This window comes from Pseudonaja textilis, chromosome 15, assembly GCF_049901715.1.
Source record: "Pseudonaja textilis isolate UNSWEBS1 chromosome 15, rPseTex1.2, whole genome shotgun sequence".
In the NCBI taxonomy this organism is placed as follows: Eukaryota; Metazoa; Chordata; class Lepidosauria; order Squamata; family Elapidae; genus Pseudonaja; species Pseudonaja textilis.
Genome location: NC_142004.1, coordinates 168,706 through 290,601, shown reverse-complemented (window position 1 = coordinate 290,601; position 121,896 = coordinate 168,706). Strand labels below are relative to the sequence as shown.

General features: G+C 57.9%; 6 protein-coding genes and 1 long non-coding RNA gene across 11 annotated transcripts; 4 read left to right on the top strand and 3 right to left on the bottom strand.

Moving 5' to 3' along the window:
- Positions 1–450: 450 nt before the first annotated feature.
- Positions 451–22,866, top strand: SEZ6L (seizure related 6 homolog like). Its single transcript, XM_087912938.1, has 17 exons — positions 451–782; positions 11,849–12,337; positions 12,626–12,759; positions 13,457–13,646; positions 14,423–14,608; positions 14,683–14,848; positions 15,422–15,588; positions 16,895–17,089; positions 17,173–17,311; positions 18,568–18,764; positions 18,844–19,038; positions 19,550–19,741; positions 19,929–20,123; positions 20,306–20,338; positions 20,453–20,567; positions 20,710–20,812; positions 21,356–22,866. The coding sequence occupies exons 1-17, from the start codon at positions 698–700 to the stop codon at positions 21,383–21,385; spliced, it is 2,811 nt and encodes a 936-aa protein (XP_087769064.1). The 5' UTR covers positions 451–697; the 3' UTR covers positions 21,386–22,866.
- Positions 22,867–25,633: 2,767 nt separating this feature from the next.
- On the top strand, positions 25,634–29,905 carry ASPHD2 (aspartate beta-hydroxylase domain containing 2). Of its 2 annotated transcripts, none has more exons than XM_026719479.2 (4): positions 25,634–25,794; positions 26,970–28,117; positions 28,742–28,855; positions 29,013–29,905. In XM_026719479.2, exons 2-4 carry the CDS (start codon positions 27,313–27,315, stop codon positions 29,120–29,122), a joined length of 1,029 nt encoding a protein of 342 aa, XP_026575264.1. In that variant the 5' UTR covers positions 25,634–25,794; positions 26,970–27,312; the 3' UTR covers positions 29,123–29,905. The 2 variants fall into 2 exon arrangements, with proteins under 2 accessions (XP_026575264.1, XP_087769062.1); XM_087912936.1 differs by having other exon boundaries at positions 25,689–25,807.
- Positions 29,906–30,425: 520 nt separating this feature from the next.
- Positions 30,426–34,905, bottom strand: HPS4 (HPS4 biogenesis of lysosomal organelles complex 3 subunit 2). 4 transcript variants are annotated; one of them, XM_087912931.1, is made up of 13 exons: positions 34,724–34,905; positions 34,566–34,656; positions 34,338–34,481; positions 34,144–34,251; positions 33,391–33,507; positions 33,157–33,251; positions 32,884–32,966; positions 32,736–32,762; positions 32,517–32,637; positions 32,042–32,213; positions 31,711–31,843; positions 31,503–31,611; positions 30,426–31,206 (listed from the first exon to the last, which is right to left on the bottom strand). In XM_087912931.1, exons 1-13 carry the CDS (start codon positions 34,852–34,854, stop codon positions 31,035–31,037), a joined length of 1,503 nt encoding a protein of 500 aa, XP_087769057.1. In that variant the 5' UTR covers positions 34,855–34,905; the 3' UTR covers positions 30,426–31,034. The 4 variants fall into 4 exon arrangements, with proteins under 4 accessions (XP_087769057.1, XP_087769056.1, XP_087769058.1 ...); XM_087912930.1 differs by having other exon boundaries at positions 30,426–31,406; positions 32,736–32,772; positions 32,897–32,966; XM_087912932.1 differs by having other exon boundaries at positions 32,736–32,772; positions 32,897–32,966.
- Positions 34,906–34,923: 18 nt separating this feature from the next.
- On the top strand, positions 34,924–37,672 carry SRRD (SRR1 domain containing). The gene is made up of 7 exons (XM_087912935.1): positions 34,924–35,147; positions 35,889–35,929; positions 36,133–36,303; positions 36,381–36,475; positions 36,588–36,739; positions 36,916–36,961; positions 37,217–37,672. Exons 1-7 carry the CDS (start codon positions 35,026–35,028, stop codon positions 37,406–37,408), a joined length of 819 nt encoding a protein of 272 aa, XP_087769061.1. The 5' UTR covers positions 34,924–35,025; the 3' UTR covers positions 37,409–37,672.
- Positions 37,542–42,879, bottom strand: TFIP11 (tuftelin interacting protein 11). The gene is made up of 12 exons (XM_026719478.2): positions 42,573–42,879; positions 42,312–42,486; positions 42,070–42,226; positions 41,683–41,810; positions 41,162–41,314; positions 40,353–40,871; positions 40,145–40,251; positions 39,875–40,043; positions 39,536–39,779; positions 38,849–38,991; positions 38,471–38,636; positions 37,542–38,312 (listed from the first exon to the last, which is right to left on the bottom strand). The coding sequence occupies exons 1-12, from the start codon at positions 42,785–42,787 to the stop codon at positions 37,957–37,959; spliced, it is 2,532 nt and encodes an 843-aa protein (XP_026575263.1). The 5' UTR covers positions 42,788–42,879; the 3' UTR covers positions 37,542–37,956.
- A 1,927-nt stretch (positions 42,880–44,806) lies between these two features.
- On the bottom strand, positions 44,807–51,436 carry TPST2 (tyrosylprotein sulfotransferase 2). The gene is made up of 7 exons (XM_026719421.2): positions 51,263–51,436; positions 48,052–48,130; positions 46,682–47,565; positions 46,236–46,434; positions 45,943–45,993; positions 45,423–45,471; positions 44,807–45,234 (listed from the first exon to the last, which is right to left on the bottom strand). The coding sequence occupies exons 3-6, from the start codon at positions 47,518–47,520 to the stop codon at positions 45,442–45,444; spliced, it is 1,119 nt and encodes a 372-aa protein (XP_026575206.1). The 5' UTR covers positions 47,521–47,565; positions 48,052–48,130; positions 51,263–51,436; the 3' UTR covers positions 44,807–45,234; positions 45,423–45,441.
- Positions 51,437–51,703: 267 nt separating this feature from the next.
- LOC148124612 (uncharacterized) lies at positions 51,704–65,887 on the top strand. Its single transcript, XR_015739580.1, has 3 exons — positions 51,704–51,842; positions 64,881–65,029; positions 65,674–65,887. It is a non-coding gene; the product is annotated as an uncharacterized LOC148124612 (long non-coding RNA).
- Positions 65,888–121,896: the final 56,009 nt, after the last annotated feature.

The following is a 121,896-nucleotide window of genomic DNA, read 5'->3' as shown; positions in this document are numbered from 1 at the left end:
GCATCCCTCTCCCCAGGGATTCAGAACTTCCTTGTGGTCTCTCATCCATCCCTGCTAGGTGCTTCTCAGATCCACTGTGGTGACCAGGTGCCTCTCCAGCCTGATCCAGGGTTTGTCCTCCTTTGGGTCTCTGTGTGGGGAGATTTCCTCAGAGAAGAAGCTTTGATCCTGCCTGGCTGCAGCTGCCTTTGCTAAGCGCCCTCTGCTTCCAGCGTGTGTGTGTGTGTGTGTGTGTGTGTGTGTGTGTGTGTGTGTGTCTTTGGGAAGGATCGTGCTCACAAAGACCCACTTCTGCCCTCCAAGGGGCAGGCGCCTGCTATCAACCTGAGCCCAGAGAGTGAGAAAAGGAGGGGGGGGTTCCGCCCCCTCCACCTGGAGCAGAGGGTTGAACTGCTGCAGCGGGCGGGGCTCGCTATACTCTGCACGCGCTCAGTGGCATTCTTGCCTCTTCTTCCTCAGACCTTCAGACCGTCGCGAAAAGCTCCGGTTCAGCCCCGGCTTTTTCCTGCGGGGCGGGCAGGAGGCGGGGCAGAGCGGCAGCTCATTTCTCCCCCCTCCCGCAGCGCCAGCTCGGGTTGGCAAAGGAGGGGCTTCCTTGCCGCGGCAGCCACCGCCACAAGCCGGGCTGCGCGAACAGGGAGCGGCCGTTCGGCTCGGCTGGAGAGCAGCTGGCCGCGGGCAGCGGGATCCCAGCACCATGACGGGGCCCCGGGGACTCGCGCCTCTCCTCCTCCTCCTCCTCCTCCGCCTGCTGGGCGGCCGCACCGAGGGGACCCGCCAAGGTAGGACCAAGCGGCGGGGGCAGAGTCCGTGCCGAGCCTCGGGGAAGCAGCTACGGCGGGCCGCTTCGGCTACAAAGGAGCCCTCCAAGCGCCGCCCGACCGCCGACTTGGGTTCCCGGAGCCCTCGGGCGCGGGCGGGCGGGTTCTGCGGGCGCGGGCCATCCCGGACGCAAGTTGATAGGCGAAGGTGGAAGCCGGAGGGGGGGGCAGGCGGAGCGGGGAGGGGCGGGTCGTTGCCCCCCCGTGCGCCGCTCAGGGCCGCCTGCTTTCAGCACCACGGCGCCGGACAGCTCCCCCCAGGCCAACGTGTCCCGGAGCCGCGCGGGGAAGCGGCCGGTCGAGGCTCGTTCCAGATCCGCGCTGACGCCGCCGCTGAGAAGCCGGAGCGGGCGAAGGTGTGCGCGCGCTCGGTTGGCCGCCTCCGCTCCCGGGACCTGGCGAGGCCTCCGGTGTGGCTGGAGCGTTGGGGGGCAGCGGAGGTCGGGGGCGTCTGGAAGCTGAAGGGGCCACTCTGGGCATTTCTGTGGCAGCCCCGCCTGGAGAGCCAAAGGGGGCCAGGATTCGCCCGAGCGCCCCATGGGACCCCCATCCCGGGCGCAGGACCAGGGCGGACTGCAGGGAGATGGGGCCCGATTCTGCGCCCCATCCGCCCCTCTCCCTTTGCGTCCAGCACGGGGGAGCAACAGGCGGGTGCAGAGGATTCCTTTCCCGGGTGTAGTTTCTGTCGTGAGAAAGCCAAGATGAATGGGCGCCTTGGAAAAGGGGGAGGGAGTCCTAAGGACCTCCCACCCTGTCCCATCCCCCCCAAATTGGGTCTTGGGCTCCAGAGAAGCCGCCAGGCAGACCAAAGTCCTTCTGAACCCGCCTCGGATTCTGCGGGTACTTCAAACCAAAAGGCCTGGCTGACTCTGACGTTTTCTTTCTAACGTTCCCGAAAAAAGGTCTAGTTCGTTTTATTTTTTTATTCATTAGATTTTTTATCATTCTCAGTAAACAGGAGGCAGTTCAAAGCCGGGGCTGGGGTTTGGGGGCACCTTCCTCCCATAGGGACAAGGAAAGGCTTTGCAAAGACTGAGTCCTGCCTGATAGAATTCTTGCCTTGGTTCCCCCCACCCCCAAGGATGGTGAAGTGCTTCTGTGGGGCAGGTCCCGGGAGGGCAGGTTGCAGCCCTTGCAGAAAGTTCTTGATGAGCTTAAATGATCTGACACGTTTTTGAAATGCGTGTTTAATCACATTATTCTGGTGAGTCGGAGCAAAGCAATGTCAGCAGGAGGAAAGAGAGAGGATTAGGGAGGGAAGGTGGGGATCCCAGGTTGGTTCTTCCTCCTTGTCTTCACCTGCCATTTCTGACTGGGGCACCTGCTGCTGCAGGGCAGGAGCCGAGGTGGGCAGAGGGTGAGGACACGGGGGTGGGGTGGGTGTTTGTGTGTGTATGTGTGGCATGAAGCAAGAGCAAATTGATTGTGGCTGGAGTTCAGTGGGGCTGACCAAGAGACGCGCCTAGGGTTCTCAGCAGAAGGCGGCCAGCTTGTGGCTGGGACCTGGGGGCTGTTTTCGCACCACCATTTCCTTTAAGCAGAAAATGGTTGCAACATCCAAGCTGTCTCCCTCCAACGCTTTTATGGTTGGCTCGAGTAGGGCTGTCGGAGACCCTGAGTGGCCCGAGCTAGAAACTGGGAGATGGTGAGTTCTAGTTCTGCCCTATGCACGAAACCAGTTGGGTGACTTTGGGCCGTTTTCCCCAGACCCAGGAAGAGGAGGCAAGGCAAACCACCTCTGAAAATGGTGCCAAGAAAACCAGAGAGTCCAGGTCCAGGCCCTGGCAGGAATCGAGGCTGACCTGGAAAAGAGGGTGGGCGGAGAAACACAATTTCCCAGGAAGGGCCGATTCCTTGGCTACTGGGTGCGACCTGCTGTCCTTGTGATCCCTGGAAGGGACGGTCCCAAGGGGAGGACGTTCCAAGAAAGCCATTTTGAGGGCCTGCAATGAGATTATTCTGGGATCGAATTTGCTATACAGCCTCAACCCTGCACAAGAATTCTCTTTGGCTTGTGGGAGAGCCGGCATGCTAAATAAGGCCATCTTGACCCCTCCCAGAGGTTTGCCCACAAGGTGCCTCCTGGCGGGATAAGGCTGCCCGTCAGACGATGCAGGGCTCTTCAGCTGGAGCAGAATCTGGCACTTGGGAGGGTCCTGGAGGCGCCTAGGTTTTAGAATCAGAGGACCGAAAGAGGGAAGCGAAGGTGGGGGCATGGGGGGAGAGCAGCTGCGCTCACCAAATGGAGGAAAGTGACGCACGGGTGACCAAACCAGCAGATGCCCAACGAAATGATTGAATCTCTCTGGAACAAAACGCTGCCCGAGAACGTCCAATTGTTCTTCTATCTTCCCTGCATGCAGGCCAGAAACAGGTCGTGGCGCAAGAGCCACCCAGACGAAACCTGCTGCGGGTGTAGCCTCTTTGTTTACAAGGGCTTCGCTTTGATTGTGTAATGGCTGATTCCCCTGGGAGGGGGTTCTGCCAAGGGTCGGGGGCAATGGGAGGGGGTTTGTCAGTCACAGGAGAGGGGGCCCTTGGCCTCCCCATCAGGATGGCTCCTCCTGCCAAGTGTTGTACCCCCCCGCCCGCCCCGTCCTGCCAGGCTCCCATCCTTGGATGCCAAAAGTTTGGCGGAAGGCCAGGACCTTTTAAAAGTCCTGCTGGTGGAGAGTCCAGAGCAGGAACTGGACCTGCCCGAGGAAAGGCTGGGCGGGCAGGGAAGTGGCCAGTGCCAAGTGGGTGCTGGGCCTTTGGGAAGAGGCTCTCCTGGGCCCAGCTGGCAAAGCCACTCAGCTCCCAGGTGAATCAGCTCCCCTAGGTGTCTTTCCTAAGGCCTCGGATTGGCTGCTGCTCTCTCGGCTGGACCCAGGCCAGCTCTATCCTTAGCCTGAGGACACAATGGCTTCAGACAGCAGCTCAGCCGTATCCTCAGAGCACCCTGGCCAGGATCAGGAGAAAGCCAGAGAGCCCCCTCCCCGCTCCCAGGGTAGCCCAATCCCCAAGTTCCTCTGGTGGCAGAGCAGAGCTGAGAAACAGGCCCAACGCTGCTGCTGCTGCTGCGAAGCTCAGGGCCCTGTCCTTGCCTCCAGTTACCTGCTCTGGAGAGGCCAAGACCCTCCTAGAGCCCCACCCGCCTTTTGCCATCTCCAGATCCGACCAGCCCTCTTGCGGTGTGGTTGGGAAACGGCCTTGCCTTCCCCACTGCCTCCCCACTGCCTCTTTCCTGCCTTGGAGAACTTCCCAGAGAGGAACTGGGGAGGAGGAGGAGGAGGAGGAGGAGGAGGAGGAGGAGGAGGCCCTTGGGCTGCTCGGAATGAAATCCACCAAGGAAGCTGACTCAGAATCGGAGGCAGGAGGCGCCTTCCGAGGTCCCTTCTCCCTGCCTCCGGCACTCGCTCGGCAGTGGGGGAACGGGCTTCGGTTGAACTCCCGCCAGCCACAAATACCGATTTCCCCCGTATGTTATGCTGCCGAAGAGGACCAGCCAGCCCAGCTCCAGCTGCCAATCTTTTCCGTGCAGGCATCTTGGCCGAGAGGTTGGGCGCCTTCTCTGGGTGGGCTAATAAGTGGCTCAATGGGCATTTCATTACTCCTGCAGCAGCAGCGGCGGCGGCAGAGGCACCGGCGGACTGATAATCCAAAGTCCCCTTGGTTTTATTAATATGCAGAACATCCTGAACCCCTCCAAAGCCCCTGCAGGCTCGGTGGGGTCACTAGGAACAAGCCCACCCAGCGCCACTTGGCAGGGCATTTGGGCCACTGCTGGGCTGGTTAGGCTTATTCCTTGGAACGGAAGACCCCCAAAGGGCCGGAGAAGGCCGGAGCCCCACCCCAGAGACGCCTCTCAGCCAGACTCTGCGCATAAGCCCCCCCCACCCCCGGTGCCTCTGCCTGGTAATGCCTTCTCTTCTCCCAGCCCACCCCCATCGCCCTGCAATACTTGTCAGACTTTATCTTCATTTTAAGACTCTAGCCCCCACCCCCCGAGGGCCCCCCTTTGCTTTCAGGCCATCCTGGCCAGCAGAAAAGGGGTTCAGGGCCAGAGGGAACCGCAGGCAAAGAGCCAGAACTGACGGTCAAAAACATGCGGAAGAAAAGCCGCTGCTGTCTCTGTTGAGCACCGTCATTCATTCCTCCCGCTGCCTTCTCACGATGAAGGTGATTACCTATCAGGAGGCTCCGATGGAATACTGATCAGGTGGGGTCCCTCACCTCCAGGAGAAGCACCAGGAGCCAGACAAAGCCAGGAGTGTGGCTGGGGGCGGGAGGAGAGGCCAACGGGCAGGCCTGGGGTGTGCGGAGCCGCTGCTGCAGCACAGAGATTGTGCCAGCATTTCATTTGCCCCGGAGGGGGATTTCCTGCAAGCCTGTGGCACCTCTGGGTGCCAGTGCCAAGAATGGACCCAGTCACGGAGAAGGGGGTTTTCGGTTGAGAAGAGGGTCCTGCTGAGGGTGGGGGGAGTTTGGTGCCTGAGCCCCACAGAGGCTAACCGGAAGGCCATTGGAAAGGGCTGGGGTTTCCTTGGAAGAGCAGTCTGCATGACCTCTGCGTGGCCCCCTTCTCAGTTCGCATGGCAAAGCCATCACTTCCCTTCGGCCATTCTTTGGCACCATTCAAGGGGTCTCCCAATCAGGCGGCATAGGATTATATTTTAGGCAAACGCCCTCACCCTAAGAAGGAGGAGGAGGAGGAGGAGGAGGAGGCTTTTGGTGCTGGCTGGTGTGATCTTGAGGGCTGTGAGCAGAGACCAAATGCGGGCACCAGAGAAGAGGCCTCTCTTCAGGGGGAGCCCGATCCCATCGGCCTCTTCGGATAACTAGGGGGATCGTTTGTGGGTCCTGGATGAGGGATGGTCACTTGGACTGGCCAATGGAGACAAGCGGGGAGGGGGGGTGCAAGCTGCAGGTGGGAGTGGTGCAGAAAGGGCAGAAAGGACGGGTGGGGGAGGGAGCGCCCCATGGCAGAACAGGTGCCTGCTCCTTCCCCATCTCCAAAGGCCTCTGGCTGTTTGGGCCACTCCAGCCTTTGGGCCTGCAGACAGGCTGCTGGGTTTGGGCTGAGGGCCCAGTGTTGCCCCCTGCTGCTCTGGGACCCCTGCCTGCCTGGGGGAACCTGTCTTGGGCAGCCTTCAAAGCCCCCCCTCCCCCCCCCCCGCCAGGCTGCTGCTCTTCCAGCTCCTGCTCAGCACAGGCCGGTCTTTGCCAGGCGAGTGGCCCTCCCACTCCTGGGAAAGGGCTGCTATCATTATCCTTTCTAATGTAATTAAGGCCAATTGAGTGGAATAAAAGGCAGAGGTGGCGGAGGAAGGAGAGTTGAGCCTCCTGGGGGAATCATCGAGCAGGAGGAGCCCAGGAGAAAAAGGAAAACCACCTCCATAGTTTGAACGGTCAGCAATTACTTGGCAGGCCTCTAATTCTCTCTGCTTTAAAGTCCCAGTGAAGGGATTGCGAGAGGGAAGGGGGAGGCGCTGGGGGGGCTCCCTCCGAGATTTGAGGGGCTCCTTTGCAGAATTCTTTTCTTTGGGAAATGGGGCTGTCTTGGAGGAGTGAAATCCGCCCTTTCAAAAAAGCGAGGAATTTTGACAAACAGGCATCTTCGGATATTTCCATTCCCCCCCCCCCATGGTCTTTCATTTTAGCAGGCAGGGATTTTCTAAGACAGCCACAGCAGTGAGCCAGGGGCCCACAGGCAGTGGCCCCTGGCATTTGGCACCGGATTGTTATACGTGGGCAATCTCGGAGGGAGGGGGTGCTTCCTCCTAACAGGGGTTCATTATCATGATTACAGCGGTTGTGTGAATGTGTCGGGTAACGGGGGAAGACAGGTGGGGCCCTGGACTCCAGGCGTCGGAATGACAGATGGGCGGGCTGATCTGGGCAGGGTGGGCTTCTCCATTTGTGCCCACCTGGAGGTGGTGGCCAGGTCTTTCCGGGCACCAAAACTCCAGGGCGGGTGACCCTAACCAAGCCTGACCCCCGGGGACACCAGCCTCTTGGGTGGAGCAGCTCCTCCAGAGGGGCTGGGTGGGTGAGGGGGCCTGGAAAGGGACCACAGAGCTCAGTTGCCCCTTCCTTCCACCCGAGGGCCAAGTCCTGCCCTGCTGAATGCCAGTTGCCGAGATCCATTTATCTGAAATGGTGTAGGGTTTCCTGCCTGAGAGGGGGTTGGACTAGAAGGCCTCTGAGGCCCCTTCCAAGTCTTCTTATTCTACATTCTATCCCCAAGGCCTTTGCCCGGAAGGTGCCTGCCCCCTCAACTGAAGGGAGGCCCACACCACTTCCGGACCCATCGGTGCCTCCCTGGACTCCTGAGAGTTTTCTAAGCAAAACCGAGAAGAATGCTTTCCCGGGGCATTTCGCAGGGCACAGGGGTGCAGTCAAGACTGGCAAGGCAGGGATTGGGGAGGGGAGGGGCGGGAAAGGGGGCTGCCAAAGAGGAGGACAGAGAAAGTCCCCCCTCGGCAGTGGGGAAGGGGCAGTGGGGCAGGATCACAATTTGGGAGGGAAAGCCCAGGTGGTGATTCATAGAAAACCAGGTTTAGAAGGGGCGGTGATTCACACACACACACACACACACACACACACACACACACACACACACACACCTCTTTGCAAGGCAGTTTTGAACTCCAGCCATTTCAACCCCGTTTTCTTTGGACTGCAGTCAAGAAAAGGGCCAGCAAACAGCAGCTGACAATGCCAGACAAGGGCTTCTTCTTGGAATCCTCCTCGTGGGCAGTTTTAGCCTTCCGACCTGCCAGTTTTAATTTGCTCACTGCTAAAAGGGGTTGCTGAGTTTTTCTCGTTACTGAGAGGATTTGCTTTGCTGGTTTCTTGCCCATGAACCTCTCTCGGAGGTTAGAGGATTTTGTTAATCATAAAGAAAAACAGAAAGCAACAAATGCACTTTGCAAAGTGTCAACGGTGAGATTTCCCTGCGATCAGAGCCTGGGCGGTTTCAGGAAGGAGCACAGCCTTTCCCACCTCTTGGACAAGGACTGTCGCAATAAGCGGAATTGCCCTATTCGGTGGGAGTCTCCCTGGGCATCTTAGCAGCTGAGTAAAAGTGATTCAGACCCAACAAAATAAATTTAAAAAGAGGAAAGAGGAGGGGAAAAGCCAAATTGACAAGTGCTGACCAAAAGGGAAAAAGCAACTTCCAACTTTCCTCCCTACGGATAAATACCTGAAATCCAACAAACCGGACTAAGCCGCAACCAAGAGCACTTCTATCGTCCTAAACAAGTCTAATCATCCAAAGCCAAGTTATCATTTCATTTCTTTCCCAGCAGAAAAGAAGCTGGACAGAGTCTTCTCTTTAACCAAAGCAGTCAGCCAACAAAGCTTCAGCTTGGCTGAGCTGAATTAGGATCCGGGTCTCTCCGTCCCCCAAGCTGGCACTTCCCCTCCCCCCTCCCTTCCTCTCTTGATAAAGAGCATTTCGAAGAAGTCACATCTCCAGCCCTTTAAAAACTCCCTTCTTTCCTGCAAAATGACAGCATCTCGTGGCCCTGAGATCATTCAAAGGCCGGGATTTGAATTGACCCAGGCAAGAAAGGATGCGAGAGGCTTTCGTGTTTGTTTCCTAGTTTTGCAGGGAGGGAGGTGGAAGGAGCTGCTGAGAGTCCCTTGAAGTCTGAGTCACTGGCAGATTTTGCTCATCAAGAGGGAGGTGGGACAATTCTTTGCATCCCCTTCCTGACTGTTGCCATTATCCAGTTAATTAATCTGGCCAGGAGAGCCGAGATGGGAAGGTTCCTGCACAAGGCAACTGGGATGGCTGACCTAGAAAAATCTCCGGCAGAAGGTGCCTCGAAGCCCCTCTCAGCGCAGGGAAGGGAGGCAGGGCTGATCAGTCGGGGTCTCTGAGTCTTTCCGTTTCCAAACTGCCATCATATTTCATTCCCTTTTTGGGAAAATGCCCAGAAGGATGATGTAATAGCCACCTACTTTCAAGTGCAGCAGCCTGTGGGGTGAAGGGAACCCGGAAGAGGCACGCTCTTGGGAGCCCCCCCCTCCCCATTTCAGGGCAAGGAAGCAGCGCTTTGAAATCGGCCCTTCTGCGCGGGGTGGGTGGGGGTGCAGGGTGGCCCCCCTGGGGCTTGGCCAGTGGCTCAGAGGAGAGACAAATTCCGATGGTTCGGCTACACTTCAGTAGCGTCCAGTTCTATAAAGATGCAGGAGACGTCGTTAAGAAGATGGCAACAGAGCTTATTTTAAAAGAAAGAAAAACCCGCACATGTTAAGCTAGCAAGTGTCCATCTAGGATGCACTCAAACCTGAGAGCAAAATCCTCCTATGGGGGACTCAGTTACAAATCTTGTCGTTTCCTAGCCTGATTCCCCCTGCCCCCCCCCCCCCAGGAACGGTCAAATGCAGGCAAGCAGGATGCGAAGGGGGGGTGGGGGCACCTGTGCTCCTGGGTGCGCCTGGCCAGGCTCCATTCCACCCTCCCTGCAGCCGGTGGAGGGTCGGGCCAGGAGCAAGCAAGTTCTGGTCCCGAACTCTGTTCCAGCCATTGTCCTAAGCTGGACCCAAGGGCGGATTCAGTGGAGGCCTTGCTTCCCTTCTCTTCTCTTCCTCCTTCTCCCCCTGACGGCCTTCTGGGCAGGCTGGAAGGTTCTTAGGACGTCAGATTGTGAGCCACCCTCATCCTCTCCTGCATAGCAACTCCAGGGACTGAAACCGGCCTTGGCCCCCACTGGGTTCCCAGCTACCTCCAAAAAGGAGACGGGAGTAATCTATGGCCTTGTTTCCCAGAGATAAGCAGGAACCGAAGATCTATTAGTGGCTGGAAGGCAGAGCCAAGATTAGACTCTGCAAGGCTGGCTTAATTATCCCTGGCACGAGAAACACACAGCATTTGATCAGTGAAGCCGGGGAAGAAAAGGCGAGGGAGGGGGAAGGGCAAGTGGGGGGAGGGGCTCCAGTTGCCCCCTTGGCCTGCCTGGGGGACTGGCACGTCTCTTGTCGGCTGGCCGACCTTTGCCTTCACCTTGTCTGCCTTGTTTGTCACTTGGCCAGGCCTCCCAACTATTTTGCGCACGCTTGCATATCCAGGCAAGTCAAGTCAGCACCTGATCGATTCCTGGAGGATGAGCCATCAACAGCTACTAGCTGGGAGCGGGGGGACGGGGGGACGGGGGACGGAGCCTCTGTGGTTGAGGGCAGCTTGCCCAGGAGAGCCAGAGGAAAAGGGCCGCTGAGGGGTTGGGGGTGATCCTGGGATGGGACTCAGAGGCTGGCTTGGAATTGGGGTGGGGGCTGAGCCAGACCCATCTGCTGGGCAACAGAGCTTTGAGGGCTGGGGTCCCGACTCCCGCCCTAAATAAGGCTCTGGTTGATAACCCTGGGCCAGGCAAGAACGCCAGGGCTGCTGCCCAGCAGGCCACACTGTGACGCAGAGGGACATCCATTGGCTGGCCCAAGGGGGGGGGCACCTGGCGGGAAGAATATTGTAGGGGGGGCCTGGAGAACAAAGAGTGCAAATGTCCCCCCAGTGAAGTGTTTTGGAGAGCTCAGGAATCTCCCATTTGTGGCTGTTTCAGCCAGCCGGACAGGAGTTGGGGGGCTCCTCCAGCACTCAGAGCAAGAGAGGGCCCCTCCCCCCACCAAGGGACCTAGGACCCTCTGCCCCTCTCGCAGGAGACAGGGGGAGCATTGCACACACACTCACCCACCCCCCTTTAGGCTCCAGACAGCCTTCCACTTCTGCCTCATTGAGCCAGAATTTCTTTCACCACTACTCTAGCCCGCCCCCCGCTACCCCCTCCCCAGTGATGAGAAACTGGTCAACTTTCTAGAGGCTGTTATTCTAAACAGGAACATTTGCTTTTCAAAATGGTCACGGAAGGAAGGGACTTATTTGCACCCCCATGGGGGGGGGGGAGCTCTTTGTCTCCAGGTATACTTTTCCCCCCCCTTTCTCAGATATAAGATCCTAAGACCTCTGCTCCCTCCCCCTCCGTCTGCTTCCAGGACCCTCCCAGGGCGGCCAGTGCTAGCAGGCAAAGTGTGGCACATGAGCAGCAATTACTTCCGCTTCCCACAGAGAAATTGCACGGCGCCCCCTGCTGGTGGCTAGAGAAAGGCTTGGCAGCGTGGCCCCTCGCTGGGCGGGAAAGGCAGCGCTGGAGAAAGGGAAGGAAGTGGGGAGGGGGCTCTGAAAGCCAAGGCCGGGCGGGGTGAAGAGGCCGCCTCGCCTCTTGGGAGAGTCCCGGGCCTTTCAGCAGAAGCCCCTCGGAGGACCCCCTCACGAAGGGGCCCCCCAGGAGGCGGGCAGGGCCCTCTGTCCCCGGGGGAGGGGCCGAGGGAGCAACCTTTGGCCAGGGGCTCGCCAGCACTTTCATCCCCGGCATCCTGTGCCCCATGCGCTGAGGAAACCAGGTTAGCCATCGTGGCCTGTTGCCCAGAATGCCGGTGGGTTTTTCTTGTTTGATGCCAGGTTTGATTCTGCAGCTCTCCTGGCACCGCTGGCATGAAGCCGTTTACTTGGCAAAGGTGCACAGCTGCCGCAGCTGTGGCGGTGGGGATCCTGGCCTTCCCGGGAGCAGCCAGGCCAGCTTAGCTCTGGGCTCGACCGTCTCCTCTTCCTTCCATCGCCTCAAGGGCTGCTTGTGCCCGGATAAATCAGGAGTTCACAGCAATTAATCTCCAGGCTCTCGTGGCAGTGATCAGATGGTTCTGGACAGGTTTCAGGCAGAGCCCCCCCCCCACTCAGGAACACCTCACTGGCCTTCTGCAAAGGGAGGGGTGCTCTCCCCCAGTTACGAGGTAGCAGCAGAGTCCTGGAAACCCCTCGTGGGCTCTCTCGGCCTGCAGCCATCTGCTTCAACTCTTCCACCCGCCTGCCTGGACCTGGCTGGGCCCTTCTGCCAAAGCTCTGGAACCAGAGCCAGCCCTACCTGGAACCCGCTAGATGCCCTCGGGGAGCCAGTGTGTGTCTCCCCACCCCCGCAAGTCTTCTGGTGCAGATTTGCTTCCCGTTGACCAATTGCCCGATTCTCTCCCCTTTCCTGCTCCAGGCACAAACTCTGCGGGGAAGCCCACCGGCTCATTGTCCCCCCGGGAGGAGCTGACCAACAGCCCCTTTCTCAGGCGGAAGACGGGGCCCTCCAGACACCCCACCCCAGAGAGTCCGGAGCAGGTGCCCGAAGAGCCCAAGCTGGCCTTGCCCTCCCGGGGGGCCTCCTCGGTGCCCAGCGCACGGCCGGCCCCTCCTGCCAGGAAGAAGCAGGAGAAGCAGCGGCCGAAGCTGGCCCCCAGCCCTGGGCCCTTCGTGGAGAGCCCCGGCCCTCTGGATGAGAAGCCGCCCATCGGGCCTGGGGAAAGCGGCCTGGGTGTGACCAGCCCTTCCTCGCTCCAGATCTCTCCTTCCACGGCTCTGCCGCCGGCCTGGAGCCCTGGGGCTTCTGCTGAAGGGGGGGCCCAGAGGGCCGAGGAAGAGGCTGCGAAGGGGGGACCTTCCTCCAGGGAGGAGGGCCGAGGAACGACCCCTCCGGAGCAGCTGCCGAGTAAGTGCTCTCTGCTCCACCCGAGGGCTGGTCTCTTGTGTCCCCAGACGCTCTGCTCCTGGGAAGCCGGGCGGGGGGGGGTCATGGATGCCCCTTCCCAGGCCTTTTGCCGGAACGGGAAGGAAGCCCTTTCCCTCCCCTCCTCCTGAAGGGAGCCGGCCACCTCCGAGGCTCCCAGCCCAGAACTCCCCCATGCCAGCAAGGCTCCCTCCAGGCCTGCGGGGAGGCTGGTCCTGGCTGCTCTGGGAGAGGCCAGGTGAGGGAGCTTTCGGCTGGCCTCCCTTCCAGGTCTCTGCAGCATGAATTTCTCTGACCCGGAGGGCTACATCGACTCAGCCGAGGCCCCGCTGATGCCCCGGAACGGCTTCCTGGAGTGCAGCTTCCGGGTGACAGTCTACACCGGATATGGTGTGGAGCTGCAGGTAGGGAGGGCAGCTGGAGGGCGGGCGTGAGAGGGGGCTGCTGAGCCAGGAGGCACCCTGGCCATGGGCTGCCTCCCTGGGCCCCCGACTTCCCAGCCAGCTGCAAAATGGAGCCTTGAAATGGGACCCAGAGAAATTGCGGCTCAACCTGGAGCCTTCCGGAGGGTCCCACAGCCCCCGCCCCCTGCTGCTCATCCTGGGAGCTGTAGTCCTCCGCCGCAGCCAGAGGGAAACAGGGCTGGGCGAGCCTGTTCCAAGGGAAATGCCTCGCCAGCTACATTGCTACTCCCTCGTGCCAGCTCCCCCCGCCCCCCCCGGGTGGTTCATCCTCCAGAACAGGTTCCTGACGCTGTGCAGGGTCTTCATCTTGGCTCCCGTTTTGCTTGCCTGTTGGCCCGGGAGGGCCGCTAAAGCAGGACGTTTCAGGGGCCACAAATGCCAGCCTGAGCCGAAGCGAAGCTTTCAGTGGCTGCTGCCGCTCAGAGCAGGAAAGCCCTTCACGGAAGGGAAGAGCCATGGAGCCCATGCCACAGGAAAGGGGCCCCTCCCGCCCCTCCCCATCTGTCGGCCCCCAGCCCCTTTGTCTGGCTGCTCCACCCCAGAGGGTCCATCTCCTTTTCTCCCCCGAGCGAAGCAGCTCCGCAAAGCGGAGGATTTGGGATTCCTCTCACCTAACGGGTCTCTCCCTGATGCGCAGGTGAAGAGCGTGAACCTGTCCGAGGGGGAAGTGCTGGCCATTCGTGGGGAGGACGAGGGCCATTTGGTCACTCTGGCCAACCAGACCCTCCTGGTAGAAGGCCAGGTCATCCGCAGCCCCACCAACATCATCTCGGTCCTCTTCCGGGCCTTCTCGGACGGCCTTGGGACTTTCCAGCTGCATTATCAAGGTAAGCTGGTAGAGGCAGCCCCCTCCCCTGCCAAGATTCCCCCCCCCCAGGTCTTCCTTTCCCAAAGCAGGAATGTGTTTGCTGCCTCCTGCCAAGGTTCGAAGGCCCAGAGTCGGGGGCCCAAAGAAGACCCGAATTGCCCCACCAGACACGCCCCCACCTTCTCTGCCCCCCGGCTGAGCCTTTTGCAGGGGAGGGCCGGTCCCCCAGGCCAACTTTAGAGCCTCTGCAGCCAAAGGAAAGGGGCTGTTTGCTTATTGGTGGGGCTTCAACCCATCATCCTGGCTGTGTTTTCCAGGCAGTCAATTCACCTCCACGCACCTGCCTGTCCCTTCCTCTTGGCACAAAAGGTGCAGCAGGTGTGCGTAGGGGGAGGCTGAGAGGGAAGAGGGCATCCTCCACAGTTGCAGCAGGAGGGAAGTGGAGAGGGCAAAGCAGCGTAAGAGCCTCGCGGCACAGATGGTGCCCGGTGGCATAGAGGGCAAGGCCTGAGGTGGCATGTGGGGCTGCGGGTGAGGTTTCCAGGAAGCCCTGGAGGGTGTTCAGAGGAGAGCCAGCCCGGGTGGCTAGAGTCCTGGTGAAATCTCTGGGTTGGAGGGAGGGCACCCTTCTGGGCTCTCTGCTGGGGGACTGAATGCAGCCTCTTCGGTCGGGCTCCCCCTGGGCAGGGCAGGCGGCAGGGTCTCCCCGTCACCCAGCATCCCTCCACTCCATGCTGCTTGGCAAACCCCGCCCCCACCTGTCAATTTAGCATCATCTGGCACTTTCCCCAACAGTATTTATGCTGAGCTGCAGCTTCCCACAGAGGCCCAGTTTTGGGGAGGTGGCCGTCATGGGCCTGCACTCAGGGGGCCTGGCTCACTTCCACTGCCACCTGGGCTACGAGCTGGAGGGCCCCCAGAGCCTGGTCTGCCTCAACGCTTCCAAGCCGCACTGGAGTGCCCCGGAGCCTATCTGCTCAGGTATGGGGGGTGGGCGGGCAGTGGTGGCCAGAGGCTGGCAGGCTGTGCCTTGACCACCTTGTCTCTGCTTTCAGCCCCCTGCGGGGGCACCGTGCACAATGCCACCATTGGCCGCATCTTGGCACCCACCTCTCCGAGGAGCCCCTCGGGCAGCCTGGCCTGTGTGTGGATGGTCAGCGCCCCTGAGGGGCAGAAGCTTCACCTGCACTTTGAGAGGCTGGCACTGGGGGAGAAGCAAAGGTGAGGTTGTCGGGCTGACGTTCTCGGGGAATCGACAACAGCGGCAACGCAAAATGTCCGCTGTGAGTTGTAACATTGAGCTGTGTGCTTGACAACTGAAAGCCTGGTGCCGTTTCCCTCCGGCTGTCCTGAAGTAAGGCTCCTCCTCCAAAACGCACCTGCAGCCCTTGGCTCCCCAGCTCACTTCGCCAGCACCGCCAGGCCCACCGCATTTGAAGTGGCAGGTGCTGGCGTTCGAAGGAGCAGCCTTTCTAAAAATAAAAATAAAAACGAGGAACTGGTAGACAGTCAATAAAACAACTTTATGAGCTCTGCTGCGATTCCAGAGTGAAACGCCTGTTTATGACCACAGAAAACACGGCGGTTTCCCTGGGGAGCCTTGGCAGACTTTGGCCCCCTTCTACCTGAAGTCCTTGCCATGTGACCCCAGGAATTGGAGAGCCGCTTCAGAAGGGGGGGAAGGATTCCCTCCCCAGTTGAACTGGCAGCAAGGGCATTGAGGGGACCATCCTCCTGGGCCTCCGCTCTCGCGCACCACCTCCTGACCTTGACCTGCTTCTCCTTGGGCTCCAGGTTGGTGGTCTACGGTGGAGAATCGAACCGCTCAGCCGTGCTCTATGCTTCCCGGCCGGGCAGCAACGTGCCCTTCGAAGGGGTGATCAGCGAAGGAAATGCCTTGCGGGTCGACTTCACCTCGGAGGACCCCAGCAGAGAGGCCACGTTCAACATCCGGTTCGAAGGTGAGGCTCCTCACCCCCTTATCGGACCGGGGGCGGGCAGGGCGGGGGGTTTTCTCTGCTGCTGCTGCTGCACTTGACAGGGGAAGGGCGGGGATGCAGCCCTCCCTGTTCCCAAAGGGTCAGGTCAAGACCCTGCAGGGCTGCTTGCAGTGGGGCAGCCCTCCCACCTTGGTGCTGGAGATCAGAGCCGACGGCCGCCTGCCCATTGGGCGGGGGAACAGGTGGGTGAAGGTACCAAGGAAGCCCCGCACCCTCTCTGCAAAGTTTGCCAGACTGAGCTCTCCAGAGGCCTCGTGGTGGGTGAGGCGACCCCGAATTCCTCCAAAGGCTGGATCAGCCCCCCGCCCACCCTGGAGATGTCTGAAAGGGAGCCTGGCGTGGGGGGAGCGGCTCAGCCCCCTCCCCACCATCTGGAGGGAGTCCAGCAGAGAGGAACCCCGAGAGCTCCCAGCTGCTTTGGAGCCTCTCGGAAACAGGAGGAAAAGGTCTGGAGAAAAAGCGGACTGTGGGCGGTGAAGTCAAGTCGTTCCTCTCTTGGGGTGAATGAGGAACCCGGGGCTCCCCGTTTCTCTCAAGCGCTGGCTGTGGAACACGGATTTTCTGGCCTTTATTGCTTCTGGCTTAGTTACTGCATCATCATTATTGCTCCATCCTCCTTTTTCATCTTTCTCTCCACATAAATTCTGCCATGCTAAACATAATTTGATTTTGCGCTGTCTGCAGGCTGCACCTCCCCCCACAATCCAGCCTGGAGCCCCCTCCTCTTCCCCGGGTCCTCTGCTCTTTCCCTGCCTGCCTCAGGAGCCCTCTGCCCCCCAGGCATGCCCGGGGCTCTGCTGGGACCCACTCGGTGCCCCGCAGGGCCCTTTGGCAGCAAGCAGCACCTTGGAGAGCTCCCCAGCCCGGCAGGCCTGGCTGGGCCAAAGGAAAGCGCCCAAAGCCCCCAGCTGGAGGGGGCTGATCGGTCGAAAGATAAAATGGTTGGCTGCACATGAACAAAAGACCCTTGCAAAAAATGCTGAACCTAAACAGTGAATAAAAGGGATCCCTTTTGACAGTTTAATTCCATTGATGGAATCAGAACAGTAATTGGATCCTTCTAATTTCCCAGCAAAAATAGGGTCCAGTTCACACCCCTCTGCAAACTAATTGCTTCTACCCACCGCCTGCTCCCTGGCTGGGTTTGGCCCATTCCCTGCACCGAAAGGAGACGTGGGTGGGGAGCTGCAAGGCCTGCTTGCAGAAGGGGGGCGCTGGGGGGGGTGTCTGCCTGTGCCAGTCCTGCCCTTCTGTGTCCCCCTCCCAGCCTTTGAGAAAGGCCACTGCTACGAGCCCCACCTGCAGAATGGCAACTTCACCACCTCTGACGCCGCCTACAATCCTGGGGCAATCGTGGAGTTTACCTGCGACCCCGGGCACACCCTGGAGCAGGGCCCAGCGGTCATCGAGTGCATCAACCTCAGGGACCCCTACTGGAATGACACGGAGCCCTTGTGCCGAGGTGGGTGGGGGCAGGGCAGGGGGCTCGGCCTGGGAGGGGGCGGGGGGCTGCTCTTGGGGCCGTCCTGACTCTCGGCCTTGCAGCCACCTGCGGAGGAGAGCTCTCCATGGCGGCTGGAGTCATCCTGTCCCCCAACTGGCCGGAGCCCTATGCAGAGGGCGAGGAGTGCGTCTGGAAGGTTCACGTGGGGGAGGAGAAGCGAATCTTTCTGGACATCCAGCTGTGAGTGGATTTCAGGCATCTGTACTCAGTGTGGGGGAAGGACGGTTTGCACTTGGGAAAGGTTGTTTGGGGGGCCGGGGAGCTTGCTGTCTGCCTACAGAGTGAAAGTGGGGCCGTGTCGGGGTGGGGGAGGGGTGCGGGCAGATCTGCTCGGTGGTGTCCCCTGATCTGGCCACCTCTCCCCCAAATGCACCGGATCAGGCAAAAGGATTTGCAGCCCCTGGGAGCACAAGCCCTTCCCCGCCCCCCTCGCTTCACACCCCCACAACACCCCCACCCCGCTCACGGGCAATTAAAGCCGCACCTGGCACTTGGGATTCCTCCCTGCCGAAGCCTCTGTGGGGCTCCTGATAATCCAGCCTGAAGGACGGATACTTTGATCCTGCCTTTCCCCCCCACCTGTGGCAGCCCAGAGAAGGCGGGGAAGCCTGATAAAAGGGCTCTCTAGCCACGCAGCAGCAGCAGCAGCAGCGGCCCTGGTCTTTTGGGGGGTGCTTCCCTTGTTTTCCCCTCTTCCGGCCTATCCATGCAAGATCCATGCAAGCCGAGAAAAGCCTGCGGCCTCTGATGGAGGGAGGAGGCTGCTCTTGAAAGGGAACCGCACTGCCCTGTCTCTCTGGCCTCGGAAGGGTGGGCTTCCCAAGATGCTTTGGCGGAGCTGCCCATCCCCTCCTTGCACCTCCCCCCCCCCCCAGCTGGAGTGACCAGGAGCACCAATGACCACTTCTTGGCACAGAAAAGCCCAATGCAGTTAAAGACATTGGGGTGGGGGGGTGGGGGGGGGTGAGCCAAATCTCAAGTAAAGATTGGCATTGCTGGGCTGGCAGCTCCCTCTGCCGGCCAGAAGAAGCCTTGGCAGCCGAAGGCAGTGAGACAAGCCAAAGTAAAATGTTCTCTGCTCCCTTGGAGCTCCAGGCACCAACCTGGGCTGTGGATCCGGTCCTTTTCCTCAGCCAAGGGAAAGCAGCTCCTTGGGCTTGCAGCATCCGAGAGCCCTCCTATCCAGGAGCAATCTATCTGTGGTGGCAAGAGCAGGAAAGGGTGCCGCCATCTTGCTTATAAGCGACTCCTGGCAACCAGGGCCAGCTGCCTCCGTCCCCTTTCACCAGCCAGGGGCCCTCCGGGGGAGGGGAGGCCCAGCGCTTCCCCTTCCCCTGCCAGCAGCTGCTGATCCCAGGGGAGCCCCGCAGAGCCGGCCTCCCTGAGCCGAGACCCAGCAGGGCCCTTCCGCCGCCCTCTTCTCTCCCTCCCTGCAGCCTGAACCTGAGCCAGAGCGACATCCTCACGGTCTACGACGGGGACGACCTCAGTGCCCACATCCTGGGCCAGTTCCTGGGCAGCGGGGGCCCCCAGAAGCTCTACTCCTCCACACCCGACTTGACCATCCAGTTCCACTCGGACCCGGCCGGCCTCTTCTTCGGGAAGGGGCTGGGCTTCACCATGAGCTACATTGGTGGGTGAGCTTGGGCTGTCCCCCCCTTTTGGGCACGGGGCGCTCTGCCCATTCTCACCGGGGCCCTTTCTGGCTGCAGAGGCCTCGCGGAACGAGTCCTGCTCAGACCTGCCGGAGATCCAGAACGGCTGGAAGACCACGTCTCACACCGAGCTGGTTCGGGAGGCCAAAATTACCTACCAGTGTGACCCGGGCTACGATATTGTTGGCAGCGACACCCTCACCTGCCAGTGGGACCTCACCTGGAGCAGCGACCCCCCTTTCTGCGAGAAAAGTATGGCCCTGCCCAGGCGGTATCCCCTGTGCGGCTGGGAGTTGCACTGAAGACCTCCCGGTCTTTTTCCTACTCTGCTCCTGCCACGTTAGCCAGAGTTTGGGGCAGAGAAATCCAGTTTTCGAGCCTGCCCTTCTTGGTTCCCCCTCTCCGTGTCTGCTGCTACAGCCGCAGGAGCCGGCTGGAAAATGGATTGGCAACCCCAGGCTGTAGAGGGTAACGGGGGTGGGGGGAGAAGGGCAGGCTGTGCCTAAGTCCTGCAGCAGCCAGTAAGTGGGGAGTCAGTCACTCTGAAACACACACAAAACACACCCACAGCCACACAATGGGCTGGGCTTGCAAAAGCTGTTCGCAAGCAAACAGGAGAGGCGGCTGCTTTGACCCGGTTTTACGGGGAGGGCCAGAGCTGCACCTTGAGGCCCAGGCAGAAGGGGGGAAGGTGCCAGATGGTCTGGCCTGAGCCTGGGGCACTTTGGGGTGCTCCAGCCTGGCCCCCCGCTTTTCACCCTAGTCATGTACTGCACGGACCCCGGGGAGGTGGAACACTCGACCCGCTTGATTTCGGACCCAGTGCTCTTGGTTGGCACCACCATCCAGTACACCTGCAACCTGGGCTTTGTGCTTGAGGGCAGCTCCCTTCTCACCTGCTACAGTCGGGAAACGGGGACCCCCATCTGGACCTCCAGGCTGCCCCGCTGCGTGCGTAAGTCCGGGGCTTGGTGTGAGTGCGCTGCTTTTCCCGTGCCTGCCCTGCGGGACGCCCTCACTTGTTTGCCGGCATGCAAGAAGGAACCGGGGGGAGGGTGGAAGAGGGTGACTGGGGGCCACGTGGAATAGTCCCCACCAGACTGGCCCCCTTGCCAACTGGCTCCCCGATTCCCTCCATGCAGCGGAGGAATCCCTGGCCTGCGACAACCCAGGTCTGCCCGAAAACGGGTACCAGATCCTCTACAAACGCCTGTACTTGCCAGGCGAGTCGCTGACCTTCATGTGCTACGAAGGTTTCGAGCTGCTCGGGGAGCTGACCCTCAAGTGCATCCTGGGGCAGCCCTCCCGGTGGAGTGGGCCGCTCCCCACCTGCAAAGGTAGCTCCCTCGGCTCCCGGGGCTGCTCTGCAGGGCTCCTCTAACTGCCCCCTCTTGACGACGGGAACCCTGCAACTAAAACGGGAGGGGTCTGGCTGGGGGCGGGTCAGAGCCAGGAGCCCAAAGGCCAGTTAGCCATCATGCCCCCCGCCCCACCGCCTGACTCCCTGCCTCTCTTCCAGTCAATCAAGACAGCTTTGAACATGCCTTGGAAGGTAAGCCTCAGCCAGTCCGTCCGTCATCCCCCCCACCCCCCGCCGCCCGGGGGAACCAGGCACCTGGGAGGGGCAGGCTGTGCCAGGGAGCCCTGCAGCCTTTTGTCTCTCTAGTAGCAGAAGCTGCTGCAGAAACGTCCCTGGAGGGAGGCAACATGGCGCTGGCCATCTTCATCCCGGTTCTTGTCGTTTCCTTGCTGCTGGGGGGCGCCTATGTCTACGTCACGAGGTAGGCAGGGAGGGAGGGAGGGTCTCGTGTTGGCATGCACAGCCGCCACGCATGCTCTCCCCTCCTGGTGGCTTTTCTTCCTGGGAGCTCAGGGCAGAAGCTGGCCTGACCCACGGAGGCCTGGCTTTCCTCTTCCCTTCAGGTGCCGCTACTACTCCAGCCTGCGGCTGCCCCTCATGTATTCACATCCATACAGCCAAATCACGGTGGAGACGGAGTTTGACAACCCAATTTTCGAGACAGGGGTGAGTTGCTGCCTCTTCTCGGCAAACCTGGCTGGGAGTTAAATGGAGGCTGCCAGGACATCCCAGGGCCGCGGTTGCCCTTCCACCCCGGCGGCCACCGGGCAGGTTGCAGAGCCAGATCCCACTCAAAAGCGGCTTCCTTTTGGCAGGGTGACCTGTCCGTGTGGCTGGGGGGAGCCTCGTCCCAGTGCCCTAAGCGTGGCCACGGCAGGGAGGGGAATCCCCATCGTTCTTCTCCCCCGCTGGAAAAGCCACAGCGCCCTGTGACTGGAGCGGTGGGCCTGCCAGGGCTCAAGTCCACATTTCCCTATTTAAAAAAAAGAAACGACAGAGTGAGAGAAAACTAAAAAATGCAGGACGTTCTACTAAAAGTGTGTATTTGGTTGCTCTCCCAAAGGGAACCCAGCAAGGGGTGCGCCCAGCTGCTCCTTCCTTCAGGTCAACCTCCCGGGCAGGTGTGAAGGTGCCCCTCCCGAGGTCTTTTGTGCCCAAGCTTCTCTCCAAACGGGTCCTCAGTGACCGGTGCCCCCTCTGTCTCCACAGGAAACCCGGGAATACGAGGTCTCCATCTGAAGCAGCCCTCGACACTCACCCCGCCTCGACCTCCACCCCCGATATCTCGTCCAGGGGCCCAACTTGGAGACGGGGTGGAATCTGCCTGAGAGCTTGGACCCGCTGCTCTCCTTCCGCTTTCCATCCAGCTGTGCCCACTTCTTCCTCCTCGTCTTTGCAGTGGCCTCTCCTGGCGGGTGCCGGGCTCAGGATTTGCTGGCATGGAGCTGAGTCCGATTGGCAAGGCAGCTACTCCTGCGGACAGCCCCAAGGGACGCCCTGGCTTGGCTCTCCTTCTGGGTCGCCTGGATGCATTTTGCAAACCTGCGGCTGAAAACAGAGGCCGCCTCTGGCGAAGGAGGGAGACTGGACTTGCCCACTACGGCCAAAGCTCCCAGCTCTCCCCTTGGCCCCCTCTGGGCACAGCTGGTGCCACTTCTGCCTCTGCATGAACAGGGCAAGGAAGGGGAGCCTTCATAGGGAAACACAGCAGCCCTGAGGCTCCGGGCCACTGGCGGCCAGGGGAGGAGACCCAGAAGCCCAGCCGAGGGAACCCTGTGCCGTTTTTATTTCGAGTGTGAGGCCTGAATGGCAGCAGCCAGGATGGGCGAGGAAGAGGAGGCCTGGAAGATGAAGGGCAGGGGACCTTTTGAGGGGGGAGGGTCTTGGACACGGCCGTTGCAGCCTCTTCTCTCCTCCTGGCCCTGATCACGTGCCAAGTCTTTGCCGGTTTTGGCAAAGGAGCCTCTGGGGGTCTGCTGCCAGAAAGGACGGAGAGTCCCACCCACCTGGCCCCCTTCCCCAGCAGAGCAACGAGAGGCCTCTGGCACTGCCACCCACCCACCCACCAGGTTGCACCAGGAGCCCCCGGGAACCTAGAGGTGGCTTCAAATGCAGGGGCCAGAGGTCAGCCGGATGAGCTATAAGAATACCTGAGATAGGCTGACATCTCCTCCCCCTGCGCACGCACGCACACACACACACACACACCGGTGACTCTAGGCTGGAGGCCTCTGCCATGGAATAAGCCTGGTAGTAAGGAGAGAAAGAGAAAGAGAAGGGGGGGGGCTCCCTGCTGCCCCTTTCCATGGAAACGCAACGAGGACAGAAGACGTTGCCCCTTGCCTCTCCCCCCCTCCGGCCCACTCTTGTTCTGTGGATGAACACATAGAGGCAGATATTGGGCTGTTTTTTTTCCCGTCTTTGTAAAAACAGTGAAAATGTAACCATGACAATTTTTTAAACATGTGTTTTAGATTAGAAATCCAGGCTGGTACATCTCTGCAGTTGTCAAGGATTTGGGTGTGTGGGTGTGTGCACTTCCCTCCTTTGAAAGCATACGGGCTGCCCCTCCCCTTCCTGCCCCTCCTGTGAAAGTGTATTGTGGTTTGCGAAGCCTGGGAAAGGCGGAGGGCCAAGAAGCAAATGTACACAACTCCTCCTCCTCCTCCTCCTCTTCTTTTTATAAGTGTGATGATGGGATTAAATATTTTTGAAGACGACACGACCTCCTTGCGCAGGGCCGGCATTGAGGAAGCTGCCAATGACGGTGCTGCGTTTCCAAGCGAGAGGGAAACGGCCTCCGTGGCTCTGAGCTGCTCCGATCGATGGCGCTTGGGGTAGTCGTAGCAGCGGGACTGTTGGCACCTAACAGCTTGGGTGTTTTTGAGCCAGTGTGAAGACACTGCAACAACACGGCTTCTCAGTTGTGATCTTTCCTCCCTAGCAGGAAACCCAAACCTTCCAGGGCTTCCTTGTCTTCATGATGCAAGATCTATGCAGCGTCATGCAGCTTCTCGCAAGGGGGCTCGCCAAGCAGGAAAGAGAGAACCTGCCTGCTTTTCCCACAACGGGGAGGGGGCTTCTCAGGAGCTTTGGGGGGACACGTCCAGCAGGGTCAGTGGGCTCTGCCTTCATTGCAGCCTAGGGTCCAGCTGGCACTTTCACATCCACCCTCACAGCTGAGAAGCCCAGGGCAGGGAGGGGCGCCTGGGGGCTTGGCTGGCCCTGCTCAAGGGAAGCTCTGAGACAAACCCAGGGCCATCCGTGCCGTACCCCTCGCCCATGTCAGAGGGGAGAAAGGCTGGGAGCCATCGCCGGGGCCACGGAAGCCACAGACTTTGGGGCTGGAGGCAGAGCGGCTCCTGCCACAGGACCTGCTTCCCTGGCGTAGAGCCGCAAAGGAGCTCCTCCGCTTTGAGCCAACAATCCCCCTCCCCGTTAAGGGTCGTGGGCCACCCCAGAGCCACCCGGGGTCTTCAAGTGAGGAAGACCCCACCCGTGCGCTGCTTTTCTGGCAGCCATAGGAATCCTTGGGTTTGGGCACAGGGGTCCTGGCCCAGTGCAGCTTTGCCACAGGCACTTGGGGGGTGGGGGGGGGCAATGGGGAGGGGGAAGAGGAAACTGGTTGGCTGGCCGTGCTGGCCTGCAGCGGCACCAGCCAGGAAATCTGCTCCCCTTCCCGAATGGTTGCCAGGAAGGGGCCGGGTCAGCATTCCGCAGACAGAGGCAGCCGGGGGGCTCTCCAACGCTCCTGCCCCCTCCTCGGCTAGGATCCCTGGAACCCCTGGGGAGAGAAGGGACCCAAGAGCAGGCGCAGGCCGGCTGTGCCCCCATCCGGGCCCCAGAGAGCCGCTGTACAGGGGCAAATGCTCTGCTGCCTGGCACTTTCTTGGCTGGACAGAGAAGAGCAACTGGGGGAACGCCGCCCCCTCATTCTGGGGTGCCAGTTCTGGCCAAGCAGCCTCTTCTCCGAGGCCTTGATTGAAAGGCCACCCTCCCCCGCTCAAATATCCTGCCGGGAAGCCCACTGTGTCTTCAGCCCCTCGGACTCGGTTCCCTGCCGCCCCCCATGCCAGAGCGGAGGGATTAATGCGGCCTCTGACCAAGGTAAGCAGCCCACCTCCAGCCCCCGGGCTCAGAAGGCCAGGTGGGACCCTCTCCTGGGAGCAGGGGGCTCCTCCCCATCCCTCATTCCCCTTTGGGGTGTTCCTTGAACGAAGGCCCCCCCACCCCACCCCCCCATAGCCTTGGCTTTCTCCATCTTCCTCCTCCCAGCAACCATCCCGGCGAGGACAGAAACCCAAACAAGCAACAGATAGCATGGGGGGGGGCAGGGGGGGGAGCTTCCCTGTGGCCTTTTGCTGCTATTGATTATCTTCTGGATCTTTGTGGCTAAATCCCCCAGGAGGGGCTTCGCACTGAGGATTATGGGCTCGTCCTCTCTGGGACAGGATGACTACACTTCCCATCATGTTCTTCCATAGCCTCCCGCTGAGACTCGGGAAACCACAGCACAATCTGGGCTAATTGGCCCTCAAGGAACGGGCAGCCTCCTGCCAGCCAGGCCTGTAGCAGAGTTTTCGCCTCCCCCAATTCTGACCAAGAAGACGAGTAGCCCCCCCACCCACACACACACACCCCGCATGGGGGAAGACACCCTCAGCTGCCACCAAGCGCCTTGAGGCCCCTCTGGGGCAGGCAGGACGAGAGAAGGGCTTGACGGATGACGGTGGCTGCTCGCTGACTGGGAACCATGGGTAGAGGCACGGATTGTTCTGCATGCTTCCCCCAGCTAAATTCTGTGCCCCCCCAAAAAAGAGACTTCAGTGGATTTGCCTCCTCCTGATTCCTGCGTAGCCGCGTCAAGAAGCTGCTCTGCTGCCAGCCAAGAATGGCCAGCCTTGCAGAATTTCGTGCCAGATGAGATGTTGCAACACGAAAGAAGCCAGAGCCTCAAAGGCTGCAGCCAAGGAAGGCGGACTCCAGGGAAGAGGACGGAGGGGCTTGCCAAGCCTTGCAGGAGTTCAACAAGTGCCCCAGCCACCTCCGGAGGGGGCCCGCAGAGGCCTCCTCATTCCTTCCATACAGACCACGCAGAAGGCACTCTGTGCTTGCTCCGGGGCATTCTTGTCGGGAGCACGAACGCCGCCACTCAGAGGAGGCTGCAGCAGTCCTGCTAAGGCCGGCCTTGCCCCGGGGCCCTGCCGGCCGCTCTGCTTCTTTGATGCCCCCCCAGTCCCGCGCTGGTCTCGGCTGCAGCCAGAGCTCCCAACGGCTTGGCGGCTGAATAACCGCCGCGTCCGCCGGCTCCATCGACCCCGCCCGAGGCGGCTAGAGACGCCCCGCAGAGGCGAAGCTCGCCAAGCTCCCGGCCGCCGCATCAGCACCGCCGGCGCTGGCCAGCAAGCGAGCTTCTCGCGGCGAGGGCTGCCTACGCGGCGGCGGCGGCGGCGGCGCCCTCCCCGGCGGAAGGAGCGCGCCGCGCCCGGAGAGAGCCTCGCACGCTCCCGGGGCCGCTAGGACGCGCGGCGGCGGCGGCGGCCCCTCCCCGGCGGGGCCGGGCGGGCTGCTGGGAGTTGTGGTCCGCGCCTCCAGCGCCGGAGCAGACCGTCGGTCGGTCGGGACGGGTGAGCGGAACCCGGCGGCAGGTTAGGCGGGCAGGTGCGCGCGAGGGACGGAGGCAGGGGCGAGCGGGTCTTCTGCAAGGGTCCCCGGCCGGCACACGTCGGGCTCTTGCCCCGCGGCGGGGCCCCCGTGGGCCGGGAGCCCGAAGGCTTCCGCCCGCCTCGGCCCCGGCCCCGCCGGGTGGGCGGGCGGGCGGGGCGAAAGGAGGGGGGGCTCCTCGGCAGGAAAGCCTTCGCTCCCTGCGCAGGGGCAGGCCTGGCTCGGCTGCGGGGCGGCGGCGTGGGCGGCTGCCTCCCCGGGAGGAAAGGGGCTTTGCCGCAGGCGGAGGTGCCCTCCCGACCTGCCAGATTTGCCTGCAAGCCGGGAAGCGATCGCGTTACATAAGGCTGCTTCCGCCGGGAGGCCCCGGGCGGCAGTGCCGAGACACTGAGCGCTCCCCCCACCCCGAACCTCCCCCCCCCCAGCAACTGGGCCAAGGAAAGCCAAAGACTGAATCAAAGCTGCAAGCTTGGGGTCTGCGTTGGACCGTTTGTCCAGGGGCGCTGGCGATTGCAGGTTGGGGGCTGCCTTGCTGCTTTCTTTAAGGGGTCCCGTCCAGGCCATTTCGCTCTGGCAGAGGTTGGCATCTGCCTCTGGCCCAAACGAAGAGCTAGGATGCCCCACCCCAAGCAGGGATGGGCAGTGGCACGGCTCCCGCTCCGGCTCTCAGGGATGAACGGGCATCCCAGCTTCCTGCCTGAGCCGATAAGCCACAGCTGGATCACCTTTGGGTGCCTTCAGAGTTGGTGACTCACCAGCTTCTTGATCCCTAACAAATTGCTCCCTTGGTGCTAAGTGGGTGGCATAATGTGGAGGTGGAGGGAGGCTCCAGCCTGCCCTGTGGAAGTGCTGCCTTTGCTGCCCCTGGCGGGGTCCCTCCCAGGGCACGACCCTCCACCCACTAGGCAAGGAGGCAACCCTGCCAACCAAAGCTGGGACTGGAAAGGGCTGCTTTGATTCCAGCCCGGTAGACCCTCCGGGCTCTTGCCTTGCACCCCAAACCTGGGAAGATCAAAGGGTTGTGTGGCTCCCTTCGGGTTCAGGAGTTATGGGAGGTGCGTCCCAGCACTTCCTGGGGCACCAGGTGATGGGGTGAGGGTGGGCCGATGGGGCAGGCAGGAAGCCCCCTCCCCAGTGCCCCTGTGTGTTCTCCTTGCAGGTTGTCCGAGAAGATCCAGGGGGAGGCTGGATTCCCGCAGGAGGCGGCACTTGGAGGGGCGGGAGGACCAAGGTTCTCAGAGCAGCGGCTCCCCCTTCGAGAGACACGATGCCGCCGTGGGAAACCCCTTTGGCGGGTCAGGAACCCGGGTCCGCAATGGGAGCGGCCCCATTGGCCGCCTTGAGCTGGGCCCTTGGCACCCAGATTCCTAGGAACGCTTTCGCTGCCTGACTGGCCTTTCTGCCGGGTGAAGCTGCCCAGGTCCTGCCCAGCTTCTCCTGTTGAGTTCCTCCTTGGGCCTCCCTTTGCCCCAGTGGCAAGGCTTTGCACGGCAGCTGCCAAGATGTCCCTGGAGGGGCTGATGTGCTGCCGTGGGTCGCTTGACTGGCTGAGGGAGTTCATCGGCTCCACCATCCAGTCGGTGCGGGACTGCGACCCCCCTGCCCTCAGCACCCTGGCCCTGCTGCTGGCGCTCTTCGTCTGGTACTGCTATCAAGTGGGGCGGGAGCAGCAGCCCCGGCCCTACGCCACAGTGCTCCAGGGGGGCGTGGAGGTGGCCGGCCTGCAGAACGGCTTCAGCCACTGCCGCTCCCCCGAGTGCGTGCGCTGTGCCCAGAGCGATGGGCTGAACCAGAAGCTCTACCACAACCTGCAGGAGTATGCCAAGCGGTACTCGTGGGCGGGCATGGGCCGCATCCACAAGGGCATCCGCGAGCAGGGCCGCTACCTGGCCAGCCGGCCATCCATCCAGCGGCCGGAGGTCTTCTTCCTGCCCGACTTGCCCACCGCCCCCTATTTCTCCCGGGAAGCCCAGAAACACGACGTGGAACTGCTGGAGCGCAACTTCCAGACCATCCTGTACGAGTTCGAATCCCTCTACAAAGCCTTCTCCAACTGCAGCCTGCCAGACGGATGGAAGGTCAACAGCACGCCCAGCGGCGAGTGGTTGACCTTCTACCTGGTCAACCAGGGCACCTGCGTGCCCCGGAACTGCCGGAAGTGCCCTCGGACATACCGCTTGCTGGGGAGCCTCCGCACCTGTGTGGGCAGCAACGTGTTTGGCAACGCCGGCATCTCCGTGCTGAGCCCCGGCACCGTCATCACTGAGCACTATGGGCCGACCAATATCCGCGTGCGCTGCCACCTGGGTAGGTCCTGCAGCCCCACTGCCCGCCTCTTGGCTGGTGTTCGGGCAAGTGGGGGCCTTGAGTGTCCCTTAGAGGGGTGGCCTTAGGGAGAGGAGCATTATCTGACTCCTGACAGCCGGAACCTTCTCAGGGCGCCTGGAAAGGCCGTTGGTGGTAGCCACGAGGTCCTCAGTGTATGGACTCCTGTGCAAGTGGCATCGGGTGCAGCCGGTGTTAAGTTGGGAATCCCGTTCTGGCACTTGTTCAGGATTCAAGAGACCCAGTTTTGTTCTAAACCCCACAGTAAAGGCTCATCTGCATGGCTGGCAGAAGCTGGCTCCCACACCAGTCTGGGCAGCTGCCATGGCAACTGCAACCGTGGCCTGATCTGTATGCTGCCGGGCAGCTGCCCGAGACGGAGGCCTCTGGCTAACCTGGGTTGCCCGTTGACTGCTTCTGTTGGGAGGCGGGTGCTAGAGATGCGATGGTGTGTGTGTGTGTGTCTATGTATGTGCGGCCGCCTCCTTTGTGGCCAGCAGGGAGGATAAAAGCTCTGGACGAGGGGAGTCTTTGGGCCATCCGGTTGGTGGGCTCGGTTGATGCCCTGCCTTGCCCTTCCTCTCGCCTTCCTTCCCCCCGTTGCAGGCTTGAAGACGCCCAGCGGCTGTGAGCTGGTGGTGGGAGGTGAGCCCCAGTGTTGGGCCGAAGGGCGCTGCCTGGTTTTTGACGACTCCTTCCTGCATACCGCCTACCATGGAGGCAAGTCTGAGCCCCCCACCCCAGCTGAAGACAGCGCTGTCGCAAACGCTCCCTCTCCCGTGGGCTACCTGGAGGAGAGGGGCCCCAGGTGAAGCCAGCCTGGCAACCACCTCTGAGCCCCTCCCCTGGACCAGCCTCCTTTCTCTTACCCCTCCAGGCCTCCCTGAGGAAGGACCCCGTGCGGTGTTCATGGTAGACCTTTGGCACCCCAACGTTGCTGCGGCCGAGCGCCAGGCCCTCGATTTCATTTTCGCTCCTGGACGGTGACGCGGTGCTTCTCCTCCTCCTCTCCAGAGCAGGTCCCGTGTTTCTGCAGAGGTGGCTGCCCTCCTGCCTGGGCAACACAGGCCCCCTTCACCCACAGCTGACGGAGGGGCCTCTCCCCTTGCACCGGATTTGGTACCCAGTGAGCCTTTTCACCTTGCCTCCCCTCCCCCCACCATCTTGCTTGGGGCTGGACTGCCCCCTTTCTCCCTGTGATTAGGCCAAATGCTGCTGTAGTGTCCGTCCACTCGCTACTTGTGCGTTGCTGTGCCCAGAATTTTGCATCTGCCGTTCTTGAAGGCGTCGATGAAGCTCGTTGTGCCAATCTGATCCTCCTCAAAAGGCAACCCCGCCCCCCCGTCACCCATCCTCACTGCAGCTTCAGACACCAGTGGGCCTCCCCAGGCCAGATCCTGTCGTCCCCCTGCCCTCGACAGAAGTGAGTGGAAGCAAAGCAGGGCAGCCAAAGGGCCCAGGTTCCCCCCCCCTTTCACAAGCCCTGCGCTGGGGGCTCTGGGCCTTGCTTGGGGTGCTCCTGCCTGGACTGGGGCACCCGTGTGTGCGGGGGGTTGCCGTGGGCTCTCCCTGCAGAAGGGCGAGGAGGGGGCTTTCAGGGCTTCGTGGGGGCAGAAGCCGAAAGGAAGGGAGCCCCAGCTGGGGGGGCCATCTCCTTCTCACACATCAGAGTCATTCCAGTGAGACTCTGCACCCCACCTGCCACGCGGGGCAGGGCAGCATTGTGGCTTGGCCAAGGCCAGGACTTTTCAATAAAACACCTGTGCTCAATTCTGTTTTTTTTTCCTTTGGGGCGGTTGGTGGTCCGAGGAGGAAGGAGCGACCCCCTTCTCTCTCCTCGTGGGCCAGGAAGAGGCAGAGGAAGCCTCTCCTCTTTGCTGGGACCCAAGGAATGCCCCAGGCCTCTTTTCAACCAGAACTCGGTGACCTCCGGCCACTGGCTGAGCGGGCCGCAGCTGACGGGGCAGTTGGGGGACATGGGGGAGGGGGTTTGTCCCTGCTCCCGGCATCCCTCTGGGTCAACACACGGCCCGTGTCCAGGATGAGCTTCCCTTGGCTCCCGTGTGAGAGGCCTTGCCGGCTGGGCTGACAGACAGCCTGCACAGGCGGCGGCCGAGGCGGTTTTCCTTCGGGCCCTCTGTTGCTACACAAACACTCCAACACGGCTGCCCAGTGCCGGGCTCCCTCCCCCAAGCCCTCCTGCTAGAGGCCGGGCATCCGTCGGGGACCCAGAGCTGGGGATCGAGAGTGCAGGCCGGGCCCTCAATACGAACGCAGGCTTGGAAAGCCAGAGAGCAAAAGTCAGCCACTTTATTCTCCCCCAAACCCCCCACTCAAGACCCCCCCGCCCACCTCAAAGAGAGATTCCCAGGGAATGCAGGAGAGAGGGGCGTGGCCATGGGCACCACCCACCTCAGCACAGGGGGAGACCGCCCCGGAAGTGGGGAAGCCGGGGCCGTGGGTGAGAGCCGGGCAGAGGAAGGCTCCCCTCAGTGCCACCCTCTGCCGTTCAGAGAGGGTGGAGGAAGGACACCCCCACCACAACTGCTGCAGCTCCCCCCTCTTCTTCTTCTGGCAGGGGGCAGCAGCAGCCACGCTCTGGCCTTTCCAAAGGCCCCCCTTGTTTCCCCATGTCTGAAGTGGGGGGCGCTGCCCTTGCAGGCCCTGGTGAGGGCGGAGTCCCAGCAGAGCGCTTCCCCCCCCCCAAGGGCGGACCCCCCAGGCCAGAAGGGCCCTGAGATGCAGAAGCAGCTGAACCGCTGCTCCCTCCAGGCGGGGCCAACGGCGGGCAGGCCTTGGGGAGACGTGGCAAGGAGTCGGTGGGCCAAGCGCAATTGGCAGGCTTCCAAGGCCTCTGCGCCAGGACGGAGGCCGCCCTGGAGGGGCACGGAGTCCAGCCTCACAGCAGGTTCACCCCGTGCTTGAGCAGCTTCAGCCTGGCCTTGCCGGGCAGACCGACGATGCTGTCCCGGGGATTGGGCACCCCGGAGTTGGAGGGCGTCGAGCCCCTCTGCTGAAAGTAGCTCTCCTGGACGGCGTTCCGGCAGCCGTAGACAGCGGTGCTGGCATTCCTGGAACAGACCGAGAGATGGGCAGGGGCCTTTGGGGCTGGGGGAGCAGTGCAGAAAAGGGGGCTGCAGCAACTGCGCCAGCCGCACCCTCGGGCAGCAGCGACTGGCTGGCAACAGAGCTGCGTGGAACCAAAGCAGAGGGTTCTGACTGGTTAGGGCCTGCTGGGTGGCGGGAGGGCTCTGGTCCTTCACCACGGCCTCTGTGGAGGGTGCAGAGCTAACGGTGCCACGGCCTAGCAAGGCCTCGACCGAGCTGCTCCGTCCATGGCTCCCCCGCGCCCTCCGCCCAGCTTTACCTGAGCGTCAATTCAGAGGCGGTGGGCAGCCGCTCAAAGGTGGCATGGATCAGGCCCGTGGCTTGCAGGAAGAGCTGGTCCTCGGGGCTCAGGGCCTGCAGGGTGTTGGCTGGAGGGACAAATGATTGCGCCATCAGGGATGCCGGGGCAGGAGGGGGGGCGCCCCCCACCTTGGCTGGAGGCCGCCCCAGCCGCTCCCCCCACTCACTGGTGAGGATGTTCTGGACGGCGTCGTAGTGAGCGAAGTTGTAGGTGCTCCTGGCCGAGGGGAGGGGGCCCTTGGGGAGGGTCTCTGCCAGGTGGACCTCCAGGCCGTTCAGGGAGGCCAGGCTGCTGTGGTACTGTGAGTTTGGGGGAGGGGGAGAGAGAGGGAGAAGGGTTTGTGGGAGCCCCCCCCCATAGTCCCGCTTGGGAAGCTTCCTCCAGGCGCCTGCCACGTGAAGGGTCCCGGAGGGCAGGCGGCCTGGCCCCCTTCCCTGAACAAACGGCTTCCTTCAGAGCCTTGAGCGGGGGGGGGGGGGGGGTTGCCCTTTCCTTACCACGTCCTCCGTGAAGGCTGCGGAGCTCACCAAGGCCTCTTCAGCCAGGAGGGCCAGCACCAGGTCCCGGATGGGGTGAACGTACAAGGCCATCCTCACCCAGGCAGCCCCCTCGGCCCCTCCTGCGGGAGTCTCTCCCCCTTTGCGGCCAGCCAGGTCCCCCTGGGGCCTCCTGTGTGGGCCGAGCAAGGTGGGTGAGCTGGGCTGGCCCCTCCTGCCCCCCCCCCACACGCTCCCCTGGAAGGGTGGGGGGCCTCCCTGCCTCCCCTGGGGAATGTTTGGGTGTCTGGACAGAAGGGTTGCCCGAACTGGACACCAGAAGGCAGCGGGGCCCTCTGGACGGGCACAGGGGGCACCTGCCTTGGCAACAGAAGCGAGAAGGTGAGGCTGGGAATCTCCTCGGAGAGCCTGATGGCGTCGCCGAAGCCGCAAGGGAGAGCCCAGCCCAAGGGGACCGTCCCAACTCTGGCCTTACCTGGTCGTCCACTCTACAGGCAGTTCCCGCAGGGCGGCTGCTTCATCCTCCAAGAGGTAAACAGGTGTGACACAGACCCCTGGCGGTAAAGGTGTCGGCACAAAAGAGGCCGGGGGGCTGCCTAGAGGAAAGAGCCACCCAGAATCCTCAGGAGGAGCTTGGCAAGTGGGCAGCAGGGCCCAGAGGGCGGAGGGAGCCATGCCCAGCCTCTCAGCTTACCCTCTTTGAGCTGCGCTGCCTTCTTGTCTGGCCCACTCTAGAATGGAAGCGGAGTTAGCCAAGCTGCAAAAAAAGACTGCCTTTCGCAGACGGGGGTTGTATCATGACCGGCCCCGCTCCCCCCAAACCTTCCAAGGGACATTGGCACAGCTACAACTTACGCTTCCCTCGGCCCGCTTCTGCAGCAAAACTCTGGCAGTGAGCTCAGGTGGCAGCTGTGTACTGACCACCCTGCGTGGGAAAAGGAAGGAGGCGAGGTCACCCACGGGGTCATCTAAGAGTACAAGAAGGCCTTTGGCCACTCGGCCAGGCGGAGGCCTTCACATCGGAGGGGGCGTGTGGGGCACAGGGGATCTGGCCCCCATCTGATACACAGCACTTGGGGAGATGATTATATCCCCCGCCCCCCCCCGACACTCACAGACCCCTGTAGAGGATGCAGCCGGCCAGCACGTGGCGGGAACGCTGGCAGCTCTGCAGGATGAGGGCCGCTTTCAACAAGAGCAAAGGGTCCACCTGCCAAAGAGGAGAATGCCAATGGCCCTCCTAGGCCCCGGGGGCAGCCAAGGGGCCTCATCCCACCTGGCCCCTCCTAGTCCTGGCTGCACCATCAGGAAGCGCAGCAAGTACCTGCCCCAGCCCTCCAGGGAGGCACCTTGCTTTTGTCCAAGGCCCAGAGGGAATTAAAAGCCCGGTGGAGGTCACTGGAGCTCTGCTGCAGGTGGCTCACATACAGCTCCCACTCCTGGTCCAGCTCCTCCTGCGAGCGCTCCTGCGAAGGACAGAGGGCACCCCGGTCAGAAGTGGGCGCAGAGGAGGGAAGAGGCCGGCTGCCCAAACCCACCGGCAAGGCAGAAAGGGGAGGCTCAACGCGGCTGGCCTCAGTGTACCCAGTTTGAGCCGAGGCTGGAAGAAACCATAAACCGATACGACATTGAGCACAACGGCCAGGAACTTTTCCAAACTGCTCCCCCAGCTGGAGGGGCAACTGACACCGAGAGGCTTCCAACCCGCCCCCAGTTGCGACCCACGAGGGGATGATGATGATGATGATGATGATGATGAATCCATCGCCTGCAACAGCCAAGCTCTCACCCCCGGCGGCTACACAGTGTGATTTATGATGTGCAACGGTTGCGTAGAACCACCTGTGGCCCTACAGGACTGGCCATCAGCCGGAGCCGCCCAGCATCAGCCCTCTGGGCTCAGGGGAACCGGAACCAACCCAGGTTAGCCAGAGGGCCACCAGGGAAAGGGAGGGAGAAAAGCACAACCAGCTGGGAGGAACCTTGCAGGGCGGCAGACGGGCACCAAGAGACGCCTTGCCACCTGCAGTAGCACCACCCCCGACCCCCACCCCACCCCCGCTGACGGTCAGCAGAGTCCAGGCAGGGAGGGGGCGACCCACCGCGTAAGCCCGAGAAGGCGGCCCGTTGTAGAAGCGGAAGAGGCCCACCAGCCGCTCCAGGAGCCGCCTGCAGCTGAGGTCCGAGAGGTCGGCGGTGCAGCCCAGCACCTGCAGGAGAGAAGAGCCCGCAGAGTGACCCGCACCGAGGCGCCCCCCGCCCTCCCCGGGCACGCTGCCGCCCAGCCCGGACTCACCCACAGATAGCTGCCCTCGGCTTCCAGCGCGAACTTCAGCTTCCGCAGCCGGACGAGGCCCGGCGGGGAGCCGGAGATCTCCAGGGCGCAGCGGGCCACGCCCGCGATCTGCCCGCACAGCAGCTCCTGCTCGTCCCGAGGGGCCTGCAAGGCGGGAGGGAGGCCGTGGGGAGGCACGGGGGGCGCGGGGGCCCGCCCGGGAGCCTGCCTGCCTGCCTGCCTACCTACCTGGCGCGGGTGGAAGCAGCAGATCCCGGCGCGGGTGGGGTCGCCCTCGCCCCGCACCTTCGAGGCGTCGTAGAGGAAGAAGCAGCGCCACCTGCGGGACAGGGGCGGGGGTCAGCGGGGGGGTCAGCGGGGGGCAAAGGGGGCAAAGGGGGGCGTACCAGGCGGGGGCGCGGCCGCCATTCTGGGCTCTCGGCGCCTCCGCAGCGGGGCCTACAGGCGGGAGGAGAGGCGGTCGCAGGGGACCGGCGGGGGGACCGGAGTCCCTGCCCCCGCGAGGCTCTCTGCCCATGCTCAGAGGCGCCCTCGGCAGCCAGACCCGGAGAAGCCAGCCACTTCCGCCAGGAAGTCACGTGCGCGGAAGCGGTTTCGGCTCCGCGGAGGAGTCGCGCCCTCCTGGCTGCGCGGCGACGGGTGCCGCCGAGGGACGCTCCCCGCCGTCCGCTGCTGCTGCTGCTGCGGCATGGCCGGAGACGGGGGTGGCGCGGGCGGGCGCAGAAGGCGGCGGGGGCGACGCGGGGCAGCCGAGGACGAGAGCCCCGAGGCAGCGGCAGAGCGGCAGAGGCGGCGGCTGCAGGAGGCGCTGTAAGGACAACCCCCAAAAAAAAAAGAGAAAGCCACAAGGGGAAGAGCTCCCGTGGAGGTTCCATGGGCTGGCGCAGTCTATCTCGGGAGGGCAGAGTCCCGCCGAGTTCATTGTGGTGGTGGTGGTGGTGAATCTTTGGTGAGATTCACAGCCTTTGGGGCTGGTTGGCAGCTCAACAGCTCGAGTTCTAACCAAGGACCTGGGAATTGTTCAGGTAGCGTCGGAGGATAAAAGCTGCTCCACACAGGGTGGGGTGTTTTTGTGTAAAATCAAGGTATCCAAGTCTGATAAATTCAGGATTTCCAAATAGCGCGGCTGCCCTTTAGGTATTGCTCCAATCACAATTGGGATCACACACGGTTTCTTTCTCCAAAGTCGCTCAACTTCAATTTTGTAAGTCCCGATACTTGGTGATTGTTTCTTGCTGCGTGTCTATAATTCGTGCATCACCAGGTATTGCAATGTCAATGAACCAAATCCTTTTCTTCTCAACTATTGTTCCGTCAGGCGTGTTGTGAGCCAAGTGCCTGTCTGCCTGAAGCCCTCCGCTTCGTTTTCTTATTTATTTTATTATTTGTTTTGTCAAACGCTTACAACATGACAGAAATAAGATTAAACATGTTTAAATACAAGAAATAGGAACTAATAATTGGGGACAATAGGATAGAGACGGCAGGCATGATTGTGCGCTTCTGCCCCCCTAAGAGGAAGTTCCTGTTCTTCCCTTCTTTCTTCTGTAGCTCCGAACTGAAGGACTCCGACTTCTGGGACTCCAGCCGAAGTGAGGCTTTGCTCCGCTGGGGAAGGGGCCTGGGACCGAGCGGCCCCCGACCCTCCCTGGAGACCGTCCCGCCCAGCGCCCTTCCTGCCCGGGGCTCCCCACACAGGGCAGGGGAAGGCTGCGATGGAGCCTCCGGGAGAGGGCGGGGAGCGTGCGGGTGCTGATCTGCCTGGGCCCGCTTGGGCCTCTTCCTCCTCATCCAGGAACCATCTGGAAGGCCCTGCGGAGCCCCCCGGCAGCCGAGCAGGAGGGTCCCGGGGGCAGAGCGGGGGGCCTGCGGTGCGTGTGCTACGGCTTGGGCAGCTTCTGCTCCTGCGGGAAGGCGCGCCTGCAGCTGGCCTTCCTCTTGCTGCTGCTGGAGGAGCTCAAGGTTGGGGCTGCCAGCGGGGCGGGGAGGGCAGGGGAGGCCCTGGTGCGAGTCACTGCCCTCTGGGCTGTTGCCCTGCAGATTCCCCCGAGATGTGCTTCGTCTTTGACCCGGTCTTTTCCACGCTGGAGATTGAGGTGCTGAGCGGCCTCGGCTTCACCATGCTGCCCTGGAACGAGGTGAACTTGGGGTGGGGGCGGGGGTCAGCAGGCAGAGTGTGCCTGCCGCCACAATCGGGGTCTCTTCCCTGAGGCCGGCCCTGCAGCCCTTGCTATGCCCTTTGTTGCCCAGGAGGGGAAGCGGAGCATCGAGGGCCCCACGCTCTTCTACATGATCCACTGTGGGAAGGCGCTGTACAACAACCTGCTGTGGAGCAACTGGTCTGCGGAGGCCCTCTCCCAGATGGTGGTCGTAGGGAACAGCTTCAGGGGCTTTGAGGAGAGGTACGGGGGACTCCCACTGCACCCACCGTGTGTGTGTGTGTGTGTGTGTGTGTGTGTGTGTGTGTGTGTGTGTCCTGCGCTTTGGCTGAAAGCTGCACAAAGGCCTGACTGATTTTACTTTCCCCCTCCACGTTTTGTAATATCCGGTTTCTCTCATCCCCCAATTCCCGTTTTAGGCTGCTGGCCAAAGTCTTCCGTGAGAATTACAGCTACATTGCCAAGGTGGGTCTTCCTTTTTAGCTCGGCTGGGAGGGACCTGGTTGCCCCCACGTTTAGAGCCTGAAAGTGCAAGCCGGAAGCCAGGGCCAGCTCACGGTCCTTGGGTGGCTGGCGGTGGCCTTGTGTGGACCGCACAGCGGGAGGGGAGAGCTGAAGTCCATTGGTGGCCTTCAGTGTTTGGCCGCCAGTTAACTTCTCTAGCCTCAGGCTGCCGATGCGCCACGCCCTGTGACGCTCCTTGTGCTCACCTGCACCCAGGTGTTGGAGGCGACCCAGGAGGAAGCCCTTCCGCCCCACACGCAGCACCCTGATGTCTTCAACGACACCTCTGTCCACTGCTTTCCTCTGCAGAAACTGAGGGGCCTCCCCCAGGACTGCTGGGCCTGCCGGCCGGAGCCCCTTTACCCGGAAGAGGCTCAGCTGGAGATCATCAGGAGCAAACCCCAATAATATTTCCCTCCCTCATGCACGGAATTTTTTTATTTTTTTTGGGGGAGCTGCAGCAAGTAAGTTGGGAGCCCAAAGTCCCACCCCACAAGCAGAGGATAGACTCAGCGCTTGCTCAGAGCAGGATTGGGGGGGAGGGGGGGGGTCAGGAGGTGGAAAACAATGTTAGGCCTTGTTCCTTCTAGGAAACCATGCCAGGATTTCTCCCCCAAACTGGAAGGGGAACCTTGTATTGACTTTTGTAATCATTAAACACATTCTCTTGAACCCTGTGCCTTTTATTAACAGCAGTTCCTGTCCTCTCCTAACTTTCTCAAGCCCCTTCAACGATTTGCCAAAAGAACTGCTTTGCCCCCCCCCCCCCAAGGAATGGCAGCCTGCACCTTTTAACAGACAAACACCAGAGTAACACACGTGCTTTAATTCCAAATAAAAGTCCTCTTCGTCAGGACCGCGTCTTTCCAGTCCTTTCCTTTCTTTTAGAAGGAGCCCTACGCATTTTCTGGGACGGGGAGGTGGTGGGGCAGCCCTTTGGGCCCGGCTCCTCCGGCTCACTTGGCCATGTCGATGAGGCTCTGTAGAGAGGTGGGCACCCAGGTCTTCTCGCCCTGCACAAAGACCACCCCCCGGTCGATATAGATGACGATACGCCCAAAAGTGTAGAGCTGCTTCCCCTCGTGCCGCTTCCCGATGACGGGCATGAAGACAATGTTGTGCTCCTCTGCTTTGGTCTGGATCAGGTCCTTGAAGTTCATGGGCACAGAACTGGCGGCCATGCCGATCCCACGCTGAGCCATGTTCTCGGCTTCTCGGCGTTCCTGCATGGCTTCGTACTGGAAGTCCTTCCGGCGTTCTGTATGCGTGAGGTAGGCGATGTTCTCCCGCGCACCAGGCTGCATGTAGCCCCCTGTCAAGACAGGAGAAGAAAAGGGGTGAGGAGAACGCCTGCAGCCCCCACATGTGCACTGCCCCCCCCTATGAAATCCATCAAGGATGCGGCCTTGAAGCGCTCCAGGTTAAGTGGGAGGAGAGGATCGGGCTGAGAGCCCCCCCCACGGCACCCACCGACGCTGGAGGAGACGGCTCTGTTCATGATGTCCAGGGCTTCATTGAACTTCTCCTTGATGGAGGGGTGGGCCAGCACCTGGTCAGAGAACATGGACTTCCAGCCCAGGTACCACTTGGTGATCTCCTCGTAATTGGGGTTGTTGCTGAGCCAAGAACAGAGCACCTGGGGTGGGGGGGAGAAAGGGGACATTCAGCAACAGCCCACCATGAGCTCCACTGACCTGGGGGCCCCTCCCACTCCCAGTAACCCAAAGGCTCCTGAACAAGGGAAGGGCCACCGTCTGCAGCGGGGTTCAAGCACCAAGATGCCCCAATGCTTCGGGGCTCCAGCCCCTGGGGGCCCTTAATCTGGGCCAGTCCCTGAGGGACACCCACCTGCAGCCACTTGGGGAAGAAGTGCTTCTCCAGAAGCCCCACCAGGCTGGAGACGGAGATCATCCCCTCCCAGTCCATCACCCAGAAGAAAGCGTCCATGTGCTGCTGGTGGGGATTGATGATCAGCTCGTTGAGACACAAGCCTGTGGGGAGGGGGAGGAATGGGGGAATGAGCAGGAAAGGCCACCAACCCTTGGCCTCCTGGGTGGGGGCACAGCACGGCTGCTCCCCCACAAGCACCTCAGCGCCTTCACAAGCAAGCCAACGAGTCAGCCCAGCCTTTATGATATTTCGGTGAAATTAACTGCTTAGTTTTGCAAAGCCTGGCATGGGGGGCGCTGCAGGGGGATCCCCAAAAGTGAGCCAGGGAGGAGGAGAGCAAGAACCACCCCAGAGCTGGCAGCTGTCCGCCTTCTCCCTCTCGGGAGGATGATTCCTACCTCAGCTCCATCCGAGGATCATTGACCAGCAGATAAGCTGACCTTCATCCAGTCCAAATCCTCCCCGCCTTTCCTTGCTGGTGGGGAGTGGAGGGTGAAGGCTATGGCCTTCCTTCTTTTACCAAGGCCGAAGAGTGGGGGCCAGCCAGAGTCTCAACCTCTGGGATTTCAGGGCCAGACCACCCATCCCTGCCCACATCTCCCCAAAAGAAATTGCTAGCAGCCTGCCCGCCTTTCCTGCTCTCACCCAGCTTGGGCACGATGTTCTTGACCATGAAAGCCTCCCATGAGCCTGGGGTGAAAACCTCCTTCCAGGGCTGCAGGATCAGCTTGGCCGAGGAGTCGCTGGGGTGCCACTTCTGGAGAGCGTTGGACAACTTGTTGCGGATGGGCGAGTAGAGGGGCTCGAGCCGGGCCTGCATCAGGGGCAGCCAGGGGTGTATCCACGAGTGGATGGGCACGGTGTCGGTGAGAGGGTTCCAGTTCTCCACCTAAAGCGAGAGAGAGAGAGAGAGAGAGAGAAGGGTAGCGGCCGGGGCTGTGGAGGCAGCTTCCACACCGCACGCTAAAGGATTGCCCATCGCACCTCCTTCTGTAGTTTGGGGAAGATGAGCTGGTCCAGAATGTTTTCCAGGATCCACACCGGGATGATGTGCCTCCAGCTGTCGAGGAAGTCCACGATCGGGATGCAGTGGCGGGGCTGCCACTGGGCCACAATGTTTCGCACGTATGGCATCCACGTTTCCCACATCAACCTGAGGATCCCAAGCGAGCAGTTCAGGGCTGAAATCGACCCAACCCACTTAAAGATTCTCCCGGGGAAGAGCCCGCCTCTCCTCCCCTGCTGGAGGCTCACCTGTGAAAGGCATCTGAGCCGGGGTCCTGGGCACTGTGGGAGAGCAACTGATCGTTCTCCAGCAGGGCTTTCCATTTGGCCAGTATCTCCGTGCCGGCTGTGCAGTCCTGCAGGGAGGAACGAGAGACAACTTTGGCGAGTTGCGCATTAACCCACCAGCCTTCAGAGCTCGCTTGGGGCTGCACCGGGGTGCCCCCGGAAGCCCCACCTTGAGGGGATCCCAGTTCTTGAAGTAGTCCTTGACCAGAGGGAAGACGATGGCCACGGCCAGGTCCACGCGGTCTGACATCTGGTACTCCTCGTAGTACTTATCCTGTAGGGTCTCGAATATCTTGACACACTCCGGCAGAGTCAGAGGGTCTTCGCAGTTGGGCTGCATTCGCCGCTCGCACTCTTCCACCAGCTCCAGCACCTCGCTGAGGTCGCGGATGTCGGTCTCCTCCCGCAAGAGCACCTTCTCCGTCTTCTCGATCTCGTGCTCCAGGTTGACCACCATGTCCCGCTCGTACTGCAGCTGCCGGTCGTTCTGGATGATCTCCTGCTCCGTCAGGTCAATCAGCAGCTGCAGGTTGTGCTCCAGCTCTGGCAGGGAGAAGGTGGGCGTCCTGGCATCCTTGCCCAAGGCGGGCAGCTGCTGTTGGGGGCCATCCTCCGGGATGTTGTGCTTCTGGCTGATCTGACTGTAGCTGTAGTAAACCTTCTGCTCCCGGCCCGTCATGTCAATCACCTTCCAAAAGAGAAACCACAGACAGTGAGGAGGCGGAGGGGCACAGCAGGCCCCACAGTGGAGGGGTCCCCTTGCAGGGAAGAGGGGCAGCATAAGTGTGTAACAAACAAACTTAGGCGGCTGCTGACGTCCGTTCAACCCCAGGGAGGCAGCTGGAGATTTATTCAGGGCTGCCACCACCTTCCACGCCAGAACCTTCGTTGCTGTCTTTCCTGGATGGAGCAGAACTGCTTAGACCCCCTCTCCCTCCCCCCGCCCCACGCCCATCTTGCTGCCACCTCCCACCTCACCTTGACCTGCGCCAGCTCCTTCTGAGGGGCAGACAGCTGCTTGCCCGCCTTGCCCTTGGCTTTCAGCTCCTCCACCGTCTTGTAGGTATACTTGGGCTTTTTCTTGCCCCCGCTGGGGTCCTTCCGCCACTGGCTGAGCTCCTTTTGAAATTCCTGAGGGGAGAGGATATGAGGAACATCAAAAACAGAGACCAAGCAAGGCACAATCCATAAGGCACCCATTTGTTAGTGAGATCAAGCAGGAGATTGCATGTGATGGGGGGCGGGGTTCCCCCAAAGAGGTGAGAAGCCACAGGTGGTTTCTCAGCAGCTGGTCTCTTGTAGACCTTACAGGAGAGCAGAGCCAGATTGGATCAAGCCATGCCAACCTTGCCTCGAGTCTGAAATGTCTGGCATGAACCACTTGGGCTCAGGAAAAACAATTTAAACAATTTATCATATAGAAGCATAGCAAGCCATTCGAGAGCCCTCCTTGTTTTGCTACACAGCCGTGCGTGCGTGTGTGCGTGTGCATGTCTTACCTCCTCCTCCTCTTCATCAGAGTCAACAGTGGGGAAATCTTGCAAGGACTGTGTGGTTCGCTCCGAGCCGTATGCCCCAATCGCTGCCTTGCCTTTTCTCTGCTTGGCCTCAATGGGGGTGATGATGCCTAGGAAAGTTCTTCAGGGTTAGGGAAAGGGAGAGCTCCTCGCAAGTGCCAATGGAACGGCCACTGGAGGACTTTGAGAAAATACTGGGCAACTGAGGAGACCCCGCAAGGTCCCCTCCAGCCCCGTCTTTATGGGTGAGGCTACCAACCTCCAGGGGAGGACTTTATAAAGCCCTGATTTGTGGTGACCATGGATGGGAACCCGGTTTTCAGAGAAGGCAACCAGGGACTTGAGTGAAAGAGGGAGAGCCAGCCCTACCTTGGGCGTTCTTCCCCAGGCCTCGGCCGGGCACGTAGCCCATCTTCTGCAGGAGCTTCTGCCCGATGCCCTTGGTGTGCCGCTCCCAGCTGCCAAAGTCCCCGAAGGACTTGCTGCCGCCCACGAAGCCCTTCTGGCTGGGCTTGAAGTTGCCGCCCTGCATCGGTTCAGAAGGGGGGAAGCGGGGGTGAGCCGCGGGGAGGCCGGGAGCGGGGCGCCCCTTCCTCGGCCCCGCGCCTCACCGTCTTCAGCTTCTTCGGCACAGCCTCCTTGTGGGGCTCCTCCGCCCGCGCCCCGCTCTCCGCCTCCTCCTCCGAGTCCTCGTCGGGGCCTTCCTCCCCCGCCGCCGCCGCCGCCGCCGCCCCCTTCTTCAGCCCGGCGCTGATGAAGCTCACCGGGGCGGAGTAGTCCCGGGACCTGGGGGGTGAGGGGGGGGCTTTTAGGCGGGGGGCTCCGAGCGCGGCCCTTCCCCCTCCCCGGCCCTCCCGGCCCCGCCCGCGCACCGCTTCCCGCCGAAGCTGGGCCGTTCCTCGTCCGAGTCGCGCTCGGCCCACAGCCCGTAGATGGCCTCCTCCTTGGTCTGCCGGTGCCGGTGCCGGTTGGGGTTGAACTCGTTCTGCAGGTCCCACTCGCTGATCTCGAAGCTCTCCATCTCCACGCCCTCGTCCTCCGCCGCCGCCGCCTCGCCGCCGAGCCCGTACAGGTGCGAGAGCGACATGGTGCTCGCGCGGTCCCGGGAGGCGCCGGAACGGCCGAGCCCAGCCGCCGCAGCCCGCTTCCGTTCGCTCTCCGGCGACTTCCGGAGCTCAGGGAAGTCCCTGCGCCTGCGCGGGAGGTGGCCGCGCTCTCTCCCCGTCTCGCTGGCGCGACGGACCGAGGGGCGGGCGAGGAGCGCCCGGGGCGGCCAAAGCTTGCTTGCGCGTGCGCGGAGCCTCGGTCTTGGTGGCTGGGCGAGGTCCGCGGAGGTGGTCCCGGAGGGGCTTTTCCAAGAGGCGGCTGGACTCTGCTCAGAGCTGAGGAAGCTTCTTGGACGAGGAGCGAAACGCCTTCGAAGAAAAACCAGAACGTCCGCTGGCCTCTTGAAAAAGCCCCTTTGGGTTGGTCATCGGTCGTTTCCCTCCCAGACCCGACCCTTTGCCTCGGGGGAGCCCCGCCGTCCCCGGACTCCCCGCGGTGGGCACCCGGCGCCCAGGTGGGAGAAATGCCGGCTCTGTTGGCGGGGAAAGAGCATCCCCGCTGGGGCTGAGCCGGCTCCGCTTCGGGCCGGGTCGGGAAGGCTTCGGACGGAGGAGGCGAGGCTGGGCGCCCTTGGCGGCCGTTTCCTGGCAGCGAGCCCGGAGGAAGGGTCGCTGGGTGAAGGCGCTTTTTGACGGGCACGCGAAGTCCTTGCCCTCGCCGCCGGGGAGCCTCCTGCTGCCCCGGACCGGAGGAGGAGGATTTGCTTTTGTGGTTGCTGAGGGCATCAAATGCCTGGAAATTACCGGGGCGGAAGCAGGGCAGGAATCGGAGCCCTGGAAATGGCAGTGCCTGTGTTGAATTGGTCACCTCTGGGCTTTTAAAACCCGGCTGAGAAATCAACAAGCCGGTTAAGTGGAAAATCTAGATTTGCGCATCCTATAAAGCCAAGATATTGTCTCAATGTTGCAAGAGCTGATACCATTAAAAATCTGATGTGGGGAATTGTGACCCTTATACAAGGAAACAGAATTAGGAGAAATCAGAAAGTGAACATTATGGCGGTGAGGAGGAAGGCTAAGATGCACAGGAAGAGAGCCCACCAGCTCTTGGGGAAAGGAGGGAGTATCAGAAAGAGTGGCAGGGAAAGAAAAGCTGCACAAGGACCAGCACTTTGCTAAATGGCCTCCACTGATACCCTCGGGTCCATCCTAATCCTCCATCTCCCCCCACGTTTCCTTACTGTTGGACTTTTGCACCATCAGCCCCTGGTAGCTTTTAAACTGGATGGCAGGGCCATCAAATACTCACTCGCTGGCTGCCCAGAGATGTCAGGAGAATCTCTTAGGCTAACAAGGGGCTCCCCTCGGTCCAGCTCATGGCTCCCCCAGCAGCTCAGAAGATACGGCTGGAAAAGGCAACTACCGACCCGGGAGGAAAGATCCATGAGCTTGAAGCGGATTCCTGAAGGAATCTTGCAATTGCCAAGAAGGCGGTCAGATCCCTATCCGCCTCCCCCCATCCCCAGCGCGCTCTAGTTTCTCCTCCTTGGAATGGGGCAGGTGAAGTTAGTTTTTTCTACACCCTAACCCTAAACAGATCAGCTATCAGAAAAGCTCCCTTTCTCCTAAACTACACAAGCACAACCACCAACTAGACAACCACTGATAGGACACGTTCACAAAGTCCAGCTGCAGCTTTGCACATCCATGCGTGAGCTCCGAGGTCATTCATCGGGCTAACCTTGTGCTGCTGCTCTGGGGTTATGTGAAGGCCACAGAGGTTACTGTTGACTGGCTTCCTCGTTGGAGGCCCAGCCCTCTTTCGAGCATGACTGGACAAAGCGGCGTTTGCTGGCTGAGGTTTTGGCATCTGCAATCCCAGCCCGCTTGGGGTGCAGAGAGATTCTGTAACTGCAGGCCCAAAAAACGATAGGAACATTCCCATCCTAGGGACTATCCAATCGTTAAAATTTTAAAAGTAATTAACTCGGTTAAAACTGGGTTTAACTATTCTTTCACAAGAACAGAATCTAAAAGAAGCAATCTCATATATTTCAGAATTAATAAATAAATCTCTTTAATTTGGTGAATTACTGAGAAGAGAGAAAGGAAACAAGGGCCAGTAAGGCTGAAAGCGCTCTAAAGAGGAAATACAAAGAGGGCTACTTAAGGTCTGCAAATTAGGGAACAAAAATTACAAGATGGTTTTACACAGAGCCAGAAAAACTTGTTCCGCAGACAAGTGTAAAATCTTCTCCAATATTCTTTATGGTTCCCTTTTTATGACGGCAGAGCAATATCCAGACTTGGTACATGACTTCTTTCCGGAAACTGGAAAGTCCAAACTTGACAAATTAATGGCAAAATGAAAAGTATTTCATAGATAGCATTGATTTGGCAATATCAGTAGCAAGCAATATGCTTGGATAACAGATTTCCACTGTTTGCAAACTTTCTCCTCTTCAGAAAAAGGGGAAGCAATTTGCACCTAAATGAAATCAAGAAAGCAGAATTACTCCCGGAGAATGTCACGGCAGTCTTCAAGCGAGCTAAACCAGGGTTTGGTGGGAATTCAGGGCTGAGAGGATGATGCCCACCCTCCCAGCATCAAGAAGGTTTCTGTACAGCTCCACCTGAGTTGGAGACAAGATCTTCTGGGACCACACCAAGATGTACCTGGAAATTGTTGAGTTGGTCAGTGAAAAGCAGTCGTATTCGGAGTCCCCTGCAAAGACCAAACAGAAAGGAAAGGTCAGCGGCTTCTGAGCTGGGCAGTTTCATTTTTGCATCGGTTGTTTCGGGTTTCTAGCTTTCCAAACAGGTCCAGATAGGAACAAAATTATTCAAAATAATTTAAGGGATGCACACTATTGAATTCCTGGCTGCAGGAAATCCATGTATCAAACAAATCTCAAAGTGATTTGAACTGTAGGGATTATGCCTCTGAGGAGATGCCTTCGCCACAGTCAGAGCTAAGATGCCATTGCCTGGCAGGATCCTCTCAATGGGGCATTTCAAAGGTGGGAACGCGCCTATTTGGTATCCTCCTCATCTTTTCCCTTGAAAATTATCCAGCACCAGAAGGAGAAGTTATTGGGGGAGGGGACGCTGATAGACCCCAGGGAATCATGCCTAGCTGAATTAGGAGCATTTCTGCAGCCTGGGAGACGAGGAGGACGGAGGTGGAGAAACTGACCTGAAGGTGCCCTTTCAGATTGGCGGGTGTTTTGAATTCCCCGTTCAGGACCTGGCAAAGAAGCGCACAGAGTCAGCTGTGTTGGCAGAATTGGGCCCTGCAGCCCTTCGCTCAGCGAGGCGATCGGCACCTCAATGCCGAACAGGTGGGCCTCCCCATCCCCGTTTCAGCGAGAGTAACGCCGGCCGGCTTCCCTAGTGGAGCCGGGAGGAGGGGTTGGCAGGGAGCGGTTTATAAAAATCCACCCAAAGGGACGAAGGCGCCAACCAGGCCAGGGACTCCGCGGCACTCACCCGGTGGGTGTTGTTGATCACCAGGGGGTCCGGGCTGCCGTAGTTGGGAGGGTTTGCATAGGGGTCATAGCCCAGCCTGGCCAGCATGGGGGCGATCTGAGCCATGTCCTGCACCACGTCCTCCGGAATGTGTCCCAGCCACTTGGTCAAGGCCTCCATGTTCACAGGCTTGATCACCTGGTCCGTGGATCGCTCGATCCTGTGCAGAGCAGAAAGGTGTGTGCATGGGGCCCTTGGCTTTCCTTCAGATCAAGTCCAGCCTGAGGACTTGCAAGTGAAATCTGAAAGAACTTGGGAGGTTTGACTGCAGAACCGGCTCCCCTCCTGCCTGAAAACTGGGGGGGGGGGCGCCCTAGTCGAGCACCCTGACCCCTCAAGGGAATTCCAGGCCCTGAATTCAACCGGCCCCAACCCGATCGTGGGGTGATCCCCGACTGGCCCCTCACTTGGACAGGGAGACCCCGCCTGGCTTCCCAATCAGCTCCTCGTGGTGCAGGACGGTGTCGCTCCAGGCAATGTCCAGGAAGTCCATGATGGCCCGCATGGATTTCTGGGGGTGCAGGACCAGCTGCTCGTAGTAGACAGGGAGGCAGCGCAGCCGCCCGATGGCCAGGCACTGGGAGTACATCACCTCGATCGCTTTGTTCCACTTGGCCAGGCAATCCCGGTAGCTCCGCAGGTCGAAGCCGGCAATGGTCACCTTCCTGGTGATCATGGAGTGGACGGAGGCCCGCCCGTCGCGCACCATCAGCAGGAACTTGGAGTTGGGGAAGAGGTGGGAGAGGTAAACGGAGGACTTGAGTGTGAAGGGGTCCTTGTTGCAGAGGTAGCGGGCCGGCTCCCCGTGCTTGGCGATCACCTCCAGAATGAAGGCCTGCATGGCCGCATCCAGGACCTGGTCCGTTACCCCGGCTTCGTTCAGGCGCATCTTTTCCCGCCCGGATCGGGACCAGGCTTGGCGCATGGCCAGCACCCGCGGGATGATGCGCGTCTCTTCCCCGCAGCGCACCTCTGGGTGCGCGTCCAGCATGACTCGCATCAGGGTGGTCCCGCTCCGGGGAACCCCTCCAATGAAGATGAGCGGCATCTCCTTACTGTAGCGATACTCGACCCGGTTGGAGTCCAGCATCACCAGCTCCTCCCTCTCGGGACGCATCAGGGGCCAGCTGAGGCCCTGGCCCAGCCTCTGCTGGCACTGCAGCATCTGCTGGCCCAGGTGGACGGAGACCATCAGGGCGATGGCGAAGCCCACCCCCATCAGCACTCGTCTCATGGTCAGCCGCATCCTCGCCTCCTCCACATGGGACACACCACCTTCAACATCTGGATGCTGCGGGGACAATAGTGGAAAGTCCCTTAGGCCCCAGGGGGTCTTTCTTCATCTGCGCCCCCCCCTTTTGGCAGGAAGGCCCCCCCCTCAGTTCCTGCTTCCATGAAGGAGTGCGTGTGGAGCACCACTGACGTGGCCCCCGGCCCCAGCAGCTTTTCAGCAAGGCTTCCTTGAAAAGGATCTCGTGCCAGGATGGCTGGGGAGGGCCGCCCAGGACCCCAGCCTCAGGACCAACCCAGCGAGGGTGTTCCACCCAAATTCCACCAAGCTTCCACCTGCCCTCCTTCCCTGGCTGCGGATCTTCCATGCCAATCTGCCTCCAGGCTTTTACCTCTGTCTTGCAGCTTTGGAAGGCGATCAAATATTAACGGCACAAAATGTGGGCCAGAGTGGAGGGTGGGGGGAATTGCAGGCGGGGCCATCAAATATTCATCCACCACGGCTGAGAGATGTCTGGGGAGTCAATTAGGGTGAAAAGGGGCTCACCTTCGCTGGCGGAGGTCATTTTCCTGCTCGCTCGTTGCTCCTGCTCCGCCAAACAGCCCCCAAATCAGGGAAATCCAGCCTGGGGAAGGAAAGCACAGTCAGCCAGACGCTTTGCAGGGGCCGCATCCCACGGCAGAGCTCCCTGGCTCGGGTCCCTCCTGCCTCCTGCCGTGGCCCCGGACAGCTTCCTCCTGGGCAGAAGCTGCCCCCGGTGCCGCTGGTCGCCCCGCGGGGATGATCAGCTGGGCTTAAAGCTGCGTTCCAGAGCGAGCTGGAGGAGTGTCAACGCAGCAGCCTGTTTCGGGGACAAAGACTGAGCCTGTTGCCACGACAACAGACAGGCGGCCATGCTCCACCAAGCCAGGCAGCTGGGGAGCCCCCGAGAGACACCTCCCCCTTATCAAGGCCAGGTACACACACAATGCGCACACACATGCGCACACCCGTTGGGTGGCCTAGATACAAGGTTGCACAATCAAGATCGAGACGGTCGTTCCTGGAGAAGAAGCTGCTCGTTCATTTGCTGCGTTAGGTAAACAGAATCCAAGGGGAGCCCAAAGGGGGAGGGGCGTTGAAGGGGCAGAGGTTTTTCTTAGGTTTGCCCAGTGGCCGGACGGAGTCAGATCAGAGGCTCCTGGGTCAAAGCATTAGCATCACCTTGCAACATTTAAGGAATCAAGCAATACCCCAGCATGCATGTGTTCCCCAGGAGTTGCAGACCATTGAAGTGGGAGTATATCGAAACAATAGAAGGGTGGGAAGAAGTCGGTCTATTGGTTGAATTCTAACATGGAGCAACTGCATCCAAAGATGGTTTTGGCTCCTCAGACTGCCATTTCTGGGACTCAGACCAGCTGCCTGAAAGTCCGTCTTGTCTTCCCTGGGATAAGCCTAAGTGGGAAGTGCACCCCTCCGTAAAGGCTGTCCAGGGAAGACAGCCCAAACCAAGCAAGGAGGATCAGGCCAGGCTGGCACTGCCACCAGCCTGGGACCTTGATGCTACCCCTCAAGAGCAGCACCAGTTTCCTGAAGGCCTGCACGGCACGTGCCACCTGTAGTGGCCGGACGGGCTCTGCCCACAAAACAAAAAACCTTTGGAAACTGCCTCCTACCAGGATGTGGCCCTCCTGTCCACCTCACCCAGCACTTCTGGCAGGAGAAGCCCGGAAGGAGCGGCTCATCCTGCAAAGGCCACCAACTTTGGCCCTTGGTGGGTGGGCAGGCAGCCTTCATCGGGCGACTCAGGAGCAGCTCAGCCCAGGGGGTGGTGTCCCCCACTGCGGCAAAGCCCACCAGGACACCCCACAGTTCCAGCAAAAGGAGAGGCTCCCCTCATGGATTTACAACTGGCCGGAAACCCATTAGGATTCTAGAACCAACCAGCCGGTTGCTAAGGGACTGTGAGCCACACAGCCAGCCAGCTGCACCGCTGTGATTCAGGCCGGTGGTTGCTCAGCCAGCCACATCTGCCAAAAAGCCCCAGGGAGCTCTTGGGATGTCAAGGAGGGCACGTCCAGCTGGCTCCTTAAGTGCTGGAAGGACGTCAAAGACTGGTGCGGATGGGGGAGAACATATTTTGGAATGTGGGCTCCAGGGCACCCCACCCCCCCGCCCCGCATCCAAGCCTGGAGGTAGTCTGGGGGGTTGGGTCTCTTTGTTCCAAGCCTTGCAAAATGAAGGCAAACGCCTAAACTATGGGCAGGTGGGACAAGCACAGCCTGAGGTGGGAGGGAGCTGCCTGCCCAGTGGATCCCAGGCTCAGGAACATTTACTAAGAGCTCCTGCTGCCCTTGAACAGGACGGGGGTGGGGGTTCCACTGAAAAGCTTCCCATCCAGGGGAGGGAAGGAGAGCTCAAGGAGGCAAAGAGATGCTGTCCTGCCCTCCACCCTTGGCCCTTTTGAAGGGTGGAAAGGGGCTAAGGAGGAGCTGGGTGGCCCCCCTGGAGAGCCCCCGCCTCCCCAGGAGAAGAGGCAAGGAGGAGGATGTCTTGAAAACAGTGTGCTCCCTCTGCCTGCAACAGGAAACCAAGAGCTACAGGCCTGGAGCAGTTGAGGAAGAGATAAAATTAGTTTCCTGTGCCACTTACGAAACCACACTTGTGGGCTTTGGGCTCCGGTTTGACTCAGCGTTCCCTAAACAGATCACTTCTCCTGCAAACGGCTCCTTTCAGAGGTGCAGAAAAGGGACCAACGCCTGGGCAGCCGCTTCTGCATCTTAGCATCTGTGGCAGGGTCTCACTGACTCCAGGAGAACTGAAGCCCCCTCACCCCCCACCCCAAAGAGCTGGGGCCGAAGCCCATCTCTAGTAGGGCTCCCCTGCAGGCCTTGGGCAACTTTTTGACCTATTATAAAGGACAAAAATGTTTCTAGGCACCAAATAAACGTATTTTTCCTTCAAGGTTGTGCGTCATTTTTCTCCAACAGTGGTGCAACAATAAACCGTTCCATGTGGGTCTTATGTAGGCTGTTCAAAAGCATCTTAGGGCCAGTTACATTCATGAGTGCGCGTGCACACATGCACACACACAGACAGAAATACACAGACAAACAGAGGAAAGAGAGAAGGTGGAGGAAGGGGAGACTGTCCAGTTGGGCTGTTTTGGTGCAAATGGGATTTTCCAGCAATGGGGGGGGGACAGCAGGTGCCGCCCCCCCCCCCAGTTGCCCAGAGGCAAAACAACTCCCGGGGTCTCCTATGCTGACCAGGGGGTGGCACCAGAGAAGAGTGGGGCACCTGACCCCCAATTCTCCAAGCTCCACAAGGCCAAATCTCCCCTTGAACTCAAGTCAGCTGGGATGCGGGCGGGCGGAAGGGCGGCTCCATTCCGATACCCCAAAGCAGGTTCTGGAGCTCTCCGTTTCAGCGACCCAGGCCCTGCCGGGTGGTGGACAGGGGAGATTGGGCGGACCCCCCCCCCGAGGAAGCCGCCAGAGTCAGGAGCCCCGCATCCCTGGCCCTTGGGTCCCTTCCAGGCAGAGGAAGGGCCCAGGCGGCTTTCGCGGGCGGTGGGGGCGAAGCCCGCGGTGCCGGGGAGGCATCCGAGGCCCAGCGGGGAACCGGTCGAGAGCATCCCACCGAGCGGAGCGGCTCACTCGCGGGCTCGGGACAAAAGCGTCTCCCGGCCCTTGTCCGGGAAGAAGCGGGGCTCCGGAGGGCGCCAGGTGGCAGGGCAGAGCCGGGCCCGGGGCTCGGCGCCGGGGGTACTCACCGCTCGAACGGCGCCGGCGGCGGAGTCCTCTTCGGCCGGGGAGAGCGCAGGCAGCCCCGGGGCGGCTTCCCTCCTCCGGCTGCCCGGCCGGCGCCGAGAGACGTCACGCGCACGGAGGAGGAGGAGGAGGAGGAAGACGGACCGCCCCCGCGGCGGGCCTCTCGGAGCGGCGGCCGGCTGAGCAGCCCTCTGCTGGGCCGGGACTGAGCCCGCCTGGCCGCCGGGAGGCTCTTGTGGTCCCGCCGGCCTCCGGGCGCGGCTGAGCTTTTCCCGGGAACGTCAGCCAGAGCAGCCGGCTGGGAAAGGGGGAGCGGCGCGGAGGGGAAAAGGGGCGGCTGCAGGGCAGCCCAAAGCCCCCGTCCCGGGGAAGGAACGATCCGGGATCGCGGAAGAACGGCGCCACTTCCAAGGCTGCCCCGCCTTTTATTGGGGGGCCAATCCCGCGGGCTCCGGCGGAGGAGGGGCGGCCTAGGAAGAAGCCCCCGCCCGCGAAGGCGCCCTGGCGTAGCTCCTCAACGGCGCTCGAGGAAGGCGGCCCGGGAAGCCTCCCCGTCTCCTCCGCCTTTCCCGGCGGCCGCAGGTGAGCAGGCGCCCCCCGAGGATCGGGCCCCCGGAGTCCACCGCTCACGCAGCCCCCGCCGAACACAAGAAGTGGAGTCTGGGAAATGCAGTTTTCCGAGGCGAGCGGGGAGAGAGAGAGCCCCTCGCTAAGGAACTACATTTCCCACAATGCCCCAAGTGCAGCCCCGAAGGTGGCTGGGGCACAAATCAGTGGAGGGCGACGGGTCGGAGGACGCCCTCGACCCCTCCGCGCTGCGCCGAAGCATCCTGGGAGTTGAAGTCCAAGCTTCAGGAGCGTGTCGGGCAGCGGCCGCCGCCGCGTTGCGCAAGCTGCTCTCGGAGGTCACCCCCGAGGACCCCCGCCCCGCCCGTCCCGCCCTCCTCTCGCCCGTCCCGAAGCCAGCCGGTTGCCGCCTTCCTCTTCTCGTCCGCTCCGGAGCGAGCCCCTTGGCGGGTGGCGTAGCAGCCGGGCCCTCCACGGCCGTCCAGGACGGTCCCGCCCCTCGGGAAGCCCGTGAAACCGAACCGCCACAGCTGAGCCCTCGCTCGTCAACGGCCCGCAGCCCGGCGGGCGCTCGCGGTCTCGGGGCCGTAACGGGGAGCCCCTCCCTTCGGGGGCTGCCTGGCTCTCCCCGCGGAGGCCCCCTTTCGCCCAGCGCCGAGGAAGGAAAGGCCGCCGCGCAGGCACTTCGGGCACCAGGTGGCGACTAAAGCAAGGAAACGGCTCGCCTGCCTGGCTCAGCTGAGCGTCCCCGGCCTCCTCTCCGCCGGGCCCGTCCCTTTGGCCCGTTGGGGCGCGGGCGGGAGGGTCTCCGCTTGGCGAGGGGGCGCTGTCGCCCAGCAAACCGCTGCCCGCTTGACTTTGCCTCAGTCTGTTCCCCAAGAACTGGAAACACGCCCCCGCACGCACCTGTGTTGCTGCTGCTGCTGCCGCTGCTTCCAGCCAGATGCGCCCCCCCGCGTGCCCCCTACTCCCAGGGCCTGTCCAATGCAGGGATGAGCTTTGGGAGGTGGGCGAGGCTGTCCCAGGGAGCCTTTGCTGGGCCCAGCCTGGCTTCACCTGCAGGTGGTGGGCAAAGCAGTGAGTTTCTCAGGCATCACTTCGGCCACCTTCCCTCTGTTCCTGGGGTGTCGTTTTTGGAAGGTTCTGACCTCCTGGCAGGTTGTGGCTAGAATCTGAAGGTGAGGAAAGGGCTTCTGTGGAACCCCTTCAAGCAAAGCTTGCCAAATGCCAACTGGCCTACGACCCCAGGAAAGAAGACTGAAGACGGTCTCCATGGGTCCTGCGGTGGCTCTGGGGCAACAGCCGGGTGGGGCAGAGGGGCTGCCCCAGAGCTACCTGAAGACCAACCAGGACAGTCTGAGAAACCAAACCCAGTGGTGCCCAAGGGCCACTCTCCCAAGACCCATGGGCGGAGGGTTGTCTGAGCTTTAGTTCCCCCCCCCCAATAACTGGGGGCCAGCCTCTGCCCATCCTCTTCCTCAGCCCTCATCATCTGCTCATTAATATCCCCTCCCCCAGCCAGCTGGTCATAATGAGATGCTAACTGGATTTTCTGTAATATTGGGTCAGAGAAGGCCAGGAAGCAAGGCTGCAGTCAGCGTTTTGTTATGATCAATCAATAACCTATTTATTTTCCAACACTCCTATTAACCCCGGCCAGCCAATCCCCATTTCAATTTGAAAAGGCTTTGCAGGACACTCTGCTGAGTGGACAAGTCAGGCTGTGAAGGCAGTGGGCCTGATCCTGAAGGTGGCCTGTGCCTGGAGCCCTCTCTCTGGGGGAGGGGCAGGCAACATCTGTTAACTCTGCACCTTTCTGCCTTTGCTGGGTGGCAGCAGAAAACCCTCTTTGCAACTTGGGGTGCTCTGGGTCCCTCCTCAGTCCACCCTGCGTGCGTGAAGAAGGCCTGGAGTTCAGTATTGCAGGAGGGAACCAGATCAGAGGTGGGATTCAGCAGGTTCTAACCAGTTTCGGAGAACCAGTAGCAGAATTTGTTTGAGTAGTTTGGAGAACCGGCAAAGACCCCCTCTGACTGGGGATTTTACAGTCTCCTTCCCCTGCCACGCCCACCAAGCCACGCCCACAGAACCAGTAGTGACAAAAATGGAATCCCCCCCCACTGAACCAGACGGTCAGCAGGAGAGTCGGGACTGAGCAGGGCTGGCCTGACTATGCCTCTGCAATGGGGGATAAGCGCTGTGATTGGCTGAGGACCCTGCCCTCACTCTGCCAATCACAGCCATCCTCAAAATGGGAGGGGGGGGTGTCACTTCCTGGGCTCCAGCCTGCTCTGAGTTCCCTCCCCACAAATGGCCAAGCCGGAAAAGAGGCTGGCCCAGCTCGGCCCCTTGTGCCAGTCCTGTCCTCGGGCTGCAGGGTGGACCCAGACTGGGGTCGGGTGCCAGTTCCGACCAGATGATGTTGGACCAGGCACCACCTCTGGCCTCGGCCCCCAGGAGGAAAGGAGGGCTGGAGCTGGTGGGCATCGGAGGTGGGTTGGCCAGGTGAGTCATGGGGGTCTCTGGCCCTCTGGAAGGGCCACTCTGGTCCTCACGCTCTCTTGCTCTCTTGATGAGGGGGAGGCTGATTGGCTGTGACCTGCTTCAAATCAAGTCACTGATTTGATCTATTTTGACACTTCAAATTGATCCAGAAAATTGTTTTGATTTGATTTTCCAACTCAATGCAGGGGGAAAAAAGAGGCTTTTTGTGCATGGGATTTGATTTGATTTAACAATTTGACTCAATTCAGAGATTTGATCGAATTGGCTTCAAATTGAATCTCTGGATTAAACCTCGGCCCAGCCCTATCAATGCCCATTTTTACAATTATTACTGATTCTCTGCGTAAGGGAGCGTCTTTAAATGTATTAGCTAGCGGCGTTTCTGATTCCCTGTTCTAGAGGGTGAGGTGATGTTCATCGCGAGGCCTGGGGAGTGGGCTCCTCTGACATGGGCCCCCTTCCCCCTCCCTTCCCTTGGGCCCCAGGGAGACGGGCAAGCCCCAGCTCCCCACCTTGTCTTCCCTTCGCCCCATAAACAGAAATCCTTTTATCGCAGCATCTCTTTGGTCGGCTTGCTCTTTGATTTAAGCTGCCTCCCTCCTGTTTTCATCAGACTGAAGCTCTCTATCTCCCGCCATTTATCTCGCCCCCCCACCTCCCCAGTCTCTCCTCTCATTTCTTTGGCCCTGATCAATATGCTGGTTGGCTGGCCGGCCGCCTGGAGGCTGCAGCCCCCCGCGGCTGTAGTTTTTCTTGTGCACATTTCTCTTAAGCTTCCATCTCTACTTGTTCTTTTTCTCATTAGGGCTTTGCACGAGGCTGGTTGTATTTCTTCCAGGCCTGTTTTGCAGCTGCTCTCTGGGTCTCTGGCCCTTCTCAAGAACAAGACTTTTAAAAGTTTCATTTAACTCAAGAGGGCTCTAGAGCCTCTTCAGTGGAGATGGGAAGAAGTAAACAGCACGACATTTTGATTTTCCAGGGGGAAAGGGGGAGACCCTTGGCATCCTTCTCAGCCACTTTTTTTCTCAAGCAAAAATAGGCCATGCAGAAAATTATTTTTTAAAATTCTCTTTGGTTTGTTTGCTTTTTCTCCCAAAATAATAAATTTAGAGAGACAAACAGAGCATTGTTGAACAAGGTTAGATTCCTTTCCCCCTACAAAGAAGAGACACGTTCTGGGTTGTTTAGGCCTTCAGGCGCAGGAAGGTAAGAGCAGCAAATCTGGCGCGCGTTTGCTCAACAAAGAGGCACAAGGTGTGTTCATACAGCAGATTTTTTTTTGGGGGGGCGGGGGGAGGATCTGGTCTGGTGCTGGGCTGAAGCCACTGCCAATCCTTCCATGGGCCAGGACCCTGCCTGCTCCACTGCCTGGCCCCTCCTGGCAGAAAGCAGCCGCCTCCAACCCGCCTGGACGCAGAGGCCTTTTGATGTGGACAAGCCTCTCTTCTGTGCCACAGGAGGGAGGGAGGGAGGGAGGGAGAAGCCCCTCAGCTGTTGATGAAATTCAATCTCACCTCCAGCCTGATTATGATAATTTGCAATGTGCCGAGAAAAAGTGAATTATTATTAAATGCAAATAAAGTTAAATAATGCTGTTTGGGAGCCGCTCAGAGTGACAGAAAAGTCATAAATTAGAAGGGGAGATGTGAGCGGTGCATGACGCATGGCAGGAGGAGCAGTTGAGCCTCACTTAAGGCCTAGCCGCATCAAGGCTGCGTGGCTCCTGCCTGGCCAGAGAGGCTCTGCATCTCCTCCGGGCCCGGCTGGGCCAAGCAACTTGGGCAGCATGATACCCGCCTGCCTGCCCTCTCGCATTGGAGACCCACAACAATGGGTGTTGATGCAAAATGTGGGCTAGTGAAGGATTTCTCCAATGTTTTTATGAAACAAAAAGTAGACCTGTTTTCTGACTTCTCTCAGCATATAATTTCTGAATAGCCATCACAATTTTTATCAACAAAGCCGTATTCAGGATTTTTTCAAGGGAGGTAAGTAAATAAAGCATAGAAAATATTACATTCCATGCAATTACCAGGTTTGGAATCTGGGTGACATTTTAATTTCAGCCGTCCAGCCCCCTCCCTCTCTTGCATTTCTTAAAACAACTGAATGTGGGGGGGGGGGGGCTCCTGGCTATGCTCACCCCTAAAGGCCTCCAGGGAGATGTGTGGGGCAGCCTCTCTCTCGCCCCCTCTGGGCCTCCTGAGGAGCAGGATCTCTGAGGCTCCCTTGTCAAAGTGCCTCTGCATTCTGGAATGGTCCTGTCCCTAAGAGGCCACGGAGGTTGTTTTGCAATCTCCTATCCTACCAAATCCCCCAGCGAGTCCTCGGTTATGTCCCATTTTGTTAAAGCACCATTGAACTATAGCCTATTGATTTAGATTTCACAGACAATTGAAATTTAAATTGACTCCAAATTGAATGCCTCCATGCACTGCTTTTGGGTGACAGCAATACCTGCCTGAAGGGAGGGAGGCCGGGATATTGGGGGCGTTTTGAAGAAGCTGCTGCAGGATTGAAGAGGGCAGGTCTTGCTGCAACGCTGGAGCTGAACGAGGCAGCACTATTCATTCTCCCACCTTTTCTGTTTCTTTGTGTTTCCCTTCGCTGGTTAAACGGGCCCTGCAGCTTTGATTTCACCAGCCTGCTTGACCAGAACAATGGGGGTTCCCTGCCAAGAAGCGCAGGTGGCCGGTTCCTCTGTGAAGCCCTTGCTTGCTGCTGCTGGTGGCTCCAACCCTCTGAGAGTGCCTTTTGGGGGTGCTCCAAGGAACAGAGTTGCTGCCAAAAGAGACAGTCCAGGGAGCCCCAGGTCTGGCTGGGGGCATAGGTGGGCTCTGTCCATGCTCTGAAAGGAGGTGGCCTGCAGCTGGGGTGATGCCTCTCTCTCACCCATTCCGGCACAGGAAGAAAGTTGTAGACACTCTTCTGAAGTGGGGAAATATCGGGGTGGGGAGTCAGAGCAGGCCAGAGGACCCGGGCCTGTAATTCACCCCTGCTGAAGGTGGCTGGGGAGATGGGGGGGAGGGGGGAGCCTCCACCGAGAGGAAGGAAGGAAGGGCTAGGCAAGACGGGAGTCCGAGTGCCCTTGGCAGAAGAGGGAGGAAGGCATTTGGGGATGTCACACACGCTTCTTCCAAGGCTTTGACTGAGGAGGGCAATGGGGCAGAAGCCCAGCAGCACCGAGCTCAGGACCTTGGAGAGCTCCAGGGGGCTCCAGAACTCTTGGACAAGTGTCCATCTTGGCTGAGATGGATCACGAGGAAAGAACACTAAATTGGACATACAGTAGGAAAGCGTCCAGGAAGGGGGAATCCTTCTGGTTGACAGAATGCAACTGGAACCACTCTGGTTCTTAGGGAGATTCTCCCTGTGGGGTGAGGCCTCCCCCAAATGCCCTGCCAGAGAAGAAGGCATTGCCCAGGAGAAGCGAGGCTCACTTATGCGGAGCTTCCCGCAAGAATGTTAGAAAAATGGAGCGGGAAAAGAGGCCACCTGCTCTCTAAAAAAGATCCCATTTTACGGTAATTCATTCATAAGAGCAAAATGGAAAAGCTGCAGATAACTTCTTGATATCAACATGGTGACAACATGTGTGAAGACTTAACTAACAAATTCATTGGGAAGAATTGTTTAAAAAGTCAAGTCTGTCTAGATCACAATTGAGGCATAATAGATCTGTGATTAATTTAAATCACAATATTTATTGTAATTGGTTTATATTATTCTTGATACCCAACTAGGATCTATCAACAGAGTCTGCCCTAGGCAAAATAGAACCCACCGGCCAGGGGGATGCTTCTAAGCACAACCAAGGGCTGCCCATCCTATGGAGAGGTGGTGGGATTCCCTGCTTCCCATTCTGGCCTCACCGGCCTCAGCTGAGACTTTCGTGTGTGTGTGTGTGTGGAAATCCTGTGCTAGTGCTGGAGCCAAGGGGCACCTCCCACCTCATCACCTCTGGAGGTGTCTCCCCTTCTCGAGAGGAGGAGAACCTCAGGGGAGCTGGAGCCCGTTCGCCTGAGCCACGTCACAGGAGTCAGCAGAGAGCCCGGGGATTCCCGTCGAACGCCAAGAGCCCAGCCAGAAGCTCCCGGGCCAAAGGCTGCTCTTCCTTTGATGCCCACTGGGCCCCAGAGATGGGGAGGCTGGGGGTTGGCCCACTGACACCGCGGGAGCAGCACCTCCAGCGATGTCCTCTCTAGTGTGGCCTTGCCACAGCACAGGCGCTTCCTCCAAAGCCAGGGAAACCTCGCGGGGTGGGGAGGGGGTCAAAACAATGGAATCACCAATCACCCCCCTCCCCGCCAATGGCCGCCTCCCCTCGTGGCTCAGGATGGGCCTTCTCTGGTGAGCAGGGCAGAAGTCTCCACAAAGGAGACCCAGCAGTTCCTGCCTCCTCCAGGAGGGGCAGCAGGATTGATCAGGGCAGCTGCCCCAATGCCACACTGGTGGTTTGGGGGAATAATTACCCCCCCTTTTCTAATCCCTTTAATCTCCATCCTGCCCCTAAACCAGGAGGGTATATTTTCTTTACATCCCAACGGCCTTCCAGTTGGTTTGACTTCCCCTTTGCAGTCCAACCCCCGTGTTGATGCTAGAGGTGATCTGTTGTGCAGCCTGCACATCTTGTCTGCCAGAGGTGGTCTGCCTTGCCATAGGGGTGGGGGTGGGGTGGGGAGTCCAGCCAATGGGAGAGCGGGCTCTTCTTTTCCTCATGAAGCCCACCTGCTTTCCAGACGCTCATGGCAGCTCCGTCCTTCAAGGAAGGCCTCCTGGATCTCTCCAAGGGCAGCCGGGGACTCCGCAGATGGGCACCATCCTTTCATCAAACGAGCATCTTAAGATGTCATGACGCTCATCCTGTTCAGCTGTATTTCACCTGCCTCCTAATCTAAACACAATTCAGTGTGTATTTTGAGCATGCATTATGCACGACAACAGAGATATTGTGCCATAAATGTGCCGTTCCTCCCTGGTTAAAAATTGCCAAAGGATTCTCCAGCAATTGAAACAATTCAACTGTCTCAGCCATTACTGTAAATAGTGGAATCGTAAAAAGATGCAATGAAGAAACCTGGCTTTCAAATTAATATTTTATGTAAAAATATGACATATTTGCATTCAGAATGCCACTTCATTTCAGCCCCCCCTCCCTGGAATTTCTACCCTCCAGAGTCACAGTTGCTGGAGGAAAACTTTTTCCATGAAGAAATTGGTTCATATCTGCAACAGTATTTCAAAATAATGGCATCTCTAAAGGACTAAATTCCTTCTGGCTGGACAACTCGCCAGATGCCCAGAAATTGCCAGAGGCCAGATCTAAACCAGTTTCCGCCAGGGAGCATGGCAGCTCCCCTCTCCGTTTGCGCTGAGCCTTGGAGCACCATCGGAGCAGCTCTGCCTGGGCCAACACCGGGCCAGGAAGCCCCAGTGGCTAGGGAGCAGCCCACCGAAAGGCCGCGGGTCCCTGGGTGACCCAGCCGGGGGCCTTTGCCTCTGCCCAGGAGCCCTTCCTTGTCATTGCAGCCCCTCCAGTGGTGGAAAGCTTGGGTCTCACACTCCTCCAAATCCTGTGTGTCCCCCCTCCCCGAACCCCACTAAATGATTTTTCTTTCCACTATTGCAAAGGCATTATTGCTTCTCTCTCTCTCTCTCTCTCTCTCTCTCCCCCCTATAAAAACCAAATCTTGCTTTATGCAGGGATGCAAAAATTATTACACGTAATTAGAGTCATTTTGATTCCGATCTCGGCTTGGGCCTGACATATTTTGCATACTTTGCTGGCATATAACAAGCCTGCTCATAAAAATGCAGTCAGCTTGCAAGCTCCGTGCGGCTGGGGGAGATCGGAGGTTGTCTAAACGGGCGTAAAAACTGCCTCTGCTTGGGAGGGGGAGGGGCACGACATGGTGTAAATTTATTTTGCCTCATTAGGGAGAAAAGCAGAAGCGAAGCTCCGCATCCCAATCAGGCTGCACTTCCTTCAGGGCAAGCACACCTCACGCCCTCCTCAGCAGAGACTGGGGACGCTTCTCTCTCGTCTTGGGCTCCCCACGGGTGGCCGAGGGGAGGAAGGGGCCACAGGCTTCATGGAGCTGCTCTGCCAGCATGCAGGGTACAGGATTGGCCAACGCTGGCCCTCTGCCAGCCTGAGCAGTTGAGGGCATCTCCCCGGAAGGCACCCAGTGTCTCCATTGCAGCCAAGATCAGCTGAAAAGGAGTTGGCCTGGCCGCCATCTTGGCTAAGGCTAATATGGGGAACAGCCCCGGCTGGCCTGCAGCTCCTCCTCTTTTGCCAAGGTTGAAAGTGAAGTTCCAGGTTCCGGAATGGGTTGACCAGGAAGGAGGCTTTGGCTGGGGAGGGGGCTTTCTGGGGCTCCTTCTCTCCCGTTATTTTCCAAGGAGGAGGAGGAGGAGGAGGAGAAGGAAGGGTGCCAGGACCAGGGCAGGGAGATGCTCAGATCAGGGTTGCGAGTTCAGCTTCGAGTGGGACTGGCATCATTTGTCTGCTTTCCTCACCAGCCCTGATCTCCCCTCTGTTGACCTGGGCCAGGAGGTTGTAGGAAGGGGGAAGGCCGTGGCATCGCCCATTTTAAGTGCTCCTTTTGCCACTCTGAGCTTCCTTTCTGGATTCCCAGGAGACAGATCTGCCTGTAACTCCCCGTTGGGATCTTGTGGAGATTTCCTTCTACACCAGGGGCTTCTGTGAGTCCAAAGGGCCCTTTTCCATTTCTCTTGCTTGAAAATGGCATTTTGTGAGAATCAATCTTTTTCTTTTTAACCATAAGATGGATTGCCTGGAGCCAGAAATGAAGGTGATGGGAGAAGAGGGGATGATGGATTGTAGACCAAAGGAAGGAGGACATTTTCCTAGAGGGACAAACCTGCTTTTCAAATGGCATTTTCCTCCCATTCGGGGTCAAATTTGCATGGCCTGGCTTTGAGGCTGAGAAGGCGCTCGGGAGAAGAAGTGCTGAGGCTTGGAGGGAGCGGAGCAGCGGAGCACAGCAGTAGCCATCGCACTTAGGTTTATATACTACTTCACAGGGCTTTTTACAGTCCCCTTGAAGCAGTTTACAGAGTCAGCCTCTTGCCCCCATTTTACCGACCTTGGAAGGACGGAAGGCTGAGTAAACCTGCAGCCTGGTAAGATTCGATCGGCCAAATCACAGGCAGGCAACAGTCAGCAGAAGGAGCTTGCAGTACTGCACTCCAACCACTGCGCCACCACGGCTCCTTAGCGAATGATGGAGACTGTCCTGGTTGTTCTCGAGCAAAGGCCTGGGCTCCAATGCCCACCGCATACCACCCCAAGGCGGAAACCCACCGGGAGAGGCTAAGCAGGTGGACCCGAAGGTTGGGCGGAAGGGAACCTTGTCCAGTGGCCGGGGGGGGTGAGTGGTCCATGGGCTGCCAGGTGGCATGCAGACGGCCTGAGGACATGCAGCCAGGCCATTGTTTGGCTGCAGAATCTGCCAGGTGGAACTACGGAGCTGGGCTTGAGGTGCTTCCCTTGCCTGGTTAGCCTGATTTACGGAATGTGGCAGCAGGCTGGGCATCCTTTTAGCAGGCCGCTGCTTGCTCCTTGGCTTCCAACACCAGCCACCCCGCATCACCCAGCCAGGGAAGTGAGTGGGCCCTCTCCATGCACGGGAAGTGCCCCTCAACCCCAGCAGTAGGCCAGCAGGGGAGGGGAGGCCTCAGGGGGCCTCTGACCCTGGGCTCTGGCCCAGCCAGAGTGGTGGGCCTTGGCCAAAAGGCTGCCAGCATCAGACAAACACCATAACTCGGGCTCTGTTCCGAATCCAGAATCCAGATACGGAGCCTGGTCTCTATGGAGCCTCCACTGGCAGCACCAGTCTAGCTGCTGCGCTCTCAAACTACCAATTCTGATCTGATGTAACTGCCTCGCCTGCCTCTAATTCGCTTGCAAAGGAGCCGTTTCCCCCAGAAAATGCTGGGCATCGGTCGGGCGAGCTCCGTTCTTGAGCAACTGACCTTAGTGGTCCAAACCGCAGTCAAGGCAAAGGAAAAACACGTCTGAAGGGTCTGTTTTCCAGTGCAAAGAGGAAACCGAGGAATCGTCAGGCAGCGGGGCTGAGTTGTCCCAAGCCTTTGGGCAGTCAGGGAACTGCATCCCTGGTTGAATTTCTACCAGCCAGGCAGCTGAGAAGGAAGTTCCCAGGAGGAGATGAAAGGAAAGAGAGAAAGAGAGAGAGAAAGCGGTACAGACCCCTGAGCAGCCAACTGAGTCCAGACGCCAATTTTGCAAATCCCGATGGCTGCGGGTGAGACTGGAGGCTGGCGCTTTGCCTTCAGCCAGGCCAGGGTTCTTCCAGCAATTAGCCTGCCTTCTGATCCTTCCCCCGCCAAGGCTGCCCTTCAGTTCTGGAGAACTTTTCCTTGCACTGCCAGGGTTAACAAGCAAGGCAAAGGCCTGAGCCACCCGGGGACCAGCCAGAGACCTTCTTTCGGTTCTGCTCCAGCCTCAGCAGCCAGGCCCGCTGTCCTGGGCGGGGCAGGTGGGCAGGCCTGGCCCCTGGGAGCATTGCAAGGCTGCTCCCACCTCTCTCCCCCCAAGCCTCCGGCCTCTCTGTTGTGGGGGCTCTGCTGCTCTCCTGCGGGCTCCTGGCAGCCGGTGGCTCTGCAGGCTCCCCAAACCTTTGGTGGGACATGGCGCCAATGGGCATCCAGCCCTTTCCTCCCTGCTCCCAGGCCTTCTGGGGCAGCCCTTCCCCGCCTTTGCAAACCCTCTGGCTGAAGAGAGGCCCAAGGGAGGAGATTGTCACAGAAGCCGACAGCTGGACTGAGCGGGGTTTTCAAAAGCAATAGCCCCGAGCCCTGGCTTCCTGCTCCTCCTCCTCCTCTCTTTGGCCTGCCCGAAATGACCTGCCTTCAGAGCAAACCACCCCCTCCCACCGAAGACCTGTGCTGACCCCTCCCCAACCCAAGACAGAGCTCCCCACAAGGCCTCTGGGAGAACCAGGGGGCTCAGTCCCTGGGTAGCTCTATCTAGCACAGCTGAAAAAAGAATTTATTCCTTCTTTGTGAGATTATTTTTAAAGGATGGCACTCGGGAAGCTTTAAAAATGAAATTATAGCATGCAATAAAGAAGACACATATAACCCAGGCATGTATTCCAATTATCCAACAACAGTAATGTTCCAAGTTCATAAACAAACATCACGGATTAACCCTTCTCTTCACAGAAGAAAGAGAGACTCCCTCCATTCCACGGAAGGGCTGGTTCTCTGGAGGAGCTCCCTTCACCAGGGCAACCTGGGCAGGCCTCACCCCCAGATGCTCATGCCCCTTGAGTGCCCCACCCCCGTTCCTTCCGCCCCCCAGGAAACCCCAGGCAGGCCCTGAAGCTTCGGTGCGGTTTTTTTCTTCATGTCCAGCAGATGCCAAAAGGGCTCAGGCACTGGGCAGCTCCGAGCCTGGGTTGTGCCCAAGCAACAGAAGGCCTGCAGCCGCCTGGTTGCCAAGTTGCCTGGCCCAGCCCAGCGCCAGGGCCAGGGAGGGGCAAGAAAGGGGCAGGAATGGTTCGCCCCTCCCCAAAGGATCCCAAGGTTTGAAACCCACTGGGCCAAGCCAACACCTGGGAAGCCTGCTCTGTGCCTGGGTGGGTCAGCTTCGCCCTTAAGCTCCCGACCGCTGCTCTTCGGCCCGACTTTCCTGCGTTTTGGGCAAAGTGCAAAGTGCCAAATCCAACTGGTTGCAGATTTCAATGGGGAGAGAGCTGTCCCATTAGTGCAAACTGGATCTCGCCCCCCCCCCCGCCCCCGCCCCAGGATCCTATCCCCAGCTTCAATCCCTCTCTTTAAAGTTCTTGGGAAATATATGCTTAATTATATTTGCATATGAAAAATTGGGTCTAATTAGTGTGATTGATTATTATTTTAACCTTGAAGACATTTTGAATATCTGTCCCCCTAAGAGCAAAAGTATCGCTAATAAATCAAGGGTTTGGTCTATTGAGCTGCTTTATGAAATATATTTTATTAATGTACCAGAATGTATTGAATCTGAAACAAGTCAAACAACAGCTCATTTATTAAACCATTTAAATGTCAGCTTTATACAGGCATAATATTACAGAAAATATGTTCCTGTGAAAGACATATGCAGGCCAAGCAGATTCAAAATATTAGTTATTTCACTCAAATATATGAAGGAAATAAAAATTCAATTATGTAATTTATGGCACTAAATAAATTTATATCGGCTAACATAACTGTTTTGAATTAGCAAGTGCACTTTCCTAGCGAAGTCAAGAGACTCTGCATCGCAGCTGCCACTTGATCAAGACCCGAGGAAGGCAAAGGTTTCTACGCCCAGAGACCCTCCTCATGCCAGGCTGGCCTCACTGGAGGAGGCACCGCTTGGCTTCTGCCGGCTGATCTGCCCCTTGTGTGTCTGCTGGCATTTCTGCCTTCGCTAAAAAGCAGGAGAGCCTCACATCCGGTTCAAGCTGATCAGCAGAGGAAGAGGAGGAGGAGGAGTGTGCAAGAAGGCTGCTGATCAGGACCCTTTAATTGCAGGAAAAGGACTCAGGTCTTGGACTGGAAGGAGCCTCTCCCCAACCTCTCCCAGGGCCCGCCGTTCGGTTGAACCAGCCAAGAGCCAAGGTGGAGTTGTGCCAAATTGGCAGGAAGTGGGAGGTTGCCCCGCAGTGATGGAGGAGTTCCAGGTGAGGGTCCAGAAATGCCACCCTCCGTTAAGGAGGGGGCTGAAATTTGCTGCGTGCAGCCTGAGGATGCCTTCCTGCCTTGGAGAGCGGGGTGGGGGGGCTTGGGCAGCAGAAGGGCAGCAAGAGGGGAAGGAGGAGGAGGAGGAGGAACAGAGGATGCTAAGCTTTGGCCAGAGGTGAGGGCGGGGAAGTAGCTGGCAGAGGTTGAACCCTCTCCGTTGGACACCGGCTGCTCAAGGGCAGAGAAGCCTCAGAAGGTCTGCAGGGGAGAGAAAGAAGCCCCTGCAAAGGAAGAGACGAGGAGGAAGCTCTCCAGCAGGGCCTGGCCAGGGCAGAAGCTGTGCCAGGGTGGGAAGGGGCTGGCTCCCTCCCCTGCCTTCTCTCCGGCCCTCGTCCTGCAATTTCCTGCCTTCCCCGGAGAAGAGGGATGGCAACGGCTGCAGCACCATGGGAACCCTTTCTGGAGCTGAGGTGCTTCAGGCCTGAGGGATGGAGGGGGGGGGTTCCCCCCAATTTGGAGCCCCTCTGTGGCAGAGGCCTTATCACTTTTATTCATGTAATAGAGATGAAGTCGCCCGGCCTTTCTGGCGCATCAATCTAGAGATTTATTAACCAATTTAAAATACTATTGTCTTTCACTTCAGAGGGAGATTGAGGTGTGTTGTCGGAGGAATATAAAGCTACAATCAGCAAGGCGCTCTCTGCCAGACGCCACTACCTGGAACTCAATAGATATTCATGAACCCGCCCGTCTTTAGTGAAGGAAATAACTTAATGCCGACAGAGTCGATGGAATAATGGCCGCTTCCTGGCTGACTTGCAGCCCTCAGAAAATGAGATTGCACCTGCCTTCATTTTTCTTGTCTTTCCCGAGTTTCTTGCAGCAGAATGCGCCAGCAAGGGGGATGCGCCCTGCATTCCGAATGAGATGCTCTCCTGGCGGGCAACTCCCCTTCCTCTCCTTCTGGCCAGGGGGGCGTCCTTGCTCGCTTGGGTTTGGAGGCGGCAGAAGGTGATCCCCGGTCTTTCAGCCCCTTCCCTCCTCTGGGGCTGCCCCCCCCTCCCCTCCCCCAGCTTCTGCACAGACACCTCCAGCGGGTTTTGCCCGGGAAGGTTCTCGGGCTCTGGGGGGAGAAGCCGAACCCCCCAGCAGTCTGACAAGAGCCAACAAAACTTGGGGACAAAGATTTGCAGCTTGTAGCCCCGAGTGAGACTTAGCTGGGCCACCTGCGAGAGACTCAGGTGGCGGCACATTTCCTAAACAGGCCACAGAGAGGACAAACGCCCGCGGGCTGACAAATGGGGCGAGGGAGTTCCCTCAGAGAGGCCCCCTGGCTCAGGGGCTTCCCCTCCCTCTGCCAATCGGTGCTTCCCTTCCGGGACGTCTCTGGTGCTACAGAAGGCCAACCAGGGCAGGCAGGGGAAAATGGAGGTGGGGGGAGAATATGGGTGGGGTGTTGAACTCCTGTGCTGGCAGGGCCCTAGCAGGGTGGGGAGAAGAGAAGCACCGCATTGCTATGGTAACTGAATCCGTTAAAATCTTCCTGCTCCTTTGCATGAGGAGGGGGGGGGAGGGGAGGGAGGAATTCACCTGAGCAAAATTGGCTGATTAAATTAATAGCTATGGATGACTGGGGCTTTATTTCAAAAGAGCTATTTTTAAAAAAGATCTGCATAATTTTAATTACACATCACTCTACAGTATTTTTAATGAAGCGGGGCTGACTACAAGGGCAGGTGCTCTTAATGAATGCTTCAGCCGAAAACAGCCCAAGAAGGGGGGGAGGGCCCCAGGGTGCCCCCCGCCACCCCATCCATTAGCCTGAGCAAAGGTTGGCAAGGTTGGTGGGACTGCCAGCCCCTCCCCGGAAGTCCTGGCTCGAGTCCCAGACGAGCATGGTGGCTGGGGGAGAAGAGACGCAGCTCTTCCGAAATAGGAGGGTGGCCCCTTTCCTCGGACTCTTGGAAGACGAGAGAAGACCCCCCCCGACACACACCCCCGCAGTCCTTTTCCCACTGGCCTCTTCACTGCCATTCCTCCCGTGGCTTCTTTCGGGAGCCCTTGCCAGTCCCTGGAAATCCCGGAGGAGGAGCCGAGTGGGTCTCTCCAGCCGGCCCCCGGGCCTTTGCCTTCAGACTGACCCAGATGACTGACCCCTTATTTATCCCGGTCAGATTTGCCAGCACTGGGGAGGCCTAAAACCTTCCAGACTATGCCTGTGTGGGAGGGGGTGGGGCTGGGAAGGTCTAGCTTCCTCTTTGCCCCCTCCCCCCAAGCCTTAGGCGGAGTTTTGTTTGTGGTTCCCTGTTGGCCTCGTGCGCCAGTTGCTGTTCAAACACCCCAGAAATGATGGCAAACGTGTTTTAAAATTTTGTGACAGTCCATGCACAAATCACCAATTACAGGTTCCCCAACCGCCCACTAACAAGATAAGTTATAACAGCTCCAAACGAGACATTATTGTTTATCATGTCAGCGGCCCGTAGATTAAGGGCTCCCTGGGTGTGCCTTGGCAGCCCCACACCAACCCCAGCCTCTCTCTGGGTGGGATCTGTGGGGGGGAGGGGGAGGAGGAGGAGGAGGGAGGGTCTAATTAGCTCGCCATTGCAGAGGGGAAGCCCCTCCCTCCCCCCCCCTTTCCTTCCTTCCCTTTCTCACCAGCACACCTTGGCACTAGGAGACACGGTTTCAGCAGGCCTCCTGGAAGATTGCCACTTTCCTCTTCCTCTTAGCAGCAGATCCACCCGGCCAGTTAACCCAGAGCCCCAGGAGACCCCCTTCAATCCTGGGAGTGGGTGAGCCTCGTGGCCTGGACACTAGCTGAACTTCACTGAGCCTGCCTTGCTCTGAGCACCACCAGAGCCCTTCCCTTGTGCATGTCGGGTCTTTCTGTCTGCCTCCCCCCGCCCCCCATTGCTGCCCTGGCTCTATCACACCTAAAACGATGCCAACCCACCTCCAAGCTCTGCACAGCAGCTGGCACTCCAGGGCATGAATTCATAATTCAACCTGCAGCAGGAAGAAGAGTTTGCCCCCTCTGCTGAGCTTGGCACTTTCCCCCCTCCGCGGGGCAACAGTCGCAGGGAGAGCGGTGGACAGCCCTGGGTGGGCCCAGCAGCTTGAAAATATGGCAGTCCCCAGAAAAAAAGCCTCGTGCAATTGCGGCACAATGTTGTTGGTGCCAAGTTCTCTGCTTATCTTGGATGCGCTCTCCTGACAAACGAACTGAGGATGAAAACTAAACACACACTCCCTGAGGGCCAGGTTTAAATTTCCTCTGTTTCTTCTCACTTTTACACCCGAGTGTTCACTTTAGCTTAAAAAATGCTTCATCTGCTCACTGTCTCCTGGTCAAAGTGCATTTGTAATCACACAATTATCCTCCTGCTAAATTAATATATTAAAATGTTCAAACATTTGTTCCAGTAATTAAAGAGATATTGGAGAAAACATTGTGTGTACAGACACACACACACTGCATGGCCCCCAGATTATGCCAACCTTTCACCTTTTTCAAACTGCTACTCAGATGGTGCAAAAATGGTTAGTTAATTGGATGTTTCCTGTTCCTGTGGAACCATCGACCTGTCAGGAGGGAGAAGCCCAAAGTTGATGCTGAGCCCTGTGCCGTTTCCTTAATTAAATGCCTCTCCCTCCCTCCCAGCTCCTTTCCATATTCATCCCTGAAATCTACAAAAGATTGTTTGCGATGTTGATCAAGGTCCTTCTCTGACCTTGAGAGCAATTCTAGCTGCAGCAGAGAAAGAGGCGCTTCCCCAGAGCCCTCCTCTTCTGTCACCCTCTTGCAGGTGGGTGATTTGACCCCAGAGGAGATGCTGGCTGCTCCAGCTCGCTCCAGCCTCCCAAGGGACAGGAAGCTCTTGGGGGGGGCGGGAAACAGCCCCTTTATAGAGGGCATCATTTATCTGGCCCCCAGTCAGACGCCGGAGTCAGAGCTCTTCCCTCTAAGCCTCTGCAGCATCCTGGGCTTCTTCGCCTTCTCAAGTGCATTTCGCTTGCTGAACCATTTATTTCTGCCATTGCTGCAAACTACTCCTCAGTTAGTGACCGTCATCTGGCAGGGAAGCTGGCAGGCTCAGAGGGCCAGGTCGCTCGGGATCAGGACCTCGGAGAGCTCCTCCAAGCAGCCTGAACTCCAAAGCTCCTGGCCAGGTGGACCCTGTGGTGGCCAGAGAGAATGGTGCACGCAGGGTGAGGACCAGGCACTGCGGGCCTGCTTGGGAGCCCTCGGGTAGCTCCTAGGCCGCTTCTGGTTGGGAGGGAGGCTTCCCATTCGGGGGCTGGAGAGTGGGTAGCCGTTCTGCCTTAGCGGGGGGACGGGACAGGGATGCGTCATAGCCTTGCACAGAAACGTGCCATGGAACTAGGCTGAAACTGAGACATGGATCCATCTCACAAGGCTCTTCTCTGTCCCACTGTAGAAACGCTTGAGGAATCAGCCCAGAGTGTGCACACATGTGCATGCACAAACATACACCTCTTCCTCTATGTGTGTTGCGTGCGTGCATAGGAGCAAACCAGAAATGACTGGGAGAAGAGGAATAGTGGGTAATTCATAAGAGAAGCAAATAATAATTTTCAGGTAATTAATGGGCCAGGAAAGTGTGTAAGATAGTGCCAAAGTAGAAATAATTATTGGGAGTGATTAATGGGGCAGCCATCCATAATTCTGCTAGTGAAGCAGTCCTTTCCCTCGCTGGCTCCCTCCCACCGAACATCTCCGTCTTCACTGGCTAATTTGATCGAAGAACTAATTTGATAGAGATAAATTTCTAGATAAATGAGCTTCATATTTATAAGATGGATGCAATCTCTTCCAGAAACCAAGGCGAAAAGCTCTCTGGAGTCCCCCGAGTATTGGGAAGGTGAAGACCCTCTCTTCCATATTGCTGCTTGGACCTCAACTCTTAACTGGTCCTGAAGACCCAGCATTTAGAGCCTGTCATCCATCCATGATGCAAAAGTGTCTCTGGATGAATTGGGGGACAGGTTGTGCCCCATTCCAGACCACCGATATGTTGCCCAGAGTCAAAGGTGCCAGCCAGCTCTCCCCCCTCCTGCAAAACGGCAGCTTGTCATCATTGGCATGTGATGATTGGAACAGGGCTGGTTATCATTTAAGAACATGGTTTGGTATCCATTTTAAATTCATCTTTCCCAACAGATAGGACATAATGAGAGTCAATTTTGAGAGTACCCAATTTTGAGAGTATCAAATGTTTCCAAACTTTTTTTTTTTTTGGAAGAAGAAGAAGAAGAAGAGGAGGAGGAGGAGGAAGAGGAAGAGGAAGAGGAAGAGGAAGAGGAAGAAGAAGAAGAAGAAGAAGAAGAAGAAGAAGAAGAAGAAGAAGAAGAAGAAGAAGAAGAAGAAGAAGAAATAATAATAATAATAATAATAATAATAATAATAATAATAATAATAATCTACTTGTTTTCAGAACATTCAAAATTGTGTATAAGCCATAAAATGTCCCAGGGATAAGGTCCTCCAGTGACGATGCCATCGAAGTGATTCCATGTGACTCTCCATTTTCCCAGTTGCTCATTCCACACACGCCTCCTTTACAATCGCTACAGTTGTGCCTTCTGGGAAAGGGCCGACTTGTGAATGGCTGCTTAATATGCCGCAGTTTAAAATGCAGATTAACAGAACTTGAGATATCCATTTGTAAGTGGCAGCATAAACAAACCTGACTTCCAGGCTATAAAAGCTGCTGGGTGAGCAGAGGTTAGCCAAGGTAAAGGGAGCTGGGCTTTTCCAGGGGTGGGGGGATGTGTGTGCGTTAAGGAACACCTCCTGCAAATGCCACAAAATGACCCAGTTGGAAAGGGTAACAAGACTCCTCAGCCCAGATAGGTCAAAATTCGGCTTTCAGATAAGCAGAAGGAGCCTTCCTGTGCCAGCTCTGATCAGGCACGTGACCTGGATGCAGAACACGCTTCCTTTCCTCCTATGCCCTTTGAGAGGGAATTGATTTTTAAAATATAGATCCTCCAGTGTGCAGCCTGCATTATGCATAGATGCTCTGAATAATGCACTGCTATCACCCGTGTGAAGGAGGGCTCCCATCTTTAAGTAGGATGTGAGTGACAGGAATAGGAAGGAAGTGGAAACCAAGGGAAAGCTGCAGAAGTCCGCTGGTCCCCCAGGGAGGGAGGGAGGGGTTGATTTCCAGACCCCACCCCCACCCCCAGCTGCCCTTCAAACAGGACTCACAAGCTCCTCTCTGCTCCACGGCCCTTTCTCCCCAGAGAAGGACCCTGTTATGGGGAGGCCCACAACCAGCCTTGAGGGTCTATGGGCTGGAGGGGAGGCCCACTCCTGCAGCATTAAGCAGGGAGGACTTGCTCCCCAAAGGGGAGCCCAGACGGTGGGCTTCTCCAAGCGCAGTCGTCAGGCAGGCCTCTGGGGCAGTATAATCCCAGTACTCCAGACTGCTCACCTGGCTGGGGTGCCCCAGTTCTGGGCCCAGCCCCCTCAGTAGCCCTGGGCCTCCGTGGCCCCGGGAGAAATGGCTCCCCTTGAAGGAGCTGCGCAACCCCCATTTGTAATCCCACTGAGGCCGAGGAGTGATTCGAGCTGCCCCCCCACTCCACCCTCCTCAAGGGTGGGAAACTGCTTGGAAGCAGCCCCTGAGGCCTGGGGGGCCCCATTGCAGAGGCTCTTTCCTGGAGAAGCTGCCTGGGCTCCCTCTCCACCCTTCAGGATTTCCGGGGAGCATCTCGGCCCGTTCTTGGCTTCCTCCAGCCCAGAGTTGCTGTGCAAACAGACTCCCTTTCATGTCTGAATAGTTTGGTTAAACATGTGTTGAAGTACCTGGCAGAGGAATGAACCCACTTCCTTTGGCTAATCACAGCTGCCCATCTCCCACCGGCAGGCTGCCGTATGCGAAGCAGAGCCGTGTTCTGCGATCACATTAGAGTTTATTAAATTCTCATTCAAACATTAGCATATTAGGTTCCTAATCCCATTACAGCCAATTAGCCGCCCCTCCGTAGATTGCCAGCCTGGGCGGGCTGGGCTTGGCAGTTCCCGGCAGGGCTGGAGCCTTCGGCCAGCTTCCCTGATGCCAATTCAAAACCAGGGAAGCCCCTGAGCCCAAGGGGAAGCGAGGCCTCTCTCCTCTTCTTCCTCCCTGGAGCCCATGAGTGCAGGCCGGAGAGCGAGGCCGTCGCTTCAAGGGGAGCCAGCCCCCTCGCCCTTCACTGGGCAGCTCTCCGATGTTCTACGCCTTCCACTGCAGCCCCAGGCACTTCAGGGCTCCACGCCACTCCCCACTCTGAGAAAAGCCAAGGCAATTGCTCCCTTACCCCGCTGAGTCCCGATAAGGCGCCCGTTTCTGGCCTCTCTCCAGGGGCTCCTCCGCTGGCCGTGGGCTCCAAAGGCGGAGGTCTCGCGCTGCCTCCAAGGCTGCCGGCTGCTTCCACCTCCAGCTGGGCTCCGCAGGAGATGGCTTGTTCTGGAAGCCTTTCCTTTGCAGAACTGGGGTGCCTCTCACCCCACCCCAACTTAGGCCACCCCATCTTATGTCCCCCCCAATTTCACAGTGCGGGTTCTGGAAGGAAAAACAAAGTGTGTGGGATGGAGGGTGCCAGGAGAGAGAGAGAGAGAGAGAGAGAGAGAGAGAGAGAGAGAGAGAAAGAGAGACTTGGCATCTCCGTTCTCTAGGAAGGGCTGCCCACTTGGGGGCACTGGTGCAATCTCAGTGATGAATTATAGGCCTCTGCCAGGAAGGCAGCCCAATGCCCAGCCCAGCCTCAGCCAGGGGGAGATGGTGAAGAGGAAACAGCGGGCCCACCTTTTCGGGACCAAACACACTTTTTATGCACAAAGCATGTCCGGTTTATAGGTTAATAAGTGTTTGCAATTTGTGGCTGAAAAAAATCTACCCAGGTAGACAAGAATGATTTATTCCAAATAACTACAAATTAAGACCAAGCCAATTTAAGCCTATTAAAATGGAAATGCTCACTGTCTCCCATTCAAATGCATTTACACTTGATACAAATGTAAGAAATTGAGGAACTTTTGAATATCTTTCTGATTTGTGGCTTTAAGCAGAGCAGATAGAGGCCTTTCCAAAAAAAAAATATGACAAACAAACACCAGAGAGAACAGAAGGAACAATAATTAGTTATGTAAATAATGTGGCATTCTTGTTTATAATTAGTTCAGGAATAAAATAAAATTCACGCGTGTCACAGGACTAATTTTCGTATGCAAATGAACAATCAAAATTATAAACAGTAATAATGCAGTTTGGGAGAAGGTGGCATTTTCAATTTATTAGCAGCAATGCACCAGAAAGCTGATTCCAGCTGACTGACGTCTGGAGCTTCCCAAGGCAGCCAGGGGCCAGAACGCCCAGGGAGGGAGGGAGGGAGGGAGGGAGGGAGGGGGGAGCTGCCAAAGCAAAGGGCCTGCAGAAAATTGTGTGTGGGGGGGGGCATCACTTGTCCCCTGCTCCCCGCAGCAGTCGAGTGGCCGTGCTTCCCTTGGAAATGGTTCTGGCAGCCTGAGCTCCAGGGCCGGCTGGACGGAGACGCACCACAGAAGCAGCTCGGCTTCTTTCCAAACCTGCCTTTCCTGCACCCAGGTGGCAGGACAGGGCTTGCCTAGAGAAGCCGAGACCATGCAGGACAAGAGCTTTGCCACAAGCGGAGTTTCCAAACTCCCCCCACCCCCCGAGGAAGTTTGGTTCCTGGATCTAGGAAGCCAGGCAGGACATGGGCAGAGCCCCCCCCCACTCCCTCCCCCCCCGTCCTGGCCAGGATCCCTTGGGGAGCTGGGCAGCCCCCCCGCTCGATGACAGGGCAGAGGGAAAGTCCAAACTGCCCAGAAGTTCATTGTCATCACTTTGAGGAGCTATGATGAATGACCACTAGGCCTATTGATATTGTCGAGGGTGTTTCCCCCACCCCCACCCCCCAGTCTTGCATTTTGCATTTTTTCCCCATCACAGAGCAGATCTGCTGGAGATGTAGCACTGGGAGTGGATGGCGGAATATCAACACTTCTGCTAGAAATAGAAAACCCTCGCAGCTAATTAAAAAGCCCAAAGGAAGAAAAGTCAGCTGCGTGGATTTGTAAATGCACAAACTCAACACATCACAAGGGGAAATTCCCTTTTTCCAAGGAAAGGTGGCCTTCAGCGGAGAGAGAGAGCTGGTTTCTTGGGAAGAAGAGCCTTACCTGGGCAGGGATAGAAAACAAGGTGAAGGGGGCAAACCAACGCACAAGTGCCTAGCCGGGCTAGGAATGTACCCACTTTCCCAGTTGGTTCAAAAAACGGGTCAGTTGCTGAAGTGGGATGGCTTCATCCAGGCCTCCAAGCCAGAAAAATGGGGTGAAGGGAGCCACGTCGAAGCTGAGAGTCCGGGAAAGAGCAGCCGCTGGTGGAGGAGGAGAGCTTGGATTTCAGAGGTGGGTTCACTTCATTCCAAGGAAATGGTTCCCCACCCCCACCCCCGAAACAGAGTTTCTGGCCAAGGAAAAGAGGGGAGCTGTGTGGCCCGTGGCTGCCTCCCGCCTAGCAGCCCCACTGGGAAGCTCCCCTGCTCTTCCTAAGCGGGTGGAGTAAAACCCCTTACCTGCTCCCAAGGAGACCCCCCCCACCTGTGGGGCAGAGGCAGCCGCTGCTGCTGCTGCCAGCTTGATGGTCTGTCTGGAGAGGATGCTTTGCATTGCCTAAGGAAAGCCCCATCCAAATTCACCAGGCAAAATTAGCCAAGGAGAGAGTGGGGTAAGCGGTGAGCCCGAGCAGAACCATGATGTGCAGAGGGCATTAGCTGCCCCGAGCATGGCAAGCGGTCAGTCTAGCTCAAAAGGCATCAAGGCCACCGGCCTCCGTTCCTTGAGAGAAAAGCCTCGCAGAGCACGCGGGAGGGAGGGTTGAACTCCTCCCATCCTCCCCTCTGGGGTGCTAACTGAGGTCTTAGGACTGCGAAGGAGGCGCTTCTGCCTTGCCCCATCCGCTCTGTGCCAGCTGGCCCTCCTCCTCACTTGAAGCTGTGGACCAGCCCTATGCATTGTCAGGTTTGCAGAGAAGTTCCCTGGGTGGGTTGGATTTGGCTGGCCCATTTCGCAAGTCCAGCAGGGCTTTTCTTGGAACTGTGACTGGTAGGTGAGAGAGCCAGCCCAGGAATCCAGCCGGACAGTCCCCCGTTGGCCGGAGAGCTCATCAGCCAACTTGGTGCCCAACACAGAGTCTCCGTGGGACAGGCCCCCAGGTCTGATTCCGGAGATATTTCAATGCTGGCCAAGCCCTGGTTGCAGAACGATGGAGGATATTGTTCTTTTAGGGTGAGGGCCAAAGAAGCTGCCCAGCTGCCCCCATCCTTGCCCACAAGCGGAGGCAGGCAGGGGCACTAAGCAAGGGAGCCCTTCCATGCCCATTAAAGCCCCTCTGAGCCTGAAGCGGGGACGGCCTGCAACATCCAGCAATCACCCACCTGAAGTGCCTTTGGCAGGCTGCCGATTTGGCAGCAGGAGGATCTGGGCCGCCGGGTTGCCCACTGGCTTTCCTCCGGGCTCACCTGCAGCTGCCAACTGGGCAAAGCAACGGCAGGTGGAGGCCTGGCAAGGGAACCATGGAGTTGCCACCCACCCACCCGCCATGGAGGAAGGGGACCCTCGCTCTGACCTCTGATGCAGAGGCAACTGCCCTGCATCTGCGGCTAAACAAACCAAGTAAATCATCCTGGCAGATAGATAATTAAATAATTATCAGCCACTTAATAACGAGGAGTGGGTGTTCAGTATTAGCATATTAGACAGTGTCTTTAAGGGCTAATTGTTGCATTACATCAGAGTTACTCATTCATTATTCCTGTCATTTCGGGTGGTAATTTGCACTTTAGAAGACAGAGACAATTTTAGCAGCAATTAGAGGCATGTCAGCTTTGGCTTAGTGAGTTACTGTCACAATTAGAAGCAGTTCGCTTTTGCCGTTTCTTTCTTTCTTTTTTCTTTTTTCATCTGGGCATCCTCATTTGCTGGAGTGTGTTTAAGGGCAGCCGCTCAGCAAGAAAGCGGAAGGCCTGATGGGCTTTTCAGTGGACTTTTCTCCCAGGCAAGAAATCCAGCCCCGCTTGCCAAAATTGCAGGGGGCCAAACCCGGGCCTCCTGCTGCAGCTGGAGTGGGGCGGGGGGGGGGGAGGGAGGTGCCTCCAGGCCCAGGCAAAAGGGGGCAAAAAAGTCCCCTTACTGCTTCTGGCCAAACCCTTCCCGCTGCCCTGGGAGCGGTCAGAGTCTTTGCCCAGGGGGTGGGGGCCAGGTATGACCAAGAGGGAGGGGCGCAAGGCCAGGGGATGCGGGTTGTTTACTTCCGGCTGGGGTGCAAAGCTGTGCACAGCTTCTGGAAGCCGAGGTGGGCGCCCCCCCCCCCGCCGCCGCAGCTAGCTGCCCTCACGCTGTTCAGAGAAAGACAGACAAAGACAGACGGGGCAAACTCCCCACCCACTCTCCTTTTGGGCCAAAGAGAAGGAGACGAGTTAGAATTATTGGAAAGGTTCAATATTTCTTTAACTACAATAGAAAAGGGGAAAACAAAATATGTATGCCGAAGACCATGGGAAACATGCATTATAAGGGTACATATAGTCATATAGAGTTAATTAAGCTAAAACCACAGTAAATCTGTCATTTTTGTATTAATGTGATGGTCAAATTTGGAGGAAATATAGTATTTTGTATAATAAATTGTGTCCCATTGCAGATTTATGCTGGCATCTGCATACTTACCGCAGTTTTACAATAATCATTGATCAATCAAACTTTTATGACAAAACTATAATTTTTACTGCATTTTACTTAGTTTCTGAGTTTGCTTAATTCCCAGAATGAGGCCCAGTAAATCTTGTGCTTCAAGATATAAAGTAGATAATAAGAATGCCATGTAAGATTTGCTTATATTTTAAGCTGTCTTTGCAAATGATTTATAATTAGGACAAAATCTAAGACAAAACATTATTAAAGACAAACACCACTGTGTAAATCACCCGAGTTTGCTTACGTCTTTGATAATTTATCAGAGAGTTTTGCCAACGATGGCCACAGACTTACATGTCATAAGTAGGAAATATTTACGGTTAGGGAAATAGGATGCAAAACGCTGTTCTTCCCTCAGCGACCCTCAGCCGTGGCGGCCCAGGAATTGGGACCAGAAACGTCTGCAGCAAAACGCCCGTTGAACTCTCGGAGGAACCGGCGGCTGATCCACAAAACCCGGGAAGTCCCGGCAGAGGAGGAAGAGCAGGAGCCGAGAGGCGAAAGCCCGGCTGAGCTGCTTCTCCAGCTCCGCGCCGGAGCAAAAACGTTCAGCTGCCCTTTTAGCGGCGGCGTTTTTCAGGCGCCGGTCCTCAGGCACGAGCGAGGTTTTAAAGGAGGGGCCTGACCTGCTTACTATCCCTTTTAAAGATGGACTCAGTGAAGCCCCCGGTGAGAAACTGGCGTCTGAGAAAGAAGATGTGCAGCTTGATTTAAATGGACCGGAGCCCAAATAAGCCCCCCCCGGGGCGGGCCTCTCCACCCCCCGCTCTCAAAGCGGGCTTAGGGTTCGGGCTGGCACGCCAGGATGGGACCCCCTGCCCGAGTCTGCCTGGGCGGAGCTTCGAAGGGCAGGACCGGGGGCGGCCAGCCGCTGCCTACCCGCCGCCCCCCATTTCCGGGCACCTGGGCGTCCCGCACGAGGGACAGAGGCCGGCCAAGAGCTGGGCCGCTCCGCGCAGAGGGCCGAGACGGAGCCGGCCGGTTTGGGGCGCGGGGCGGTTGAAGACCCTTCCGCCCCCCCCGGCGGCTCCTTCGGAATCTCGACGTTCCCTGGCGGGGCTGAAGGGGGCCGCGCTTGGGCGCTCCCGCTGCTCCCTCGGTGCTCTGCTGACAGAAGCTCCTTGGCTCGCTCCCCCACCGGGGAGGGGGTCGGGGAAGGGCGCCGTTCCTTCCTCTTGGTGCTGAACTCGGAAGCCGCCCGGCGGTGCCGGCCTTACGGCCCGACGGCGCCGAGGCCCGCTCGAGTGTTCTTCCTAGCCCTGGCGAGCGGCTGGTTTGCTAATGAACGTCCGGGAAAGTTGGTGGGAATCCTCCCGGGAACCTCCTCTCCAAACGAAGCGGGAAGGGGAGCCTTCTGGGGGTCCAAGAAGGGAAGGGGGGAAGTGCCGCCGGCTGGCAGAAACCGCCGCAAGTCTGCCGGGAGGCTGGGCCTTTCTGGCTGGGTCATCCTGGGCCGCAGACCAAGCACCGGAATGGAAAGGGGTTGCAATTCAACAACCCTTTGGGGACCTCATTCTCACGGGGCCCAAGAGGTCAGCTGCACTTCCGAACAAAGGCGACGCCCCTCCTGCACCGCAGACTCGCGGCAGCCCGGCTCACATGTTAGCTGGCTTGTTGGGCCTGGAAGTTGGGTGGACCCAGCATGGCGGTTTATTCAAAAGCAAGCTGGTCTCCAGTATTGGGGAGGGGCGGGCGGGTTTTAAGGGACTCCCTTTCCAAAGGCAGAAACCCAGCTTGGAAGCTCAGCTCTGGGCTGCCTTGAGTTGATTGGCCCTGTTTGGCAACAGAGTGAAGGGGTACTGAGAACTGGGGGCTCCTGTGGGGAACTCCTGCTTGGCCCCCATTTGCTTGCTGCAGCCCCCTCTTCTTGAGGAGCTCTCACAGACAGCTGGGGGCCACCTTTGCCCTGGCTCCACCCCAAGGGGATCCCCAATCCAAGAAGGGGCATCTCCAGAGGCCCAGCTCTCTCCCCGTCCTCCTCCAGCCCGCTCTTCAGTCTGCCTGCTCAAGAGGCTCTGGTCACAGAGAAGACCCCACTCCCAATTGGCTTTGCAACTGGGGGTCTTTCTCCTCTCCTCCCCCTTCCCTCCTCCCCTTGAAGGCCCAGCCGCTGCAGGCGCTTCGGCTGCTCCTCAGTTATTCATACCTCTGGATGGGCTGCCACAGCTCTGCCCTCTCCTGCCTGGCTCCTCCCGGCCCTCCCCCCTTTTCAGGGGGACCAAGGCAGAGAGGGGGAGGGCTTGGAATACAGAAATATGCAGATGAGGCCATTAACATTTTATGGGGATTTGGGGAAGGAGCCCTCCTCGGTGTTGACTCCATGACGCAAATAGGTATGAAAATCCTGGCGAGGCGCTTCATTGTTGCGAAAATCAAATGGCTGAACAGCCACTAATGAGGCAGACAAGAGCCGCGCTGAGCCCCGGAGGACTGGAAGGCGGTTGAGGGGATGGGGGCGGGGGGGGGGCAGGGGAGGCTCTGCATTATTCATGCCGCCTCTTGTTTGAGTTTCCAATCATAGGAAATCACGAGGAGGGGGCTCCGTATTCGGTGGTGGCCGACCTTGCTGGGGTGACAGCTGGGGGAGGGGGGGACAGCCTGGTTCCCCGTTCTGCTCCAGCCTGGCGCCCTGCAGAAAGGATGGGCTTTGTGCCCGGCTTGTGCCCACCTGCAGGCAGGCCACAGATGGTCTCACCACCGTGCTTCAGCAGCGGCGTGGCTCTTGGGGTGGGGGAGGTCCACAGCCCCACCCTGGTGGCCCAGACCCTTCCCCGTCCCTCTGAAATGGCCTGGGAGGATGGGAGGGCAGGACAGGTTACAAGCCCCCAAGGCCGGGCGGAGGGGGGGCGAGTGGACAAGGCTAGAGGGAGGAATATTTGTGGAAGAATTCGGCTCCCTTGTCTGGGGATCTCCTTTCCCAGAGGGATCCCAAGGGATCCTGCCCGACAGAACTTCAGCATTTTCAGTGCTCCCCACCCCCCACCCCACCCCCGTTGTCCCCAACAGTAAAGAATGACACTTAGCACAGATCACGTGACTTTTGCTTCAAGATAATTCAGCGGCCTGGAGGTTCATCGCAGAGAAATCTTCAGGAGTGGGAGGCGGTTTTGCTTCCACCTTCCGGAGATGCGGAGGGACAAGAGGGCCTGATCCCACCCGCCAACCGAAGGGGCTGAGGTGGAGAGATGGGACCGCTGGCCTGTGCCGCAGATTCCCACCCTGGGGACAGCTGCTCCTGCCTGCCTTCCCTCTGCCCATCTCGGCGGCCTCCAGGAGGCCAAAGCGAGGGGAGCTGCCTCTGCCCCTCACCTGGGCCTAAGAAGCCCAGCATTTGCTGAAGCTGAAGTCAATGGCCTAGAAACGCGTCCTTGATTTGCACGCAGGAATCAGATCCGCTGGTCAACATGAACAACAGACCACGGTTGGCACCTGCAAAAGCCACCTGGCCCATCTTCTTGGACCAACGCCCCCTGCTTCACACGGCCACCTCGTTGGCAGCTCTGGGCCTGAGTGACAGTCCAGGCACCTGGAATCCCGCTCTCCCGCTCTCCAGTTAGCTCTGGCCAAGACAGAGCCACTGGCAGGCAAGGGCTGGCCAGAAGGCTGGCTTTCCAGGTGGAGGGCATAGCTTCCTCTTTGGCGAAGGGGACACATCCGCTCGGAGGCCTCTGCACGGGCCTGGGCTTGGCAAGAGATCAGCAGGCGAGGGGGGGGCGGGGGGCTTCAGTGCAGCTGGCAGATCAGGGCCCTCCGAACCCTCCCCCACCCGGGGAGAAGCACGGCCCACCTGCCTCCTCCGTGGCGCCTTTGCCCCCCATCCCATCTTCTACCCGGCTGTCTCCACAGAGGTGAGCCTCTCCATTTCTGCTCAACCCGCTGTATCCCTATTATTTTCATAATCGTCCAGGGCTTTAATGATAGATTAAATATCAAATAGCTTAACATTTGAAAAATGACATTTATTATACGGAGTAGTAAATAGAGAGATGCGGGGAGGGGACTGGCTCTCGAATAGTGCCAAGTTCCCCAAACGGCATCGCTTTGGTGTAGTGCCTGTGATAATGTCAGTGCTAACAAGCAGATAATTGGCATCAGGGAAATAAATTTTGGCACCTTCTGCAGAGAGGAAACGGCGCTGCATAATTATTTTACCTAGGAATATTCTTTATTTAACAGGCCAATTTGCATGGCAGCTCAACCTTCGCTCCCTTCACACACACACACACACACACACACACACACACACACACACACACACACACACCATACACACACACACACACACACACACACACACACACACACACACACACACACCCCATAAAGGGTGCTTTAATGGGAGAGTTTGTTTTAGCCACAGAAACAATAGTTTATTGGGCGGGGGGGGGCTGAGGAGGCCTTGGTAATTAAGTGCCCCCTTGTGCAGGAGGAAATCTTGGACAGCTCCCACAGCCGCCCCACCCCCATCCCCACCCCTCACAGACCCTCAAAGAGGTCAGAAGTTCTTCCTGGGGGGGAGGGGGGACCCTCCTGCTTCTCAGAAGAGATCCAGAGCCCCTGGGGGGAGCAGCAGGAAGGAAGCCCTCAGCCGGGGGCTGAGAAGCTGCGGACCCTGGAAAAAAAAGTGCTCCAGGTTCCGTTGGTAATTTGGTTTAGGTGCCCACGGTGGGCAACCTTATTCCTCTGCCCCCCACCCCACCCCCCGGGTAACTGACCCTCTGTTCCTTTCACTTTGGGGACTGGCAGGGGTGCTCCCTTCTACCTTGCAGCCTCTCCCACTTGGAGCATCATTTGGGGCCCTCCAGTTCTCGTGAGCCCCCCCAGCCCCCCCGCATCCCTGGTAGGTAGGAGGGGGGTCTCCCCTGGCTGCGGTGGGGGCCTGAAGGCGCCTGACTGGGCCGGGTTCCTCCTCCTGACAGAGGCAGTGTTCAGTTGAGGCTACCTGGGCTTTCCGCTTGCATGGAAGCGTGCGGCTAAATGATCCCCCTTCCCAGAGCTTGCCAGTGTCCCTGGCACAGCAAATCCCTGCCTCCGCCCAGCTGGCACGGGCAAGCCCTGGAGCCTGCCAACACCAAACACTCGCCACCTCCAGCAGGTAAAAGCCATCTGCTGCCGAGCCAATGGGAAGAGATCCCGCCCATAATCACAGCCCAGCAAAAGCAGGAGGCAGAAGAACAGCCCCTCCCCCACCTCTCAGGAACTGGCACCGCAGGAGGGAGCAGGCAGCTGGGTAGGGTGCCAGCCAGCCCCCCTTCAGGCTCATCCTCACCAGGGGCAGCTCCACCCCAAGGCCTGTTTCCCCCCCCGCCCCGCCATCTGTCTTGACTGGGACCAAGTGTCCTGCACCCCCAACCCCCAGCTGGCCTGCCTGGAGGAGGGCTTGTCCCCTCCCCTCTGCCTCCCCCCAGCCCTGATTCTCCTCAACCCTTCCGTACCTCCTATTTCTCAGCCAATGGAGGGGCCAGCCCTGCCTAGGCACCCTGGGGGCCTGGTGGGGGGCGTTATTGGTAGCAAATGGTGCCTTGCCCTGCGGGGCAGTCGGGACCCTTGGATAGCCAGTTGGAATGTGCTCTTCTCGGCAGCTCCCCCCCCCATCAAGGAGGCCTCCCAGAAGACTCCTGGATAAGCCCTTGACCACCCCCAGAATGTGGGAGGAAGAAGCCTAAGCCCCCTCCCCTCCCCCACACCTCCCCCATCAGAGGTAGGTGTCAAGCAGGGAGGGGGCCTCCCCGCCAGGTCAGCTCAAACCTCCCTGCCCCTAAATCCCTGCTGAGGACAGCAGGCAATTTAGACCTGAGAGCAGCAGCTAATTAAATCAATATGAGATAATGAGGAGCAATTAGAAGTCCAGCTAGGCACATCTTCTCTTGTAAATACTGTTTCTCTCCCAACAGGAATCTCTTTTTTAATAATCTGTTTGTGTTTCGTTTCCAGAGTAGTAATTCCCCAAAGAAGCAATTTGGGGAAAGTGATTTGTTGGTTGGCATAATTGCCAAGGCAATTTACTTAGGCTTGTTTTGGGGTGCTTGTCCCCTCCTGCCCCTCAGAGCTTGTGCGTGGGCCTCTCCCTGCTCTGCCTTTCTTCCCTACCCAGCCAGGTGGGACAAGGGGGCCTGAGGTTGGGACCCTCTGCTCCCCCAGGTGATGTAGGACAGACCGGAGAAGAACTTCCGGGCAGATTCGTTTCTTTTCCCAAAGGGAGGGGGCTGTCAACAAACCCAGAGCAAGAGTGAAGCAGCAGCACCCAAAATGCTCCAGCCGAGTGGGGGAGCTGGACTCTCAGGTGGGGGGAAGATAGTAGGAGGGGAGGGGAGGGAGGGGAGGAAGGAAGGAAGGAAGAAAGGAAGGAAGGAAGGAAGGAGCCAGCCAACCAGCCACTGGGGAGGGTGCTGGAGAAGAAGGCCCCCCATGTGCCTGTAGACCCAGCCCCACCTGATTTTGCGCTCTGGGGCTTTTCCTATGGCTATGCTGGGTGAAAGGCCTTGGGGGCTGGACATTCACTCCATTTATTAATCAAATGTAGTTTTTAGTTTCATTCCAGGAGCCAAAGCCGCCCGCAGTGGCCCTGAAGGCCGGTGTAAGACAAATTGGCCCTTTCCATCTCAAGAAGCTCTCCCATTCTTCAGGGGCAGACAATTCCCACTCCTCGGCCCCCTCTGGGGACAGGGCTGCAGCCTCCATTTGGCCAGACCAGGGCTGTCCATGCAGAGTGCTGGCCGTTCTTGGCCCTTTGGAGCAGTTGCCTCTTGGCCAACAGCTGCAAGAAGAGGGGATGCCGGCCGGCCAGGCCGGACACCGCCTCGGCTGCCACAGGGTGATGTTGCGCTCTGCCCGCTGGCCGGCTTCCTAACTGCTATCCAGAGCAGAGCCAAAGCTGCATCCTATTAAGCTGCAATCAGCTTTCACATTGAGCTGAGCGCCCTCCTTGTTAGCCATGAAGTGCTTCCCCGCCTCAGGACAGAGGACACGCAGCATGTGGCTCCAGCAGACCGGAGGTTTGCATGTCTGAAATGCGGCCTTCTGGGGGCCTTGGGCACACGTCTGCCTGCTTCTGCGTGTCGCTTAGCACGCTTTATATTCAGGAGATGGTCTGAGCCCAGTAAGGGAGACAGTCATGTGCTCTGCAGGAAGGGAAACACATCCGCACCTCTGACTAAAAGCTTAAAATCTGGGAGGCAGAAATCAGCAGAGGGGTCAGCAATCCCAGACAGGCCCTTTGGCCGCTGACCCCTCTCGCCTGCACCTGAGCCAGCCCCCTTCTGGGCTGCCTCCTTGGGAAAGCAGCCACTCCAGGAGACAAAATCTGCGGGGGGGAGGTGACCAAGAGGGAAATGGTGCGTGTGTGTGTGTGTGTGTGCGCGTGTATGTGGGTGCCACCCGCCCCGATCTAATGGGACTTATCAATTATGATCCGGGGCCGTATTTCTTGGAGGGGAGATTGTTTCACAGAGGCTGACATCTCATACAGCTTTAAATTACTCACAAGCAGGACGGAGCCTTACAAGATAGCAGTAAAACCAGCCGCGATTGGCCAATGTAATTATAGTATGGAAATGATGCTGATCCTTCAAGCAGGGAACAGACCTTGAATGGAAGGGAGGGGAGGGGCCTCCCTCCTGCCCCCCACCTGCCCCCCCTGGAGGCCCCACTATCCCCAGCTGGAGGGGGCCCAGGGCAGCACCCAGCCAGCCAGCCCAGTTGCAGGAGGGGCCCGAGGGGATGCAGTGCTGGCGGGGGGGGGGGGGCATGCTGGCTCCCTGCAAAGAGTGCCTCCTTTGGGGAAGGAGGGCCAGACTGCCCCAGCAGGGCACCTCCTCAGCGGGCGAGGGCAGTGCCCTGGAAGTAAGGCTTCCGGACTTTGCAGGCCTTGCTTTGAACCCGGGTGCAGCCCCTCCCTTGGTGGGGAAAAACCCACTTTCATCCTGACCCCGTGGGGGGTCCCCCTGAGCTGAGCTGAGCTGAGCTAAGAAACATGTCAAGACAAGGCTGGCAAAATCCATACCCCGGGTGCCCGTTAGTACAGTGAGAATTCCCATTGTGGCAGATTCCACCGCTGTGCTCCGATCGGAGATAACCAGGCAGAGAGCACCAGTCAGGCCGGCAGATGTGCACGCACCCATTCTGAGTCCAGGCTGCTCTGCGCTTGGCATGGAGTCCGTCCCCACACGGTTCCCAGAGGTAAGTTTTGCAAAATAAGAAAAATACACTTAAATGTGCATTGCTTAGAGTCTCCCCCCCCCCCTTCTGCCCAACACACAGTTTGGGCTCTTTTCTTCCATCGCCACCTGGGGGAGAAATCAGGTGGGGTTAAAACAAGGGGGCTTTGCGGGGGGGGGGGGCAGGGCAGATGAATTGGGAATTCCTCTGGCCTCAGCGCTTGCCTCCCAGTCAGTGGGTTTCCATACATTTGAAAACCTCATATCAACAACAGAGCGGGACATTTGCACTGGAGGCAGCAAGGAATGAGAAATGGGAGCCGGTGTCACGTATGGCTGCTTGCAGAAGAGGAAGGCCCAGCTGGGCCTCCTTTCCGAGCAGCACTGCTAAGGTTTCCTCTGCTGAGCATCTCGGGGGCGTCGAAGAAAGATGAGCCCCTCTCTCTTCGCCACAACGGAAAGTCTTCACTCTGACTGCACTCCCACCATTTTATTAAACCTTTTATCTAGCAGTTTTAATATAAAGCAAGCTATTTCCCAGATCTGTTCTGTCCTTTTAGCAGGAGTCTCAGAGTTTTTAAGGGTTGCGGGTCTGCCTCCTAGGTAGGATGGGAGAAGAATGTGCCTTCTACCCCAGGCATTGGGGGGAATCGGAGGGCTGTGGAGAGCTGATTCCCCTCACCAGGGGGCTCCCCCAAGGGCGAGCGAAGCTTCGGTGCCCTGGAGCACTTGCCAACCGTCGCAATGCCTGAGATCTCCCCTTGAGCAGTCAGGTGAGGGCGGCCAGGGGAGGCTTCCTCTGGACTCACCTCAGTGGTTTTGGACCCGGGGGAGTTTGGGGGCAATGGCCTCGGGTTCCAGCCTCCAGCTCAGGAGAACCGAAGGGGTCCTTCCCTACCCTCGGAGGAAGCATCCACCGCTCTGCAGCTGGAGAGCCAAACCCTCCCCAGGCAAGGAAGGGGCTTCGCGGAAGGCTTGGGGTCAAGCTTTGGCCGGCCCAAGGAATGCCGCAATCCCCTTGCAAGGTGACCTGGGAATTCCTTCAGGGACTTCTCTGAGTGAATTCAAGCATTGGGGCGGGGCGGGGGGGTTGTCGCCCTGCCAGGAACTCTGATTGCAAGGAAGGAATTGGCCCAGAGAGAAGGTTGCCCCCCTCCCCTGCCAGGGAACTGATCCAGTGCAGGAGGCAGAGATGGGCCAGTTTGGGCACGGGGGGGAAAGGGTGCTGGTGAAGGCTGGCCTGCCCTTAACAACGCTCGCGGCCTTCGGGAGGCCCAGCCCAGCGGCCAGTTGTAGTGGGAGCGGGAGGAGGCGGCCGCCTTGGCCTTTCCTGGGCAACGGACGCCAGGAGGATGCAGAGCAAGGGCTTGGACCTCTTTTCGGAGGCCTCTTGGCCACAGCTTGGCCACAGCTTGGCAGGGAGCTAGGATGCAGGCCCCCACCCCACTCCCAACGTCTTGGGGGGGGGGGCTTTCGCACATTTAAGGTTTATGGCTGAACAGCTCGGATTCAGGGGCTTCCATCCCTTTGTAAGAGGAGCCAGGAGAGACGGCCCAATTTGGAATTGCTCCGGACTGGAAGTGTCACATTGCTTCCAGCCCACGCTGGCTCCCACCCAAATTGGGTGAACCCCAACCCAGCCTGGCTGGTTCGGGCCTGGCCCTGCATGGGTGGGGGGGGGTTGAGTCCAAGCCAGGTGGAGGACTCACCCCCCTCCCCAAGCAGGATCAGTCTTGCAAACTGATCGTTTGCCACTGTCAGCCCCTTCCCCAGAGCTGAATTCCTGGCTTTGTCACCCTCCCCCTCCCCTGCTGCCCCAGAGCCCACCTGCCCCATGTTTCTTCATTGTCTTTGGGTTCTTCCTCCCCCCCACCCCCACCCAACGTTTTCTACAAAGTCAGCGGAAGTTCTGAAAATCGGAGCCCAGTGATAAATGGGAAGAATGTGAGCTTTTTATTAGAGAAGTGCTGCCTTTCAAATGTTTAAGAGATTTGTAAAAATAATTTCTCCAAAAGGTTACAGTTCCACTGAATTCCATTAAGGAGACAAAGCTTCTAAATCACGCTGCCTGCCTGCCTGCCTGCCTGCCTGCCTGCTGGGGACGGTGGCTCAGTCCTTCCCTTCCCAGCCTGGTGGGTGGGCTCAGCTCTGCTGCGAGGGGGGGGGGGCTTTGAGTGGAGGGATTCTTTCACACAGGCGCGCCCGCGAGCACACGCGCGCACCCCCACCCACCGAGAGCGAGACGGTCCTTCAGCTGAAGAGCCAGGACGCCCGGCGGGCGTGGAAAAAGGCGGCTGCTCACCGAAGCGGAGCCGCGCAAGTGCTCCACTCGTGGCCTGACGTGGGAATGGTGCGGTCCCTGCGCTCTCCACGGCGCTGGCCTGTTGCGTGCCAGGCGGAAAAGATTGTATTTATCACCTGTCAAGGTTTGGCAGAGCTGAGTTACGTGGAGCAGGACAGCATAAAATTATCATACACAAGCATGAAATTACAAAATCGCTCGGAACTGAACAACAAAATTATTTCATTTCGGAGGGAGCCTGTTCCATTTTTTAGACCTTGACGCCTCCTCGGCTGCCAAACTTTGAACAGAAAACTGAGCGTGGGGGGAAGGAGAATAGAGACACGAAGAACAAGCCGCGGCATGGGAGCCTCCCAGGCAAATTCACGCGCAGGGCCGCCTCACCAGAGACACGTCAGGAAAGCAACACCGGGCGCCCGGGACTTCAGCTCCTCTTGCTCTTGGGGAAAGGATCCCAGCGGGCAGCCAGGATCCCCGGACGCCTGGGGGGCGAGGAGACCCTTCGCATCCTGGCTCTTGGAGGAAGGACACCAGGCCAATCTTGGCTCAGTCACCGAGCCCCACTCCTGCCCAGCACAAGCGTGGATGTGCCCACCAGACTGAGCCGGGCATACTGGCCAGTGTCAGGATTCCTGTTTTCCCTGTACAGGAGCTGGGATTAACCCCCGCCCCCCGCCCCCAGCGCCCGGGGGCCCCTTGAGGCCAGGCCTCCACCTTGGCTAAGGGGAGATTGTTTGCTCCTGGCCCTGATGGTGCCTCCTGAGAGCCTGGGCAAGGCCGCTCCTGGCCCTCTAGCATAGGGCAGCCCCCTCGCCTCATTCTTGCACCCACAAAAATGGCTTCCCTGCCTCATTTCCTTGAAGCACCAGGGGATCTTTCTGAATTGAGCAGGAAGAGGAGCAGAGGCTGAACCTCTGGAGGACAAGAAAGGAAGACCCCACCCCCCAAAAGGTGGCCTCTGTTCTAATCCGACCTCCAGGACGCCCCCCCCCCACGTGGCTTTGGAGTTGCCCCCAGCAACCCTTTGCCACCTGGCGCTAATTATGCATGGAAGATGGTCTAACTTCTAATTCAAACCAGGGAAATGCTGCAGTGCAAAAGAGGAGTTGGGCCCCTCCCTGCGCCTGTCTGCAAAGGACGCCCGTTCTGCGGTGCGGAAGAGGGCCTGGCTCTCGCCTCACCTGATTTCTTGGCCTGGCAAAGGGTCAGACTGGACTAGCCAGCCCCTCCTGTCTCCGTGCCTTTACAACAGTCTTGCGAGGCAGGCCTAATGGCGCTTCTCCTTTGACGGTCAAGACCTGGAAGAGAAGGAAAACTGGCCATGGCCTCCGGCATTGCTCTGGATTTCGGAGTGCAGGATTCCCTGGCACTTCCATGATGACCCACACATGCCCAGCAGCTTCCAGGAGGGGGCAGGTTTAGGCATCACATTGTTTGAATGCACGGAAAAAGATGTGGGTTGAAATTGGGGCTGCACCCCCTTCCTCCTCACTCAAAGAGCAACGAACACAGGGCTGCAAGTTTGTCAGGCTCCTTTCGCCAAGGAAGCTGCTGGAGGAGCAAGAGGCAGCTGACACCCCCAATTGACTGCCCCCCCTCTGGTGGGCTTTGTGTCTTTGGCACGTCAGGAGGAGCCGGGCAGGAGTCTGGAAAGAGTTAAGCGCTGCTCGGCCCGCCCAGTGGCGGCGGCGGCTGCTGCGGCGGCTGCGGCTGCTGCAAATTCCGAGCCCTTCTCCCACATGCAGCCCCCAAAGAGCTTGACATTTTCCATCCTTCACGAGAAAGACAAAGGCTTGAAGATATTCCCATGATCCCTTTCTGCATGTGTAACGGTGAGCTCAGGTGCAGGCAGCATTTGCCCTGGACCGGCCTCATCAACATGAAGGGTGAACTCATCCGCTTCTGCCTCTTCCTCGCCACGGCTTGATTAATTGGCTGGCGAGGACGCCGGCTGAATGCCTAATGCTGCTCTGGGTCCCTCTCCTCGCCCCCCAGCCCTCCCCCCCCCGCTGCATTTACATATACTTTATATTCCATAATTTTCTCACACATACACGCGCACGCACACACACACACACACACACACACACACACACACACACACACACACACACACAAGTGGGAGCCCATCTCGGTAATTTGATGTAATGACGGCATGTCACCAAAAAAAGGAGGAATTAGAAGAAAAATCTGTAGGTCCTTAATTTATTCTTGGGCTGGTTCAGCCCACCCCCACCCCCAGCCTCTTTCTCTTTCTCTCCCTCAAATCTCTCTCTGAGAAAAGCATTAATATTCATGCCCAAAAGGGGGAGGGGAGGAGCAACGCTCAGTCTGAAAGAAAACTCCTGCATTTTAGCCTTAAATTAAAGGCATTTCCAAAGGAGGAATATTTAACCAATAATATTTAAAGGCAAAACGAAGGTGGGGAGCCCTGATTTTTAGCCCCCAAGGTGAAGTTTGCTCACCTTCACTGGCTAATCGGGACCCTGGCGGGAAAATAAAACAGCCGAAGAAACATGGGGGGTGGCTGTGGGGGGAGGAAGAAGCAAGCTGCGCTTTCCAAGGAGGCCCTGGGATTAAATTAAAACCCCTTAATTTACGCCAGCTGTGGTGGTCGAGTTAGATAATAGCTCAGTAATGACCAGGGGGCTTTTCAAGGGGGCTGCCTGGTGGGGGACCCTCCAAGTGACCAATCTGTGGGGGAGGGGAGGGGAGGGGAGGGGAGGGGGGGTCTCCTCCAATTGAGCAGGAGAGGGCAGAGAAGGCAGACCTCGCTGGGTTCCCTCTGGCTCCCTCCGCCCTTTCTCCAGTGGCGAGTGGGGGGACAGGGGCCTCCACCCCACCCCAAAGGCCTAAGGGGGCACCCCTGGAATCCAACCGGGCAAAGGAGGGGTGGTTAAATCAGACCGGGCCGCCGGTCAGTTCAGACTTTCAAGCAGGTACAAAAGCAGCCCTTTGGAAAGGCTGCTGCTTCCGCCCCCTTCTTGGGCCGGCCAGCCGCTCTTTTGGGGGACCCTTGGTCCCTGGATGTGAACCCTCTAAACAGGGCAGGGGCACCTCCCATTCACTGTCAAAGGTCAAGGGGAACAGCGGGACCCCCAGTCCTGTCCCAAATCAGAGCCTGGAAATGGCACCTCCCGTGCAGCTGCCACCTCACTCAGTTATTGGGGAGGCCTTGAGGCCATGGAGTCCAACCCTCTGCTCAGCACAGGAATTCTCCAAAAGCCGCCTCTGCCTCCTCCGCCCTGTCAGAGAAGCAGGGGGCCCTCCCTGAGACCCCCCACCCCCCCGCATTCCTCCCTCTGGCTCCGCTTCAGCCCTGGCTGGAGAAGAGGCGGAAGAGCCCCGAGTCAGGCGCTTAGCGGACCCCTGATGGCAACTTCATAAAACCACTGCCATTTAAGTTAGGAAAGGGGCCCTTAAACGAATCGGTTGTCTCCCCGTTGCTTTTTGAAATAAAATTAACTCAAAACGATGCTCTCCAACCGCCTGAAAATGAAGCAGCACTAAAGCCTTTATTTGATTGTGCTGTTACCGTGTGCCTGCAAGACAGACCACGTCAAGGCAGGCGGAATCTCCGCGCGAGAGCTGGTCCAGCACACGCATGCTCCCCTCCTGGCAGGCCAGCGGAGCAAAACTGCCGGAGGCCCCCAGACAAGGGAGGGCACCAGGTGGAGGTGAAAGAGGGGGAAGGGTCCAGGGCCTTGCCAGGCACCGGGCTCAAATGCCAAGGCCACCTGCTTAGACCCCCTGGGGACCCTGTGGGTTCAGGTTTGGGAAGGGGAATGGCTGGCCGAGAAATGGGGCTGGGCGCACAAACGCTGCAGACTGGAGACAAACCAGCAAGAGTAAATCTTCACCCTCTTGCCGCTGCTGGTAAAAATGGGACCATGTGCTGCCACCGGCTGCCAGCCTGCCCATCCATGCCAATTTGGCTCATCTCAGCGCCAGATGCCTGTCCGAAGGAAGCTGCCCGAGAACTGGCATGGCAGCCGGGCCCCAGGGAATGCAATGTGGCAGCCCAAGGTGCCAGACGTCAGCCCAGGAATGCCAGCTGGCTGTCTGCAGGGAGTTGCCAGTCAGACTGCCCATCTGCTCCGAAAGGACCGTGGGAAGCCAGCCCAGCCAGATGGGCTTTGTGCTCTCCCCACCAGGCGTGGGTTGACGGGAACTGCTCTGAGCCCACAGATCCTCCCTCTGCCATGGAGGCGCCGGCTTTGGTCGGGTGGGCATAAGTCCCCTCCCCACCCCCCGGCAGCTGAGCTAAGAGTCCTGAGCTGCTTGGAAAGGCTGCTGGGCCCCTCAGGTGCTCTGATGCCTCGAGATTTTTCCCACCGCCACCCAGGAAAGCTTTGGGGACGAGCAAAGGGAGGAGGAGGAGGAGGAGGAGCAAGGAAGCCTCGGGGGCCACAGTGTATGTGCCTACATGCATTGCCACCTCAGAGGGCTGGCGCTGCTCTGAAGGAACCCTGGCACCACAGGGACTGCTGCCCAGAAGATGCCAGGAGGCCAAGCCGGCTTCCTTCCCCTCCACCTGCCTGGGAAACAGGTGGGAAGCCTGGGCCATCCCCTGCTGTGCTCAGTGCGGGCTGGGCGGTCCCTTGAACCGTGGCAAAACTGTCCCGATGGGCCACGCGGCAATTTTCTCTGTGACATTCAATTTGCGCATGATCTTTGAGCATGGAAACGCCACGGCTCTAATACCTGTTTTGTTCCTGTCTCCTGTGATGTCCCCACCTTGACAGGCCGTTCCAGGCCTGCTTGAATGTCCAGAGAAGGACATCTAATGACCTCCCCAGGAGAAGGAGAGAGGAACCAGACGCTGAGCAGCCTCGTCTCCACGGGGCCTGGGAAAAGGGAGCCGCAGCTTCTCCACAACCAGGCGCTGCCCAGCTCTTCCCCACCTTCCCTCCCAAAGGTCGCAACAGCTCGGGTTCTGCCACTAGTGAGCATCCTTAGGGCGAGCCTGGTACCCTGGCTGACTCCATGGCCCTCTGGACTCACCTCCAAGGGTGGCCAGGTCCCTGAGGCCAGTGAAAATCACCCCCCAGCACCCCACGGAGAAGCTTGGATTGGGAAAGACGAATGCGGGCATAGAGAGTGGCTTGTCCATTCACGTCTTCCGGTCAGTTGGATGGAGATTATAGATACAGAAGCCCAGATTCCATGGGCTGCTGCTCCCTCCCCCCAACAGCTCCTCTTGGCAGCCTGGCAGGCCGTCCCTGGTGCCTGGGAGGAAACAGGTGGGTGGCACTGCGGCTCCTGGAGCCTGGCCCGCCTCACACCTTTCTGCCCTTTTCAAAGCGCTGGCCTTCTTTTCAAACGAAGTGGCGGGGAGGAATGGATTGGAGGGGTCCATAGAAAAGGGTTGCCTTAAAAAGAGATGCCCACAAATCCTGCTGAGCCCGTGACATCAACAGATGGCATGAAAATGCCGCTGGCACTGCAGGTGGGAACTGCAGATTATAGGGGGAAATCCGGCTTTCAGGGGAGGTGGCAGAAAGTCAACATTGAAAACCAGGTTTTGGGGAGCCTCGCTTTGGCTTCCTTGGAGCCCCCCAAACCGTCTCCTCACTTTCACCGAGGGGAGTAGCGGCTGTGCTGACTGACAGCTGCCCCCTTCTGGGAACCCAAACTCCTTCCTAGACCATCAGCCCAGGGTGACCCACCGCTGGCCCCACGGGGAGAGGACAGGTTTGAGATCTCTTCGGTAAGGAAGGACAGAGAGCCAGGAAGTGACCCAGCCCTCTCTCCCCAATCGATCCCTATCCCTTGATATTGCTCCAGCCCAAGGAGGAATTGGCAGGGGTCCTGTGGGCAGGTGAGCCACCCCATTCTCCCTCCCTCCCCCCCTCCCCACCCCTGCTCCTGAGACAGGCCTGCCCCACTGTGCAACTGGCCTTGCTTGGGTTGCTTTCCCTGGGAAGAGCCAGGAGGCCAAAGAAGGGACACAGTTAATTGGCACAAAAATAGTTGGCGATTGCTCCAGCATAATGAGCATAATGAGCTTTCTGTGCTTCACGTTCGTGCCATCCTAACTATTCCTTTGTTCCAGCATTCCACAATGGGAATCCTCACAAGGCAGAGCAACCTATGGGGGCGGGGGGACCTGCAGCAGTGGGAGGGGCCCTGGCTGTGGCACTGGTGCCCACCTCTGACCCAAGGAGGCCCCCCACACACACCTGGCTTCCTCCACTGCGCCTCTCCTGCTCACTGAATGGACCTCCTTTCTGGGTTCGCCCAACTTCAGACTTGTGGAGAACCGAGTTCCCACAACATGCATGAAAGCCGTGGAATGAAGGCCTCTCTGTTCAGCCCCTTTCCGGGTTCCGAGGCTTTGCTGCCTCCAAAGGAGGCCTGGAGAACCTTCCTGGCAGGGATCGGGTGCTCACACCCCATGGCGCCCTGGGAGGAGGAGGAGGAGGAGGAGGAGGCGGCAGTTGTCTTCCTCAGCCAGCAGCTTTAGACAGAGCCAGAGGCCGGTCCAGCTGCTCTGTGCTGGCAGCAGCCCCCCCCCCGGCCTCCTCCACCCCCCCCCCCCCCCCCCCCCCCCCCCGGCTGTCAGGCCAAACTGGAGATGAACCTCTCCTTTAATTGAAGTGTTTATGTTCGGCCTTTTGCCCAAAGGGGCCCCAAGAGGCAAAGAGATTTAAATCCAAAGCATCTGAAGAAGAAAGTGGTCGCCTTGCAAGGTTTGGGGAGGGGGCTGTCCTGTGAATATAGCTGCTCCCAAAGGGTTTGGCACCAAGGGGGGGGGGTCCAGGGTCCCAGGAAGGCCCCCGGGGGGCCTCAGGAATCCCGGCCAGGAAGCTGCAGATTCCCTGAGAGAGAAGGCGGTGGGCTCTTCCGGCGGGGAGGGGGCTTCCCTCTGGCATGTGGTGCTCAGGGGGCAGATGGATTAGCAGAGCCGCCCATTCCTGGTGGGCTTCTCTGGCTTTTTCCTTAACCTTTTGCATGTTTGTGTTTTGCAGAAGGTGATGCTTTTCCTTGTGAATGGGGGTGGGGGGCAGGGGGAGCTGGGCTGCAATGTTTCAAAGAAATAAAAAGAACTTAAAAACAAGATGTGCCCCCCAGGAGAGTCCTCAGTTCTAAGGAGAAGCTAAAACCAAGATTTTTGGGAGGGGGGCAGGGGGGGCGTTTCTTAGAGGGGATGAGAAGTCTTCTTAAAGGTGGAAGTTTGCAAGCGGCTGGGGGAGGGGGATGCATGAGGGAGGGGATCCAGCTGTGGGGGAGGGGCAGCTCTCACCAGTCACCCTGGGATGAGACCAGAAGTTGTGGCAGGCCATGCGGAGTGAACTGGGGTTTCTGTAAACACACACAGACCTGATGCCTGAATGCACACACACACACACACACACCCGTCCTCTGGCGAGTTGGAGTGGATGCTGCGTCTCCCACACTGCAGCCAGGGAGCCACAGGGAGGAGGGAGGGATGGTGGGGGGGCAGAAAAGCCCACCCCTGTGGGAAGTTTCCCACCAGAAGAGTTCTGACTTGGCATTCATGGGAGGTCTTGTGAACACAGCAAAAGGTAGCTTGTTCAGCAACCAAGTTAAACAAACCCACATCTCTCCTGCTCCCTCCCCCTCCACCCAGGAGCCTTTTTCAGAGGGGGAGGGGCATTGGGGAGGGCCTGCAGAGGGAGGAAGCACTGGGTGAGTCCAGGCGGCCACGGGGCAGGCGGGCCAAGGGCTGTGGTCCCTTCCCCCCATGGGAGCCCTGCTGGGCCTGACTGCGGCTGAGTGACATTTCCATTTAGGCAATTAGCGCCTCCCATTGCTCAGCTGCTGTCCCTGCGGGACCTGGGTTATTCAAAGCAGCCGGCCTCTCTCTGGCTCCTCCTGCCCGGCCTTCCCGGCAGGCTGGCCATGTGGGGGAGTTCCCCGGAGGGCAGAGGTCTCGGCCTGAGGAGGCCCCTCCGTCAGCTGCAAAAGAGAATGGCCAACTTTATTCCAAGCCGAATCCCCCGGAGGCCGAGGAAGGGGCACGCTCCGAAGACGTGGCTGGGAGGCTGCTCCCCCTCCGAGCCCCTCCCTGCCAGAAAGCCAGGGTTTCCTGGGCTGTGCGAATCCGCACACTTCTGCCTGTGCTCCACAAGAAGAGGACTTCGGTGGCTGCTGAAGGGCTGGATCCCTGGGTAAGGGCTGGACTGGATGACCTCCAAGGCCCTTCTAGTCTGTGATCCTAGCAAAGCCAAAGCATTTGATACGGGTAAAGCAAACCCTCCTTGCCAGGGAAGAGCCGGGCCCTGCACCACCCCACAGGCGCCGCCTCCCCTTCAAGAGCTCTGGAGCAGGAAAGGGAGCCGGGGTGGGGGGGGGGGCAGCGGGGCTTCTGCCTTGGGTTTTCCTCCTCTCACCCTTCTCAGGATGCCCCAGGGCAAAAGGAGAGAGACCCCGGGGGCCCCTTTCATTTCCCAGTGGCGTTCGGGTGTCGCCTCCGATTTGGCTGGCCGGTGCCAGGCACGCTCCACCCTCGCTGGATGGGAATCGGAGGCCCTTTCCTGGGGTGAGTCTGGATGCTCTCCCGGGGACCCTTCTGCCTTGCCAGGCCTGAGCAACTGCAGCTGCTCGACCCCCACAGAGGGGCTTTCGTGGGGAGGGGGGGCAGCAGTAACCAGGAAGGGAGAAAAGACGGAAGGCAAGTCCAACTATTTTGGAGGAGGAGGAGGAGGATGGAAAGAAGTGCGCAGAGAAGCGATTGGTGCGAAAGGGCTGGAAGGGGAGCCAAGAGAAAGCCTCACATTCCTAGACAACGGCCTCATGTTTGGAGAAGCCAAGATCCTGGCAGGTGGGGGAGAGGATTCTTGGGATTCCTAGGAACCAGCAGCGGCCAGCCCTGGGAGGGGGCACCGGGCCTGCAGGGGGGCGGGGGGGGGAGGAGGGGGAGGAGAGGAGAGGAGGAAGGGGAAACAGATTAAGTGATCTGCACAATTAAGCCTGCCTGCCTGGAGACAACCATTTATTCACACATTAGATCTGTCTGCCCCCCTCCGCCTTCCGCCCTTTGGCCTGCTGGGGAGGCTCCTTCTCTGGCCGTGTCAGGCATCACGAGGTAGCCACAAACCTCCAGCTCTCCCTCCCACTCGCTCCGTTTTATTTCCCCCGCCAGGACACAGCCGGGCCTCCAGCCCAAGTGCCTCATCTTTGTCTTTGAATAAATATGCTTTTGTCAGGTTTATGAAAAATAATCTAGCCTGTGATTTTTCATAAGTCTGGACCGGACTCCCGATTTCCCTTTGGCTCAGCCTCCCACCTGCACTCCGCTTCAGCGCAGTGGGGAGAAAAATGTGGCGGAGGCAGGGCTGGCCAAGCTTCCTGACTGATTATTGACAAATTAAAAATATAAGCTATTGAGCAAGGCTGGGATAGATTTGCAGAGCCGCTGTCCGGAATCTCAATGAGATTCTTGAACATGCACCGATCAATGCTGCCGCGATGCACCCTGGCTGGGCGGGCACAAACAATGCAGGGCTGGTCTCTGAGGCCGAGCCCCTCGCCCGCTGGGGGCCTGTCCTCTAAGGGCAGGTGGCAAGCTGGCGCCCCTCGGAGGCAGTGGCCGCTTTGGCTGGGCAGAGAGATGCATGCCCGTCCTCGGGAGCACCCTTGTCACCACCGCATGGCTGCACTGCCGCTACTCAACGGCTTGTCTTTAAGCTAAGAGGCTGCTTCCCACATGCACAAACCAAGATGTCCCAGCATGAGACGCCTCGTGGCAAAGGGGGTGTGGACTCCCCAAGGCATCCAGAGTGCTTGCTGGAGAGGAGCTTTCTTGGCCAGCAGGCTTGTGCACAGTTGCAGGCAGGGTATCCTTCGTTTTGGATTGCATTTGGGTGCAGGAATCAGCTTTCCAAGGCCTCCAGGTGAGGGGATGGTATGCACCATTGTGCCAATAATTGTGTTCTTATTCACCCAAAAACGTGGACCTCCGTGCTTTTAAAGATGAAACCTACAAAGAGGGGGTTTACCTTTCCTGACACTTTATTTAGAGATCTGTGACCACAAAAAGTTTAAGAAACCCTGCCCAAATCAGCCTTTTCTTTGTGTATTTCTGGAAGTCCATTTTTTCTGGCAGGAAACACAAAACCGTCATCTTCATTTCAGTGTGTGAACAAGTGGAAGCCTTCCCCAATTAATGTCAGCTTCTCATCAAGAGAACTGATAATTTTTGAAATGTGGCTACATAAAAATTATTACTGGTTCAAGGTAATTGACAGCCACAGATTTCTGGATCTTTAACCAGAAACTACTAGTAGCTTTGGTGATTCTTGTGTTCAACTGGCCAATGCCAGTGATGCTAGTTCCATGAAGCTCCTGGATGTAACTCGTAAATAATGGACGTGAGGATGATATTTCATCACTTTTTGTTCTTTCTTTCTCTTGTTTTCTTCCTTCCTTCCTTCTCTCTCCCTCCCTCCCTCCCTCCCTCCCTCTCTCTTTCTTCCTAACCCTTTCCATCCCAAGCATGGAAGACAAAGGCAGCTAAAAGAAAAATTAATCCGTGGAATGGCTTTCCCTCCAGAAGTTGTGGATGCTCCAACACCGGAAGTTGTTAAGAAGAGGCTGGGCAAACCTTGGTCTGAAATAATGTAGTAGGGTTTCCTGCCTGAGCAGGAGGTTTGACTAGAAGACCTCCCAGGTCCCTTCCAACTCTCTCCTTCTGGAAGAGAAATGCCAGCTTTTGATGGCCGTTCCCATTTTCACTTCCAGCCTTAGGAGGGGACTAGGAGCACCAGCACCTGGGTCAGAAGGAGACCAGGGCCAGAGGCCCAAGGAATCCAGCTCGCTGGGAAGGCCAGAGGCTGGGGGGGGGGAAATGGCTGTTTCTGGGGGAAGGAGGAGCAAGACCTGCTCCTGAAAGGAAGCCGAAGCCGGAAACAGCTGTCCGAGACGGCTGCGAAAGGGTTACAGCGAGAGAAGCTGCTCTCCAGGGACTGCACCAATCAGGGGGCCTCCTGGATGTTGGGAAACACTGCTGTCCACTGATCAACAAGGTCGTCTCCCGGCGGCTGTTCCAGAGACCGGAGTGAGCCCAACAGCTGCGCACCCCACCAGGCACTGCCAGGGACGGGGTGCTCTCTTCTGGTGTGGTGGGTGTCTTCCTGGCCCACAATGCCAATTGGCACACAAAGGACCCCGGCGGACGGGGGCAGCTCTGCCGCAGAGCCTCAGTTGTGCACACAGGTAGAACTCAGCAATTTGCCATTGCTTTTTGGCAGACAAAACTTGACTTTCCGACGAGGCCACATTTTCTCTGACGGGCTCCTGCCAGATACCCTGCAAATGGGCCCTGCTTACCTCTGCAGGGAAGTAGTGCGGACCAGCCACAGGTTGATGTGTGGCTCACGTCCAGTTTGCACATTTGTGTTGTTGTGCAGACTTGCACTCTCAAAGTCACAGTGCTTCAACCTAACTGATCAGGGAATGCTGGCTTTTGAGGCCCTCCATGGCTAAATTTGAATAAAAAAACTCTTTGAAACAAAAGTTCTGCCTGTTTGCTTACAGAAATGTATTTTAAAGATTGGCTTAAGGAAAAGTGAAGGTTGAGGAGGTCCACCTGCCGACAGCATCAGCCTTCTCCCTCGAAGCTACGCTGGGAAGTGCACTTGGGACCCAGCCCCCCCCCGGGCCCCTCAATGCCCCAAGACTGACCACGAGGGTCCCCCACCCTTCTCATTCCCATCAGCAAAGACGGGAAGCTCATCAGACAGGAGCCCCCAAGAGGCCCTGGGACAGCCCCCCTCAGTACAGGCCTGGGTGGAGGCACCCCACATCTTTTGGGTCCCCCCGCCTCCCGGGAACGTGCAGAGGTCATGCAACTCGTTCCCAGCCCGGCTTGGGAAAAGGGGTGCCTGTTAAAATCCCCCCTTTTGCCTTTTCCTGGAGGCAAGTGTGCCCCTTGTCCCCCCCGCCCCCTGGGTGGGTGGGGCCTGCCATGCTCCCCTCTCGCCATCCGAGACGGCCTGAAGAGATGAGCCCGGCTGCCTTTGTGGGACGGGGCTGGAGGGCTGCGGGTGGAGAGCCAGCCACTCCCTGGACCCCCAGGCGGAGGCCACCCCTGCAGGCCCTCAGCCCAACTGCAGGCTCCCGTGGAGGCTCGATCGAGAAAGGAGGTAAACAGCTGAACTGCGAGGTGGTATTCTGAAGGTGAGGGGCAAGTCTTAAGTAATATTCTCCTTTTTTATTAAAAGCTGTCACTGCAGATCCAGAGCAGGGAGAGGTTTAAGCGCTGCGCAGCTACTAGTGGATTCATTAAACTCGCTCCAGAGCAGCTATAAAAAATCAATTTAGTTCACCAGGCAGCTTGAACGGCTGCCAAAGGCTCCGTATGGGCCAAGGCTGCTCTTCCCCCAATGCAGCCAAGCGAGCGGCATCCCCTGGGAGGGCAGCTGGGGGGACTGGGGGGGGAGAGGCAATGCGGGCAGAGGTCTTGGAGGCCCCCTGCAGGGAGAGCCCCCCCCCGTGGGATTTCTGGCTGCCCCTCCCTTAATCTCTGGCCTTGTAGCCAAAGACACGGGACTCTCCCTGCTCAGCCCTGAACCGGAACCAGACTGACTCTACCTTGCAGGGTTGTTGTCTTGGAGAGGGCTCTAGACCCTTGACTATGACGCCCCCCCATCCTCCTTCTGCAGGACTATCTGTTGCACGAAGCCTGGGCTGTCCCTGGAAATCTCCTGGCGTGGATCCGGGAAGGAAACGGGCTTAGACATCACTGACTTCCTTTCCAGCGGCCTCTGAGAACTTTCAAGCATTTGGGCATATTTGTTCGGGCCCGAATGCCCGAGGAGCCGGGGCTGGAGAGGGCAGGGCTGCCCCTTGGGCAGCAGGCCCACCTGGCTTGGCAGAGGCCCAGCGGAAGGCAGGGACCCCACCGCACAAGCCCATCTGCCTCCCCAGCCTTGCACCCTCAGGGAGCAGCGCAGCCCACCTGGGGCTTTCAGGGGCTGAAGCGCTGAGCCCACAAGGCTGCCCTGGATGCTGCCGCTTACCCAAGGGGCCCTCCCCTCCAGCCTGTCCCTTCTCAGCCTCGCCCCTCCCGGCAAAGGGGGCGGGGGCTGCTTCTGAGCTCCCCAAAGACGAATGAAGCCTCCTGGAAGGGGAGGGGGAGGAAGTGCACCCCACCCCCACCCCGGGCTGCCACAGCCTTCTTGTCCCAGAGCAACCAGCTGATCTGTAATGGATGCCTCGAAGTTTCGGTTCCCAAAGAAGCACTCCATTTTTTACAGAGAGCAACGAGTACTACTAAAAGATGAATTTTTTATACATTTCCTTTGTTACTTTGAATTTTTTATAAACTTTGCGCCTTAAGGACGTGGGTTTTTTTTTTTACAGCAGGCTATAAAGAATGTTAATTCCATGCTCGGAGGGAAATGCTCACTTGCTCCTCATTACAATATTCCACACACAGAGACAAGCCTGACCAAGCCCCCCCCCCCCCCGCCTTCCCAGTGTCTGCTCCCCAGCTGAGCCCGCCAATGTCCGGGTTGCGGGCCTTGAAGAACCGGGGCCACTTTGTCCAAGGGATGCCTGAGATGCAGCTCCGTCCTCCAGGTAGGAAGACCGAGGGATGCCCGAGTCTGTCGCCGTTTCTGCCAGGGCAGGCTCTGCAGGGAGGGAAGGGGACCCTGGGGTGATCCTCTAGCCAGGCACGGGACAGGGAAGGTCAGAGGCGTCCTCCCCCTGGCTCCATGCGGGGACCTGCTTTGGCTCCTTCCCTGAGTTGACGTCCTTGGCTGGAGTGACCTGTGTGTGCCAAGCGGAGAAGCCCCCACCGCAGGCCCCCAACGGCTGGAGCCCCCCCCCCCCGTCTTTTGCCTTCCCTCCTGTTACCGCACCTCCCAAGGGGGGAGTTTCTGTGGGGAGGAGGCAGAGCCAGGGACTTTGGGAACCAGGATCAACTGCGCATGCCACAAATCTGGAACTCATCACCAGAAATTCCCCTGAATTAATCCAGCAGGCCAGAGGAATGGAATGCAGGATTCCCTACGAGTGGGGGGCGGGGGGGCGGTGCCTGGCCCAGAGTGAGACCTTCTAGAGGCCCGTCTGGTTCCCCCAGGCGAGGACCGGCAGCCCTTCACCACCGCCCCCCTGCAGTCTGTGCAGGCCTGCCCATGGGGGGCTTTGCTTCAACCCCCTTGCCTTCTGAGGAAGGGGCACTGCAGAGAGTCTGGGGAGGGTCCCCCTCCTCCTCACCCCTCACCCCTATCCTTGGATCTCCTGTCCTCCCCCCGGCACTTGCTCTGCTTTGGAGCAGACAAAGCCAGGGGGGGCTGTCTCTTTGCTCAGCCCCCCGCCTGTTGATTTCCGCCCCCTCCCTCGGCTGGGAGGGAAGCTGTCAGCTCCCATCTCTCCAGCTCACTGCTCAATCTGCCATGGAGATTGGGGGGGGGTCTTCTTCCTCCAGACCTGGGGTGGGGGAGAAGGGAGTCAGACTGACTGCTCCCCCACCAGCTCCTGTCCTCTAAGAGGGCCTTGAAATCCACATTCTGAAAAAGTATTTTTTCCTCACATTATACAATTTATTTTGGTATGTTTTGTTTTGGAGCTGAAAACACTGTGAAACAAGCAACTTGGTGGAAAGGGTGGGAAAATCCATTTCAAACCCCCTGTTAGCAGAGGCTGGGCAATGCAATCATTTCATGATAGATTTGAGTTTGCAGGGGCCAACCCCCCCCAACACACACACACACACACACACACACACAAGCATTTCTACTGAGAACCAGAAATGTGTAGGGATTGCAGCTGGTGGAGGGGTGGGGGGGAGCAGAGAACTAAGAATGTACCATTTGGAAAAAAGAGAATATTGTAAATATAGATTGGATCAGAGAAGAGTTTGCAAACATCCAACACAATCATCTTAATTAACACAAAGCAGCAAAAAGAACAATGTTATCTCCCCTCCCCCATATGGGACCCACCCAGGGACACCTCAATATAGATTGCAATTTTAACTGCCCCTTTGGGGTACAGCTGTCAATTGATTTAGTTTATCTCATGGGCACCAACCAACAAGTAGGAGTCTTTGAATTAAAGATAAGAGCAATTTTTAAACTTCAATTTGCTATAAATTGTTAGCAACGCAAAGGGATTGTTTCAATGCTGCAAATCAAATCTGGGGAAGCAAAATCTGTGTGTGTGTGTGTGTGTGTGTGTGTGTGTGTGTGTGTGTGTGCGTGTGTGCACAAAACAAGGTTTAGAGTCTACATCTCAATTCCTTGTATAAAGGAGTGGGGAATTGTAGGTGAACAGACCTGGCCTCTCTCAGCGCTGCCCTGGAGCAGAGAGATGGGGTATATTGAGGAGTTTTAGCACCCTAAAAAGAGTTTCCAGGCCATATGAAAGAGGAGCCCTATTTTGAAAGGGTTTATTTATTTTACTTGCCATCTGGGTGCCCCTTACATGCTTTGCAAAGACATGAGGGTAGCGCGCGCGCGCACACACACACACACACACACACACACACACACACACAGAGTGGACCCTGAGCTGGGCCTTTCCTGCCTTCCAGACAAGATGCTGCATGAAACATTATCCCCCCACTCAAAATCCTACCTTCTCTGGCCAAGGAGAAGCTTCCCGCTGTGAGGGAGGGGGAGAGGAGGGGACCAACAGCCCCTGGCCATGCAGGCAACGGCTGCAGACTCCCCGTGCCCTCCCTCTCCCCAGAGCAGGGCCCGCATTGTGGTGGGGGGAGGCAGCCCATGTTCCCCCCTTTGGACAAGGAACCAGCAAAGCTGTGCCATGTCCTCCGGTGAAGGCTGCTTGTCCAAGAACATAAAATGCTGGAACAAGCCAAGCGCACTCAAGGGTGACAAGAGGCACAGGCTTCCTCCCTCGTAAAACACTGGAGGAAAGGCAGGAAACATGCATCAGGACACAACAGGCGCTCCTCCTGTGCTGTGCGCAGCCCCGGCCTCTCCGCCCAGCAGGCACCCAGGAATCCGGAGCGACCAGGCTCCTCTTGGCTGGGGGCAGCCGGGAAAGGTGCAGGCTGCGCCTCTGCCTCGTTTACAGACTCTGCTAACGGGGGGTCCGCAGGGGGGGGGCTGAGCCTGCTGTGAGAACTGAACCGGGTCCAGCTAGGTGGATTGGGGCTCAGCCCTTCCCCAAGGTCTTGGCAGGCAAAGAACTGCAACTAGAGAGCTGGGGGGCGGGGGGTTGCTGCTGGCATTATTGGGTCCTCAAGAGCAGCTCCCAGGGTCTGCACTCCATGGGCTCCTTCTTCTCCTTGTCCCCTCTTGGCAGGACGGGACCCATGGGAGTGCGGTGGCCATGCCACTCGGGCTGGGGCTTGCCGCCCCCTGTCTTTGCACACACACACACACACACCCACCCCATGGAACGGGTGGAGGCTTCCACCTGAAGGAGCACAGCAAATAGGCGTTGCAGGGAGCCTGTTTTGTTGGGAGCCGGCGAGGCGTTCTGGCTTCCGACCTGCAGGTGGAGCAGCCGCCATTCACCTCGGGAAATGCTACTTGAAACGACCAAAGCAAGGAGGAGAAGCACTTGGTGCCTCATCCTCTCATCCGAAACCCCCTTGGACAAAAGGGGAGGTTTTCATAGCCCCCGTTAGGGGCCAGGGGGACTCGGCTTGGGGCACTTGCCAGGTGGGTTTCTCACGGCCACCTTTCCTCCGGGGTGGGGTGGGGGGCACCTTGTCTTGCCCAGAAGCCAGGAGTTTGCTTGCGAGCGACGTCTGTATTAAGCTGCACACTGAAGAAACCCACGTGCACATTTGCTGGCCCGCTTGGCCTGAAAGTTACCTGTCCAGCGTACTTTCTGCCGAGCTCACCGTTGCTCAAGCAACGGGCCGGCTGCCTGCCTGGAAAGGTGCCGAACGGAGGGGGACCTTCGGCCGCTTCGCCACACCGGCCCCTCCGACTCTCTCCTTCTGCAGCCGCCGTCCTTGCCTGAGAGGCCGAGCGCTTCCCTCCTTCGACCAGCTTCTCCTGCCCGGCCATGGGCCCGCAAGCCTCCCGCTCCGCTTCAACCCACTGCCCGCCTAGCGTGGGGAAGTCCCTCCGCCTCAGGGGGCAGCGCTGCGCAGGATCCCGCTTTGCGCCCCGCGAGACCCGGGAAGATCCCCCGAGGGACTCAAGGCCGCGGCAAATGGGCTTGGTAGTAATGCCCCGGCCTCCAATTCCCGCAATGGCAAGTGGACCCCGCCCCCCACCCGCCCGTCAAGGGTAACCGGAGCCCGGCATCCGAAGAAAGCGACCCCCATTAAGGAGCCTGGTGGTCAGCGGGCTGGATCGAGTGTCCGAATAGCCCAGCTAACAGCAGTTAAGTCAATGAACCGTTCAAAGCCCCGCTGGTCCCTCCTGCGGCACCCTCGGCGTCTGCAGAGGCTCGGAAACTTATTTAGGGGCTAAGCGGCTGCGAGTCTATTTATTAGCTGCGGAGAAACGAAAGAGTTGGGCGGCTTGTAAAAAACACAACCAACGACTGCAGCAAAAGAGGCATCCTAATTGCCTGGGGGGAGGACGAGAGGGGAGGCTCCCCCCCCCCTTATCATCTCTTTCGGAATGTACTCACTTGGCAAGACTGTCTGCCCTAAGGACCAAGGCCAGGAGAGGGGCTCAGGGGCTGGAGGATGCGGGTCCAGGGGCTGCCCAAACTCAGATCCTGCCCCGATGCCACTCTCTGCAGCGGGCAGCCTCCCCAGTGGAGGCTCCCGAGTTGTGCCTTCCCTGTTAAAGTTAACCTGGGCGTATAATATGCAGGAGATGCCCCCATAAATATAGGCGAATAGAGATGGCAGAGATAAATGACCCCCTGAGGTGGCCTCTTTCCCGCAGGGGGAGGGGCACCCGCCATGAGGGCCTCCCTTTCTTTGTGGCAGCGGCGGCAGCGGCGGCAGCGGCGGCGGCAGCAGAGGGCTCACACTTAGTGAGCTAAAGATGCAGTGACATGCAACGCTTGCAGATAATTAAATATTGATTTTTTGTTTTCTAATCCTATATAAAAATTGTCCTGGGTCTCCTGATGGAGTTTCATCTCACCAGGACATGCAGGGAGCCATTAACCCTGCTGGGTTTCAGGCTGTTGCAGGACAAATAATAACAAGGAGGGGCTCTCCCCTCCCCTCCCCTCCTCTTCAAGGGGGCTGGCAAAGGGACCCCTGCCTGGCCAGGCCAGAGCGGCCCTCCCCCCTCCCCCCTTGACAGATCACCTCTCCCGTTCAGGTGCCCTGGCGCTCGATGAGGCTCCCCCCCCCCCACAGGTGGGCAGAATGCGAAACTCCCTGCGCCCTTGTGCGGAGGGACCTGGGAGGGTGCTACGTGGGGGGGGGGGGGCGCTGCTTAGGAAGGAGCCCATCTCCAGCTCCGCCCTAGTGCAGAACAGTGAGGCTTCTCTGACATCTTTGGGGCATTTCCCCAGCAGTTACTTCCCCCACTTTCTTGGGTGGGGGGAGGGTAGAGGACACCAGGAAAATAGCCCGCGCGGTTGCCTTGAGACCTCCTGGAGGGGGGGGGGCGTGTGTGCGCGTGGTGCTGTCCAGGCTTATGGGAGGTCTCTTCTGTCCAAAGGCCCCTGCCATTTCTGTGCCAAGAGACCCTTGCCCACACTCCTGCCAGCCCAACGAAGGGCCTTTCCCTCTGGAGCAGCACCAACCAGCAGCACTCTGGGGTGGATGGGGAGGCAGCCCGAGAAAGGAGGCAGGGAGGGCTCTGCTCCGTCAATGGCACAAGATGGCCGGGGAGGGGGCCACTTTGGCAGCTCCATCCCTTGGTGTGTGCACAGCACTTGCGGCCTGTTTGAAAATGAGCAACCTGGGAAACCAAACCTTTGCTTTCCCAGCTGTGACAAAGACCAGCCAGGAGAACGGGGGCGCTGCAATTGTGATTTTAATGGGGCTGGCACTTCAGCCCCCGCAGGTGCCCTCTGCAGGCTTAGCCCCTTTGGAGCAAAGCAGAGGTGCGCCTGTGAAGCAGCTCGGACCCCCGTGGAGATGCCGCCTGTGCCAGGATACCCCTTTCGCACTGGGGTGGACCATGCCAACGTGAGTGCCAAACGGAGGAAACTCTTGTGGGTTTCTGCTCAGCATGAAACCCCACCCCGACCCTCTTCTCTGGGGTTTGCTTGGGCCTCTGCAAAGCGGCTTTGTTTCCTCCGGCCTTTTCAGCTGAAGCATTTTTGGCTCTGCCTTGGTGAACTCCTGACGCACATTTTAAGCCAGGCTTTGTTTAAAGTTTTGGTTGTTCTGGGACCAGGGCTGCCGTCTCCTCCCAGACAACAACTGCCAGAGGATGGGCGAGAAAGGCAACCCCCGCTCTTCCTCCGACTTCCTCTCTGCACATCCTCCAGGCTGGAAAATGCAGCAGCGGAGCAGGGCTCCCAGGGAACAACCCCAGGCGAGGCCCAGCCCAAGCAGACCTGACTTCCGGCTCTCTCATGGGCACCATGAAGCTTGCCCAGGAAGGGGGCTGTGCCAGGCCAGGCCATTGGTGAGGAGTGGAACGGAGGCCTCTGCCCACGGCCCTTCGATTTTAGCCACCCTCCAGCCTCTTGTTTTGCCCCTGAGCCCAGTTGTGTCATTCACAAGGGGCTGGTAGAAGAACCAGAGCTCACACAACTTACCCACAATGGGGGTTGCCAATCGCTCCTACTGTGTTCTGGGAGGCTGCCTGGGCAGGAGGGGCTAAGAGCCACTCAGTCACCTACAAGCCCCCCTGCTGGCATTTGGCCTCTTTTTCTGTCACGATCTGAAGACCTTCGCAAAATCCCACATGGCCAAGAAGGGACTTGATGGATTCATCCACGCACTGCCTTTGCCTCCTCAGAATCACTAAGCAACAAGAGTCAAAAGTCCTCCGCTTGATAGAAACACTTATTGGCAGCAAAGCATCTTTCAATCAGTACTAAAATAAGAAAATGCCCATTCCTTTCTCTCACCCCAATCTAAATCTGGAAAGAGTTTCGTAATGCCTTGCTGGTCCCCTCCAACTTTGGAAGAGAAAACAAACTTCTGAAGAGATTTTAAAATAGGAGCTCAGATGTGGTTTCACAAATGAGTCATTTGGCTTTGGGTTCTGGAGAAAGAGGGAGTGGCGTGAGGATGTGGGGGAGGGGAGGGCCAGGAGGAGCAGGGAGGGGCTGGAAGGAAGGGCTGGGCCCTGGCCCTGGGGAGCCTGGGGGAGGAGAAGAGGAGACTTGGCAACCAACTCCGACCATCAAGAATTTTACATTCAGGTCAAATCAAGTTTGAAATGTGGATTGGGTGCCAACCTTTGATATTTAAACTTCCGAGTCTGAAGTCTCAAACCCTTTTTAAGAGTAACAAAAACTTCTTTTTATGAAATGTCACCGCGTAGGAATCAGCAGGAGATGCCTGGGGCCCAGCAGATCCATGTCCAGGGCTGCTCCCAGTTCTCCCAAACCTCCAACTGGGATGCTGCTGAAATCTTGGGGGCACCACTCCCCCAAACCAGGGGAAGGTCCTGCAACAGACCCCTTTTCTTCCTGGCCAGACCAGCTTAATTCATGGAACAAACCTAGTTTTTATAGGTGTCTGAGACGAAGAGGCATAATTGTTCTTAAAGTAGGGACAAATTTAATAAAAAATAAAAAGGAAAGGAAAGGAAAGAAGAGAAGAAGAAGAAAGGAAAAAATAAAAGGGATTTCTTCACAGAAATGGACCAGAAGGCACAGAAGAACTAAGAAATTTGGGTGAGAGAAAAGCACAACTATCGGTTCTGGAGAATGAGTGCCTAGCTCTTAATACTCTGGCTTCTTTGAGAATGCTTTTTTTCTTTGGACAAGCTTTGCATTTTTAACACTTTATTAAATATTTGCAGCATATTCCCTTCTGTGCTGGAAATGACTGTACCTACTGAATTTGGCTGATTCGGGTTAAAAAGAGAGTTTCATTTGGTTTGAGGGTTCTGGTTTTCACAACAAACAAGCAAGCAAGGATGCTTCATAGGAGAGACGAAAGGAATTCAGAATGGTTTACAACGGGTAGGTGAGAGTCCTACTGGGCTGGTTGCCCCCTCCCCTTGGGCCAGCCCTCCCCAAAGCCCCTCGCCAGTGGGCCTCCTCCTGCAGGGTGCTGGGATGCACTGTCCCCACATGGGTCTCCCTCCCATGGGCATTTTATACAGCGTTCCATGCAGCCCATTAGGGAACCAATGGGAAACCTCAGGCAGCTGGGTGGAGGGGGGGGCAGGGGGGGGCAGGCAGGGAGGGGCAGAGTAACGTGTTGGAGAGGGAGCAGCTCCTCCTCCTCCTCCTCCTCCTCCTCCTCCTCCTCCTCCTCCTCCTCACCGGGCACAGCCAAAAGCAGCAGAGGCCGCTCCAGCCGGCCAGCCAGACTGCCCAGTCCCTTCCAGCGCCTGGAGGTCTCCTTGCCCCTTTCCTCCTCCAGCAGCCCAACAGATGCCATTCAGCTGACTTGAGCCCCTTGGCTGGTCTTCCTTTGGAGCTCCGGGTCTGGGAAGCGTTCTCTGCTTTCAAAATTGGTTTTCTGATCAAAACATTGTTTTGCTGACATCTGGAGCCCCCGAGCGGGCTTGTTTCCCAAGGGAGGAGCCAAGGCAAAGGGAAGGCAGCCCATGGCTCAAGGTCGCCGGGTCAGCATGGTGCTTGATGCCCATGACAGCTCTTGAATGAGCCGGCCCGGGCCAAGGACTGCTTTCCCACAATGCAGCAGGTGCTGCAGCCGATAAGCGCCCAGGCCGCCTTGCCTGGCCATACGTGAGGGGAATGGAGAGCAGGACGGGGCTGGGAATGGCGCTCTTGGCCCCGGAGCTTCCAAGGAGAGAGGGGAAAGGCAGCCCCGGGGCCTTCCTTGCCAAGGGGAGGCTGTGGCCCAGTCGGAGAGGAGCGTCCTCTTGGGGTTGGGAGGAGGAGGAGGCGGGCAGGCCAGAGGCAGGGAGCAAAGGCAGAAGGAAAGGCCCACTTCAAGCCTGGAAGCCAAAGGGCAGGTCTGGGGCTGTTTCTGCTGGCAGCCCAGCACTTCCGGACCCCAGAAAGAGAGAAGGGGAGAAGGAGCAGAGGTTTGGTGACCATTGGGGGGCGGCTTTCTGGCAACCTTCCTCCTGGGGTTTGGAGATGAGATCTGGGGAGGGAGGGAGGGAGGACAGAAAATTGGGCAGTTGTGGTTCAGAGGAAGGGCCGGGCGGTGGAGGCTCAGCTTCGGTGGGCAGCGTGGGCAGATTTAGGACAAGAGCCCCATAAGACGGAGGAGGGGAAGACTGGGCCTCCTTCTGAACAGCCAGTCAGCTTGCCCGCTTGGGCATCCCTTTGCCAGCCTAGGCAGTGGGGAGAGGACCGGGGGCCTCTGCCTTGCAGGGCTGGGGATGCACCAGGGGACTCCGAGTTGGGCAATTGAGGGGCAGTCGCGGGGGCTCAAGGAATGGCTTCACAACGTCTAATGCTGTCCACTGGCAGGAGCCCCTCCCTGCGCCTGGAAGCCGAGCCCCTGCCGCAGACTTCAAGGGGCCCTCAGCCGAGCAGAGGGAAGGCTCCACCCACTGTAAGAACCAGTTCACTCCACCTGGTCGCCACGGTCCTGCTCTTGGGGTGCTGTGTGGGGATCTGAGAGGGCCGCTGGTCTGACCCCTCAAAGCTGTGGGAGGCACTCCCCTGGTGAACCTCCCTGGGGTGAGGTTCCAGCCTGAGCCATTGCCTCCCAATATCCCCCGCCCCCGCTGCCCAGACCCCGCTCCCCCGGCAGCAACCTGGAAGTGGAGGGCCAGGTCTCGAGCCCCGAGTGTTGTGGGCTGCCTCTCTCTGCTTCCTCCCCTCCTTCTTCTCCTGGTGTCTTTTGATTACAACTCTCCTTGGAAGAGAGACTAATTGTTACTTCCACACAATGCTCCTAATTACGCCCTATTACATTTTGAATCATTTCCATATGTCAACACCACAACGAGGGGGTGTGAATTGTCAGGGGGGAGCGAGAGAAAAGTGAAAGGGTAGTTTTTATCATCGGTTGTTATTTGAATGCACACAACACCAAAAAAAACAGACACAGCAAAGGGGAAAAACCTACCATGAAACATGAGTGAAGTCGTCTTTGTTGAAAGTGAAAATAAGATTATAAATAAAAGTCTTTGTGTGACAGTCGCAAAATGGACACTTTAAAGTAAATTGCCACCGTTGATCAAGAAGATTGCTAGCTACCTTTTCCACTCCTGATGCCAAGCACCCCGGGTCCCTGGAGCAACTGGCAGAAGCGCCTGTCATGCAGGCCTCCCCTCTTAAAGAGGTCTGACCCCCGTGGCGGTCAGTCGCTCGGGCAGAGTCCTTCCGGGGGAAGCTCACAGCTCAGAGGCTGCCCAGAAGGTGCCCTGCGGATGGGAAGGGCCAACTGCCTGGGGAGCCTCTCTGGAGCATCAACCCACTGTTCTCGTCTAGCAGGTCCTCGAGGCAGCCAGCAAATGTTAAAAATAAATTTCAAGTAAAACATTATTTCTGAAATTAACATCCCAATCAATTAAATATTATAACTGGGCGGAAAATATGCACCTTCTGTGATGCTGGGCACAGCTCTGGGGAAGCTGAGGGAGGGGGGGGTCTCTGATGGCCGGACTAATGTAGCCCCCAGACTCAAAGAGGAGGAGCCAGTGGTTCTTCTGTTGCGGCTGCTGCTGGTGCTGCTGTGCCAAGCCTTGCAGGGCTGGAGAGGGGTTGCCCCACTGGCAAGGACTCTCCCCTCTCCCACACCTGCAGGCAGAGGAGCTGAGGGAGGAGCCAGCAGGACAAGCAAGGGCAGCCCCCACAGAGCCTGCATCCCTGGCTTAGCTCAAGAATGGGGGCTGGCGCTCCCTTCTGCCTCCTCCCTCACTGGAAGCCTCCTCCTCCTCCTCCTCCTCCAGGTGTGAGAAACCTCTCCTGCTTCAAAAGTCCCCATGCCCAGAAGCCAAGGACTGGAGGCTTCCTTGACCTTCGTATTTCCCAGATGGGTGAGGAGTTTGCAGGAAGAACTTGTCTCCTAGAATCTGCACCCTCTTGAATTGGGAGCCTGGAACAAAGCACCTGAGCAACGTGTGCCCTCCTGGGCTGCCCTGCCCGTGAAGAGACGCTGTGCCCAGAATAGGCCTGGCTTGAGGGGAAAGGGCCTGTGCTGCGCGGAGGCCTCCGGACTCGAGGTGGTGCTTGAGGCCTTCCTTGTGGGGGGCAGGAAGGACCCCAAGAGGACACAAAGCAAAGCCAAATACATCAGCTGTTTTTGTCCAGTTATGGCTAGTTGACCTGCTGGCTAAAGAGGGCAGGAGTGGCTGAGGATGCTCCAAAGGGCCAAGCCTGCTGCTCAGCGAGGAAGAGGAGAGGACCTGCCAGGTGCAAAGGGTTCCCACCACACCTTCTTTCCTGGCAGCTCCAGCAGTTTGTGCAGAGAAGATGCCCTTGTTTTACCTTCCAAAAAGGGCATTGTCTGCCCCCCACCCCCAGCTCAGCAATCAAGTCTGGGATCCAGAGGGAGGGTGGGCGGGCGGGGGGCAGGCCCTGCACGCCCAGATCTGCTTCAGGCAACTGCCGTACAAGGAGTGGCCTTGGGATAGGAGGAGGATCCCCAAGGGGAGCTTGGGGAGGAGAAGGGGGTCCCCTGAGGCAGAAGAAAAGCAAGGGTGGGGGCATCTGGGGGGGGAGTCAGAGCAGCCCAGAAGGGAAGGGGGGAGGGGTTTCAAAGCGCAGCCACATCCCTGGCAATTGAGCAGGTAAAGCTGCGTCAAGGTCACCCTAAGTGACCCATCTCTGGAGGGGAGGGGGTGGGTTGTGGGGGTGGACCAAACGGGGGGAGGAGCTGTGTTGTCTCAGCAAATGCTTGGAAAAGGGGGAGGCTGCCTCTTTTATAGGACTGTGGAAAATAGGAAGATGTTTCATTCTGGACGAGCTTTCGCTGGCCTAGGATCAAATATTCAGAAGCTGTTTGGGAACAAATAATAAATACCGTAAGAGTTAGAAAGCAGTTTTGGGAACGAGAGTTTGCTTGAAATTTGCTCCATTTCTTTCTAAAGAAGTTTTTGTGTGTAAGAAACTGTTTGTTGCTTAATTGTTTGTTTGCCTCCAGTGTGCTTATTTTAGACCTTGCCTGTAAGGAAAACAGGGTGTTTCATAACCATTTTGGCCCTCGTATTTTTGGATTAAAACTGCTCCCCAACTTCTGCCCAGCCGAGGAGGTGCTGAGTGCCAGACAGAATGGGGCCCAGCCCCTGCAGCCAAGAGCAGTGCTGTCACCTTGCATGAATGGGGGGGGGGGGCTTTTGCCCATGGCTCTCCCCATCTGGGAAGGCCCGAATAAGCCCACCCTGCCGAGAAAACCAGGCAGGCAGTAGAAGGCCTCTCCCCAAGAGGACATCTGATCCACACACATCCCCTCCCGCAGAGGGAAAAAACTTAGCTGAAAGACGCCTCTTTGTGTAGGTTTCCCCCAGGGCCCCCCAAAGAAACCCAGCCCCAGAGTACCCCTCCCCAGCCCCCCCATATGCTGGGAAAGCAAATGCCTATCCCTTTCTGGGCTCCCTATCCCGGCCAGAAGGGGGGTGTTGGGGGGGGCAGGACTGTGCTTCTCCCTCCCCTGCCTCACTGTCACCCAATGGCTGTCCTTGTGTCCTGGGCCCCCTTTCTTCAGCTCCAGGGATGGACCCGGCAAGGGAGGGTGTGGTGCTTAGTCTCACTGCTCACTTTGCCCTCTGGGGCGACACCCGGCTCCTCTGTACTTGAGTGGGCAGAGGGAAGCAAAACGAGCCAAGCCAGGTCCCTGAGAGGCCTCGGGTTTGGGGGGAACAGGGACGGGGAGAGGGCCAAGCAGGCAGCTGCACAGATGGAAGGGGACGTTCTTTGCAGAACTTATCCTCTAAGGTGTAAATTACACTGGCAGATGCACCGTCTGGGAACTTTTCCAGTTTTGTTTCTTAAGGAAGGGAGACCCCCAAGCATGAGCCATGTGGCTGCTTGGGAGAGCTGGGGTGGGTGGGGCAAAGTATTGCTTGCACAGGAAAGGTTTGAGCCAAAGTAACTCCGCTGCCCAAAGCCCAGCCTGGAGGTTGGTGGTGTTACACACGGGACAAAAAAGGCTGAGATGTCCAGCATGTGCTGTAGTGGGCAGCAGAGCTGGCTCTGTCAAGGTGGACAAGGCCAGAGAAGCATGCCTGTCTGTCTGTCTGTCTGTCTGTGTGCTGCAATCTGGCTGATTCTCTGCCCTTTTCCCTCCTATTGGTCATGGTTCCCTGGGCTGTGGCCTGGGCCCCTTCCAGAGGTCCCCCTGCCAGACCTCCCTTGCTTCTCCTGACCCAAAGCAACGTTGCAAGCAAAGTTTTCAAAACATATTCTAATCTTCAAAATCCAATCTACTCTTCATCCTGGAGATGTGCCTCAGTTTTAGATGCCTATTGTAAATTTTGTTGGCCTTTAATTGTAGTTGTTAAAATAATAAGGTGGGGGAAGGGTATTTACAGCTATAGTTTTGTTTCCAAAATAATTTTTTGAGAAGGACTGGTCTTTCTTCCCACCAAGCGTTGAATTCAGCACAAGTTTTCAACAGAAAGGGGAGGAAAAACAATCCACACAGGACAAAAACAACGACTGTGATAAAATCTGGGAGAAATAAATGAAGCCTCTTAAGCCAAAAGGTTGCTCAGGCAACGTTTGTTTTTCGCGCGGGGCCAAGAGACAGAAAAGGAGGTTCTGCTGGAGGAGACCGCCCTTTCTCGGCCCTGGCCCTTCGGGATGCAGCCGTCTCCTTAGGAGGGGAGCCCCCTCCTCCCCCGCCCCCAAGGAACTTGGAAAGGCTGGTCCCGCGTTGTGGTGCTGAAGACACCACAAGGAACAGCAGTGACTCTTGCTGGACGCCCTCGCGAGGCTTTTGCCATTCGGGGGCGGAGGAGCCGCCTACTTCAGCCGTTTCTGGCAGCGGGGGGGCACAGCCCAGCAGCCCGTTGGGTGCCGCCTTTTCCCCTGGCAGGAGGGGCGAGGAGCAGGCCAGGACGCTTCCCGGGCAGCTGTAATGGAGAGGCGTTGGCTTGAAGGCGGCCGAGCCGGCCTGGCCGGAAAGGATTCTCATCCCTCCCCTGCCTAAAACTGTCCTGAAACAGCTGTTAAGATCAGGTCTAGGAAGGCTAGCGAGCTTTCCTGGCGATGGTGATGAAGGCAAGGAGGCGGCAGGGCTGCTTCTTGGACTGGGTGGATGCTCGGTTCTGCTGAAGGCCAAGCGGGGGCCGGTGCCCCCCAAAAGCCTCCCAGCACCTCACAATAGGAAGCCCCCAAATAAGGCTGGGCATGGTGCAAGCAGAGAGCCCCCTTCAACCGAGGGCAGGGCCCTCTCCTTCTCGGGTCCTGCATGTGGTGCTCCTGGCATCTGAAGGGCCTGCCAGCCAGCCAGCCAGTTGCCCAGGGAGAAAATCACTGCCTTCCTTCTGAACAGGGACCAGGCTTCCTCTTCAAACTCCATACCAAATCACAAGCAACAGAGCAGAAAACCAAATTATTCTCAGCTGTTACACTGCTTAATTTAATATTTCCAATGAGCTCCTTTGCCTTCTCCTCAAGAATGAAATGCATATTTGTGCTGTGTCACAAAACATTAGATTTTGTCAAGGCAATTCATTTCTGGATGGTAATTTGTAAAGTGTGCACCCTCCCCCACACGGAGGGTCTGGGGCACCGCTGAGCTTCTTCCAGGCAAAGAGGAAACCGGAGGCATCTGAAGGGCTGTGAGAAGAGGGGCGGGGGGGGGGGGCAGAGAGGGGACCAGGCTGGAGAGGCACCACTAACAGATGGGAAGGGGTCCTCCCTCCCTCCCAGGCGGCCGGCCGGCCGGCCAAGAAGGAAACCAGAGCAGAGTGGAGTCAGTCAGTCAGACCCTCCCTCCCTCCCTCCCTCCCTCCCCAGGCTCCCACAGCACTTTCACATGGCCTTTAATGAAGCATAACATGGACCGAATGAGATCATCAACTAATAATAAAACAAATAAAGTCAGCCTGGTATTTCTTGCTCTTTCTCTCTCCTTGAAATCAAGAAAGAAACATCTCATTTCTTTCAAGGCATCCAGGAAACACCAAGGGCAGAGGGAAGGTCACTTTCTGGCCAGCCCTCACCAGTCTCTCCCTGGATGGAGGAAGAGGAGGAGGAGGAGGAGGAGAGACGAGGCCCAAAGGCCCAGCCCCCCTTGGCTGTGTGGACGGAGAGGCTGCTGAGCCGGGTGCTGGGCTCTTCCCGGGACCGGAAGCAGGCACTACCATCTCCAGCACTTGGGGTGGGGGGAGGTGTGTGCCTGAATCTCTGGGACCCAGCCTTTCAAAAAACAGGAAGGAGGGTGGGGGGCGAATGGGGAGGCCAGGTGGCTGCGCAAAAATAAATAAAGCAAGGAAAGGGAAGGAAAAAGTAACAACTGTGATTATGAAAGAACGAAGGTTCGTAATTATTGCAATAATGAGCAAACCATGACCAATTATTTTCAACCTCATTAAAGTTCAGCCTTCTCTCTTCCTTAAGTAGATTGTGAGTTTTGCAATGCCACAGAATTCCCTCAGTTATTAGTAACAGAAGGAGATTAATGGCCTAGATCCCCGAGCACAGTCCTTGTCCGCTGGGACACAGGTGTAGATCCCGCTCGGCTGTGCCTCTGTGCTGGATCAGGCCAAAGGGCCCCACTGGGGACCCCCAGCCACCACCACCCGCTCCAGCACTGGGCTTCCCACCTGCCTTCAGACAGGCCTCCAGCCTAGCAGAGTAGCTGGACTTCCCAAAGGTTCGCTCCTCCGTGTCCAGCAGGAGGGGATGGGGAGGGGGGTGAAGGGACGTTGCACAAGTCACCATGAGCTGTTTTTGCTTTGCCTAGAACATGTGAGGATTTTCCCTCCAGCCTTGCGTCCGAGAAAGGCTAATGAACTGCCCCAGAGGAGAGACATTTCCTGGCCCACAAATCTGGTGCTGGGCACTGGGATAGAGTTGACTAGGAAGCTTTGCCATTCAGCGGGCAAAGGGACGATCCAGAGGTGGGGTGGGATGAGCCAAAAGCCTGCGGCCTCTGACCTGCATCCTTCTTGATCCCCAACGGGGTCTGAGGGGCTCCTCAAATGGAAGACGAAGCAGCCGGGAGCCCTCCCCACAAAGACCAAGAGGCTCCCCTTAATGGGGCTAATTAATTGGATTAATGGGCGGGCAACCCACAGGAAGGCTGGCTTGGACAGTTCCGGCTGAAGGCAAAAGACCAATCTCCTAAAGTCGATGAAGGAGGCTAAATGGAGCTAAAGCACTGGAAATTGCTGGATTCATTAGCCTGCCCAAGCTCTGAAGTGGGTGCTTAACATGCAAGCTATTAATATGCAAATAGATGCAAATGAAGCCCTGTGATAGGGATGGAGAAGAGTCCTGCTGAACAAGGCTGATGGGGGGATCAGCACACTGGACCCTTCCCCAATTGGCCCGTAGAGACACAAGGCCAATGGCTGGAAACAGCTCGGCCCCGATGAGGCTCCCCTCTCCCTTGGCTGAGGCCCCTTGACCACGTGTGGAAGGCCTTCCTCAGGCACACCCACCGGGAGACACCTTCCAGGAGACGGGAGCAGGGCTGGAGGAATAGTTGGCAGCCTGGCAACAAAGGCCTCTGGGACCACCCCTGCTTCTCCAAAGTTCAGGCAGGCTCCCGCTCGGGATGAAGGCGGGATCTTCCCAGGACTGTTCAGCAAGCCAGCAGGGCCCTTTGCACCTCTCAGGCCTAAGAAAAGCCCCCCCCCTCTGCGGTTAAGGGAGGGGCATCTCTTTGTGGGACATGCTCCCCCCTACAGCTGCCCTGTGCTCTTTCTAAAATCTTCCAAGGACGGAGCAACTGCCCTGATCCAGCCTTTGCAGCCAAAGGTAGCCTTTCTTTACCTCTGGCACCTGCTGGGACAGGAGCTATTTTATCGGCTTCCCCTCCTTTTTTAAAAAAGTGGTATTTTATGGGTGCTTTTGTAGAGTCATTTGAGTTTTATTCATTGTTATATTTTTAGCCATTATAATCATGCCTTATGCTGCTTTGGAAAGGGGCCAAGTGCAAAATAGCAGAGTATGAACATAGTGCCACGATTTGGGAAAGAACAAAAGATCAAGAGAATGTGAGTTATTTTGGAGTTTGTCGTGAGTGTTGGGCTCCTGCTCGGTGATTCTTGGGATGGCACCAGGATTCTGATCTCTGAATCTGTTACCATTTACAAATCAGTTTAGCTGTTGGATTAGCAAATGTGTCTGTTGCTTTTCTATTTCAGCTTCTTAGGCAGCATTCATGGTACAATCAAATGCCCATAATCAGAAACTAGGGAGAAGGTTGTGTGGGTTTGCCCTGGAAAATGCAAGGTAGCTGACAATGGGTCAGTTTGGCTAAGAGAAGCTTTCATAGGCTTTGCACGTTACAGAGCAAGGCTGGGGTCGGTTTCCTTGTGGAAAAAGTGTGAGTCTTGCCACCAAAAATGTTTGGGGTGACGGGATGATCGCCAACTGCTGCTACTCTGCATGTACCCTCTATCCCCACTGTGATGGAACTGGGGCTTGGGGAAAATTGGTGCATATCTTTGTGGGTCGAGGCGCTACACTAACCCTAATCCATTGCAAGGAGCAGGCATCAAGATTAGGGTTTGGGGCAGCCTCGGCAGAAGGTTGGCAGCCAAGGATGGCCAAAGGAAGCAAGCTAGTCTCCAACCCTATTCAAGGTGAAAGGTTTGCTCTTTGGGGAGAAAAGGTCCTTTTCGGGGCACCTGGTCAAGGAAACCCCCAGCAGGATTGACATTTCTGAGGGCAGCGCAGAGATCCTGCCTGTAGAAGAGATTTCTGGTTCATCTCCTCTTGGAGCCTGTAAAAAACTCACATTTTTTGTTTCCAGAAAAGACTGAAGGGATTTTTCCCTAGAATATTACCTCGCATTTCTTGTGCATAAAATATCTTTGTTGAGAAAGCCTGCACAAATTCTGGTGCACATTAAACTGCAGGCTTCCTATCACCTATGGAAGGCTGACCCGGGTAGGAAGCTGAGATGGTACTGAAGAGTAAGAATAATGCACCAAGGGCTTCTCACACCATGGTCAATGCTGGAACCTCCAACCTCAGTGGACTTCGTCTCCGAATTTGCCTTTTTCTGGGTGTAGACTCCTCCATCCTTCCAGGCAGCAGTCCAGGCCTTCTTCACTTAATGGAAGAGTCGGGGAGAATCTGGCCTTCCAAGCACCTGTTGCCCACTCTCTGCCAGCTCAAGCCTTGTGCCCGTCCTGATGAGAGGCAGCCCCCTCCTCTGCTGCTGGGGACCCCTTGCCTGCCGCCCCCCTACCTTTCCACCCTCCCCGCCGCCTTCTGATAGCCAGAGGGACCGCTTGAGTCAGGGGTGAGGAATGGGGGCGGACAGGCAGGCGGGTGGGTGGGTGGTGTTCTCACATTACTTGCAAAGCCCCTTTCATTCCAGTCTGGCAGGGACGGAGGGGGAGGCCCTTGAGAGGGTGCACCACACCCACAGCTTCTCCAGAGCAGGAGAGGTCAAGTGTCCCAGAGGAAGAGGGAGCAGGCAGACATTGGTGATTAAGGGTGGCTTTGCTTAATTAAGCGCTTGCTAATGACTCTTAACCCAAAGAAAGTGGAGGGGACTCCCATGCTCCATCCTGTTCGGCCCAGTTTGCTGCCCGGGGGAATCCCTGAGCCACCCTGTGCGGGGCAGGTGGGGGCTGCCTTGTGCTCCAGAAGCGCCTCTGACTCAGAGAGGACGAGATCTGTCTCAGCCCAGGAGGGGGCTCCGAAGTGCTGGTCCCTGGCCCATATCCTGGGTCCCCACCAGGAAAGAGGCTGCCTTGGACCCAGGGTGCCTCTCCCAGCAGTCCAGTTTTCGCAAAGGCCAGCTGAAGCAGGGCGCTCGAGTGCACGAAGGCCTTGCACAGAACAGAGAGCTGTGGACGTGGGGCCTAGACCGAGGGGGCGCCATTGGGCTCTGGCACTCAAAGTCCTTGAAGCACTCCCGTTGTCCCATGGTCTCTTCGCCCCCTTGCTGCAACTTCCAGCAGGTTCTCCCGTGAGAGACCCACAGCCCCCACATGGCCTTCGGTCAGGGAACTGCCCAGCAGTTGAACTGTGTGTTCTGGCTGATTGTACAACCCCAGTTCCAACTATTCCATTTAAATTTAAACACCTTCTCTGGCTGTGGATTGGGTGCAGCCCCTTTCAGACTTAATCTTGGCATCTTGCTTTTGGTCCCACTGCATTTCTGCAGCTCCCCTCAGAATCCTTTTCAATTTGTCAGCTTTGTTTGTTGGAGTGAAGGAGAATTGCCTGGCGTGGTCTAACCACACAGCCACCACAACTCTTTGGGGGCAATGAATCCTGTCACCCTTGGGCCAAATCCTTCCTTCCTCTTTTCATCCGATTCCAAACTCTGTCTTGGAAGAAGTCCAAAAGAACTTGCAAAGGTGCCCTGATTTGATTTGGCAAATACAACATCCGGCCAAGATCCAGGTGGACAGCTTTCAGAAGCATCGTGCAAGATCCACCCTGAGACCCGTGAATGTGTGTGTGTGTGTGTGTGTGTGTCCATGTGCCTGTGGAAAGAATCCCGAAGACAGCCGTGTTTCTTGAGACCCGAGGAGTCAAGGACTGAGTTCTCTTCACTGACACTTCACTGGGTAAATGTGTTTTCTTTGAAGCGGGCACAAAAACCCTTTGCCGCTGCAACAGATTTTACATGTTTCCCCTTGCAGAATAACTGAGGCAGGGAGGCTGTTCCAGAGAGGCTTGACAAATGCCTTGGAAACGAACAAAATAAAATAAAACAAAAACTAAATTGGCAGCTAAGCCCAAATCAAATAATAAAAATGAAAGAACACAAACCCCTGTGCAGGTTTAATTGCCAGAGCCGGGTTGCAGAGGGCTTGGAGCAGAGTTTCCTTTTCACCAGCCCAACTCGCCACTCACCTCCCTTCCATGAGCAGCATCTGTTACTCCTGGGAAGGGACTCTGGCTTGCTTGCTGGACTTTCCTTCTCCCTGGAAGGCGCAAACACACACACACAGAGAGAGAGAGAGAGAGAGAGAGAGAGAGAGATGTTTCAGTGGCTCAAAGAAGTTGGCTGCCTCTCTCTTTAAATTGCAGCGCTAATCAGAAACACATTGTCCAGATTGTCAACACTTTGTTTAACCACTTCTATAAATTCAGTATTAGTGTTAGAAAGAGTCTGCCTTGATGGATGAAATACCTCGACATTCGGCACAGCCCCAATACAAAGTAAGCTAATAACTCAAAGAAATAAGAGAGAAGAGATGGCTCTGGAGAAAAAGGGGAGGGGAAGGGAGGGAGGGGAGAGAACAGGACAGGATAGGACAAGACAAGAGAAGAGAAGGAGAGAAAGAAAGGGACGAAGAGAGAGAGAGAGAGAGAGAGAGAGAGAGAGAGAGAGAGAGAAAGAAAGAAAGAAAGAAAGAAAGAAAGAAAGAAGCAAAACCATCCTGCAATTTGCATGAAGCCAGGAAGCAGTTGCCAATGAAATAATGACAGAAAAAAAACATGGCAGCATTTGATAGCTTTTGGCAACCAAAAATGTACTGGGAAAGTAAAAATCTGGAGGTTTTGACAACCAAACATTTGTGCAAAATGGAGAGTTTCCCCTTTTTGTAAGCTGATAATTTAAGGTTTTTTTTTTTTTTAGTAACAAGAAAATGCCACTGAAACAAACAAAAAAAGTTTCCTTTTGTGATGTTGCAGAACCAAAGGAGAGAATAAAACAGCTAGAAGGTGGGCTGTCAGTGGCCCGTTCCTGCTTCTGCCCCTCTGACCTTGATCCAATCCCACAAGCCTACTGGGCTCAGAAGGAAGACGACCGGGCATGCAGTTGGAGCAAGGGGGACTGAAGCCCTCACCCTTCGAGAAGCCCAGGGCAGAGGCCAGGGAACCTAAATCAAGAACCTCCTCCCCCTTCATGTTCACGGCCCACTCCTGGAGGGAGGCAGCAGCCTCTCTTCTGCCTCCTCTTCCACCGCTTGATGCCCAGGACATGCAGTTTGCTGCAATTAAAAGGGGAACGTGGTGGCCTTCTGTCCTGTAGCATAAACTGGACCCAATAAGCCAACGCAGCAGGACAAGTTGCCTTTTGAAATCAGCTGCATCCTGAGCGGCTCCTTCTCTTTTGACCCCAAAGCAGGCAAGGCCAAACCTCAGCAGCCCCTGCGAGGCGTCCCTGGAAGTTTCCCTTACAGCAGGAGGGATTCTCCCTCCCTCCCTGCCATACAAAAGCTGCACTGGGTCAACCTTTCTTTTGCTGAGGAGACAACATGACACCCAGGCAGGGCCACCACACTGTTTGCATCCTACACACACACACACACACACACACACACCAATTAGAAATATGCTTCATCTTATACAGGGAAATAGAACTGGGAATGTGTCTGGCGTCTGACCTATGGTTTTCATGCTAAATGAAGATATAAATACTTCTCTAGTGGAATGTGCAGGGAGACCTTGCTGAGTTTTCCACGGCATTTCCTCTTCTGGGCCAGGAGGCAGGTCTGAGATGGGATGGGATGGGGGGGGCGTTTCCTGCTGCTTTTAACCCTTTTGCTGTTTCAAGACCTTCTGCCTGAGGAGTTTGAGCACTTGAAGGAATCACAAAGCCCAAAGAGCAAATGCAGGGTGCAGAAGGGGAGCTCTGCCTTTGGAGAAGCTTAC

Bases quoted from the DNA above. Each gene is read 5' to 3' on its own strand.
- ASPHD2 (XM_026719479.2), top strand. From the start codon at position 27,313: ATGTCCCTGGAGGGGCTGATGTGCTGCCGTGGGTCGCTTGACTGGCTG. The intron at 28,118-28,741 runs GTAGGTCCTGCA...CCCCCGTTGCAG, and splicing joins CCGCGTGCGCTGCCACCTGG to GCTTGAAGACGCCCAGCGGC. The intron at 28,856-29,012 runs GCAAGTCTGAGC...TTACCCCTCCAG, and splicing joins GCATACCGCCTACCATGGAG to GCCTCCCTGAGGAAGGACCC.
- SEZ6L (XM_087912938.1), top strand. From the start codon at position 698: ATGACGGGGCCCCGGGGACTCGCGCCTCTCCTCCTCCTCCTCCTCCTC. The intron at 17,312-18,567 runs GTGAGTGGATTT...CCCTCCCTGCAG, and splicing joins ATCTTTCTGGACATCCAGCT to CCTGAACCTGAGCCAGAGCG. The intron at 19,039-19,549 runs GTATGGCCCTGC...TTTTCACCCTAG, and splicing joins CCCCCCTTTCTGCGAGAAAA to TCATGTACTGCACGGACCCC.
- SRRD (XM_087912935.1), top strand. From the start codon at position 35,026: ATGGCCGGAGACGGGGGTGGCGCGGGCGGGCGCAGAAGGCGGCGGGGG. The intron at 35,930-36,132 runs GTGAGGCTTTGC...CTCCTCATCCAG, and splicing joins CTTCTGGGACTCCAGCCGAA to GAACCATCTGGAAGGCCCTG. The intron at 36,476-36,587 runs GTGAACTTGGGG...TTTGTTGCCCAG, and splicing joins CCATGCTGCCCTGGAACGAG to GAGGGGAAGCGGAGCATCGA.
- TFIP11 (XM_026719478.2), bottom strand. From the start codon at position 42,787: ATGTCGCTCTCGCACCTGTACGGGCTCGGCGGCGAGGCGGCGGCGGCG. The intron at 41,811-42,069 runs GTAGGGCTGGCT...GAACTTTCCTAG, and splicing joins CCTGGGGAAGAACGCCCAAG to GCATCATCACCCCCATTGAG. The intron at 40,872-41,161 runs GTGAGGTGGGAG...CTCTTTTGGAAG, and splicing joins AGGAGCTGGCGCAGGTCAAG to GTGATTGACATGACGGGCCG.
- TPST2 (XM_026719421.2), bottom strand. From the start codon at position 47,520: ATGCGGCTGACCATGAGACGAGTGCTGATGGGGGTGGGCTTCGCCATC. The intron at 46,435-46,681 runs GTGAGGGGCCAG...TGCTCTGCACAG, and splicing joins GGCGGGGTCTCCCTGTCCAA to GATCGAGCGATCCACGGACC. The intron at 45,472-45,942 runs GTCAGTTTCTCC...TGGTCTTTGCAG, and splicing joins ATCTGAAAGGGCACCTTCAG to GGGACTCCGAATACGACTGC.
- HPS4 (XM_087912930.1), bottom strand. From the start codon at position 34,854: ATGGGCAGAGAGCCTCGCGGGGGCAGGGACTCCGGTCCCCCCGCCGGT. The intron at 34,252-34,337 runs GTGAGTCCGGGC...TCTCTCCTGCAG, and splicing joins CCGAGGGCAGCTATCTGTGG to GTGCTGGGCTGCACCGCCGA. The intron at 32,967-33,156 runs GTGAGTGTCGGG...TTTCCCACGCAG, and splicing joins TGCATCCTCTACAGGGGTCT to GGTGGTCAGTACACAGCTGC.